The 143,580-nt window shown below is 44.4% G+C and overlaps 11 protein-coding genes and 4 pseudogenes across 11 annotated transcripts; 9 read left to right on the plus strand and 6 right to left on the minus strand.

The window, feature by feature from the left end:
* The first annotated feature begins 7,649 nt into the window (after window positions 1-7,649).
* On the plus strand, window positions 7,650-8,564 carry LOC136654234 (olfactory receptor 14I1-like). The gene has a single exon (XM_066631175.1). It carries the CDS (start codon window positions 7,650-7,652, stop codon window positions 8,562-8,564), a length of 915 nt encoding a protein of 304 aa, XP_066487272.1.
* Window positions 8,565-12,708: 4,144 nt separating this feature from the next.
* On the plus strand, window positions 12,709-13,659 carry LOC136652764 (olfactory receptor 5AP2-like). Its single transcript, XM_066629687.1, has one exon. The coding sequence runs from the start codon at window positions 12,709-12,711 to the stop codon at window positions 13,657-13,659; it is 951 nt and encodes a 316-aa protein (XP_066485784.1).
* A 1,403-nt stretch (window positions 13,660-15,062) lies between these two features.
* Window positions 15,063-16,040, plus strand: LOC136652766 (olfactory receptor 10A7-like). The gene has a single exon (XM_066629688.1). The coding sequence runs from the start codon at window positions 15,063-15,065 to the stop codon at window positions 16,038-16,040; it is 978 nt and encodes a 325-aa protein (XP_066485785.1).
* A 1,320-nt stretch (window positions 16,041-17,360) lies between these two features.
* Window positions 17,361-46,545, plus strand: LOC136652767 (vomeronasal type-2 receptor 26-like). The gene is made up of 6 exons (XM_066629689.1): window positions 17,361-17,389; window positions 38,493-38,781; window positions 40,443-41,252; window positions 42,790-43,002; window positions 43,377-43,503; window positions 45,635-46,545. Exons 1-6 carry the CDS (start codon window positions 17,361-17,363, stop codon window positions 46,543-46,545), a joined length of 2,379 nt encoding a protein of 792 aa, XP_066485786.1.
* On the minus strand, window positions 32,028-32,147 carry LOC136654491 (5S ribosomal RNA; annotated as a pseudogene).
* Window positions 46,546-56,758: 10,213 nt separating the features above from the next.
* Window positions 56,759-57,697, plus strand: LOC136652768 (olfactory receptor 6F1-like). The gene has a single exon (XM_066629690.1). The coding sequence runs from the start codon at window positions 56,759-56,761 to the stop codon at window positions 57,695-57,697; it is 939 nt and encodes a 312-aa protein (XP_066485787.1).
* Window positions 57,698-61,571: 3,874 nt separating this feature from the next.
* On the plus strand, window positions 61,572-62,526 carry LOC136654383 (olfactory receptor 6F1-like; annotated as a pseudogene).
* Window positions 62,527-67,648: 5,122 nt separating this feature from the next.
* On the plus strand, window positions 67,649-68,605 carry LOC136652769 (olfactory receptor 6F1-like; annotated as a pseudogene).
* An 11,964-nt stretch (window positions 68,606-80,569) lies between these two features.
* LOC136652770 (olfactory receptor 2C1-like) lies at window positions 80,570-81,361 on the minus strand. Its single transcript, XM_066629692.1, has one exon. It carries the CDS (start codon window positions 81,359-81,361, stop codon window positions 80,570-80,572), a length of 792 nt encoding a protein of 263 aa, XP_066485789.1.
* A 19,817-nt stretch (window positions 81,362-101,178) lies between these two features.
* On the minus strand, window positions 101,179-102,126 carry LOC136652771 (olfactory receptor 13G1-like). The gene has a single exon (XM_066629693.1). The coding sequence runs from the start codon at window positions 102,124-102,126 to the stop codon at window positions 101,179-101,181; it is 948 nt and encodes a 315-aa protein (XP_066485790.1).
* Window positions 102,127-109,544: 7,418 nt separating this feature from the next.
* LOC136652772 (olfactory receptor 6F1-like) lies at window positions 109,545-110,486 on the plus strand. The gene has a single exon (XM_066629694.1). It carries the CDS (start codon window positions 109,545-109,547, stop codon window positions 110,484-110,486), a length of 942 nt encoding a protein of 313 aa, XP_066485791.1.
* Window positions 110,487-115,668: 5,182 nt separating this feature from the next.
* LOC136652773 (olfactory receptor 6F1-like) lies at window positions 115,669-117,557 on the minus strand. Its single transcript, XM_066629695.1, has 2 exons — window positions 117,530-117,557; window positions 115,669-116,621 (listed from the first exon to the last, which is right to left on the minus strand). The coding sequence occupies exons 1-2, from the start codon at window positions 117,555-117,557 to the stop codon at window positions 115,669-115,671; spliced, it is 981 nt and encodes a 326-aa protein (XP_066485792.1).
* Window positions 117,558-125,492: 7,935 nt separating this feature from the next.
* Window positions 125,493-126,434, plus strand: LOC136652774 (olfactory receptor 6F1-like). The gene has a single exon (XM_066629696.1). The coding sequence runs from the start codon at window positions 125,493-125,495 to the stop codon at window positions 126,432-126,434; it is 942 nt and encodes a 313-aa protein (XP_066485793.1).
* A 4,435-nt stretch (window positions 126,435-130,869) lies between these two features.
* LOC136652775 (olfactory receptor 6F1-like) lies at window positions 130,870-131,829 on the minus strand (annotated as a pseudogene).
* Window positions 131,830-137,500: 5,671 nt separating this feature from the next.
* On the minus strand, window positions 137,501-142,189 carry LOC136652776 (olfactory receptor 6F1-like). The gene is made up of 2 exons (XM_066629698.1): window positions 142,182-142,189; window positions 137,501-138,476 (listed from the first exon to the last, which is right to left on the minus strand). Exons 1-2 carry the CDS (start codon window positions 142,187-142,189, stop codon window positions 137,501-137,503), a joined length of 984 nt encoding a protein of 327 aa, XP_066485795.1.
* Window positions 142,190-143,580: the final 1,391 nt, after the last annotated feature.

A 143,580-nucleotide genomic window follows, 5' to 3' on the forward strand; every position in this document is an offset into this window, starting at 1 on the left:
ATGCATGTTTCGTTTGGGGATCACTTACTGAATAGCAAGGTGAACAATCTCAAGGTGTCTCTGCTAGACAGCAGGCAAAAAGTGACCACGGGACAGAATTTTCCAGAAGATTTCAATCATTCCGCCAACCATGGTGAAGGCTCTCGTTACTTGGTCCCTCCTGCACAAGGAAAGGCAGGAGCAAACAGCATCAGATTGGTGTGTATTGTTGGGGGCAGAGCACAGCAGCATTCTTCCAGATCCATTTTTTAAGCTCAGCATACCGGTATTCTTATCAGTCTTTTCATGTGTGGAACTTGGGGGGAAAAAAAAGCAGCTGGGTGGGATCTTGAACTTAAAGATGTGAGGGGAAAGAAAGGTTAAGCATTTTCTCCTGTCTAATCCTTCTTTGACTGAGACTGACAGCCTCTAGAGTCTACATTTGCTCTAAAAGAAGAAATGGAGGAAAATCATGCAGACTACTTGTCATGTTCACTTTCATCCTGACTGAATCATGAATCTTTCAGGGACCAATCCTGTTCAACTTTCCAATGCTGATATTGATGAACCACCTGGGCACACATTACATCCAGCTGTGGAGGGGGGCAGTCACAGAGACCTCAACAAGGTAAGGAAACCCCTCAAGGTAAGGGAACCCTTACCTAAGGACTGCACTACGGCTTAATCGGTGCTGGAAAGTTGGATAGAATTGGATCCCAGAGGCGTACCTGGACTCTGAAATATCTGCCAGGCTAAAGTAAACATGTTTGACTGATCCACATTTGGTAACTTCTCTGCACTTGGGAAGAAAAGGTCTTCAATGCATGCTGGGCATGCAACAGAGCTTTCTGAAAAGATGTCAACAGACATGAGCACTGTGGGGGGAAAAGAGACTTGTCAGTGACCAGTTTTCAGGGAAAAGGAACATGGGAAGAAATCAGGTTGAGGGGAATTGGGCCTAGTGGTTAGTACCCATTCATCCCTTCCTGCTCCCTACTTTCATTTGATAGGACCAGCAACTGAACAGGGACATCTTGATGATTTTTATCTGCTGCCACCATCCCAGGGTACAGACACCAAGTAGATGGGGACCATCAGGGGAAAGGTATTCCCAGGAGAATACTGAGACACAAGGCTTCTTTGTAACATGAAACCCACAATAGTGTCTGCTGGGCCAGGAGGAGTGACAACCAACTGTATTATCCACAAACATGGACTAGGTAGACAAAGATTAAAAATGTAATTAGTTTATTAAAAGTCCAGAAGAGAAGGAATTCTACAAAATGGAGGAAAGAAGGTGGGTAGAAACATAGAAGTGACTGTTAGAAAAGGCTTAAGCTTATCTGGGTGAGCACACAGCAGAAGCTTGTCCAAATGGATATAGTAACCAGTAATTACCAGCAGATGGAGCTGGATGTGACCTATTACACTGTCCACAGGCACACACACACACTGCAACCTACTTTAAACCTGGTGAAGTTGGCAGGAGGCTTGGAGTAAAGTTAGCAGGTAAAGCAAAACAAATTGCTTTTGGCCGGAGACTTTTATTATTGTATTGTTTAAAGTGCTGCATACGTGCATTTTTTGGTTTTATGAATATAAGAACATAAGAAGAGTCCTGCTGAATCAGGTCAAAGATCGATCTAGTCTAGCTTCCTCTATCTCACAGTGGCCCACCAGATGCCTCAGGGAGCACACAAGACAACAAGATCCTGTTGCCGCTCCCTTGCACCTTAGCTGCCTTGGGCAATCACTTGGTGAAGGAGAGATGGGATAAACAATCAACCAATCAATCAATCAATCCTCGCAGGAGATTTTTGGCTGCTAGAGGTCTCCTTGAAGAAGGGGGGCATTTGCCCCCTTGCCCCAGGGTAAGCCCCCAACTGATTCTATGAGTCAACTCAGACCTGCACTACCTCAATCGCGCAAGTCCGGGTTGCTTCATGAAGGTGGGTCAGGGACGGAAAGGGGGTTGGGATTTGGCATCTGCCCTGCTGATGATCCCACCCCTTCTCAGACCTGGTCCACCTTCCTTCAACCCCATGTCACCACCCTGTTCCGCCCAGCTCCTTCCCTGTTCCACCCTGTTTAACCCCTCCCAGCCTCACTCCAATACCCTGTTCAGGCTTCATTTCTCCAGCTGGGGTCCATGGACCTGCTCACATGTGGGAGGCCACTGAGGCCTCCCTGCTGGCGGGGCAGCAGTGCACATCGGCATAGGCTGTTTTACAACAGCTATAAAGCAACCTCCACAGGCACAATGCTAACTACACTGGAGGAAGATGGGTTAGGATTTGGTCATCACCCAAAACAAATTCCAAAGAAAATAGCTGATTCACAGGAGGAGGTGTGTCTAAAGAGGGTGATCTGGTGCTATCACTCTTGGAATATTGCTTCTACTTGCTGTTCACACATAGAAAATAGTGGGGAAAAATATCTTAACTTAAAAAAATACAGATCAAGGGGAAAAAGTTTCATCAAGTTTCTTTCTTTCTTTCTTTCTTTCTTTCTTTCTTTCTTTCTTTCTTTCTTTCTTTCTTTCTGTCTGTCTGTCTGTCTGTCTGTCTGTCTGTCTGTCTGTTCTGGTCTCTTGGCAACCAGTCCCCAAGAAGCAAAAAGGAAAATGGTGCATTAAGAACATAAGAACATAAGAACAGCCCCACTGGATCAGGCCATAGGCCCATCTAGTCCAGCTTCCTGTATCTCACAGTGGCCCACCAAATGCCCCAGGGAGCACACCAGATAACAAGAGACCTCATCCTGGTGCCCTCCCCTACATCTGGCATTCTGACTTAACCCATTCCTAAAATCAGGAGGTTGCGCATACACATCATGGCTTGTACCCCATAATGGATTTTTCCTCCAGAATTCATCTCATGTCCATGCATGCAACATTTAAATGTAAATACAGGGAGGATGCTGCACACTGAATGGCAGTCTCCCAAGGAGGAATGAAAATTATTGAATGGGTGAGAGATTAAGCTGAGGTATATTGAGCTGAAGCAACACAGAGAGGTTGCTAGAGAAGCAACCAGAAAGGGATCCATTAAAATCTTCCCGAGTATTTTCGTAAGTTTAAAAAATAACTTTTTACAATCTCAACCTCACTGCCTGCCTGCCTGCCTCTTTCCCCCTCCCTCTCCCCCTTTATTCTTTCTAGTACAATTTAAAATGTTTTAAGAATTATGTCAATCATTGAATGATGCAAAGCATGATTAAAATTTGAATTCTGGTTTACACAATCAGTCTAAAGTTATAAGTTCAAGTGAAGATCTTTTCTTCAGATGGATTTTGTTTTGCAAGTACCAAGCAAGTGCAAGTCATTTGATGTAGCAAGGTATAACCATGCTGAAGTATCATTCCTTGCATAGCTGACTTCAATGGGCAGTGACTATCCTGTCTCATCTTCTATTTGCAGCTGTATTTGCACAGATTGAAAGTACGGGGGGTCTCATATTTGCTATATCTGCTTCCCCTGGTCTTCTAATGCCTTATAAGATATACCTGTTTTACGGAAAAACTGGAAGTGACTTTTTCATTGAGAGGCTCAGTCCGCGGCCTCTGCTGGGCTCAGAGGCCCCTCCAGAGGGTGGAGGGGTGTTTGCCAGTATCCCACAGTTTAAGTTAACCACCGAGTTCCTGAACAGAAACCCCACGGATACAGGACCATGCCTGTAGTCTTGTAATAGATATTGATTTCAATCATAGAACTCTGTAGCACAAAAATTGTTTATGTTGCTTCGTAATGTTTCTTATGCAGTTCAGAGGTGCTGATTCCAACAGCAATCTTAGTTTCTTTTGGTATCATCTGAACTTTTTTAGTTATCTTAAATGGTGTTTTTTCTCTACCCTATTGCCTATTGCAGTGTAATATATTATTATACAACTGCATACCATAAATTGTGGCTAAACTACAGATACTATACCAAAAATAGTGGCATTTTAAAAATTCACATACCACAACTAATAAGTATAATTTGTGGCTAAACTACTGATATTATACCAAAAGTAGTGGCATTTTTTAAATCTTCACACACCAAAATTAATAAACATCAAAATATTCAGATAAAGTTATTTTATTTTTCTCTGTAAACCACTTTGTGAACTTTTTGTTGAAAAATGGTATATAAATACTGTTAATAAACCTGAAATTGTTCACACAGTGTACTATTTTGGAGTTATAAGCTCCTCAGATACTTATTGTTCTGCATGCAACTAGGTACCAGGGAGAGATAAATACCAAAAGTACAGTTATATTTGCCTGTAGTTGCAGGAATTAAAAATGTTATGTATCGAATGGTGTGTAGTATAATTAACATAGACAGTAGAACCTCTTTAAGTTGACCACCCAAGGGACTGGAGGAAATTGGTCAACATAGGGAGATGGTCAACATATGGGGAAAAAAAGGCATTTAAATATTATCATGTTTAGCTCCCAGGACAACAAATGCAAGGCCAAGTTATTATTTAGATTGGATTTTTAAACAGTTTTATTGCAAATATCAATGAGAATTGATCCTCTTGTGATGCTTCCTATTTATATCATCTATATCTATATTAAGTGAATAAACAGCCCACAATCAGTGTTTAAAAAAACCCTGAAAATTCATAAGCTTAAAAAAAAATTGTAAGTTAAAAAAACATACTTGGTTTAATTGCAGACAGGCAGACAAATGCTATTCCTTGCCAGCCCATAGCATGTAGCATGTTACGTAGCCCCAACAGCTAAAAAAACAACACGTTTTTACTTAGGCTGCCTGGCCTCCACTGGGGCTCCTCAGATTCACTAAATGCCAGAAGGTGTTTGATATGGTCCCTCACTAAAAGCTGTTGAGAAAACTCCACAGTCAGGGAAAAAGAGGACAGGTCCTCTCATGGATTGGGAACTGGTTGAGGATCAGGAAACAGGGAGTGTCAATGGGCAATTGACAAAAAAAAGTGGAGAGAGGTGGAAAGTGGAAAGTGGAGCGCCTCAAGGATCTGTCCTGGGACTGGTGCTTTCCAACATCTTCATAAATGACCTGGAAACAGAGTTAAGCAGGGAGCTGGGCAAGTTTATGGATGACACTAAACTTTTCTGACCAGGGAAGACCAGAAGGGATTGTGAAGTGCTCCAGGATTTCTCCAAACCGGGAGAATAGGCAGCAAAATAGCAGTTGTGTTTCAATATAAGTGTAAAGTAATGCACTGGTGATGGGAACAAAAGTGAAAGGGCAGTGGCTTCACTATGCACAAGCAAACTCATGTCCCTCACAACTTGGTACATGTCCAGGTACAATCGGCAGCCGGCAGAGGTCTATCGGCTATGTGCAGTGTGCCCACCTATAAAAACCCTTTCACACATGTGCTAGCAGGCATAGGGGAGGGATTGTCTTGCTTTTCCCTTGCAATGGCTTCTTGCTTTTCCAAGATGGGACAAACCAGACAAAACACAGGCCCACAGTATCGCGTTTAGTGGGCAACTTACAGAGGGTAAATTAATACCCTGTGCCGAAGTGGTCAAGATACAACCTACGGAGGTGGTCAATATAGAGAGGTTGGTCTCCCATAGTGTATATGCAGTGTCTGTCCATACTGTGAAAATTAGTTCAACTCAAGGAGGCGGTCAAGATAGAGAGGTGGTCAACTTTGGAGGTTCTACTGTATTTAGTGCTCCTTAGGGCTGGTTCTCACATGTATATCTTTTATGACGTGATAGGAGCGCATAGGAATACTCTGTGTGTACATTTGATATGTGATGACTGATGTGTACAGACTGTAGGCAAATTGATTTGCTGTGATTTACTGTGACAAGGGAGTCATGATGAAGACACGTATGCTCACACCACAGTTACCGTTAGGCTATTGAAGTACCACCCACACTCTCTTTTGTCTGCTGTTGCTGTGCATTTTGATCTGAATCCTGGACCGTTTGATCTACACTGTATTTTCCTGTTGGGGCTCTATACATTTCATGTGGTATAGTTTAATTTGATGGCTGAATTACACTGTGTCACCTGCTCATCAGTCCCTCTAGCTTAGATCAGATTTGCACCTGTAATTAAAAATGACATGGTAGCTTTCTGCATACCTAGCCAATTCTATTAAATGGAACTCACATCATATGAGGCTGTTTGGACTTGTTCCTGGGGATCCCACTGTTGCCTGACTTGCAGCTTATGAGGAAATGCAACAAAGTAGTCTCAGTAGCAGGCCCTCCTCTGCACTACATTTCAACTACAGGTCTGACTGGTGCCTTCAAGGTTGTTGAGGCACCTTTGCTTCAGTTTCCTTTCTATTTGTGAAACTTTTTGCTTCAGTTTATCTTCTATTTCCTCTAGTTGCTGGCTCAACTTTTTTTATGTATTTTCATTTGTGCTTCTCATGATTTTTGTGGGTTGATTGCTTTTACTGCTATTTCTTTCTTTTTTGGTTGTTGATTTCAGTCTGAAATTGGAAACATTTGAAATCTGGTTGTGGGGCCATGCTGGATCCACATGGAGAAAGGCGGGATAGACACCATTTAAATGAAATGGTTTAAATGTAGGAATAATGGAAATTGCTGCGACTCAAGTCAGTCAGAGAAAAACTGGGGATTGCCCTTGGACCCCCAGGTATGCCACTGCCCATTCCCCAAGCAGCACAGAGTGGCATCAAGCTGCTCCATTCTCCTTGGACTTGTGCCACCTCCTGAAGTGGCTCAAGTCCAAGGAGAGCCATTGGGGTCATGGCGGCTTACCTGGGAGTAACGGGAAGTGTTTCCCCTTGCCTCCGGCTGAGCCATTTCTGGCCCCAATCTTTGGCTGGATATAGCACAGGCCTCCTGGCCTGCCTGTTCCAGTGCAAGATAGGATTACGCAACACAACACATAACTTATCCATATTCAAATATGCAGAAGGTGGTTTACAGCTCAATCCTATAGACCCTCCCACCCCACCCCCACATGCAACCATGCTACCGGAGCACATGCTGCATCCTGTAGGGGGGCAGTTCTGGAAGTCTCCTCTAGGTGAGTGAACATTTGTTCCTTTACCTGGGGGTAAGCCTATGAGGTCCAGACAAGTCTATTTGGACCTTTACCAGAGAAATCATTGTCACAAATCTCTGTGGACCTGAGTTGGGGGATCAGGTCCAAGAAGGGGTTTTTGATTTGGTGGATGCTGCTGCTGCCACCAAACTCATCTCCTTTCCCAGACCCAATCTGCCTTCCTCCTTGCCCCATCACTGCCCTATTCTGCCCACCCCAATCCATTCCTTCCCCCCCCCATTTTGACTCCCTTGCCATCGCACCATGCAAGATACCACTTTTGCCTCTTTGTCAAGTGCTCCTGCAGTGTGTGACTTTGTGCCCTTCTGGAGAGGTGGTGTCAACTGCGATACGGCAGTCTCCGCTTTCAGAATGCTAGTTCAGCCAGCAACCAAGCGCAATAGGATTGGAATGCACATAATGTTATTAAGAATATTTTGATCCTTTTTTGAAAATACATTCACAAAGCAGTTTATGTAGCAAAATAAATGAATAACCTGCCTTTGTTCAAATGAAAACAAAATATTAAAAATGAAAAGAATTACAAATACAAAAACACAATATACACAGCACGTTAAAAGTACATATACTGGTTTCTTCATCTTCTCCCCCTCCACCTCTTCCTTCTCCTCACAGGCAGAGTGAAACTGCAGAAAGATGACAATGTCCAACTTTACGTCCGTCTCTGTGTTTCTGCTCCTGAAACTTTCGGAGGTCAGAGAACTGCAGCTCTTACACTTCGTTGTGTTCCTCATATTATACTTGGCAATCATGACAGGGAATCTTCTCATCATCGCTGCAGTGGCCTTTGATCATCATTTGCACACACCCATGTACTTCTTCCTAATGAACTTGGCCATCCTCGACCTTGGCTCTGTTTCTACCACCGTACCAAAATCCATGGCCAATTCTCTCTTGAATAGCCAGTCCATTGCTTATTCTGGATGCGTTGCTCAGTTCTTCTTCTTTTTGTTCTTCGAGGCTTCAGACCTTGCCCTCCTAACCATCATGGCCCATGACCGCTATGTCGCCATCTGCGATCCCCTTCGATACGAGACTATTATGAACCAAGGAGCCTGCCTTCAAATGGTTGCCAGTGCCTGGATTGCTGGTCTTCTTTATGCCGCAGTACACACTGGGAGCATGTTTTCCATCCCATTCTGCTCCAATGTTGTCAATCAATTCTTTTGCGAAATCCCAAAATTGCTGAAGATCACCTGCTCAGACTTGTACTTAATTGAAGTTGGACTCGTTGTGCTTGGTTGTATGGTAGTTTTAGGTTGTTTCATTTACATCATTTTAACTTATGTGCACATCTTCTCTTCAGTGCTTAGAAACCCCTCGAAACAAGGAAAGCAAAAAGCCTTCTCCACTTGTATTCCTCACCTTGCTGTTTTTTCTACCTTTGTGTTTACTGGGGTCTTTGCCCATTTGAGGCCTCCCATGGACACGTCTTCTGACCAGGACCTTGCCTTTTCTCTGATATATACCATGGTTCCACCAATGATGAATCCAATAATTTATAGTATGAGAAACAAGCAGCTCAAACTTGCACTCTGGAAGCTCTTAGGTGTTTGACATTGCTCAACCAGCTATCACAAATCACACAACACAAGATGGCATACATTTGGACCATGCTTTTCATTACTCCACAATTCAGGTCCAAGGGGTCACCAACCAGCATTCCCAAGGCAGGCATCCTCTTACAATAGTACTGGCTTCTCTTTTGACCCTTGCATACTTTAGGATACACATCAAATTCCTACTCCTAACCCCCAATGCACTTGCCAGAAGTGACAAAGGCCCAAATCCTAACCAACTTTCCAGCACTGGCATAGCTGTGCCAATGGGACATGTGCAGCATCCTACAGTTGGATGGCACTCATGGAGGCCTCCTCAAAGTAAGGGAATGTTTGTTCCCTTACCTCTGAGCTGCATTGCCATTATGTCAGTGCTGGAAAGTGGGTTAGGATTGTGACCAAAAATGGCTAAGCAAGGGCTATCAAAAAAAAGGCCTGCAGGCCAAATGCAGTCCATGGAGGTTCTTATCTGGCACTTCGGCTCTCCCAGCACCACCACCAGATGCTCCCAGTTGCTGAGCTGTGCTAAGTGTCACTGCTGAATGTGTAGCCCACATGATATCATCCTTCCACCCTCTGTGACTACTTCAGTTTAAAAAAAAAAAAGGAACACCCATGCGCTCCATAAATGCAAAATAGCATCTAGTTGGTCTTTATGGCCCAATTCTAATGGGGCTGACCATCATCAGAGCACCTCTTCCACTGGCACTGACTGCCAGAAAGCAGTTAGTGCCAGTCACAAAAGGCACTCTGGTACTGTGCTCTGTAACTGAAGTTAAGGTGACAGGGAAGGAGGGAAGGGCAGTGGGAGGGCAGAAGAGTGGTGGGGGGAGAGTGAAACGAGGTGACAGCAGCAGGTGGAGGACATAAATGGGCGGGATTGAAGGTAGGGGATGGGTGAATTGGGTCCAAAAGGGGGCTGATTTGGTGTCCACTGAATCCTAACCAACTTCCCAGACTTGATCCCTCAGTGATGGCATCACTAAGGGGGTGTGGAAGGTGTGGGCAGCACCGGGTGGTGTGCACAAGGGGGTGACACCACTACTGATCAAAATTTTTAAAATCTCAAATCAAGTTTATTAGGTTGATCAGCACATAAGCCATACACCTATTTATCTAAATTTAAACATTTTTAAAATATTTGTATTTTTGAATAATACCATGATGTTAGACATCATTCCATGTGTAATTTCATATAGAACGTGTTGGAATATCTCTATGCTATCAAAAGTTATAGCCAAAAAACCAGTAGGGTGGGGTAATGGTGCATTACCACTCCGACTGCCTGGGGTGTTGTCCCACCCACTGCATGGGAGAGACGCTTTGGTCTCCCACATCAGATGATGCAAACCCTAGTGACACCACTGTCCTATGGCATGGGTTCACATGGACCTGCACCAGATAGCGCAGGTCTGAGTTGACTCCACTGCACCAAAGAGTGTTATCCCTGGGCAAGAGGAAACCCTTGCAACTGTAACCCCTTCCTTACCCAGAGGAAACCTCTGCAACTGTCCCCCATAGGATGCAGCAATAGGTATTTTGGTGCCTCTGCATTAGCAGAGGCATAAAAAAATAGAATTGGCCTCTTGATGACATAAAACTCCCTGCCCACAAAATACAGAATACATTGAATGATGAATCTCCAGTGGATTCATATAGGCATCTGTGATCAACATATTTGTGATTATGAGGAGATTTACATTCTCTCTTCTCATTGTTTTTTATGTATTAGCCAACCCTGAAATTATTAGCACTCGGGATTAACAATGCACTTGAGGCAAAAACTCACAAGAGAACTAAACATCTTGGGTATAAATAGGATGACAGGATGAAAATCAGAAGTGCAAGCAGTTGTCTGGATCACATACACTCAGCTCTCAGTTCCACTGCACACCACTAGTTGTGTTCAACGATATAGAGTTCAACCCTTTCTTAAGCACTGGGAAGTGTTTGAGAAAAAGAATTATTGTGTTTAAGAAGACCTGGGGAGAGGAACAGAAACTCCACTGAATAGCTTCAAAAACAGAAGTTGATTGCAAAAATGTACTTCTTATGAAAGCAATGTTTTAGCCTCATGAGACTTTTAAACTCATCTTATGGGCAATTCAGGAAGTGAGACTGTCCACATTATTCCTACTTTCCTCAAATTATATTTAATTCTTCCTACAAGAAACACAGGATGGTGTGCATTGATTGGGTTACCCTGTCTTCTCAGTAACCCTGCAAGGTAGGTGAGTAAAGTAATTGTGGCATTGGGGCATGCCATGGTCGCTCTATGTGCTGGTCTGTGGACAGAGGGGCAGACTGTGAGAAGGACAAAGACAGTGGAGGAGCCATCAGGTGCCAGCTTAGCAGTGGTGGACCTAGGGCGGGTCAGGGGAGCAAATGCCTCAAGCACTGCACTTGCTGTGTGCTCATCATGCCCCGCTGCTACTGCCTCCACCTGCTGGGGCCCCCTGCCTACCCGTCCACGCTGTTCCATGGGCAGGCAAGGCTCTGCACGGCACTTGGCAGTGGGCGAGAAGCGTTCTGTGGCTTTGCCTTCTGTTTTAAGCCATACTTCCAGTTTCGTCAGGAAAACCAGAGGTATTGTTTAAAACAGCAGGAGAAGGCTACTCCAGCACAGTGGAATGTTGTGCAAGGCTCTGTGAGCCTCTGTGTGTAACCTGGGGAGGGGGCAGCATGCTGGAGGGGGTGCACCACGTCAGGGTGGTATGTTGCAGACTTGCCCCAGGTTGCAATGAGGGCAGGTCCGCTACTGCAGCTTAGCCCAGCTTCAGAGCCTTCAGTGGGGAGAGAGTCAGCCATTCTGTGCCTTCTCTTTGGCTGGGCCAGCCTCCCAGGACTCTGCAGTAAGTTTCCTTCCTTCAGGAGGCCAGTTCTTTGTGAATTCTCAGTCTTTGATCCCTACTAGCCTCATCCTCAGATGATTACAAGGCTTTGAAATGCTGCCATCTGGTGTGCATTCCCTCTCCCCCATTTCTCCTTGCACCAAAAAGCCCAGATTAAGCTTCCCAGCTGCCAAGGAACCAGAAGCACCATTCTCAGAGGTGAGTCACAAGGATTGTCTCTGCATGGCCCTAGCATTTCTCCCATGCTGATCAACCCAGGAAAGAGCTAGTGGAGGCCAATTCCCTCTCTGGCTGCATCCATCCCCAGACAGTGAGGTCGAGGAGGAGGGCATCCACCTCAGTGTCACCCTGTGATTGCCAAGGCCTGAAGAGAGGGTCAAACCCAAGTGCTCCATTCCCATTCTGCAGAGGCTTTTTTCATGTTCTACAGAACATCATAGAACATCCCTTGAATCTGCAACCCTTGCTCAGAATCTGATCCTACAGAAAGTTCCTGTTCTGATGTACAGCAATGCTCATTATTGTCATGTTAGGGTTGTCTGTTGCATGTGCTCCTCACATGCGGCCTGCAATATGCCTCCATCCGTAGAGTGCAATAGGAGATTGTGCTAGTCAGAATATGATAATAATGTCTCTAACAGCCTAACCTATCTAACTAAACAACCACACAACAATGCAGCATCACTGAAGCAGACCGTGCTGCATCCCACAGGGATTTTCAGCTGCAGGAGGTCTCCTCGGGATAAGGCAACATCTGCCCCCTTACCCCTGGTTATACCTTGGCAGATGAAATGGGTCAACTCAGGCCTGCACCAACTCTAGAGCTGCAACAAGTCTGCGTTGATCCATGCAGTTGGATCAGGCCCAGGAAGGAGGTTAGGATATAGTGCATGCTGTCACAGCTGATCCTGCCATCCTCCTGGGCTCGATTCCCCTATCCCTTGCCCCCATTGCTGCTCTCTTCCCACCACATTCCACCCTCCCTACCCTCTTCCCATTCTTCCCTGCCCCTATGCTGAACTGGTCAGATAGATGGTCCAGCAGCTACTGGCATGCATGGGAATGCTCTGATCTTCCTGCTGGCGCACAGGTTACTAATGCTGTCACAAAGTGCTTTACAGTGCTTTTTGCACCAGTGCGCACTGGCATCTACCAGCACATTACTGTGAATCGGGTTGATATATGTCATCTAAGTTTTACAGGTTTTTATTGTCTCAACACACTTTTATTTTCCAAACAGACAAGACAAATCCTTGTCTAGCAACATAATGTTGCAGAAGAGGAAGAAGAATGTCTCAACTCAAGGAAAATCAAACGGTCATCAGTGAATTCCTCCTCCTTGGGTTTGGAGAGCTGCAACATCTGCAAATTCTTCTCTTCCTGCTATTTCTAATTATCTACATCTTGACCATTGCTGGAAATGTCCTCATCATTGTTTTGGTGGCAGCTAATCAGCACCTTCACATCCCCATGTATTTCTTTATAGGCAACTTGTCCTGTTTGGAGACCTGCTACAGCTCCACCTTGTTGCCCAGGATGCTGATCAGTGTCTTGACTGGAGACAGAACCATTCCCGTTAGAAGCTGCATAGCCCAGTTTTATTTCTTTGGTTGCTTAGTGGGCACTGAATGTTTCCTCTTGTCAGTGATGTCCTACGACCGTTATTCAGCCATATGCAATCCACTGCGTTACACAACTATCATGAACAATAAACTGTGCTGTATTTTAGCTTCTGGTTCTTGGCTAGGCGGTTTTGCAGTGAACACCATCATTGTAGCATTCATGTCCAAGTTAGCATTCTGTGGGCCAAACACCATTGACCATTTCTTTTGTGATTTTGCTCCACTGGTTGAATTGTCATGCAGTGACACTCATCTGATCACAATAGTTGATTTCTCCTTCTCTACTATTTGTGCTCTCCCTCCTTTCCTTTTAACTCTGGCTTCCTACATGTGCATCATCAGTACCATTTTGAGAATCCCATCGACCTCTGGCAGACAAAAGGCATTTTCCACTTGCTCCTCCCATCTGATCATAGTTACATTGTACTTTGGCACTCTCATCCTGGTCTATGTCGTACCATCCTCAGACTCGATCGTTGACACTAAGAAAATGTTCTCTGTATTCTACACCGTCTTGACACCCCTTGTCAATCCTCTTGTCTATAGTTTCAGAAACAAAGAAGTGAACGCTGTCCTCAGGAAACAAATGAACAAGTATTTACATTCTCAAAGGAAATAAAACACAAATGTAATTGTTAGTTAAAATGTTGGTTAAATGAAGTGAGATACCGTAATTGTTAGTTAAAATGTTGGTTAAATGAAGTGAGATACCTTTCCTACAAAGGTGTATCTTCCTTAATAAAATTATCTTTGACCTTTGAACACAAGCCTCATGCAAAGCTTCTGATCTGCACTTTCCAGCATTAAGGTACCTTTGGAGCTATATCTCTGCCAATGAGTGTATGAGGTGCATGCCAGAGGTGCATGCCAAGATCTTTTCCCTCTTTTCTCAGCCTTCTATGCCCCCAGGCTTTCCTCAGACTTATGCCACCTATTGGACACCAGGTGGTTCATGCTAAATTAGGCAAAGAAGATCCATAACCAATCTCTAGAGACTCCTTGGCTCAAGGATGTTGTCAGGGATTCCCTTGTCCAGGACTGTAAAGTCAACCTCAAAAGTTGCTTGGCTTGTATGAGAGAGGGAAGATAAGAGATCAGGCATAGAGAACATGTTCAGTCCCTTACAAGGGTTGATATTAATCAATTGTCATGGACCATCTATAGCTGTGAGTTAAGATGGAAATGCTTTATGGATTTATGAGGAGCAGAATTTTGAAGTCTTATAATGGTAGATCTTTTTTTTCCCCCTCCTCTCCTTAATATACAGGGACAAGCATGTCTGCCTAATGAATAAACACATTCAAACACACCACAGGCTACAAAGACTATGTTCTCTAGTGTATTGTTTTGTCTACTACCACTATCCTCTAGTGTAACCTTTTAAAATAAATCTCCAGTGACAGCATAAAATGGTTGACAAAGCAGAAAGTTAAAAACAATTACATAATGCAATATCCAATGAAAGACAGGGCCAATAGTGTGGGGAGGACATGAAATAATAGTTAAAAGCTGTATCTGAGATGGAAAATTCATCTCATGAAGATACTGAGGAGGACCAGACTGATGAGGCACAGAGAAATGTGGCACATATTGAACTTAAGGATCCAAGTAGTTAATGATCAGAGAAATAAAATAAAACTTGAAGAAGAAGAAACTGAATTTGCAGAAGTTGGTTGACAAGGTAGGTGTCATTTCCTTCCTTCCTTGCTTCCAATTGGTTTGGTTCAGCCATATGCCATTACAAGTTTGCAGGCTTTAATATATATTTAAAATGTCAAGTTAGCAAGATAAACCTTATATTATCTGCACAAGTCAAACCCTGATTGCAGGACACATAATTGGCAAGTAAACAATCTATTCTCCTTCTCTTGGTATGTAGACAATGTTGGAGGAGCTATATATCATTTGTAAAGTAGAACTGTCATTCTTATAGCCCCAGGACACATCAATACAAAGTGAGTGAAATGTATCTATTGCAGTGCTTTTAAAACTGTGTTTTCCTGTTCCAATTAGGACCACCTAATGGAAAATTTTAGACAGAAAAATGGAACAACAGTGAACTATTTAATCTTTGTTGGCTTTGAGAATCTCCAGGAACTGCAACTTTTACTCTTTCCATTGCTTTTAGGCTTCTACGGAGTAACCATGGTGGGGAATGCTCTCATTTTAATAGCTGTATCAGTTGATAAAAGACTTCACACCCCAATGTATTTTTTTCTTGGGAACCTATCTTTCTTGGAGATATGGTACACTTCCAACATCACCCCCAGGATGCTGATGGATTTACTGAGAGAGGATAAAAACATTTCATTGGCAGGTTGTATCATTCAGCTTTACATTTTCTGTGCCCTGGGAACTGTTGAATGCTTTCTCCTCTTGCTGATGTCGTATGATCGCTATCTAGCCATCTGTAACCCACTGCACTATGCCCAGTTGATGAACTGGTCCCACTGCCTAAAATTAACTGTCGGCACATGGTTATGGGGTTTCCTGTCAGCTGCCGGATTGAATTTTATTGTAACCATACCTTTAACTCTCTGTGGCCCCAATCTCATTGACCATTACTTTTGTGACTTGACACCCTTGCTGAAATTATCTTGTTCTGACACCTACCCAGCAGAGGTGACCATCTTTGTGGCATGTTTTGCTGTGTCATTGGTTCCTTTCTTATTCACCATCATTTCATATGTTAACATCATATTGATGGTTGTCAAGAGTCCATCATCCTGTAGAAAGAGCAAAGCGTTTTCCACTTGTAGCTCTCATCTTATTGTAGTAACTACTTTCTATGGGACACTGGGCACTACATATGCAGTCTCTATAGGAATGCAATCTGTGCAATTAAACAAAACACTTTCCTTACTATACATTGTCATAACCCCGATGTTGAATCCCATCATTTATAGTCTGAGAAATAAGGAGGTTAAAGAAGCCCTTAGTAAATTACTGGGTAAAGTTTCAACTCTTCCCATTTGGGCAAAGGCTTCTCACAAACATTAATTGTTTCTCTGTCAATAAAATGTACAAGTCTGAAGTCAATGTTTGTCATATCCAAAGCAAGTGCAGTTTTGGATACAATTTATTGTAAGTTAACTCTAAAGAACTGGAGGGACTCAATAGCAATACAATAAGACACATCATCTTAGAGAGGTATGAAAAATCTCATTCAAAAAATGGCTAATCCCATTTCATGTGGGATTCTCCATATTTGTTCTGAATTTTAATTTAGGTGCAACCAGGTAACATAGCCCTGCCACTAGAAAATCTAGTAGTGTTAAAAAAATTATTTTGGTATTCATTGATATACCTCTGAGGTTTCGGCTGATGAGAACCTCCTCAAATTCTCTTGAAACTTTGCTTTATGCTAGTGGTTTCCAACCTTTACTCAAAACTTAGGACCATTGTAAGTATTCGTGGTGAAGGCAGTGTGGCCTGAGGTGATGGCACCTCTGGGATCACAGTGCCACAAAACAAGTTTTTTCATGTACCTGGGGATAGTGCCAGCCCTCAGAACAGCTCCCTGACACAATGGTCTTTTATGGTTTTCCTCTTCTGGTTTTCTTAAGGGGATAGCGACTGGTTCCCACTGCCCTGAGGCATCACAACCCTCAGGTTGGGAAGCACTTGTTTTATGCAAAACATTTAGGCCTACCTCCTTGCAATCCTACCATGTCCCATCTTGGTAGTAAGGAGCATGCCAGAGCAAGAGTTGGCATAGACTCATCTTTATGAGTTAATTTGGTAATGCTGAGTAGTCTCAAAACAAAAAAGGCTAACAGAGTTATGCTCGGAAATGTCTGAAAATGGTATTATTTATTTTACTGAGAAATACGCCCATTGTGTTCAGTAAGACTTAGGCTGTAATCTGATCTGACAGCCCAGTCCTGAAGTTGACGGCTCTGTCGGGTGCAGCAGTGCCAAAATGGTTACCACTGCATCCAGCGGCACCACCAAAGCCACTGGAGATCTCCTGGGGGGAAGGAGACTATTGTCCCCTTCCCCCAAGGAAAGCCCTATGCCCCACAATGGGGCTTCTCAAGTCTGTGCCAGCTATTTTTGCTCGAGTGACTCCATCTCAGGCTTTTCAGCCCAATACAGAGTTCAGGATCTGGTGGAGTAGGTCCCACCCCCACATGCCCCGGTCCATCTCCCTCCTCCTGACACCCCCCTCCCCCAGAGACTGCTCCACCACCTAGCAGTTACACTTACTGCCTGTGAGAACATCTCCTCCTCCTGCTAGTGTTGTACCTGGTGCCCATCTAGCACCAGCTCATTGCCAGAGCTCTCTACAAACTGGGTATCATAAACATGCTTTACGCCATGTTTACAACACCCAGTGCTGGCATTCGGTGAGTATAGGAATGGGCTCTTACCAGAAATAAACACCCCTAGCAATGAGATAATAAAATAAGACTTTGCAGACAGTTGTCTGATGTGAAATGTTAGTAATTAACTAAAAATGAAAATGAATAAAAGCTGTCATATCACAATGAAATTAGGCATGTGCAGGATATCATATGAAGATTTATTGTTATTGTTACTAATGTGTGAAGTCCAAAGCACAGACATTTACCACCTGACCATTTCTGGATTTGTGTTGCCTTCTGGTGTCGCTGGTTTGGACAAATGATATTTTAGCCTGTAGAAATGGGGAGATGTGATGACTGCTACCAGACTTTTGGCAGACCTGTTGTCCAGTTGTTTCTCCATCACAGTTGGAACAAAGCCTCAAAGCCACCTTCTCTGACCCAACACACAGACACACGTACAGCATTCTGACATCTTTGACTTTCAACCAAGAAGCCATGTTGAGCAGACTATTCTTATATCGGTGACAGTTTAAACATAACTTGAGCCATTTCACAAAATGTCAATCTTTCATTTCCTTGATTTATTTTATCATAGCTTTTCAGCTTTACTGATTGTTATATTCTCTAGGTACATTTGTTAGATTGTACGTTTGTTTGATTATTGATGCAATTTTATTGTCCCTTAGGGGCTGTTCACACATTACGCTGCACACATGTCCAGGTGAATGTGCATGCTGTACACGTGTGTATGCTGTACACATGTCCAGAAAAATGAGTGCACCTTGGTTCATTTTACATATCATCAATCTGTTCACACTTCTTGCATGAAACAGAAATTATACTTGCATGAAATGGAACATATGAATAACTATACCCAGGTATAGAATGTCGATGATTGTGCCTGAGTACACAGATATACCTTCACGCAGTTTAACATACGAGCAGCGCTTTCATGTTAAACTTTAGTAAATATTATAGAAAAAGCAAATTACTGGAGTGGTTCTGTTTATTCAGTGATGAATTAACATGTTCTAGAATCTAACAAAACTGTGACTTCAGACAACAAATCAGGAGAAGATGCTGCAACCAGATGGTATTAGAGTGCATCCTCCACCCACTAGTTCAAATCCTTTTCTTGCCTTTTCCTTCCTCCTCTTTTGACTTCCCCTACTGAATTCCGACAGCTGGATAATAGGAAGGGGTGATGCAGTAAACCCAAAAACAACCATATGCTTCTTCCGACACGCACAGCACACTTAGAGGTACAAGCAGACCTGAATGGCTAGTCTCTGCTGGACAGAGAAGTTCCAAAAATTGGTAAAATACCTATTTTTCATATGCTGAGGGGCAAGCATGTGGAAACTGTTATAAATGTGCCATTAGACTCACTGTGACACGCTCCAAGTAGCATCAGTGAATCAGCCTGTGCCACCCCACTGATGCCACATCCAGCCTGCTGGCTGTTGGCAGAGGTAAGACTTTTGCTTGGCACAGAGGGGCAAGGTGAAACAGAGGCAGGGAGGGAGAATTTCTGGGCAGGGGGAGAATTGAATGGGGTGGATCAGACCTGGGAGGAGGCAGAATCAGCACAGTAGGCCTCTGCCGTGTCCTAAGCCCCTTCCCAGGCCAGACAGCCTTACACAGGGCTGCTTGGACTTCCACCAACTAAATAGATTCAAGAAATAATAATAATAATAATAATAATAATAATAATAATAATAATAATAATAATAATAATAATAATAATAATAATAATACAGGTATTTATATACCGCCTTTCTTGGTCATCAGATTTCTCCTCAGATTTCCTCCTTTATTCAAGGCGGTTTACATAGCCAGGCTATTTAAATTCCCATAGGTATTTTTGCAATTGAAAGAAGGTTCTATATTTCAGGAACCACAACATTTCAGATGTTTCTTTCTGATCTGGTTTCACATTCTGGCCTCCATCCTCCCATGCTCAGAGCAGATGGAATAGCTCAACTCAGCTTGTCAGCTGCTTCAAGGTCGCATGGTGCCGATGGCCTCGAACTGGTGACCTGTGGATGTTACCTTCAGGCAAATGGAGGCTCTACCCTCTAGACCAGACCTCCTGCCATAAGGAGCCCCATAAGGCAGCCCCATAAGGGCTTAAGTAGCCCCATAAGGCAGCCCCATAATGTTACTCAGGGTAAGGAGGAAAATATCCCCTTACCCGAAATAGACCTCCAACCACCTCCTAATCTGCACTGGATACAGAACAGGGCATGTGACCTGGCTGTGCCAGTACAGGTTAGGACTGGGCTGTTACTGGGAGTAGCAGAGCTGATGCATATTTTTGAAGAAGTCCACAAATCACGTTGTTTCAGAAGGAGGTTTTGAAAAGTATTTGAGATATTTCAAATTAGAACTTGATGCTGATCCTCCAAACCTGCTGTTTAGAAATGACAAAGGTTTAGTGTTGAGTGGTGAGCTAGCACTGACTAGTTACTCACTGATGGCTAATAGGCTCAATTGCATTTTTTTAAATGCAAGCAACTGATATCACAATTATACTGGATTGAATAAAGCAGTGTTTCTCAAACTGTGGGTCAGGACCCACTAGGTGGGTCGTGAACCAATTTCAGGTGGGTTCAATTCATTTCAATATTTTATTTTTAATGTAGTAGACTTGATGCTGCCCTGGGATGAGACTGCATTTGGGGAAATGTGACAGGCCTCTACTTTTAACAAGCTACTATGTATATACTTTTAACAATGATAGCAAATGGGAGTTACTCCTGGGTAAGTGTGGGTAGGATTGCAGCCTAGGATTGTTAAAAATTTTCCTGCTTGATGATGTCACTTCCAGTTGTGAAACAAAAAATTTCATTTTAATATCTGTCTTTCAGGGGTTGATTATTATAAATTTATTTGTTTATTTTACAATGTAAACTGCTTTGTGAACTACTATTGAAAAGTGGTATAATGGTAATGATAATGATAATAATAGTTAGAAAAAGAAGAAGAGCTTGAAAAAATAACAAAATACAAAGATTTACAAGTAGAAATTGAAAGTCTGTGGCAGAAGACCAAAGTGATCCCATTGGTGATTGGCGCCCTTGGTGCTATTCCAAAACACCTTGAAGAGCACTGAGGCCACAGAAATTGCCATCCACCAACTATAAAATGCAGCTTTACTGGGAACAGCTTACATCTTGCAACGATACTTATAACAGCAAAATAGGACAAAAACCAGGCATCCCAGGTCCTTGGGAAGGACTCGATGTCTGCATAAAACAAACCAGTCAATAACATCAACCTGACTGTGTGAAAATCTCATAATAGTTTAATTTGTGAACTGTAAAATAATTTGACAATTGCATGAAATTTTATGAGAGATTAAATGAATTTGTTAAAGACAAATTTTTGTGGCATGTTGCATAATTAAAAAAAATCATTTGAAGGGTTCCAAATGGAATATCCATAAATTGCATGCAGTTCCAATCAAATCATCAAAGTCCAATGGCGATTAATGATAGACGAGTCCTTAGGAAACTCACTGCGTAGGTAATGAATTGATTGTGTGGTTTGAGGGACCATAGAAATCATCACATACATACAATCCATTTTGTAATGGAACGCACCGGAATGGCGTTCTGGCACCTTTTTCCCCCCTCCTCTCCACCCCCACCTTTTTTTCCCTCCCTGCACTGCCCCCGCCCCACACTGCTGGCTAGGGAGGGATTCGAGGGAGGGTCTGCTGGCTAGGGAGGGTCTGTGGAGCCAGAGGCTAGGGGTTCAAATCTCTATGAGGAAGAATTTTTTTTTTTTTTTAGGAGGGGAGGTGCTCCATGGCTGTAAAATATAAAGGTTGGCTGCCAGTTGCCAAAAGGGGGGCCAGTTGAGGCTGCAAAACTCCTCAAAGTTCAGTCCCAGGCAGGCTTTTTTTTTACCTTTTTTTTTTTAAGTCCCAGGTAGGATTTAACCCACAGTTAAGCTCCTGGAGTAAGCCCCCTGCTGGAGGCTGTGGCTGGAGGTGGTTCCCTACCTAAAAAAAAAAATTATTCCTCCTAGGGATTTGAACCACTAGCCTCTGGCTCCACAGATCAGCACTTTAGCAATTGAGCCATAAGAGCTCTTAGGCTCAAAAGTGTTTGGAACTAATACTTGAAACGCTGATGGCCACCAGCTGGGCTCAAGACCTTATATATTAGTTCTGAACACTTTAACTATAGGCTTTCCTATTGCCCAATGGAGAGAGTTTCCTATAGCCCAATGGAGCACTTGCCCACCTAAAAAAAATGGGGTGTTGCACTCCAGCTGTAGCAGGAGTACTTTTGCTATCAGGGAGCTCACATGGGATGGACGTGTGTGTGTGTGTGTGTGTGTGTGTGTGTGTGTGTGTGTGTGTAGTTATTGACTATGTCTAGTTGTATCTTACTTATTTCTCTGATAAAAAATGGTTTAAAAATAAATAAATAAGTAAATAAATAAATAAATAAATAAAAGATTAACAAGTTGTGAGTTCCTGCACCTTTTTTTTTTTTTTTTTTTTTTTTTTACAAAAAAACCACTGCATACAAGTCATACCAGCAAAATAGCCTTGGGCTACAAAGGCTTATATTAATGGATCCTAAGAAATGGTCAGATGTCATGCCTGTCCTGCTCCGTGCCTGCAAACCACTTCACAGAGGTGAAAACTGGAATGAATGGACACAGAACGAACCATGAATTTTTTTTCAAACTGCTCTTGAAAGTTCAATGGGAGGGGGGAGAGAATGTATTGGTAGAGGTGGTTTTTTTGTTGACAAGTAAATAAAAACACATAACACCACTTTCAGCACTTCTTGTTTTTGTAAACAAACAAAAAACCTAAATCTGTGAAATCTGTGAAAAATTAAAACCATTCTCTATCACCTCTACATGCATGTAGCTGCATCTGCTGACACTATACCATCTATATCACCTGTCTACGTCACTTGTAAAGCAAATATACTGTGTAATTAAATTTTATAAAAATGCACCCTTGAAATAAAACACATAGTACCGCTTTCTGCACTTCTAACTTTGAACACACCAAAATCTGCCCCTCCCCACAAAAAATTGTTTGCTCTGAATTAGGTCTCAGAGGTTCTTCAGCCTCCTCACATGTCAACTCATTTAGAGGCTTCAATAATTCCCCTGCTGACATTATCCATTGACAGCAAAATCCAATTACTCCCAAAAAACGACACATTTCTCTCTTCCTTTTAGGAAAAGGAATGTCCAGGATTACTTTGATATGATCAGGATCTAACCTGCATACACCTGGTCCCAAAGTATATCCCAAAAACTGTACTTCCTGCTTTGCCCATTGTAGTTTTGAAGGATTCACCTTATGTCCTTTCATAGCTAGTTGATTCAACAGGTAAATAGAGTCTACCTCATTGTCGTCATGTGTCTTTGAGGCAAGTAAAATATCATCAACAAAATGAAGAAGAGTAGAACCTCTAGGTAATTGTACATCACTTAAATCGTTAGCCAACACCTTTGAGAAGACATCTGGTGTTTCCACATAGCCCTGGAGCATTCTAGTCCATGTTACCTGTCCAGGTATGCTCACCTGTGCATACTCAGGTAAGTTAGGTACACACCTGTGCACATCTGGTTGGCCCCAGGTAAAAGCAAACCAATATTGCTTTTCCTTAGCGACTTTACTGCTAAAATGAGCATTAGATAAAACAATAATTGAGTAAAACTGTGTATCTGAAGGCACATGGGACAATATCACACCTGGATTAGGTACTACTAGAAATGATGATATCACATAATCATTGATCAACCTCAGATCTTGCACCATCCAATAGAGAGGTTTTCCATCTGATCCCACCTGTTTTTTCTTTACTGCAAGCACAGGTGTATTACAAGGAGATTCACAAAGAACCAAAATCCCTTGTTTCAGAAGTGCATCTATAAGAGGTGCAAGATCATGAATTGCTTCAGGTTTTAATGGATACTGCCTCTGCCTCGGTGGAGGCCTTCCCTCTTTCACAACAGGAGAAAGAGGAGCTGCTGATTTCACTAACCCCACTGTATGTTTACATCCCTATACTATAGGGTTCACTTCATTTTGCACTCTTTCTGGAAGTTCTGAAATCTCTTTAGCCTCTAACCCTGCTAAGAGATGAATTTGATGTAAAGGAAATCTAACAGTTATGCCATCAGGTTCACAGAATATTTGCACATGCAGTTTGGTAAGCACGTAATGCCTGAGAAGTGAAGAGATACACCCCTTTTCCCCCTTTTCATTCAATAATAAAAATGAATGTTCAAAGCTCAGGGGACCCAGAGAGGCTGAGCATTCAGTGCTCATGAAGTGTCTCTCAGGACTCCCTGTAACTCCCAACACTTCCTTCTCCACCTGCCCTCTTGGAGCCCCCCCCCCCCGGTAAGGCTGTGTGAGAGGCCCCTGTATCAAGCAATAAATTAAAAACTTGCTCTCCCACTTTTAATGGAATAGTGGGGAGTCTTGGATCACATTGAAACTGCAAAAATCCAGCCTCAAACACTTCTGGACTCCAGGGGGGCAGTGTGCAACTTCAATCAGTAGTTTCCATGAATTGCCCAGCAACAGCCCCTTGGCTGGGCTGTCTGGGATCCTCACAAATCTTCAAAGGGCAATCTTTCCTTATATGACCAGGTAAATAACATTTGAAACAGATAATTTGATTGCCCCCTTGGGGGTTCATATTACCACCCATATTACCCCCTCCTGGTTTCATTGGCTTCCCTCTACCACAACCTTTCCCATTCCTCATTTTGCTTTGGAACCCCTTCCCCTTTTCTCTGCCAGCAGCAAACATTGCACCGAGAAGAGATACTTGCTCCTTCATATCAGCTTGCTTTTCTTTCCTTTTCTGCTTTTCTTTCAAATCTCCCCTTGCATTGAACACTCTGGTGGCAATGCTTACAATCTCAGCCAGATTTTTTCCCTTGCATGCCATCAGGATGTTCTCTAAATTGTCATGCAATATCCTCTGAACATTGAGCCATATAAACAGTTTTCATCATCTCCTGCCCCTGATCAGATTCAGGATCCAAAGCCCCATGCTTTCTAAATTCACTTGTCAATCGAGTGCAAAAATCAGAAGGATGCTCATCAGAACACTGAGTGCAAGCAATGATTTTACTCCAGTTTGGAGTAACTTCTCCTGCAGCTTTAAATTTGCCAATGCCAATTTTCCATCTGCAGTGTTTGGATCCCATTGGGGGTCGATTGTTGGCCAATCTACCAAAATCCAAGCATTAGAGGCAGGTTTTCCTCTTATATACTCAGTAGCCTTAATTCTCACCTTTTGCCTCTCATCTTCAGTCATCAAATATTCCAGCAACTGAACAACATCAGCCCACACTGGAGAATGAGTGGCAAAAATAGTTTTAAACTTCAGATACACAACATCTGGGCAATCTCTTAGACGTTGTATTGTTTGCTGCCAGTTCAGCAGATCTGACGTAGTTAAGGGAGTATGGGTGTAAACCAATTCATGACCATCAGCAGTAGGAACAGGGTATGCTCTCAGAGGAGCTAAAAAGCCTTTACCAGGAGTATGTTGGGGTTTTAAATCTATCAATCTGATTAGTTGTACATGAAGGAGAAAAAGACCACTCCACACTGTCAGGTATTCTACCTTCAATTTGTGCTTTAGTGTAAATTTTTGCCATCTTATTGACAGATCTGGCTACAGACAAATCATGGTCAGTAAGTGGACTTGTTTCAAGCATAGTAGGATCACAGCTATGTCTGATATTGGTACTGGAGGGAGCCTCTAAGTTCAAAGCCTGACAGATATTACTGAAAGCTCCTCCCCAAGAAGAACCAGAAGACCCAGGGGAATTTTGTCCCTGAGCCTGGCTCCTCAATATTGGGCTTGCCAATTGATCCCGAGGGGCTGTGGCCCTCAGTGTTGATTGAGGTTGCCTTCCCACTCCACTCCCAGTCACTACTACCTGAGGAGCTGGAGCATCTCCAGCCGGTCCCCTAGGAATCAATAAATGAAATGGGTACAGGGTTGGATGATATTGATCATCCTCCACCTGGGAAGTGGAGTCAGAGTTATATGGAGGTGGAATGCTCACCCCACAATTGTTTTTCCCCCAAACACATTGCTTTAATAGCATGCTGGCCATCCTTAGGCTTGTAATTATACCACACAAACAAATAGTCGATTTGACCAGGACATTGGTCCAGCAAAACAAATTTCAATGCATTCATCCTTTCCACAGAGAATGTTCCGCAATCGGGATATTGCAGCTGGCCCAGCAAAAAAGAGGTTAAGCTCAGTCAGAGCATTGTACAGAGTGTAATCATATTTTTTTTGACAACCCCACTGATCCAGGTATGCTATCCCAATCCCTCAAAATCAGGGAAAGAGGAGCATCAGCAGCACAGCTGGTGGACTGCCCCATCCTTACAGATTAAAAAAAAAAATCCGAAGGAAAAATTGTTTTACCTGCAGGTAAAAGCCTAAAATTTAGTTTCTAATAGCCCCTTTCATTCAGCACACACACAGGCACACCGTTGCAAAATTCAAAATCAAAACACTGAGTATGAGTCACAGTTCAAAAAAACACTGACAGTCTATGCAAGCCAGAAAATTTTTACTCTCACTGAGCAGACAACTCTGACTCACAGTTCAAAAATAGCTACTAACAGGCTGCACAAACTAGGAGAATTTTTACTTTTACTGAGCAGACAATTCTGGAATGACTGCCAAACAGTTGGCCTACCACCCAGAAAGACACAAAGAAACTATACCCTGCTTTTGCTTGCAACAGAGTTAGAAAACAGCCTATTTCAGAACAAAATCATATTTTTCAACTGATTCAACCAGGATTTTCTCAAAAATCCTCAAGAAAGGAAATGTCCTAGGGAACTCATAGCAATGCATTGCATTTGTACATCAGGGAAAATTTCCCTGAACCACCTGGCCAGGACCTGGAGTGACAAACATCACTCCTATAGAGTCTGGTCTTCACAGACTCTCTGTTCCCAGTTTCCTCGCTTTTTTTAAACAATAACCCAGCTGACTCTACCTAGCCAGCTACTGTGCAGAACACTAAGCCAACTTAAGCTAAGAGGAATGTCAGAGAAGCTTAAAAAACACAAAACAATGAAACAGACAGCAACATGAGACAGATAAGAGACACCAACATGAGACAAACAACAGGAGACAGACCAACAGCACACAGGACATCACAGAGACACTCTCACCCTTCCATTGTGCTGCACCCTGCAAATTTGGAGCCAAATCAGACGGTCTGCTCTTCCAACTGGAGCTGGAGCTCGGGGTGATCCTGCAAGCAGCCTGCAGCCCTTGGCCAGCTGCACTTCCTTTCCAAAATGAGGAAGGTACGCACCGAAGCGCGTCTGGCACAAGGCCAGAAACTACTCACGCTTGTCCCATCTGGGGTGCTAACTGATAGAGATAAATTGGTTCTTGCTTCTTTTAGCAGAGTAGCCAGGTAGAATTGACACAGACCTGACAGAGCTGTTAATCCATCTTTATTGCTCCAACAAGCACAGGATAGAACAGACCATCATAGGACATAGGACTAGCCCCCAGTAACCTCCCACTTGCACACAAACTTATAACAATGCATAAACAAGTTAGATAAGACCCTTGACGTAACTTTGGCTCAAGTTATGGGACTTCCACAATTCCCATCTGGAGGTCACTGTGCCCTGAAACATCTTGGCATATTTGTTCTTCCAACAAAAGTCCCTGACTCCCACCTGACTGGCCTTGGTCATAAACATGTTTTTCTCACTTTATCAGCTGCGTAGGCAGATACTTTAGAAAACTGCAGGCCTCCACCTGCAGCCATGACACTAGGCTCTCAGCAGTAAATTTGCAGAGCAATATTCATTTCTGGCTCCTTAGGTTGCATGATTACATATAGGATTACATAAGAAGATTATAAAACAGGTAAACCCCTAAAATCTCCCTCACTACAAAGGTGTATTTTCCTTAATAATGTTATCTTTGACCTTTGAACACAAGCCTCATGCAAAGCTTCTGATCTGGACTTTCTTGCATTAAGGGGCCTTTGGTGCTATATCTCTGCCAGTGAGTGTACAGAACTGATTGATATATGTTGTCATGACCTTCTGGTCATTAGAACATGTGCAGAGTACATTTGTTTCACCATAGTAAAACTATCACCATTCACCCAGTTGGACTGGAACAGCTCGGTTTCCATTTCGCTAACACCCAGTTACCCAGGAGTGCACCAAAGCAAAGTGTAAAGGTCAACAGCCATCTCTGTTGGCTGCATCTGTTATTCAGAGGTAGTAGTGCATATGTATGAACAAGGAGATTCTATTATATATAAAGAGAGGAATCTTTCAGGATATCTAGGTATTAGAGATATGGAAACCAGGCTGATCCCTCCACTCCAGCTAAATGGTAGGTTATCATTGCAAAGGTGTGATCCAGAATTGACAGAGGTCATAGTGAGAAGAGCTACTGCAGTTTCGCCTGCCTAGTCCAATCTTAGTTCCACTTCAGACCCAACATAATCCCCAACACCACCACCATACTAATGCCCCAATCCTATCTGTATAGGTCCCAGTACAGTGGCATGGAAGCTGTGCTGCTGTTGTGTGTGCCATGACTGTCAGCATAAATGGCCAGAGTCCCTGCATGCAAAACATTGGCTTCTGGATGACCTGCTGGAGGATCAGGGAGTCCAAGCAGGTGCTGCTGTGAGGGCAGGATGGGGAAGATCTTGGTGGCAGAGGTGCATGCCAAGATCTTTTTCCCCTTTTCTCAACCTTCCATGCCCCCAGGCTCTCCTCAGACTTATGCCACCTATTGGACACCAGGTGGTTCATGCTAAATTAGGGAAAGGAGATCCATAACAAATCTCCAGAGACTGCTTGGCTCAAGGATGTTGTCAGGGAATCCCTTGTCCAGGACTGTAAAGTCAACCTCAAAAGTTGCCTGACTTGTACAAGAGAGGGAAGATAAGAGATCAGGCATAGAGAACATGCTCAATCCCTTACCAGGGTTGATATTAATCAATTGTCATGGACCATCAATAGTTGTGAGTTAAGATGGAAATGCTTTATGGATTTATGAGGAGCAGAATTTTGAAGTCTTATAATGGTAGATCTTTTTCCCCCCCTCCTCTCCTTAATATACAGGGACAAGCATGTCTGCCTAATGAATAAACACATTCAAACACACCACAGGCTACAAAGACTATGTTCTCTAGTGTATTGTTTTGTCTACTACCACTATCCTCTAGTGTAACCTTTTAAAATAAATCTCCAGTGACAGCATAAAATGGTTGACAAAGCAGAAAGTTAAAAACAATTACATAATGCAATATCCAATGAAAGACAGGGCCAATAGTGTGGGGAGGACATGAAATAATAGTTAAAAGCTGTATCTGAGATGGAAAATTCATCTCATGAAGATACTGAGGAGGACCAGACTGATGAGGCACAGAGAAATGTGGCACATATTGAACTTAAGGATCCAAGTAGTTAATGATCAGAGAAATAAAATAAAACTTGAAGAAGAAGAAACTGAATTTGCAGAAGTTGGTTGACAAGGTAGGTGTCATTTCCTTCCTTCCTTGCTTCCAATTGGTTTGGTTCAGCCATATGCCATTACAAGTTTGCAGGCTTTAATATATATTTAAAATGTCAAGTTAGCAAGATAAACCTTATATTATCTGCACAAGTCAAACCCTGATTGCAGGACACATAATTGGCAAGTAAACAATCTATTCTCCTTCTCTTGGTATATAGACAATGTCGGAGGAGCTATATATCATTTGTAAAGTAGAACTGTCATTCTTATAGCCCCAGGATACATCAATACAAAGTGAGTGAAATGTATCTATTGCGGTGCTTTTAAAACTGTGTTTTCCTGTTCCAATTAGGACCACCTAATGGAAAATTTTAGACAGAAAAATGGAACAACAGTGAACTATTTAATCTTTGTTGGCTTTGAGAATCTCCAGGAACTGCAACTTTTACTCTTTCCATTGCTTTTAGGCTTCTACGGAGTAACCATGGTGGGGAATGCTCTCATTTTAATAGCTATATCAGTTGATAAAAGACTTCACACCCCAATGTTTTTTTTTCTTGGGAACCTATCTTTCTTGGAGATATGGTACACTTCCAACATCACCCCCAGGATGCTGATGGATTTACTGAGAGAGGATAAAAACATTTCATTGGCAGGTTGTATCATTCAGCTTTACATTTTCTGTGCCCTGGGAACTGTTGAATGCTTTCTCCTCTTGCTGATGTCGTATGATCGCTATCTAGCCATCTGTAACCCACTTCACTATGCCCGGTTGATGAACCGGTCCCACTGCCTAAAATTAACTGTCGGCACATGGTTATGGGGTTTCCTGTCAGCTGCCGGATTGAATTTTATTGTAACCACATCCTTAACTCTCTGTGGCCCCAATCTCATTGACCATTACTTTTGTGACTTGCCACCCTTGCTGAAATTATCTTGTTCTGACACCTACCCAGCAGAGGTGACCATCTTTGTGGCATGTTTTGCTGTGTCATTGGTTCCTTTCTTATTCACCATCATTTCATATGTTAACATCATATTGATGGTTGTCAAGAGTCCATCATCCTGTAGAAAGAGCAAAGCGTTTTCCACGTGTAGCTCTCACCTTATTGTAGTAACTACTTTCTATGGGACTCTGGGCACTACATTAGCAGTCTCTATAGGAATGCAATCTGTGCAATTAAACAAAACACTTTCCTTACTATACATTGTCATAACCCCGATGTTGAATCCCATCATTTATAGTCTGAGAAATAAGGAGGTTAAAGAAGCCCTTAGTAAATTACTGGGTAAAGTTTCAACTCTTCCCATTTGGGCAAAGGCTTCTCACAAACATTAATTGTTTCTCTGTCAATAAAGTGTACAAGTCTGAAATCAATGTTTGTCATATCCAAAGCAAGTGCAGTTTTGGATACAATTTATTGTAAGTTAACTCTAAAGAATTGGAGGGACTCAATAGCAACACAATAAGACACATCATCTTAGAGAGGTATGAAAAATCTCATTCAAAAAATGGCTAATCCTATTTCATGTGGGATTCTCCATATTTGTTCTGAATTTTAATTTAGGTGCAACCAGGTAACATAGCCCTGCCACTAGAAAATCTAGTAGTGTTAAAAAAATGATTTTGTTATTCATTGATATACCTCTGAGGTTTCGGCTGATGAGAACCTCCTCAAATTCTCTTGAAATTTTGCTTTATGCTACTGGTTTCCAACCTTTACTCAAAAGTTAGGACCATTGTAAGTATTCGTGGAGAAGGCAGTGGGGCCTGAGGTGATGGCACCTCTGGGATTGCAGTGCCACAAAAAAAGTTTTTTCATGTGCTTGTGGGTAGTGCCAGCCCTCTTGAGGGTGCGGGAGGTGCCTCCCTCTGTGGACCTTCCCACCCCTCAGAACAGCTCCCTGACACAATGGTCTTTTATGGTTTTCCTCTTCTGCTTTTCTTAAGGGGATAGCGACTGGTTCCCACTGCCCTGAGGCATCACAACCCTCAGGTTGGGAAGCACTTGTTTTATGCAAAACATTTAGGCCTACCTCCTTCTTGCAATCCTACCATGTCCCATCTTGGTAGTAAGGAGCATGCCAGAGCAAGAGTTGGCATAGACTCATCTTTATGAGTTAATTTGGTAATGCTGAGTAGTCTCAAAACAAAAAAGGCTAACAGAGTTATGCTCGGAAGTGTCTGAAAATGGTATTATTTATTTTACTGAGAAATACGCCCATTGTGTTCAGTAAGACTTAGGCTGTAATCTGATCTGACAGCCCAGTTCTGAAGTTGACGGCTCTGTCGGGTGCAGCAGTGCCAAAATGGTTACCACTGCATCCAGCGGCACCACCAAGGCCACTGGAGGTCTCCTGGGGGGAAGGAGACTATTGTCCCCTTCCCCCAAGGAAAGCCCTATGCCCCACAATGGGGCTTCTCAAGTCTGTGCCAGCTATTTTTGCTCGAGTGACTCCATCTCAGGCTTTTCAGCCCAATACAGAGTTCAGGATCTGGTGGAGTAGGTCCCACCCCCACATGCCCCGGTCCCTCTCCCTCCTCCTGACACCCCCCTCCCCCAGAGACTGCTCCACCACCTAGCAGTTACACTTACTGCCTGTGAGAACATCTCCTCCTCCTGCTAGTGTTGTACCTGGTGCCCATCTAGCACCAGCTCATTGCCAGAGCTCTCTACAAACTGGGTACCATAAACATGCTTTACGCCATGTTTACAACACCCAGCGCTGGCATTAGGCGAGTACAGGAATGGGCTCTTACCAGAAATAAACACCCCTAGCAATGAGATAATAAAATAAGACTTTGCAGACAATTGCCTGATGTGAAATGGTAGTAATGTAACTAAAAATGAAAATGAATAAAAGCTGTCATATCACAATGAAATTAGGCATGTGCAGGATATCATATGAAGATTTATTGTTATTGTTACTAATGTGTGAAGTCCAAAGCACAGACATTTACCACCTGACCATTTCTGGATTTGTGTTGCCTTCTGGTGTCGCTGGTTTGGACAAATGATATTTTAGCCTGTAGAAATGGGGAGATGTGATGAGTGGTACCAGACTTTTGGCAGATTTGTTGTCCAGTTGTTTCTCCCAATGGTTGGCAACCTTCAGTCTCGAAAGACTATGGTATAAGTCTACAGCACCTGGTATTCCCAGGCAGTCTCCCATCCAAGTACTAACCAGGCCTGACCCTGCTTAGCTTCCAAGATCAGATGAGATTGGGCATCTGCAAGGTAACACTTGCTCCTGTTTCTCCATCACAGTTGGAACAAAGCCTCAAAGCCACCTTCTCTGACACATCAAACAGACACACGCACAGCATTCTGACATCTTTGACTTTCAACCAAGAAGCCATGTTGAGCAGAGTATTCTTATATCGGTGACAGTTTAAACATAACTTGAGCCATTTCACAAAATGTCAATCTTTCATTTCCTCGATTTATTTTATCAGCTTTACTGATTGTTATATTCTCTAGGTACTTTTGTTAGATTGTACGTTCGTTTGATTCTTGATGCTACTTTATTGTCCCTTAGGGGCTGTTCACACATGTCCAGGTGAATATGTATGCTATACACGTGTGTATGCTGTACATATGTTCATTTTACATATCATCAATCTGTTCACACTTCTTGCATGAAACAGAAATTGTACTTGCATGAAATGGAACATATGAATAACTATACCCAGGTATAGAATGTCGATGATTGTGCCTGAGTACACAGATATACCTTCACACAGTTTAAAATATGAGCAGCGCTTTCATGTTAAACTTTAGTAAATGTTATAGAAAAAGCAAATTTCTGGAGTGGTTCTGTTTATTCAGTAATGAATTAACATGTTCTAGAATCTAACAAAACTGTGACTTCAGACAACAAATCAGGAGAAGATGCTGCAACCAGATGGTATTAGAGTGCATCCTCCACCCACTAGTTCAAATCCTTTTCTTGCCTTTTCCTTCCTCCTCTTTTGACTTCCCCTACTGAATTCCGACAGCTGGCTAATAGGAAGGAGTGATGCAGTAAACCCAAAAACAACCACATGCTTCTTCCGACACGCACAGCACACTTAGAGGCACAAGCAGACCTGAATGGCTAGTCTCTGCTGGACAGAGAAGTTCCAAAAATTGGTAAAATACCTATTTTTCATATGCTGAGGGGCAAGCATGTGGAAACTGTTATAAATGTGCCATTAGACTCACTGTGACACGCTCCAAGTAGCATCAGTGAATCAGCCTGTGCCACCCCACTGATGCCACATCCAGCCTGCCGGCTGTTGGCAGAGGTAAGACTTTTGCTTGGCACAGAGGGGCAAGGTGAAACAGAGGCAGGGAGGGAGAATTTCTGGGCAGGGGGAGAATTGAATGGGGTGGAACAGACCTAGGAGGAGGCAGAATCAGCACAGTAGGCCTCTGCCACGTCCTAAGCCCCTTCCCAGGCCAGGCAGCCTTACATGGGGCTGCTTGGACTTCCACCAACTAAATCAGAGATCGGCAACCTAAAACACTCAAAGAGCCATTTGGACCCGTTTTTCAGAGGAAAAAAAAACCTCAGGAGCCACAAAACCCTTTTGACATCTAAAATGAAGATAACACTGCATATATAGTTAAAAAAAGGTTTTTTTTTAACCTTTATGCTCTTATAGGTCCCATTTTTATAATGTAGCCCCCTCTTGTAGCTTTTAGTTAGTTTTGTCATACATTCTTGTCCTGTGTTTTCAGATGCCTGGTCCTCTATGGTGCTTTGCCTGATTCCAAGGCCATTCTCTGCATGGAGAATTATGCCCACTTTAAGCAAATTAGCTCCCCTTCTTCCTCCAACAAATGACCCTGGTTCTGCCCTGCAATCCTGCTGGACCCCACCTTCAGGGTAGCTCGCCTGTTCAACCTGCAGAGGTCCTGTTTCCTGCCAGCAGCCTCCCACCACTACAGCAGACCCTGGGTCATCAGCAGGTCTTGGGCACAGCAGCCACACTTCAAACTCCTGTGTCTTCAGTAGTCCATTAGTCACAAAGTCAGTCAGAGTATCCACAGCAGAGTCCAAAGTCAATAAGCCAAGTCACAGTCCAAGGTCAGATTCCAAAATCAGTCAGAGTATCCAAGTCAAAGTCAATAAGCCCAGTCAGTTCATCTCCTCTCCAACCTGCACTCCTTCTCCAACCTGCACCCCCTTCCTGCCTCAGGTGCTCCTTATATCCCTGAGGGCCCTATTGCCTTCAAGTGGCTGCAGCTGTGCAGCACACTCTGCTGGATGCCCAGGCCTTACCCTTAAAGGGGCCACTGCTGACACCACATCTACCTCCTCACCAGATCTTCCAGGATTCCAATACATATGGCGGTTATAACATCTGCTTATCTTACATGGATACTAAAGAACTCCCCCCCCATTCCAGAGGCACCCTGCTGGAAGGCAAAAAAGGACACAGACTCCATATGTGGGGAAGAGGCCAGAGGTGGGGGGAGGGGGGCAGCCACCGGCCAGCTTCTGCCCTGCCTGCCTGCCTGCCTGCCCTCTCTCACTCTATCCTGGGAGTAAGCCCCATTAACTACAATGGGACTTCTGAGCAGACAAGTTGGTTGGAGCTCTCAGGTTGCAGTCCTCTCCACACTTTCCTGGGGAGAAGCCTCACTGGCTACTTGTGAGTAGACCTGCATAGGAGGGGGCTGAGGCTACAGCCCTCCACACCTTCCTGGGAGTAGCCCAGGGACTACAGCAGGGCTTGCTCGGGAACAGACCTGCCGGGTGGGCTCCCACTCACCCGTCCTTGTGCTTGGCCTTGAGCAGGCTCCAAGGCTGCAATCCCAGGCACCCTTTCCTGGGAGTAAGCTTCATCTGCTGTAATGGGGCTTACAACTGAGAAAACATGCATAGGAGCAGGCTCCAAGGCTGCAATCCCAAGCACCCTTTCCTGGGAGTAAGCTTCATCCACTGTAATGGGGCTTACAACTGAGTAGACACACATAGGAGCAGGCTCCAAGGCTGCCATCCCAGGCACCCTTTCCTGGGAGTAAGCCTCATCCCCTGTAATGGGGCTTACTACTGGGTAGACACACAGGATGTCTCCTCTGCTGTGGAGGAAAAGCCTCTCCTTGCACTGAGTAGGGACCTGCTTCCTGAGTGGGGATTCTTAGCCAGGAATCTACCAGATGCTTTCAATGAAGCCAAGTTCATCACCTTCAGCATGCTGGTCTTTTGCAGCATTTGGATCTCCTTTCTCCCAGTTTATCTGAGCACCAAGGGGAAAACCATTGTGGCAGTGGAAGTGTTTGCCATCTTGGCCTCCAATACTGGGCTGTTGGCTTGCATCTTTTCCCCCAAGTGTTACATTATTGTTTTTAGAGCTGATCTCAATACCAAGAAACTGTTAGTAGAGAAAAGAAATTATGGACATTGATTTTAAAAGGCTAATTAATTGTGATCCTCTGTATGTATCTGGTAGTTTCCTGGCTAAGAAAGCCACAGTGAAGCTGATGGTGGCCAGAAAGCCCATGTAGCCCAGGACACAATAGAACATAATGAGGGACCCTTCATTACATTCCAGTATGATGTGCCCAATCTCTGCATGCATGTCAGAATCTGGGAATGGGGGAGAAGATGACAGCCATGCTGCTTCTCAAGAGTAGTTTGCGCATTTTGGCTGGTTTCATCTTGCATGCATTCCAGGTCAGGCTATGTACATAGGGCAAAAAGGCTTTAATCATTCTATCACACAGCTTGGCAAATGTGCTTTTGCCTGGATGGAAGCCTATCAAACGAGGTCAGCATCTTTGTGGGAAAAGCAGGGCCTGGAGAGCTACACAGTGTTCTCCTCCCAAGAGGTCACTCACAACAGAGAGTAAGGCAGGCACTTGGAAGACAGGTTGCTACTTTGGTCAAAGAAATCCAAAGTGAGGTTATAAAGCTTGCCCTTTCCATGTGAGATGAACTTAGAGAGAAAACGCAGCACTTTATCCCAGGTCTGTTTTTTTAGAGTGTGGAAGGAGACTTAACTCTTTTTTCCAACAAACACTACAGCTTCTGAGACCAGGCTCAGAAAATGAGGGCTAGCCAAGATGAAACTTCAACCAGTCCCCTTAGTCACTTGGGGAAGGGCTGAAGGCCCGCTGAAGGATCTCCCCCAATTCAATGTGCCTGCATTTACAGGATTTAACTGGTTCATCAAGGGGACAAATCAAATATCCCTACCCACCCACCATGATGCACCAGTGTGCCAGAGGTGTGTGTGTGGGGGGAGACCTGAAAATTCATACTCTTCTCCCCATGCAGCAGTCATACTGTATTAAACAGCTGTAAACTGTGAGCATCAACTCCCTGGCTCATCTTGGCCAAGAACTCACTCAGTGAAGTCTTATTTTCAGATCCCCAACAGTGCTATTAATATTGCATTAATTGCCCAATCCTACTTTTCAGCTCCGATGCAGCTGCAATGCAGCCCCAGGTAAGGGAACAAAGATTCCCTTACCTTGAGGATGCCTCCATGACTGTCTGTCCAACACAGGATGCAACACACGCCCTATTGGCACAGCTGTATTGGTGCCGGAAAGTTGGATTGGGCCCTAAATTAACAGGTTTGCATCAAGGATTGTTGAGGTTATGTGAAGTGTTTCATGTTAGGATTCTGGCTGATGGAAGTTTAGGGGGGCAGTAGAATTTTCACCCCAAGCTCCACAGAAATGTTGACAAGAGACTTGAGAGGGGTCAGGGAAGTGGGGCAGGCAGAAGAGAAAGAGAAACACTGAAAAGTCTGTTTTTGAAAACATTAGAATAAGCTTTCAGGGCCAGCACATGTAACACAAAGCAGTCGACACAGAAAAGCCGGGGACTGGAGAGCCACGCAGTATTCTCCTCCCAGGGGGACATTCACAGCAGAGGGTAAAACTTGAAAACAGGCTGCTACTTAAACTGGGCCTTGCTGTCCCTCTAGTGAAGGATGATCTCCAAAGCAACCACCAGCAGGATATGGAGGCCAGCACCACATATGGTCATCTGTAGAGGTGGGTGAAAATTTTGGTGTTTTCCAAAACTGGAAGTGCAGAAAGCAGTGTTATGTGCTTTTATTCCAAGGGAACTTTTATATAAATTATAATTATAAATTACAATCCCTTTAAAAGAGTACTAGGTAGGTGATAAAGGTGTGATAGTGTTTTCAAATGCAGCCACATGCAGGTAGAGGTGTTAGAGAATATGGAGAAGGTGTTAGAGAGTATTTTTTTTCCCCCACAGATTTTGCAGATTTGAGAAACGGAGAACATGGTGCTATCTGCATCACCCCAAAACCAACCTCTAGTCATTGTTTTTGTCCAAGCATTGTATAGCTCTCTTACACATGCACGTTTTTCTCCTATTATTTCACAGAGAAAGTTTGGCTGAGATGGAACAAACATATCAGTTGCACCATCTGAGCCTGTGTGCCCTTAGGGAGAAATGTACGTCTTCTGTCTCAGGGAAGTATTTATCTGCTCCATGATTATGAAAATGACAGGTATTTTCTCCCCTTCCTTTAAAACAAAATTCAGGTGAAAAACATATGCAGTTAAATCCTCAGCTCACTCCTAGTGAAGTGACTCACTTCATGCAAAGGGTCACTCAGCTGTGGGGGGGAGGTGTTACTCAGAAAAGCTGTAGGACTCATTTGGTCAGCTATTGTGCTTGTGGAGGTGACTCTTGCACTTGGGAATGTGATGAAGATAGATGTGCAGATAGATGTGAAGATAGATGTGCCAGCTGTGGCATGGCTACACATGTATTTATAGTTAGGGTGCTGTTTGTGGGCCTGTTTTTCCAGTTGATGTACCTTCCTGTCGTGTGCCAGGGCAGAAAAGAGTCCTATGATTTTAGAACTCTCCAAGACAATGTGTACAAGCCAGGAGAAGCCATTATTGGGGGGATCCTTTCCTTAACAACTTCTTTATCAAATTTATTTAATTTTAGAGAAGTTCCAGGTAACAGTCATATCATTACTGTGTAAGTTCTCCTTGATTATTGTTTAGTGAAATTGCTATTGGCCTAATGAGGTCCAGAGTATCTACCAGCTGCATGCAGAAGTTCCAGAGTTTACCTGGAACTCTAATCGAGTTTACCATGTAATGAATCTGTAGTGATTGGGACAGATGGATCCATTCAATTCCTATTTATAATGAATTTATTAGAGGCACAGAATTTTTCAAGTTATTCTAATTTCCTAATTTTTCAAGTTACTAAAGGGCTTGCAACACTAGAAGTGAGCCAGATCAAATCTATTGCTGGAGATTTCAAAATGTCTACCTGCATATAGACTCTAATACTGATTAAGATTTAATTTTACTTATGATGGTTGCACTTTTGGCCTAATAAAGCATAACTTCTGACTTCTGTCAAGTGTGAAAAATTAACGAGTCAACATTTATTGACACTGTCTCTATGGGTCAACTTTTAAGCCAAAATATCTGACTGTAACAATATAATAATAATAATAATAATAATAATAATATACTGAATTATACAATTATTATAAGTAATAATCATGACACATATCTGTAGGTCTACAGAGCAATGGTGGTTGTTCAATGTATATTATCTCAGATAGCATTTTCTGAGTCTCAGTGTTAACTTCATTTCAGAAGAAGAATTCCATATTACCAGCATGCCCTGTCCTTGATGTTTGCCATTCACGAGATCAATAAAAATCCCAGGCTCTTGCTCAACACCACCTTGGGATTCCACATCTATGACAACCTGTTTAATTCAAGGAGCAACTACGAAAGAATCCTGGACCTCTTATTCACACAGCCAAAGATCAGCCCCAATTACAAGTGTGATAGGAAAAATATGTTGTCTGTCATTGGGGGATTCACTAAAGAAAACTCCCTCCAAATGGCCAATATGTTCAATGTCTACAAGATTCCACAGGTATGTGTATGGGGCATGGTGGGGAACTTTCTGTGTAGATTTAAGGCCCAATCCTATCCAACATTCCAGCACTGATGCAGCTACATTGCAGCCCAAAGGAAAGGGAAGAAAGTTCCCTTACTTTGAGGAGACCTCCATGACCGCCCCTCACACTGCAGGATGCAGTGCATACCGAGTTGGCACAGCTGCATCAGTGCTGGAAGGTTGGATAGGATTGGACCCTTCCTCTTCAGATAAATTACAGTGAAAAGCCTTTTTATTATACAGCAACAGGGAACTGTTATTTATAAGCATAGACACTGTATGCCTCACACATTTCTATGACTTGTGCTCACTATGTTACATTTGGTCAGAGACATCTTCATGCTTGCAATTTCATAGTAGCATTTTAAATTTCACAACAGTCAGCTGAAAAGTTGCTGCAGTTTCTTTCTTATGACTGGAAAAGGAAGAACAGAAAATTGAACTTGTCACTTTGGAAGCTGGAAACATTTTCAAGACCCACGGCTGTGTCCTATGGGCCTTCTATAACAGTGGGACTAGCATCCTACTGGAGTAAAAGGCCAAGATTGCATGAGTGCCAGGCCATTTGAGGCGGCTGCTGCAAGGCAACAGTAGCCTGCTGCTGTGGATACCCAGACAGCAGCAGGGCTTGTAGACTTGTGTGGAGGGTGGTTCATGGGTGGGGACAGGAAGGAACCAGGGGGATGTTGAAGGCAGGAGGGGGTGGATCCAGTGTCATTGACTTTCACCAGATCCTATCCCTCATTTTGCAACCCATCTGCCGGCTCTTCTGGGCATCCACCAGCCAAATGGCTCATGAGGGTCTGAGGAGATCCATAGATAAGTGGATGGCCTACATACCTCCTGCAGACTGTCTGATCACTCCCTCCCACCATTGCAGGCTGTGTTGTCCATTGGCATGGCTGCACGCTATAATGTAGTGGGGGAACAGGATTGGACTTTCAGTTATACTCCTGCAGTGTACCTTTCATTGATTGGATGAAAACATACAAATTAACAAAGAGTACAGGAGGCCCATGTTATCCATGGAACTGGCACTAGCTGTTTTCATAATGTGCTGTACCAAACCAGGCCCACCCTCAAGCCCTCCAAACCTAATCAGAGCTGTGCTCCAGTCAGGTCCAGAGGCTTTTCTCAGGCTCACAGATGCTTCTCTCTCCACAGAGAGGCCTCAGAGTATACATGTGTTGGGAATTACAATGACCATTGGCCTCTGCTTCACGCTGGGGGTAGGGTGGGAGGATTGCTTCAATGGGCCAGCCCTCAAACTCGATCTGGTCACCAGCCATCCTCTTATATACTTAGCCTCCCTGAGTGTCATCAGGGTCTTCTAATTGCCCTACCACCCTTTCTATTCCACCTTTTCATCCCACCATAGCCCTGCCTGAGGCCATTCCCACTTAAAGGGCCTGTCAGCTGCCATTTCCTTACCACCATGGCTTGTTCATTAGATGTCCAATGAGCAGGACCTGATGAAAGGTGAGACAGAAATATTCTCATCAATATGATAATAAATACCTGTGGAATAAAATCAAAGTAGAAAGAAGAGAAAGATGTATGACTGAATCATTTGAGAACCATGTCAGTGGAAACCTGTTATATCTTCTAGATATAGGTAATGTTCTTCCTTTCTCTAGTTCACTTATGGTATAGCTGAGAGGCCGGGCAGTGGAAGAACGGACTTTCCTTCCTTTTACTGGACTGCACCAAGAGAATCTCTCCATCACATTGGGGTTGTCCAGCTAGTCCGGCATTTCCGATGGACATGGATTGGACTTGTGGTTTCAGATGATGATGATGGAGAAAACTTTGTTCAGAGTCTCACACCTCTACTTTCTCTGAACAGCATTTGCATTGCGTGGTTGCTGAGGAATGGAGAACAACAACATTTTGATGAAAGACAGATTTCAAAAATTGAGGAGGTTCAATCAACCATGTTAATAACTGAAGTCAAAGTGATTGTTGTGGGTGGGGACTCAAAGTTGCTCATGTGGTTTACAAATTACATAGAATTTATTGATTCTAAACGAGGGAACAATATAGGGAAGGTCTGGATCATGCCACCTAACTGGGCTATTTCTGTCATTGGTAAAGCATTGATAGGGACAAACATTTTACATGGAACATTCTCTTTCTTATTTCACACAAATGCAGTACCAGAATTTGAAGACTTTCTTCTGTTGTTAAAGCCTGATGAGACACTCAGGAACTTTCTCTGTATTTTATGGGACTTTGAATTCATATACTGTCAAAAATGTAAAGGGGAAAATAAACTGAGGAAACCGCCCCTGTCCCTCTTTGAGATGAGTATGTCTGGTGAGAGCTATGGTGTCTACAATGCTGTCTATGCTGTGGCACACGCACTACATGACTACATCCACTTGACCAAAAAACGAGCCCTGCAACACAGAAGCAAATCCAAATCTTTCATTGTTCAGCCATGGCAGGTAAAATCACTATTAGAATGAACACGAGTTGATGTGATGTGGTGGATATAACAGTGAGCTGAGGTTTAGGACTGAATGGATCTCACCTCTCCATTATCACTAAGTGTTGTTAGGCAAGGCTCTCTCTCTCTCTCTATCTCTCTCTCTCTCTCTCAACCTCAACCTCAACCTCAACCTCAACCTCAACTCCTCAGCTGTAATGTGGGAATAATTTGTGATCTTCCCTGCAGGTTCTTACCAACTTTGCTAGATTCACTAATGTTGCTAAAGAACACCCCAGTAGTGATTATTGCTGGTAGCTAATGCCTGAATCTATCCCCATCCCAAGTGATGTGCTTCACAAATGTCATAAAGCAGCCTCTCCCAATGAGTGCAGTGGGCCCACCAGTAGGAAAGCCACAGTGACCTCTTGTGCGCTTGTGGGACCATGGATGCTCAATGAAGCAGCTAAGCCCACATAGGGGGTTTGAGGGAGGCGGGACGGGATATACCATGGTAGGGGTGGGTGGAATGGGGAAGAAGTGTGTGGAAAGAAAGTGATGGGGAAGGAGGCAGACTCAATAGCGCGGCAATCGCCAAATCCCAGCCCCATTCCCAGGCCTGATTCACCTGCACAGAACAACACCGACTTGCACCAGTGATTGACCTGGTGTGGGTCTGAGTTGTCCTATAGCAGCTTCTAGGGTGTACACAGGGTCAAGGGGACAAATGTCCCCTTACCCCCAGGAGACCACCAGCAGACAAAAGTCCCCCGTGGAATGCAGCGAAATCTGCATTGCTTTACAGGTATTTAGGTAGGATTGGCAGTAACTGAGCTGTTGCATGGCCAGTAGGAACTTCCACTTGTACCACTGGGATGTGGGTTTCTTGGTTTCCCAAGGTTCCCCTGTTGAGGTGTAGCTCTTTCTGCCACAAGGCATGCTTTTCTGAAGGGTTTCTGAGATATCTTGTGCAGTGGGCAGAAAACATTGGAAGTTCCCAATCTGTGTGAGCGGGATATCTGTGAGTGCAGTCCTGCTTGCGCTGTAGGATTCAAATTCAGGAAATTTCAGTCCAATCCTAGGGGGCCGCCATGTCACAAAATGGGATGCACCATAGAGCGTAGCCCTGCACCACCCTAAACCGTGAGCAGCCATGCCAAGCAGCAATGACGTCTGCAGGAGTCCCAATAGTGGGTGGAACAGCGCAGGGACTGGGGTGGGGATGGGAATCTGTCCAGGGCAGGAAGGAAGCACTAAGCAGCAATAGCAGCTCCACCGATATTCTATCCCATTTCCCAAACTTGATACACCTACCTGAGTTCACTTGGACTTGCACCCGCAATATCGCTAGTGCAAGTCACAGTAGAACCACTGGGCAGCAGAGACTTACACTCAGACACTGGGCAAGGGAACTTTGACTAATCTAGGAGAGACCTCCATCATTGCCATCCCAACATAATGAAGCTTGTATACTGGGAGTTCAGTTGCATCAGCAATGCGGGGGGCAGAGAATTTTGATAGAACTATTCTGTTAATGGTATTTTGTCCCACTCTAGCTCCACTCTTTCCTGAAGAACATCCATTTCAACAATGGTGCTGGGCATCAAGTCTTCTTCACAAATGGAGAATTTATCTCTGGCTATGATATCATCAACTGGATCACTTTCCCCAATCAAACCTTCCTTAAAGTCCCTGTTGGAATGATTTCACCCAGCCAAGAATTCACCATCAGTGATGATGCCATTGTGTGGAACAAAAGATTGAAGCAGGTATAGATATACTGTAAATCTGAATTTGGAATATGTGTTGCATGATTATTTCCCATTTTGTCTATCCAATTTGTCCATGAACAATTGATCATATGTATGTTTTTATGCCCATCAGTAGGGCAAGCAGTTGCCAATTCAGTTCCTATTCCAAAGTCCTATGAGTTGCCTTCTCCTACTTTAATTAGACTTCTCATTAGTTTCTTTTCCCGACATGTTATTTCATGTTTCCTTGCCTAAACAGCCATGATCAGTTTCTTCCTTAGATCTTATTTTGCAATGAATATAAATATGCTTTGCATAACAGCTGTACTGTGAAAGAGTTTATTTGCACAGCTCTGCCAACAACAGGACCATCCAATTTTTTCACTGATTAGGTGCCGCCCCATTCCACATGCGTTGAAAGCTGTCATCTTGGATACAGCAGGATTGTTGAGGAGGGAAAACCCATTTGTTGCTATGATTGCACCCCATGCTCAGAAAACACAATTTCTAATCAGACAGGTAAGTGCCCTCATAGATTTGGTAGATGGTGTCATTTTGAAAGATTTCTTGACATTTTGAAAGACTGTTGCAAACTTGCCATAAAGTATGCTTGTGGGCCCTAACCGGGCGAATGCTGGACCGCTGAGCAGAGGAGAGGTAAGTGGAGGCTTGGGGGGAGGCGGGGAGAAGGCATTCCAGGGTGAGGTTAGGTGGGCAGAGGGTGGGGAGAGGGCGGGGAGGAGGTGTTCTGGGGGCAGGGAGAGGGAGGGAGGGAGGCGGGTCCGGTGGAGTTTTGCTTCACTGGATCCAGAGCCACTGTGCTGGGCTCGCCACACTACACAGAGGCTCTTGATTCACCACTGATATTTGGGTAGGTGGTGAATCAAGTAGCCCCATTGTGGAGCTACTCTCTTTACCTGGGGGAAAGGAACCAATGTCTCCTTCTCCTGAGAAGCCGGCGGTAGCTGTCAGGAACACGCAGGATGCGGTAGCAGCCATTTTTGGTACCACTGCAGCCACACGCACCGGGCAGCTCAGGATTGGGCTGTCGGTCATTTGTTGGTAATAATCTGAGATGGTTAGAAGTAATCAAGACAGATCTGAGAAGTTCCATTGAGGACAAGGCAGTGGCGGCACAGGTAAGTTATAAAGTATCTATATCTATCTATCTGTCTTTCTATCTATCCTCTGCGCCGGCTTCCCCTCCGGTGCTTGCATCGGCCCCGCAAGCAAAAAGGTTAGGTGTGGGGGGAGCGGGGAGGAGGGAGGGAGATGTTCCTGGGCGAGGGGGAAGGAGGGCATTGTGCGGCCCTGGGGGTGGTCGGGCGGAGAGAGGGAGGTGGGGCTGGGATCCGGCAATTATGCTGGATCCCAACCCTCATTCCCAGGGAGAACAGAGTGGCTCCAAGCCACTCAAGAGGTGGTGCAAGAGGCGGCGCAAATCCAAGGAGACCATAGGCGCCAGCAGCCCTTGCCTAGGGGTAAGGGGAAAAGTTTCCCCTTGCCTCTGGCTAAGCCACCGCTAGCCACAATCCTGCGCTGGATACAGCTCAAGCCTCCTGGCTTGCCTGTTCCATTGCAAGTTAGGATTGCGCCCTAACACTATCCATCCATCCATCCATCCCTTCCTGGTCAGTGGCTCATAGCTTGCAGCCAGGGGCTGTATCAGCACTGCTGCACAACCTGGGCTGGCGCTGGCTAAGATTGGGCTGTTTAGGAATTCATTGTCAGTTGCAGGACTTGTATTCCTAATAAACCACTTGGGATATGCCAAATGTGAAGAACTGTGTATTGAGTTTATGGAAGATGCTGTGCACTGGGGATTTCATGTCTTTGATCTTGCCCTCAACAAACATGGCTTTGCATACACATGAGTCTGTGGTGCTTGGTAACTCACATACTTTTGCCTGTGCATTTTGTTTGTCACATTACACACCACTTTCCCATATAAGGAGTTCCTTTTCCCTCCCTTTCTCTCCACTTTGTAGATAATATTGAGGACCAAGCTGCATGATTGCTTTTTTACACAATCAAAGTTTCTTACACATTTCACCAAGGCCGGATTATGACATTTAGAGGCCCAAAGCACTGAAAAGATTATGGCACCCCAATACATATGCAAGTCAAAAACCATAAAATACAGCATTATCTATCGTAATAAAATGAAAGTTACAGTAAGATGTATTTACAGCAAACATACAGCACCAGTATTATATTGCATTAAAAATGTGACATTAAATTGAGAATACAAAGACGACTCTAAATCCAATAGAGGGAAATTCGGATGTGTGTGTGTGTGTGTGTGTGCAGTGATTCTCCCTTCTTTTTCCAGATTTTGTGTTGTTTAACAGGGTCTTTATGCACCATGATCCCTGGTAAAGAGGCCAAGCATATGAGACTCAATTTCCTCATGCTGATGGATCATACTGCATGTTAATGCCTGTTTAAAGCACTTGCGATAACAAATTTTGCTTCATACATAATCTCACTGATCTCTAATTTAAAAAACTAATCAAAATTAAAAAATAATCAAAAATTAAAAATTAATCAAAAACTAATTGAAAACTAAATGCTTTTGACAAGTTAATTCATGTATTAACTATCAGGCTATATGACTGAAACCAACTCCACACCACATGTGTCCTTTCAGATGCAGATCATTGTGTTCCATGTGCAGAAAATCATTTCTCAAATGAGAAGCATGATCAATGTGTTCTGAAAACTACAACCTTCCTTTCCTACCAAGAGCCCTTGGGGATTGTGATGGCTTCCCTTGCTACTTCCTGTGCTGTGATCACAGGTCTGGTGATGCAAACCTTTCTTAAGAACTGGGATACTCCCATTGTGAAAGCCAACAATCGGAACCTCACCTGTGTTCTTCTGGGCTCCATCCTGCTTTGCTACCTCTCTTCCCTGCTATTCATTGGGAAACCTGGAAAGATGACCTGCCTTCTGCGACAACCAGCATTTGCCATCAGTTTCTCTGTGGCTATTTCTTGTGTGTTGGCAAAAACTATCATGGTGGTCCTTGTTTTCATGGCCTCCAAGCCAGGAAGCAAGATGCGGGCATTTCTAAACCAGAAAGTGGTCAATTCCATTGTTCTATCCTGCTCCTTCATTCAAATAGGTATCTGTACAGCATGGCTGTCATCCTCTCCGCCATTCCCAGATGTTGACATGCACTCACAGATTGGGCACATGATACTGGAATGTAATGAAGGGTCCTTCATTAATTTCTACTGTGTACTTGGCTACATGGGCTTTCTGGCCACCATCAGCTTCACTGTTGCTTTCTTAGCCAGGAAACTACCAGATGCTTTCAATGAAGCCAAGTTCATCACCTTCAGCATGCTGGTCTTTTGCAGCGTTTGGATCTCCTTTCTCCCAGCTTATCTTAGCACCAAGGGGAAAATCATTGTGGCAGTGGAAGTATTTGCCATCTTGGCCTCCAACACTGGGCTGTTGGCTTGCATCTTTTCCCCCAAGTGTTACATTATTGTTTTTAGAGCTGATCTCAATACCAAGAAACTGTTAGTAGAGAAAAGAAATTATGGACATTGATTTTAAAAGGCTAATTAATTGTGATCCTCTGTATGTATCTGGGATCAACAACTGTGCTTATCACAAAACAGTTTAAGAAAGATCTTTGTAAAGAAAGAATTGCAAAGTAATTTTTGAAAGTGGGGTGTATATTGAGACTGCCACTAAAACCATTCAGATGCTTCAAGTAGGCCAGAACATCACCTACCAGATTGCTGACTGAGATGAAGAGATGGAAGCACATACTTCCTTTTCTGCACTGTCTACACAGGCTGGCAATTGATTTGCTGGCACAGTTGAAGCTATCTTGGCCTGTAACATTTTTAAAGAAGAGGCAAGAAGAGGCAGGCCTTCTTGGAAGTGGTCCCTCTGTTGTAGAATTCCCTTCCCAGAATGACTGCTAGAACACCTGCACTTGCAGTCTTTAGCAAGAAGCTGAAAATGTTTTTATTTGACAAGACCTCCCCAACTTTGTAAGCAGTTTAACTCGCACTGTCAATATTGGTTGTAATACTGCTTCTGTAATGGTGTTATTTTTTTGCTAGAACATAAAGAAAGGACCTCTTGGTTTCAGACGTCATTTCAGGTGCTTTTCATTTTCACTTCTGCTCAATAAAATGTGGAAACTGGAATTCAATGTGTTTACCAAAAATTCTGCCTGATGTGAGAAATGCATACTTTGTGTAGTCTTCTAAGTCAGTGTTTCCCAAACTTTTTACCACCAGGATCCTCTTTTTTAAATGACACACTATCGGGACCCACTTAAATTCACAAACCTAAAAAGAAAAAGAAAAAAAGTTTCAGCTTACTAGCTGCTCAAGTCTCTGTTTTTACTGTTTTTACCATGGGGGGGGGGGGGGCGGGGGGCGGATGACATTTTCCTTTGTCAGCTTTCACTGTTTTTTTTTGGGGGGGGTATGCTTTCATTGGATTGGGACCATTCTGGTGGCATTGCTTTCCTCTTAGCCGGCCCCTCGAAACGGACAGACACACAATCACCCACTGATAATTAAACATGCAAGTGCAGTTCAGTTTCACTTCCCATGGGGCTCAATACCTTTTCCTTTTTTGCTGTCAGCTAGTCAGTTTCATGACCCACCTACAATCAGTTCATGACCAACAGGTGGGTTCTGACCCATAGTTTGAGAAACACTGTCCTAAATTATACTACATTTACAAATTAGGATCTAAGCATTCAGCCTTTGCCTTGATCATTCCACTCAACATTGGGCAGGGAAGAAATGCATCCAGGCAGAACAGGTAAAGCTTGCAGGTCACTTGCAAGGCAGGATATGCCTGCTGAATGTGTGCTGTGTTTGAGTCATCAGTCCTACAGTATGAAACTGCCCCAGAGCCATCAGGAATCCATTAGGGCAGCCATTTTCAACCACTGTGCTGTGGCACACTGGTGTGCCGCGGATGGTCCCCAGGTGTGCCGCAGGAATTTGGGGGAGGGTCATTTATCAATAGGACCATTTCAGGATGTGAGCCCCCATTGACAGTGTGCCTTGTTAATTGTCAAAAAGCTGATAGTGTGCTTTGACCATTTTAGTGCCTTGCCAGTGTGCCGCGAGTTGAAAAATGTTGAAAATCACTGCATTAAGGTATATAAGCCTCAGTGGGTAGACCAGACAAGGTGGTCCTCCATTATGCAGAGGAAAGGTGTCATGAAAAGCCCAGACCCAAGAAGGAAGTGGTATGTCCATGACAAGGAGAGATCGTACAGCCCAGTCCTAACTGACGGCACGACAGAGGTTTCATGGTCACAAATGTCCATACGATCCCATGGCTGCCCCAGCCAACTATCCATGGGAGAGCAGGCAATTTACACTTTATCCTTTTTGTCTCCCTTTATTTTTCTCTTATATATGGCTATGCATAGAAATAGCACAGTCATCCATAAAATAGATCTTGTTAAACAATCTGTATAAAAACTTCTAAGAAGAGCTTCGAAATATCCCAAAAAAATTTCCATTTGCAGTTTAAGTAAATGCCATATATTCATGGCCTCTGCTGGTCCTGCCCCCCTCTCTGGGCCCAATCAAGCCCCATTCTGCCCTCTCCTGTCCAGAAACACCTATTCCCGCCACCCTCCCCAAACTCCTGAGTCTCTCTTTGCCTTACTTACTTGCGCCTGCCACCCTGGGGTCAAGATGCAGCACTGGTGGGATGGCACGGGCCTCCCCACAGGTGCTGCTGATTCCCAAGTAATCACAGGTGTGCCTTATGGCATGTCTGCGACCCACTGGGACGGTGCAGAGGCTGCTGTGCTGACCGGAGAGGACAATAAGATGGGGCTGAGAGTATAAAAAGGTACTTAGACTCATCTTGAATTTGTGTACTGTGGAGGGAAGAGGGATGGAGCTTTTCCCTGAATTTTTCTGATTTTTAGGGCCACCCCATTTTGAGCACCAGGGGTGCAATGTTGACAGTTCCAGGTTTCTGCCCCTCTGAGCATTCAGTGTTTCCCCCAACACTGCAATTAAAAATCCACTTTTGACATATTTTGAAGGGTCAGGGAGTAAACTTTGTAATTCACTTTGATTAGAACCTCTCATCAAAAGGTAAGTGCCTATAATCAGCAGTGCAACATAGTGTTCCATTCTTGCTTCTTTGGAACTTGCAGATGTCAGAGCCAATGGATTCCTCTCCAGGCCTCTATGCCTCATCTCCTCTTGTTCTTTTGGTGCCTGTACTGGTTATTATTCACATATATCTCTGTCAGTTGATCATGGGAGAGGCTCAGTGAAATCAAGGTAACATTTCAGGCATTTGTTTCAGTCATCAGCTGCTTTACAGCTCTTTTGACAGGTGATAAGAGAGCTGAAACTCTGAGCTATTCAGATGCTTCCGTTTTCAGGACAGCTAAAAGTACCGTATTTTTCGCTCCATAAGACGCACCTGACCATAAGACGCACCTAGTTTTTAGAGGAGGAAAACAGGAAAAAAAATATTCTGAACCAAATAGTGTAATAAAATATTTAATAAACTATAACAGAATAACATTTGAACCATGTAAAGTGAATAGCAGTCAACAGTGGCATTAAGAACCATTATCACTGTCATTAACAAATGGAGTGACTTAAAGGTTTGAGTACTCTAGTTTTCTGGAAACCCCAAGAACTCATCATCGCTAGAGTCAGAATTTATGAAGCTCACAAAAGCAGGTGCACGCAAATAGGGGATCACATTATCTTTCTGCTACAATGATGTTCTGCCAAATCCCAATCCACTGGGCCTTGAGCCCGCTTAAGTCTGATCAGTCCCCCTTGTGCAACTCACCAGTGCAGCAAGCAAAAGTGAGTCCAGTTCCAGTCCACAGATGCCAAGTAAATCAGTCCCATCAATCAGAGTTGCCAAATCAGAGTCCAGAACCAATAAGCCAAATTACATTCCAAGGTCAGTCAAATCCATCAGGGTATCCAAGTCCAGTCACAATCCACAGTCAGAATCCAAATTCAATAAACCCAGTCAGTCTCCTCTCCAACCTACACTCCTTCAAAACCCACAAACCCTTTCTGCCTCAGGTACTCCTTATATCCCTGAGGGCCCTATTGCCTTCAAGTAGCTACAGCTGTGCAGCACACTCTGCTGGATGCCCAGGCCTTACCCTTAAAGGGGCCACTGCTGACACCACATCTACCTCCTCGCCAGTTCTTCCGTGATTCCAATACAAATGAACAAGTGGAAAGTCCAACCACAACTTGAATTCTCAAGACACAACAAACCTCTGGATTAATGGTGAGAACTGAGCCTTACCTGGGGCTTGTGCAATAAGCAAACACTGGCATTATGACCAAGGAGACAGTTTTTTCTTTGTGATGGGGGGGGGGCTTACATTCAGATATGGTGAGTGAAAGCACCCCTCCCCTGCTGTGTGAGTGTGTGGGGGGGCAGAGCATCTGTGTGTGTAAGAGAAGGGGGCAGCCTGTGTGTGAGAGAGAGAGGGGGGAAGTGTTTGTGTTGCAGAGAAGTTGTGATGCTCCAGGCTTGGGGTGGGGGGAAAGAGAAGCTGTGATGCTCCAGGCTTGGGGGGGGGGAGTCTGTGATGCTCTAGGCTTGGGGGGGAGCAAGAGTCTGTGATGCTCCAGGTTTGGGGGGGAAGAGAGAAGCTGTGATGCTCCAGGCTTGGGGGGGGAGAGAGAGGCTGTGATGCTCCAGGCTTGGGGGGGAGAGAGGATGTGATGCTCCAGGCTTGGGGTGGAGGGGAAAGAGAGGCTGTGATGCTCCAGGCTTGGCGGGGGAGAGGCTTTCCTGGGAGTAAGCCCCCCTGACTCTAATGGGACTTACTTCAGAGTAGGCATGCACAGGATTGGGCGGCGAGACTGCCACCCCACCCACGCTTTCCTGGGAGTGAGCCCAAGTGACTCTGTGACTTACTTCTGAGTAGCCTCTGACTGCCCGGGGAAGCAGAGCAGATCGAGTGGGCAGGGGGTGGGGCCAGGGCTGGGGCGGAGTTTTTTTTTTTTAGTACTCACACACTTTTTTAGTACTCACACACTTTTTTAGTACTCACACACTCATAAGACGCACACACTTTTCCCCCCACTTTTTTGGGCGTCTTATGGAGCGTCTTATGGAGCGAAAAATACGGTACTCTGAACCTCTCTTCTCTCTACTAAGAAAGACACAAAAGGTGTGTGTGTGTGTGTACGCACATGCTTGTGTTTGAATCCTTGTCCTCAGCTTATTTTTGCCACAAGATTTATGGCACCAGAAAAATTTCAGGTGTTCCCATATACTTGAAAGAAAATATTGCGTTTCTGCAACTTGGAGACTTCGATGGGTCAAAAAGCCTATCGACTTGCATTGAAGCTGTCACAGAATGTTACTTTGAATATGTATATAAACCTTCCCTTAATAAAGTGGCCCTGCTTTATACCAGGTATTACCTTGTCTTTTGTGATATTTGGGGGGCTGGGGGGTACTTGGGCAAAGATGAACTTACATGACAATCTCACAACTTTTATCAGGAACTTCTGTATAATTAAGTGAATGTGGAAAAGTAATTATTGAGAGAGGATTCCTGCCAATGATAACTTTTCCTGACTTATATGCATTGACTTGGTTGCTTCCAAAATGACATTTACCCTCTAAGTCCAGGTACAGAAGAGGAAGGAACATTAACTGGTGTGACAGCAGCAATAGCAACCTGAGCAGAAACACAGGACTACCCATGTCATAACCTCTCATCTGCCTTCTTCACCACTCTTTCCCTGCTCAGGTTTATATATTCCTGCAGAACTAAACCACTGAGAAACTTCAGCATACACAATTCAGCAATTGTCCAGATTCATTCAATTTAAAAGACATCAGCTTCTGGGTCTGCCTTCATACCAATCATTGTTTTTGATCACCAAGGATTCATCTGCACATTGATTTAAAAATGTGCATTTGAAGGCATTTGCTTAAGTTTACTTAAAGCCTTGTCAAATGAAAACATGTTCTGCTTCTTCCTAAAGTCTGTAAGGGCAGGAGTTGCATGAGTCATTCTGAAACAGGAATTTAGGAGAGGAGGTGTTCTGGGGGAGGGAGCAGGGAGGAAGTGAGGTTGGACCAGTAGAACAAAGCTCTACTGGATCCAGGGCCTCCATGTGGGGCTTGCTGCCCTACATGGAGGCTCTTGATTCACCGCTGACCTTTGGATTGGCAGTGAATCGAGTAGGCCCATTGCGGGGCTGCACTCTTTACCTGGGGGAAGGGGACTAAAGTCACAGGATGCAGCAGCAGCCATTTTCTGCGCCACTACAGCCCTGCACAGCTCAGGATTGGATTATCAGTCATTTGTTGGTAAGAATCTTCAAGTTACTTCAAGTTTATTTTCTTGACCTCAGAGTTTATTTCCAAAAAGGTAAATAAAATGACAGCCAATCAAATGCCCAAACAAAATAATTCAAAAAGAAAAGTGGATACCAAGATGAGGTATCGAAAAATCAAACTGCATTTCAGTCCAATTATTCTCTCAGATGGTTAGAAGTAATCAAGATAGATCTAAGAATATTGAGGACAAAGCAGTGGTGGAGTAGGTAAATTCTAATCAATCAATCAATCAACAGCCAGGGGCTGTATCAGCACTGCTGCACAATCTGGGCCAGCATTGGCTAGGATTGGGCTGGGCCAGGGATTGGCAACCTTAAACACTCAAAGAGCCATTTGGACCCATTTTCCGGAGGAAAAAAACCTCACGAGCCACAAAACCCTTTTGACATCTAAAATGAAGATAACACTGCATATATATATATATATATTTTTACTTTTATGCTCTTATAGGTCCCATTTTTTATAATGTAGCCCCCTCTTGTAGCTTTTAGTTAGTTTTGTCATACATTCTTGTCCTATGTTTTCAGATGCCTGGTCCTCTATGGTGCTTTGCCTGATTCCAAGGCCATTCTCTGCATGGAGAATTATGCCCACTTTAAGCAAATTAGCTCCCCTTCTTCCCCCAACAAATAACCCTGGTTCTGCCCTGCAGTCCTGCTGGACCCCACCTCCAGGATAGCTCGCCTGTTCAAACTGCAGAGGTCCTCTCTCCTGCCAGCAGCCTCCCACCACTACAGCAGACCCTAGGTTGTCAGCAGGTCTTGGGCACAGCAGCCACACTTCAAACTCCAGTGTCTCCAGCAGTCCATTAGTCACAAAGTCAGTTAGGGTATCCAGGGCAAAGTCAATAAGCCAAGTCACAGTCCAAGGTCAGATTCCAAAGTAAGTCAATCAAATCAGTCAGAGTATCCAAGTCAAAGTCAATAAGCCCAGTCAGTTCATCTCCTCTCCAACCTGCACTCCTTCTCCAACCTGCACCCCCTTCCTGCCTCAGGTGCTCCTTATATCCCTGAGGGCCCTATTGCCTTCAAGTGGCTGCAGCTGTGCAGCACACTCTGCTGGATGCCCAGGCCTTACCCTTAAAGGGGCCACTGCTGACACCACATCTACCTCCTCACCAGATCTTCCAGGATTCCAATACATACATTGGTTATGACATCTGCTTATCTTACATGTATACTAAAGAACTCCCCTCACATACCAGAGGCACCCTGCTGGAAGGCAAAAAAGGATACAGACTCCAGAGGTGGGGAAGAGAAGAAGCCAGAGGTGGGGGGAGGGTGGGGGCAGCCACAGGTCAGCTTCTGCCCTGCCTGCCTGCCCTCCCTCACTCAGGCTGCAACCCTCTCCACACTATCCTGGTCCACACTATCCTGGGAGTAAGCCCCATTGACTACAATGGGACTTCTGAGCAGACAAGTTGCAATCCCAGGCACCCTTTCCTGGGAGTAAGCTTCATCCCCTGTAATGGGGCTTACAACTGAGTAGACACACATAGGACCAGGCTCCAAGGCTGCCATCCCAGGCACCCTTTCCAGGGAGTAAGCTTCATCCACTGTAATGGGGCTTACAACTGAGAAGACACGCATAGGAGCAGGCTCCAAGGCTGCCATCCCAGGCACACTTTCCTGGGAGTAAGCTTCATCCACTGTAATGGGGCTTACAACTGAGTAGACACACATAGGAGCAGGCTCCAAGGCTGCCATACCAGGCACCCTTTCCTGGGAGTAAGCCTCATCCCCCGTAATGGGGCTTACTACTGGGTAGACACACAGGATGTCTCCTCTGCTGTGGAGGAAAAGCCTCTCCTTGCACTGAGTAGGGACCTGCTCAGGGAAAGGCTGCAAGGGCTGAGGAGGAGAGTGTCCTGCTGGAGAGTTGGGGAAGGGAAAAACAGGGAGCTTAAGCCTGCAGAGCAGGCAAAATTGGAAAGGGAAACCAATGCGGGGCAGGTGGGGGTGAAGGGAGTGGAGGGCAGTGAGCCCAGGGGGCGGAGGGAAGCAGCCTGCCCTCCCAACACAGGTGCCTCCTGTCACCCCCTTTGCCACTTTCACCCAGAGGAGCCGCAGCAGACAGCTGAAAGGGCCGCATGCGGCTCCAGAGCCACGGGTTGCCAACCCCTGAACTAAATAGATCCAAGTAGCCCCATAAGGCAGCCCCATAATGTTACTCGGGGTAAGGAGGAAAATATCCCCTTACCCGAAGTAGACCTCCAACCACCTCCTAATCTGCAGTGGATACAGAACAGGCCATGTGGCCTGGCTGTGCCAGCACAGGGTAGGATTGGGCTGTCACTGGGAGTAGCAGAGCTGATGCATATTTTTGAAGAAGTCCACAAATCACATTGTTTCAGAAGGAGGTTTTGAAAAGTATTTGAGATATTTCAAATTAGAACATGATGCTGATCCTCCAAACCTGCTGTTTAGAAATGTCAAAGGTTTAGTGTTGAATGGTGAGCTAGCACTGGCTGGTTACTCACTGATGGCTAATAGGCTCAATTGCATTTTTTTTTAATGCAAAGAACTGATTTCACAATTATACTGGATTGAATAAAGCAGTGTTTCTCAAACTGTGGGTCAGGACCCACTAGGTGGGTCGCAAACCAATTTCAGGTGGGTCCCCATTCATTTCAATATTTTATTTTTGATATAGTAGACTTGACGCTACCCTGGCATGTGACTGCATTTGGGGAAATGTGACAGGCCTGTACTTTTAACAAGCTACTATGTACATGCTTTTAACAATGATAGCAAATGGGACTTACTCCTGGGTAAGTGTGGGTAGGATTGCAGCCTAGGATTGTTAAAAATTTTCCTGCTTGATGATGTCACTTCCAGTTGTGAAACAAAAAATTTCATGTTAATATCTGTCTTCTTTTAGGGGTTGATTATTATAAATTTATTTATTTATTTTACAATGTAAACTGCTTTGTGAACTACTATTGAAAAGTGGTATAATGGTAATGATAATGATAATAATAGTTAGAAAAAGAAGAAGAGCTGGAAAAAAAATAACAAAATACAAAGATTTACAAGTAGAAATTGAAAGTCTGTGGCAGAAGACCAAAGTGATCCCATTGGTGATTGGCGCCCTCGGTGCTATTCCAAAACACCTTGAAGAGCACTGAGGCCACAGAAATTGCCATCCACCAACTATAAAACACAGCTTTACTGGGAACAGCTTACATCTTGCAATGATACTTATAGCAGCAAAATAGGACAAAAACTAGGCATCCCAGGTCCTTGGGAAGGACTCAATTTCTGCAAAAAACAAACCAGTCAATAACATCTACCTGACTGTGTGAAAATCTCATAATAGTTTAATTTGTGAACTGTAAAATAATTTGACAATTGCATGAAATTTTATGAGAGATTAAATAAATTCGTTAAAGACATTATTTTTGTGGCAAGTTGCATAATTAGAACAAAAAAAGTCATTTGAAGGGTTCAAAATGGCATATCCATAAATTGCATGCAGTTCCAATCAAATCACCAAAGTCCAATGGCAATTAATGACAGAAGAGTCCAATTTAGGTCTTATGAATTTCACAAGGCTTGCTTATAATTAGTCCCAGATCCTTGGTCAAGTCTCCAGGTAATCTCTTTGTTCTCTGTAGACATCTCTAGATTGTAGACATTTAGGAGTGAGAGATCTGAGATGAATTTGCAAATCTATGGGGAGATGGAAGTACAGAGATCTTAGATGCTTAAGAAAAGGTTCTCTCTCACAATGGCATACAAACTGATAGAAACACCCCCCCCCCCCCAGCACAGTCAAGGGATTCTTTGGAGATGAAACCTCAAGGAAGATTTTGTTTGCAATAAAGATTCATTACTCACTTATCTGTGTTACTACTACAAGATGTGTACGGGTGGGCTTTTTTTACTCATGTTCTGGTGTAGTTGAGTAAAACATTAAATTTGTCCAATGGAACTGCTGCTATGATCATTTTTGCCTTCATGTTTTCTTTCTGATGATGTTTGAGGTACAATTTGTTAGCAATTATTGCAGAATGCAAAACACTCAATGTAAGCAGCGGATCGGGACTTTGTTTGGCACAACCAGGAACACAAGAGTCTCCTCCCCTGAAAGGGGATTGGAGGGGAGCTGGGTGGGCCCAGAGGGTTCTTAGGGCAGCAGCACCCAGCCCTCTTCCTCCTTTGCACATGGGCACGGCATTGACAATAATTTGTTCTTGTTATTTTATCATTTGTTAGCAATTATTGCAGAAATGGTGATGAATAACATGTGGGAGCCGCTGGTCTAAAGTGATAAAAGTCAACATGTGTAGACAGAGACAATTTACTCTTGATTCATGATGGAGACGTATGACATTTAATTGAAATTCCAATAATAATTATCTGCAGAATCTACTTGTGTCTTAACCGATATTTTGTTTTAGTAGATGGAAGAGATGGGGGATAATATTCCCAGAAGACAAAACGAATCTCGAGCAACAGAATTCATCCTTTTTGGCTTCCCTGGGACTCTGCATTTTCAAATGTTCATGTTCACGCTTTTTCTTATCATGTACATCCTGACTGTTCTGGGCAATGTGGCTATCATTATTCTTGTGATAACAAACCATCGCCTTCATACTCCCATGTACTTCTTCCTTTGCAATCTCTCATTCCTGGAGATAGGATACACAACATCCTCCATCCCTAAGACCCTTGTCGTCTTTCTGGGAAGGAACAAAATAATCTCTTTCACAGGGTGCATTCTGCAGATGTATTTTGTTTTTGCCTTTGGGCTGACAGAGTACTTCCTGCTGTCTGTCATGGCTTATGATCGATATTTGGCCATCTGTTACCCCCTACGCTACAGCACCATCATGGACATCCACCTCTCTTGCAAATTGGCAGTAAGCTCTTGGCTGTCTGGATTTCTCATTATTGTCATACCAGCATTTCTGATCACGAGGTTGACCTTCTGTGGGCCCAATGTGATTAATCATTTCTACTGCAGCATTGATTCCTGGATAGTCCTCTCCTGCACCAGTACCTATGCTGTTGAGATGGCTGCATTCATCATATCTGCTATCATCATTTTGGGTTCGTGTATGATGACCCTTCTTTCCTACATATACATCATCTCCACCATTCTTCGCATCCCTTCGGCCAAAGGGCAGCAGAAGGCTTTTTCTACTTGTTCCTCTCATCTTGCTGTTGTACTGATTTGGTATGGTGCCACCATTTTTTTGTATGTCAAGCCTTCTAAACGGTCTGGGCTGGAAATGGGCAAAGTGGTGAACATCCTCAGTATCATTGTGACTCCATTGCTGAATCCTTTCATCTACACGCTACGGAACAAAGAGGTGAAGGACGCCTTAAGAAACTCACTGCGCAGGTAATGAATTGATTTTGTGGTTTGAGGGTCCATAGAAATCATCACATACAAGTCATACCAGCAAAATAGACTTGGGCTACAAAGGGTTATATCAATTGCTCCTAAGAAACGGTCAAATGTCATGCCTGTCCTGCTCTCTGCCTGCCGGCCTCCCTGCCCATTGCCTTCAATTCAGCCATGTCTCTTCACTATCTAGTCTGATGGCTGCATGTGAAATTCCAGCCCATTTTCCACCGTAGAACACAGTATTTGAAAAAGAGGAGGGATAAGGATAAGGAAGTATGGAGAGGATGATACTTAGATGAACATCTCCTGCAAACCACTTCACAGAGGTGAAAACTGGAATGAATGGACACAGAACGAACCATGAATTTTTTTTCAAACTGCTCTTGAAAGTTCAATGGGAGGGGGGAGAGAATGTATTGGTAGAGGTGGTTTTTTCAGTGACAAGAAAATAAAAACACATAACACCACTTTCTGCACTTTTTGTTTTTGTAAAAAAAAAACAAAAAACCTAAATCTGTGAAATCTGTGAAAAATTAAAACCATTCTCTATCACCTCTACATGCATGTAGCTGCATCTGCTGACACTATACCATCTATATCACCTGTCTAGGTCGCTTGTAAAGCAAATATACTATATAATTATATTTTATAAAAATGCACCCTTGAAATAAAACACATAGTACCACTTTCTGCACTTCTAACTTTGAACACACCAAAATCTCTGCCCCCCCCCCCAAAAAAAAAACCTGTTTTCACCCACCTCTACTTATTGTCTATCTCTGGCATTAGGCTGCTCATTTGAATTGTGTAATTTCTTGGGAGTACTAAAAAGGTAAATTAAACTTTGTTCCAATAAGATGCAGACTTTCTAACATTACTTTTTGGGTATCCCTTTTACAAGGTTCAAGAATGACAATGTTCCCAAGTACAATCCCAGCCCCGCCTCCCTGTCTTTGTATTTTTGTATAGCTCTTTTTCTGATTGCTACAAATCATGTCAGTGCTCGCAATGGGATGGGATGAGTTTGGTTGCCATCGCAGACCTTTTCAGGCAGACTATTTTATTTGCCACATCTTTTCAGATAGAAAAACGTGAGGCTGTCCTAGCTGACCAAATTCTTCCAGTTCAAAATGACTGCACTTACTTTCCTTTCCTGCCTCATACCATTCCACTTCGTTTGAGATCATTCAATGTTCTCCCCCCCCCCCGACATTGAGTACTGGATATATTCCTATTTTCCCCCCACTTGATAACTATGCATGACAACTGTGTTTGTGTTTAAATAGCACATCATAGTTACTTTCAGTTCCTGGACTTGCAATAGAAAATTGTGAGTGTTGTCATGTCCTGTGGCAGTGGTTATCCCCCAAGGGTAGTAGCAATGAAAATAACAAGCTTATTGATTGACTTAGGGCTAGTCACTTATCAGTGTGCCAAATGAAGATCTAGCCTAGAAGTGACCAACTTCATTGTCAGCATACCCCCAATAAAGACATGGGACAAGGTTGGGCAGGGTCAAATGAGCCAAGGAGCCCCAGGGGCGGGCGGGCGGGCGGGAAGCAGGAGGTAGGGCTGGGATCCAGCAGTTATGCCAGGTACCAACTCCGGATGAGAACAGAGTGGCTTCAAGATGCTCTGCTCTCCTTGGACTTGCACCACCTCAAGAGGTGGCACAAGTCTGAGGAGACCCATAGGGGAAAGGACACCTTTCCCAGAGGTAAGGGGAAAAGTTTCCCCTTGCCTCTGGCTAAGCCGCTTTTGGCCCTTATCCTGCTCTGGATACAGCACAAGCCTCCTTGTGTAGCAGTGACCACTGGGTTGTGACTCAATTTTTGATGGACCGTGAGACAGCCTTGGCTGTGGTACCACAAGGCATTCTGGGGCACTACTTGGCCACTGTGACCACCAGTGCTAAAATGGTTGGGAAGCACTGGGCTATATCATAGCTGAGGTGTGTAGTAAGCTATACCATCGTAAGTACACTCAATGATGTTTGCCTGATGAAATTGTCTAGTGTGGAATATGACCACTGTCCAACCTGTCATGCATGACTAAGCAGGGGGGAACCATCAACTGAACCCATAGCTCATACCCTCAAAATGCCCTTTCTATGATAACCATGTATTTTACCAGGGTGGTGGCTCTTGTGGGTTGCATTTGAATTACTACCGCCATGTAAATGGCATAACTGTTGAACGAATTGCTCCATTTTGAACCAATTGAACCAATTGGTCCCTGATGGGTTTGCAAATTTTTTGAACTGGCTCCACTTCCAGGTGCAGGAGACAATACATATCAACTAACTCCCCCCATCATATTTTCTCCTTAACAGAAAGTGCAAGATGCCCACCTAGGAGAAGAGTAGTATCTTTGTAAGATCCTTGGACTTGGTTAGCTTTGGGGTCAGTAGGCAGTGGGTTGAGGGACTCAAATGGGCCACCACATAATGGTGTGGCTAAACTGGCAGGACTATCATCCACAGTGGCTGCCAGGTTGACAAACTGGACCAAAGGGTAAGAGCTTCTCCCTCAATATGCCCAGTTTCCCCAGCCCATTGACTGGCAGCCCAGCCAATGCCAAGGTGCAATTTCCCCTCCTTTACCCCGCACTCCAAAAAAGGGGCCAGGCAAAGGTGGCAGCATATTGATCGCACCACCGAACTTCTCTTTGCAGCAATACCCCAGGGATTTTTTGTGACCTCAACTCTCCTGTACAACTCTCCAGTCAGTTCCTGTACTGATGTCCTGGAAAAAAATAAACCAAATCAGGAAAGTATAGATTTAGTTCTGATGCATCAAGAAGCAACATGCAATTCATACCCAACACAAGTGAAAAAGACGGTATGAAAAAGTAATTATGATCTATACCCTGGTGATTGTTTATAATTAGACTAATATACTCCAAAAGGACTTCAAATCATCTGGTATATGATGCAATTTCAGAGCAAGCTTGGGAATTCAAATCCATACTGAACAAAGAATATATAAACCTTGGGTGTCCTTCTGAAATTATTTACTGCATATCAGAAGCAACCCCCCCCCCAAAAAAAAAAAAAAAATAGGGACATGTTTTCTTTCAAGAGAGATTCTCAAAAGAGCTTTTATTTGTGGTACCTCACACATCTATCTACATGCCTGTTAGAATTGATTCTGTAGAAGGGCCTACCTAGTTAGGTTTCAAAAACAATAAGGAACCTAGTCAAAATGATTAGCAACTTAAAAGTGGAAAATGTATACAGAAACTATAAGATACATTTACAGATGGATGGACAGCTGTGCAATGTGATATGAGGAAAGAATGAAGAATCCATTGTTTAGTAAGTGGCTTTCAATGGTGACTTCTATACCGTAACTGTAAATGCTAAGGTATTTCAGACCTTACATGCTTTCCCATACTTGTGCAATGGACTCTGCATAGCTTGGGTTAGCAGCAGAAAATGCTGTGGAGAAGGACATTAGAGAATGCAAACCAAACCAAGAGTAGTTTTACTGTTAAATATAATAACACAGATTCTGTTACATATAATAGTTCATGTAGTTGCCTCATGTCATATTTTTGTTTGGTCAATTCAACATGTCTTTATGCATTTCAGAGAACTGGCTCAGTGTTATCTTGTTCCAGTCCATCAGAGAGATTTCAATCAGTTGGGTTTTGTTTTTTGAGGGGGATTGTATTGAGAAAAGGCATTAGTACTGATGAAGCACTCTGTTTCTTGCCTCCTATTTACAAATTGTGGCTAACACAGATACTATTTTACCCCAAGTTCATGATGGAAAGGGTTTACATTTCCACACAATTGCAATATTTTAAAACAGGATAAAACCTTCCACAACAAAATTTAGAATTCTATTCCAGCAGGGGAACCAGAAGAGATGGAAGAGCATAATCAAGGAGAACACAATGAGACAAAAGTGATGAAGTTCATTCTTCTTGGGTTCCCTGGTCCTCGGCATTTACAGCTGTCCATCTTCGTGCTCTTTCTTATCATGTACATCATGGCAGTTCTTGGAAATGTGTCAATCATCCTTTTGGTGGCATCCAATCGTCGCCTCCAGACTCCCATGTATTTCTTCCTTTGCAGTCTCTCTTTCCTGGAGATATGGTACACAACTGCCATTGTCCCTAAAAGCCTCCCCATTTTTCTGGGGAAGAATAGAAGCATATCTTTCAATGGCTGCCTTATACAAATGTACTTTGTCTTCACTTTTGGGACCACAGAAAACTACTTGTTAACCATCATGGCTTATGACCGCTATCTGGCCATATGTTATCCCCTGCGCTACCATACCATTATGGACATCAACCTCTCTTGCAAGTTAGCTCTTGGATGTTGGATGTGTGGATTTGATTTCTATACCAGTCGCTTTGATTTCGAGGCTGACCTTCTGTGGACCAAATGTGATTAATCATTTCTACTGCAACATTGATTCCTGGATAATTCTCTCCTGCAGTGAAACCTACAGCATTGAAATGGCAAATTTAATCATATCCATCATTGTCATCTTGTGCACCTGTATTGTCACCCTCATTTCCTACATGTACATTATTTCTACCATTCTGAGCATCCCTTCTGCAAAAGGATGGCAAAAGGCTTTTTCTACATGTTCATCCCATCTTGTCGTCGTAATTATGTGGTTTGGTTCCACCATCTTTCTTTAGGTCAAACCTTTCAAACAGACCTCCTTAGAAATGACAAAAATCGTGAATATCTTAAACACCATTGTGACTCCACTGCTAAATCCATTTATCTACACACTTCGCAACAAAGAGGTGAAGGAGGTGGTAAGAAGTTCATTGAATGGACTTCAAAGTAAAATGCATATGTGATTTGAAAGGATCAAATAAAACCCACAAATATGTATAATGTTATCAAACATCTCAGGGTACATTCATTTTTGATAATTGAAATGGTTATCAGTTCCCTAAAGTACATAATTAAATAAAAAATTTGAATGGTTAGTATTTCATGATCTTTCCAGCCTTCCCCCCACTTCTCTCTTTGTGCATAACTGATATTCACAACTTATCCAACACAGGATTGATAGATCACCTTTGTGGCCTGTCCTTCCCAAGTGCTTCATCTCTGTGGGAAAGCACCTCCAGCTATCTTGCCCCACTTCCCTCCCTCATTTTAACTCAGGCTACTGATTTTTAGGGATAGCTTTCAAATTTATTTCTATCTTTGTATCTGACTTTGATCAGGAGGGTGGCAGGAAGGTGAAATAGAGGCACAGGGACACTTCTGGGTAGGGGAGGGTGGAATGGGTGGTGGGAAAGGTCTGGGAGGGGGGAAGCCTTTGCCATATCCTATCCTCCCTCTCAGGTTTGCTGGCTTTACACTGAGCTTTCCAGATTTGTGCCAGCTAAATAGTTGGTGCAGATCTGAGTAGCCCCTTTGTTACATGAGTAACACGCATTGTAACACCCATTGAGTAACACCCATTGTTACCCAATGAGTAACACCCATTGAGGGTGTTATTGAAGGGAAAAAATATCCCCTTTTCCTGAGGAGACCTCCAGCTTGCACCTAGCGAACACTGGGTACTGCAGAGTTGGCCCATTTTTTGTCTGTCTGGTGGCTGCTGACCAGCTCCTGATCTCTGACAGGTTCACCAATTTTTTTTGACTGGCTCCAGTTCAGTGTGAAGATGGCTAAGCATTTCATTGAACTCTGCCACCATATTTTCTCCTTAATAGAAAGGACAAGATGCCCACCTAGGGGAAGAGAAACATCAGTAGGTAGCAGGTTGGGGGACCTGCAGGAGCTGCCACTCCATAATGTGGTCAGACTGGCAAGGCTGTCAGTCACATTATCTGACCTCCCATATATCCAGGCATAGGAGCCAATGGGGGAAACCTCCTGTGATACCTGCTGGGGTACTGCCAGGGAGGCAGAATTTGGAGTAAAGGTGTGAAGGGAGAGACTGCACTGACACAGCCCAGGCTTCACCTGCCCATACCATATCCACCTGGTTGGTTGACATTGGCAGCGCTGGGCCAGGATCCCCCACTGTCAACAAGGTCTTCTCCAGAGCCCTCCCCACCAAACTAGTTATGGGTGGCCTGCCAGAATTTTCATTAGGTTCTAAGGCAGACATTCTGGAAGCTAATGCCTGCATCATTTCTGCACACCTTGCTTTTCCCAAGGATTGCCATGACAAGTATTATTATTATTATTATTATTATTATTATTATTATTATTATTATTATTATTATTATTATTATTATACCGCTTTTCAACTAAAAGTTCACAAAGCGGTTTACAGAGAAAAATCAAATAACTAAATGGCTCCCTGTCCCAAAAGGGCTCACAATCTAAAAAGATGCCAAGGAATACCAGCAGACAGCCACTAGAGCAGACAGTGCTGGGGTGAGGTGGGCCAGTTACTCTCCCCCTGCTAAAAAAAAGGAGCACCCACTTGAAAAAGTGCCTCTTACCCAATTAGCAGGGGTACTTGGTACCCCTAGGTACAAGTAGGGGATTCCCGATGCTTTGCCATCAATATCCAGCCTCACAGTGGCAAGAGCCTCAGGGTGCCACACCAATGGGGCGCTGGCACCGCCATGCCACCATTGCCATCTCCACCCACCCTCTAGCACCCTTCCAAATGATGTGGAGGCTCCACACGGCATCCCGGGTACTCCGAAAGCCTTCTGAAGCCTCCGGAGAGCTGTTAAACTTCCAGTTTTCGTTGGAAAAGTGGAAGTATTGTTTACCTCTGCTCCGAAGGCATCAGAAGGCTATCAGCACATTTGGTTATGACATGTGAGTTTCCAAATGGCAGGTAAGTCTCCTCCCTGGGGGTCAGCATATCCAGGGAGACATGTTGTAGTCATGTGCCCCGGGGTAGCATGGGCGCCAGGTCTGCAACTGCTTCCTGGTCTGGCATGCCTCCTTCTCCCTTTACAGGGAGTAAAGAGGAAAGGGACAGCTTTGACACAGACTATGAGAAACTGTATTTCCATTGTATCTAAAGAGGGTGAGGTGAGGTTCATGCGCACCACTGGGTGCTTGGCAATCCTGCCCCCCGCCCCCGACTTCTGTGCTTTTGGGAGAGATTGTGAAGCTGCAGGGCAGGATGAGCGAGAAGTAAGAGTGAATTCTGAACCCCATGCCAAGTCACTCCAAAACTGCTCTCTAACCACTAACCCTCAGCAGCAGTTAACGTCTTGCCCTTCTAAGGCCCCTGATGAAAGCCTGAGGATAGATGTAGTGCAATGAATAGCTGCCACAACTAAAAATGGTTCCCCCAGTCCCAAAGGAAGAGATCCAGTAGGGGCGGTTACCCCCAAGATAGCTGCAGAAGTGGGATGTGGGTGGATCTGAAACCAGAGTTTGGAAGCAGCTGGGCATTGAAGGAACACCCCCCCCCCCGCGTGCTAATATTAACTGAAGCTTATGGCCCAGAGGGGTGGCTGGGAGCAGTGGCCATAGCCTGAAAGACCCGGTGAATTGTCCCATGAAATTCCTGAGAAGGTGAAGATCACTTTGCTCTAGAAGCGACTGGTTTCAGGCAGGCTACCCCCTGCCAGCCTGTTGGATGCAGCTCTGAGCAGCCAATGTTGCCAGGTCAACAATCAAGCAGTAAGAACCTCTCCCTCCACGTGCGGGAGCCAGGACGAGGAGGCAGCAGGTTAATTGTACTACCAGACTTCTCTTTCCATCTCTGCTTGTGGTCACTACCTTTTCCAACAAGATGTCAGGGGTCCGCCACAAGCCCTTTAGTGACCTGAACTCTCAGCTAGCTGGTGCCTATACTGATGTCAGGCAGGAAAGAACCAAATTGGTAAATCATAAAAGTATGACTTTAAATCTTGTGCATCAGGGAACGACTTGCAATTCACACCCAACACCAGTGAAAAGGACTTTATGAAAAAGAAATTATGATTTATACCCTTGGTGATTAATTATTTATAATTAGACCCACATGTTCCACTTGAACTTCAAATCCTCTGGCATACGTTCAGTGTCGCAAGTTCCGAGAAAACCTGATAATCCAAATTCAAGCAGAAAAACCTTGGGTGTCCTTCTGAAACATTATTTACAGCAGATCAGAAGCCGTTCACACCCTCTCCTGAAAAAAAGATAGGGACTTTTTTTCTTTGAACTCTCAAAGAGCTTTTATTTGTGGTTCTTTACACATCTATCTCCATACCTGCTAGAACTGATTGTGCAGAAAGGCCTACCTAGTTAGGTTTCAAAATTGGGTGAGCAGAAACATTAAGGAACCTAGTTAATAAGAGTACAAAACTGAAAATGTGGAAAATGTATATATAAACTATCAGATGCAAGTCTCCACAGATGGGAAACCTATGCAATGTGCTACACTGAAGGAACGAAGGATCCGTCCTTTAGTAAGTGGCTTTCAGTGGTGATTTCTACCTGACTGTAGATGCTAAGATGTTTCAAACCTTGCATGCTTTCCGGTACTTGTGCAACAGACATGGTGTAACTTGGGGTGCAATCCTAGCCCATTTTCCAGCACCGACATAAGGGAAATACAGCTCCAACGTAAGGAAACAAACATTCCCTTACTTTGAGGAAGACTCCATGGCTACCACCCAACTGCAGGGTGCAGCACACGTCCCATTGGCACAGCAATGCCAATGATGGAAAGTTGGTTAGGATTTGGGCTTTGGATTAGCAACCTGCAGTGCTGGGGAGGAGGTGCATTAGAGAATGGAAAACAAATCAATAGTACATTTTCTGTTATGTACAATTAAAGTATACATATAATGCAGAGGTTCTCAAATGGGGGCGCTGTGATGCCCCAGCCAGAAAACCTGTGTCTGTGTCCCTTTAAGGGGCCAAGAGGGGGGAAGGCAGCCACGCGATATAGACGATCACACTGCTAGTGTAATTCTTTTTACACTTACCTGAGCTTGTGCTGGCCTTGGCGGGTGTGAGGAGGCCCACCGATGCCTCCACATGGCTGCCCAACCATCATAAAATCTAAAAATAATAATGATTGCAACTCACTTCTGGTTTTGCGATTGGAAACCGGACGTGGGTCACAATCTATTTTTAGATTTTATGAATTTGGGGAAGATTTTACAAGGCCTGCATAGACATCCGTAGGGCTCCTTGCAACCCCTGAAAGCCAGCACAAGCTCTGCTAAGTGTAAATATGCCCAAGAAAGCTCTGGCAGTGGCACAATCATCCCAATCGTTTCACTGCATTCCCCCCACTCCTGCAAAGACTTACAGTGGTTCCTGACATCCTAGAGAGTTTGGGAACAGCTGATAGTATTACATAGAATAATGTGGTTTCCTCAAGTCATATTTTTTGTGTGGTCTGTTTAACAGGTCATTATACATTTTGTAGGACTGGCTTGCTGTTCCATCTTGCCCCAGTTCATCTGGGAGATTTCAACTGGTTGAATTTTGCTGTTTGAAGGGAATTTTATTGTGAAGAGCAAATACTTATGTAGTTCTATATTTCTAGCTTCTTCTTTACAAAACTTGGCTTGCCCAGAGACTGTTTTATCCCAGGTTCAGGATGGGAAAGGATTGTACAGAAAAAGGATTACCGTATTTTTTGCTCCATAAGACGCACTTTTTCCCCCAAAAAACGTGGGGGGAAAAGTGTGTGCGTCTTATGGAGCGAATACTGGGGCAAGGTCCACACCAGGGGCAAGGTCCTTATTTGCACAGGCGCCACAGGGGGAGGGCAGGCGGAGAACAAAGGGGGCAAGGTCCGCACTGGGGGCAAGGTCCTCATTTGCGCAGGCACCACAGGGGGAGGGCAGGCTTACTTTAAAAGTAAGTTTTCCTCCTCTAAAAACTAGGTGCGTCTTATGGTCAGGTGCGTCTTATGGAGCGAAAAATACGGTATGTTCATGATGGAAAAGGATTCTATTTCCACACAATCGTAACAATATTTTAAAACCTGATAAAGACTTGCATTTCTTAATTTAGAATTTTATCACAGCAGGTGAAACAGGAGAGATGGAAGAGCACAATCAAGGACAACGCAATGAGACAAAAGTGATGGAGTTCATTCTTCTTGGGTTCCCTGGGTCTTGGCATTTACCACTGTCTGTCTTCATGCTGTTTGTTATAACGTATATAGTGGCAGTTTTGGGAAATGTGTTCATCATACTTTTGGTGGTATCCAATCGTCACCTCCAGACTCCCATGTATTTCTTCCTTTGCATTCTCTCATTCCTGGAGATATGGTATACAACTGCCATTGTCCCTAAGAGCCTCCCCATTTTTCTGGGGACAAACAGAAGCATATCTTTCAATGGCTGCCTTATACAAATGTATTTTGTCTTCACTTTTGGGTGCAAAGAAAACTACTTGTTATCTGTCATGGCTTATGACCGCTATCTGACCATATGTTATCACCTGCGCTACCATACCATCATGGACATCAATCCAAGTTAGCTCTTGGATGTTGGATGTGTGAATGTGTTTTGATTTCTATACTAGTCTCTTTGATTTCAAGGTTGACCTTCTGTGGACCAAACATGATTAACCACTTCTACTGCAACATTGATTCCTGGATAACTCTCTCTTGCAGTGAAACCTACACCATTGAGATGGCAACTTTTCTCATAGCCATCATTGTCATCTTGTGCACATGTGCAGTCACCCTCCTTTCTTACATGTACATTATTTCTACCATCTTGAGGATCCCTTCTGCAAAAGGATGGCTAAAGCCTTTTTCTATGTGTTCATCCCATCTTGTCGTCGTGATTATTTGGTATGGTTCCACCATCTTTCTTTATATCAAACCTTTTAAACGAACATCCTTAGAAATGACCAAAATTTGTGAATGTCTTAAACACCATTATGACTCCACTGCTAAATCCATTTATCTACACACTGCGAAATAAAGAGGTGAAGGAGGCGGTAAGAAGTTCATGGAAAGGGCTTCAAAGTAAAATGCATATCATATGATTTGAAAGGATCAAATAAAACCCACAAATTTGTATATCAGGGCTCTCTCAAAGTAGGGCATTGCAACGCCCCAGCCTGAGGGCCCCAGCCTCTGCCCCCTTAAGGGGTGGGGGCAAGGGGGGTGCAGTGACTGGCATGTACTTACCAGTAGCTGCTGCAGCCTCCCAGGGCTGCGGGGAGCCCTGCACAACCTTCCACAGAGCTCCCCGAAGCTTAAAAAGTGAAAGTGGATTGATCACACTCCACTTCAGGTTTTGCGAAGGTTGACCGCAATCACTCCGCTTTCACTTTCTGGAGGCTGGGGAGCCCTGAGGAGGGTCGCGCAGGGCTCCCCGCACCACCGGGAGGCTGCTTTTCCATTCTCTGAGCCCCCCTTAGCTGCCTTCCCCTGCCCCCGAAAGGACTTACTGTGGCTCAAAGTCTCCCAGAAAGTTTGAGAACCGCTGATTTATATGTTATCAAACGTGTCAGGATATGCACATTTTTTATAACTGAAATGGATATCAGTTTCCTAAAGTACATAATTATATTAAAAAATTTGACTGGTGAGTATGTTGACGAGACAGACTCCATCTCGACCCCTATATAAACTCAGTATGGCAACATTCTCAATTCTGCCCGGAACAAGCTCTGTTTGTGTGAAATATACAAGCTAGCTGAAATCAAGACTACAAAAAGCAGTCAGAACTGAACCACCCCCTCTCCTCCTTCCCCATTACCCCCACTCCCCCAAGTTCTGCTGCCCTTGCCCTTCTCCTGAGAAACACCCCCTTGCAGAAAAATACTGAAGCTCAGCAGTTCCTATGGAAACCACTCTCACAGTTAGAATCTGCAAGGTGAGGGGGTGTGACTATGCCCTGTACTTCCCATACCAGGATTGTGTGGAGTCTACAGAATGGACTCAATAGACGACCAATAGACAAAGCTAGCAATTAATCTTCATTAACGAAATGGAGCAAGTAGGAGCAAAACGCACATTTGGGAAGAATCAGCATGAGGCTTGGGTGTTGGGCACCAGCAACCCTTTCTTTTGTGTTGTTTTAGACATGAATACAAGGCCTGCCCTGGCCAAGTCCAACACCTTCACCAACACCACTCTGGCTCCCTCAAGAGCAATGAAAATGCCTGCTTACTGAGTGAAGCTGGGGGTAAGAGTGTATATTTGAATATTGTTTTGAGTGTTTTAAGCCTCAGTCAACATGAACTAGGTAAGGAAGCTCATGAGAATAGAGATTTCCATCAACTTCAGACACCCAAAGCCATTCCTCGGCACAGTTGGACACCAGTATAAGGTAGCTTTGGTCTCTGTGGATTTGATTTACTGCAGATCCCAGCGGATATTGGAGTCCAATTTTTTAAAGACATTTAAATAAAAAAGGTGTGGAAACTTGAGGCTACTACCATTGTGCAGCAAAACAGTGCCGTTTCCAAGCCTCCAGCACTATTTTTAGGGCTGAAAGGCCCACTTCCTGGTCATGTGGAGGCACTTTGCTGCTTCCAGGTTCACCCCAGAATGCATCCCAGAACCCTTGCAGATACTGGAGTCCTACCTGTACATTATAGTCTGCCTTGCCCAATACCCCACCAATCTCTATCTAGTATTATGCAGACCCCCATTTCATGCAGTGAGTTCAGTGATCATCAATCTCATGCTGCCTCCTCTGCCAATGTTGCTGTTTGTGTCACCTTAGGAACCACCACTAGCACAAACCTCTGCCCATGTGGTGTCCTGTCAACTTCATTTTGGTCACTTTACTTCTGCATCCCAGAATGAGGTGCCAACTAGATAGGGTGGTACTAATTCCTGCCTATGCTGCTATCTCTTGGTGCCTCTAGAAATAGAAAGACACCACCTTCCCACCATATTGGACACAAAGCCAGAGTTTCCATGTAGGAAGAATTGTGCAGAAAGAATTATAAACATGTATGTGCATCTTGGAAAATAAGTGGGTCATGATGTAAAATTTCATAGTGCTTTTCTGTCCATATAAAGCAGGTGCATTATATTCCATCCTTGGGCACTGAAAGCATCATTTCACTTTCCCAATGGGAAATGCCAGACCATGGAAAATCAAGAAATTTGGATGACCAGTTTTTGTTTGTTTTTCCTTTCGTCAGGTGGGAGTGTGCTGCCTGATATGCATTTATTTTGGGATGTGTTTGTGGCACTGGGTGCATTTCAGGAGAGCATGATCCTGACCAGTCTCAAGGCGTCAGGAACTGAGTTTAAGACAAGAAGCCACAGGTACCACAAACCTCGAGGGAGATCGCAGCTCCGGTCTATCAGAGCATCCTCCTCCCTCCACCACTCTCAGTGGCTGGCTTGAGAAAAGCCTTTCCAAACTTCATTTCCACTGGGAAATTTGCATGACTAGTAGCACCTTCATTGCACAGCAAACTTGAACCTGTAAACAAAAGTCACATCCCAGAACTTTTCAGACATCATCATCATCAAACATTTATTGCTTAACCATAGGTCATTACATTAGGAAAGAAAAATAAAATATAAAATATATAAAATCTTTAGTATAATAGTGCCTTACAGTAAAAAACATCATTTATTAACAGATTGAATAAAACAAGATCTTATCTTTTTGGCCGCTAGAGCAAAATGTGCCACAGCAAATGTAACCTTTGATTGTAAATCCTCAAGTAAATAATAGACTAATTGTTCAGGGGAATAACCACACAGGGGTTTTATTATTGGTTCCAAAAAACGGCTTCTTGTATTCTCATATAAGGGGCAAATCAATAAATAGTGTAACACATCTTCAACCTGCCCACATCCATAAACACATAGACGCTTTGCTATTGGGATTTTTTTATATCTACCCTCTAAATAAGCTGAAGGCATTTGTTGAAATCTCAGTTCAGTAAAAGCTCTTCTTAGCTGTGGGAAAGTCAGGGTCTCAAAATACATGGACATTGCATACTGGATGTTAATATGGGAATACCAGCTCGAATAACGAGATTCCCATAAAGAAACTTTGTCTTGGTATGATTCCCAGTCATAAATCCATTCCCTGAGCTCTTTAGGACTCAGGCAGAGAAACTTGTCAAACTCCAGATTAAAATACTTTAACTTAAGAAAAACCTGATTGGCCCAACCTCCAATAAGCATCTGTTTGTTCCAGCATTCTTTTACCAGAGCTTCCATAGCATTGATCCTTCTCCAATATCTGAAGTAAGCAAGGTCAACTCTGATGGCTAAAGATGGCAGTCCTAACTGCTCTAATATGAACCGCAGGAGTACCTGGAGACAGTCCTAGTATTTGTCTCAGAAATTTGTTTTGTAAGACTTCTAACTTTGCCTTAACTGAGTCACCCCACAACTCTGCCCCATATAACATATGTGGCAAAATCTTAGCTTCATAAACTTTGATCAGTGGGGGAATTAACTGTCCGCCTCTAGCATAAAAGAATTTTTTTAACAAACCCATCTGTCTGACACTGGAGAGTGAAATCATCTCGCTATGTTGTTTCCAGGACAGACTCTTTGAAATATGTATGCCAAGATATTTAAATGAATTTACCTGTTCTGTAGCATGCCCATCAAGCTTCCATTTATGATTGACAGAGCCCTTCCCAAAAATCATGATCTTAGTTTTAGAATAATTTATTTTTAAAAGCTCTTCCTTGCAAAGTTGACCAAATCTATACAACATCCTCTTGAGTCCAGTTTGATTCTGAGATATCATAACTAAATCATCAGCATACATCAGAATAGAAATCTTCCTATCCCTTATAGAAGGAGGAAAAAAAGATAGAGAGGACATTTGTGGGATCAAATCATTTACATAAAATTAAATAAAAAAGGAGCTAATATACAGCCCTGTTTGACCCCTCTATTGACCTGGATCTTTTTGGTCAGGTAACCTAGATTGCCTAACCGCACTTGAAGTGTACTATGGCTATGTAATATCTTAATAAGCCACAACAGGCGTTTATCTATATTGGTCATGGATAATTTAGACCACAACCTCTCTCTATCGATTAGATCAAAAGCTGATGTAAAATCCACAAAGGCCAAATAAAGAGATCTTTTAGCATATTTGATGTATTTACATATAATATGGTGTAGTATAAATGCTTGGTCAGTAGTACTCCTGCCTTTTCTAAATCCAGCCTGTTCCTCGTGAATAATAGCCTGGGTGTTATCCCACTCTGTAAGTTTGTTCAATAGAAATCTGGCATGGAGAAAACAATTTCTACTGACACCAAAGACAAGTTTTCAACCCTGGTTATTTCCACCAATTCCATGGCCAGGCCAAATTATGAATGGTATGTTACTCGAAGCTGTGGCCTCCATATCAAATGAAATTAGTTGCTACAACCTTGGTAGCATGCAAGGCAAAGGAAGCACCTATCCTATGGGGATGAACAATGAAAGGCTATCAAGGTGAAAAGGAAATTCCTTGATGAGCTTACCCTACCAAAGCCACTATGTGTTCTTATGGGAAATTAGAGTACAGATTGGGTGTCCCTTATCTGAAGTTCTTGGGTCCTCAAGTGTTTTGCATTTTAAGTTGTTTCATATTTCAGAATACCTGCATATACATAATCAGAGATCTTGGGGATGGGAACCAAGTCTCAACCCAAAATTGATTTAAGTTCCTTACATCCCTTAAACACATAGCCTGAAGGTAATTTTATACAATATTTTAAATAATTTTCTGCATGGCTTTATCCCAATCTTAGGTGTGCAGCTCCTCACCTGCCTGGGTGTGACGTCTTGGGGCTGGAGGATGTCATCCTGGAGAGGAGGGAAACAATCCCTTAGGGGGGACCCCTTCTCCAGGGGACGGGCCTGTATCCGAACGCACTCAGGATACTCCTCCGTGAGGGGGGTTGGGGGCTTCTTGTAGTGGGGGATTTGATTATTAGAAACATAGAGAGGGGGGTTTGCGATGGATGTGAGGACCGCATGGTGACTTGCCTGCCTGGTGCGAAGGTTGCGGACATCACTTCTCGTCTAGACAGGCTGGTAGACAGTGCTGGGGAGGAGGTAGCGGTTGTGGTGCAACGACATGGGCAAGTGTAGCCAGGAGGTCCTGGAGGACAAATTTAGGTTTTGTCTGTAAATCGCAACTCCACTACCCCATGTATTTCTTCCTCTGTAATTTATCCGTTCTGAATTTCTGCCTTGTAAATGCAACAGTCCCACAATCTATAACCAATTGCTTAGAGAATAGACCAGTGATGTTACTTCCTTGGTGCTACATCCAAATGGTGACTTCTAGCATACTGGTGGTGACTGAATGTTTACTTCTAATGTTCATGGCGTACGACCTTTATGTGGCCATCTCCACCCCTCTGCACTACGTGCTCATCATGAACAAGACAGCTTGCATTGTGCTGGCCACTGTAGCATGGGCTGGTGCCATTTTTGTTACCCTGCTTTTTCTTTTTCTTATGAAAGTGAAGTTTTGTGGAAACAATATTATTAACCATGTAGCATGTGACCCTAAAGCCATTATTAAACTTGAGTGCACAGATATGTATGTATTCAATTTATACCAAGTTGTTGTCTACATTATCAGTATACTTATCCTGGTTTTACCCCTCTCCTTCATCCTTCTTTCCTATCTGTGCATTCTTGTGGCCATCCTGAGGATGGACTCAGAAGGAAGCAGAAGGAAGGCCTTTTCCACCTGTGGCTCCCACCTGGCTGTGGTGATCATGTACTATGGCACAACCACAGTTAGCTATGGAATTCCTCAGAACAAAGAAACCCATTTAAGCAACTTGGTTATTTCAATTTTTTACGGTGTTCTGACACCTGTGTTTTTGTATTGGCAACCTTCAGTCTCGAAAGACTATGGTATCGCGCTCTGAAAGGTGGTTCTGGCACAGCGTCTAGTGTGGCTGAAAAGGCCAATCCGGGAGTGACAATCCCTTCCACACCGGGAGCAAGTGCAGTCTGTCCCTGGTCTGTCTCCCTGGCTATGGGCCTTCCTTCTTTGCCTCTTTGCCTCAGACTGTTGGCAAAGTGTCTCTTCAAACTGGGAAAGGCCATGCTGCACAGCCTGCCTCCAAGCGGGCCGCTCAGAGGCCAGGGTTTCCCACTTGTTGAGGTCCATCCCTAAGGCCTTCAGATCCCTCTTGCAGATGTCCTTGTATCGCAGCTGTGGTCTACCTGTAGGGCGCTTTCCTTGCACGAGTTCTCCATAGAGGAGATCCTTTGGGATCCGGCCATCATCCATTCTCACGACATGACCAAGCCAACACAGGCGTCTCTGTTTCAGCAGTGAATACATGCTAGGGATTCCAGCACGTTCCAGGACTGTGTTGTTTGGAACTTTGTCCTGCCAGGTGATGCCGAGGATGCGTCGGAGGCAGCGCATGTGGAAAGCGCTCAGTTTCCTCTCCTGTTGTGAGCGAAGAGTCCATGAATCGCTGCAGTACAGAAGTGTACTCAGGACACAAGCTCTGTAGACCTGGATCTTGGTATGTTCCGTCAGCTTCTTGTTGGACCAGACACTCTTTGTGAGTCTGGAAAACGTGGTAGCTGCTTTACCGATGCGCTTGTTTAGCTCGGTATCGAGAGAATGAGTGTCGGAGATCGTTGAGCCAAGGTACACAAAGTCATGGACAACCTCCAGTTCATGCTCAGAGATTGTAATGCAGGGAGGTGAGTCCACATCCTGAACCATGACCTGTGTTTTCTTCAGGCTGATTGTCAGTCCAAAATCTTGGCAGGCTTTGCTAAAACGATCCATGAGCTGCTGGAGATCTTTGGCAGAGTGGGTAGTGACAGCTGCATTGTCGGCAAAGAGGAAGTCACGCAGACATTTCAGCTGGACTTTGGATTTTGCTCTCAGTCTGGAGAGGTTGAAGAGCTTTCCGTCTGATCTGGTCCGGAGATAGATGCCTTCTGTTGCAGTTCCAAAGGCCTGCATCAGCAGGACAGCGAAGAAAATCCCAAACAAGGTTGGTGCAAGAACACAGCCCTGCTTCACTCCGCTTCGGATGTCAAAAGGGTCTGATGTGGAGCCATCGAAGACAACAGTGCCCTTCATGTCCTTGTGGAAAGATCTGATGATGCTGAGGAGCCTGGGTGGACATCCAATCTTGGGGAGAATCTTGAAGAGGCCGTCTCTGCTGACCAGGTCGAAAGCCTTTGTGAGATCTATGAAGGCTATAAAGAGTGGCTGTCGTTGTTCCCTGCATTTCTCCTGCAGTTGTCTAAGGGAGAATACCATATCAGTGGTGGACCTGTTGGCTCGGAATCCACACTGCGATTCTGGATAGACGCTCTCTGCAAGTACCTGGAGCCTCTTTAGTACAACTCGGGCAAACAGCTTTCCTACAACACTAAGGAGAGAGATGCCGCGGTAGTTGTTGCAGTCACCCCTGTCACCTTTGTTCTTAATTTATACACTTAATTTAATATGTTCTTAATTTATACACTTAATTTAATACACTTAATTTAATATGTTCTTAATTTATACACTCAGAAACAAAGATATTTTGGGAGCTCTCAAGAGACTGTTTAGTCAGAAAATGTGATATTGTTGGGAGCACTAACATATTGTAAGCATTTTAACATAACAAATACAGTAGCATTCATGTCATTTTCCTGCATGGGGTTAGACTAGTGACTGAAATAAGTGAAAATGGATGAGAGAAACATGAGGAAACTGTGAGAGGCTTCAGCCTATAAAATAAAATATCTACACCTTGAAATGCTTTGTTGTCTTTTCTATAGTATCCCTTTCCTCAAAACTTAATGTCCAATCTGATCCTTCTCTCCCCTGCTTGTGAAACTCCTCAGCTGCCCAGGTAGGAAGTTTTGGGGCTGGAGGATGTAACAACAACAACAACAACAACAACAACAACAACAACAACTTTATTTTTACTATGCCTTTCTCTCCAAAGGGACTCAAGGCGGCTTATAACAGGTTAAAACAGATTAAAAACATAAGTTAAAAACGGATAAAAGCATATTAACACATATCATAAAAACAGCAGTCAGATAAAAAATAGTTAGGTAAAAAGAGCATAGAGCAGCAAATCATAAAAGAATCAGTATTTAAAAATAATTTAAAAATATTAAAAGATGTTCAACAGATGTTAAAAAGGCCGAGAACTCAGAAAGCTTGTTTAAACAGAAGGGTCTTCAGGCCTCGCCGAAAAGTCTCAAGAGAGGGAGCCATTCTTAAGTCAAGGGGAAGGGAATTCCATAGCGTTGGTGCCACTACTGAGAAGGCCATGTTTCTTGCTGCCACCCCACGTACCTCCCTAGGTGGCAGCACTTGTATAAAGGCCTTCTCTGATGACCTAAGAGGACAAGCCGGATTGTATGGGAGTAGGCGATCTCTAAGATACCCTGGCCCAGAGCAGTATAGGGCTTTAAAGGTCAAAACCAGCACCTTGAATTGGGCCTGGAAATGAATGGGCAGCCAATGCAGCTGCTGGAGAAGTGGGCTGACAGAGTCAAACTGCCTACCTCCAGTAACTACATGGGCCGCCACATTCTGCACTAGTTGCGGTTTACGAACCGTCTTCAAGGGCAGCCCCACATAGAGCGCTTTACAATAATCTAACCTCGATGTCACCGTGGCATGGTTCACCGTGGCTAGGTCTGCACAATCCAGACCTGGATCATCCTGGAGAGGAGGGAAACAATCCCGTAGGGGGGACCCCTTCTCCAGGGAACCGGCCCGTATCTGAACACACTCAGGATACTCCTCGGCGGGAGAGGGGTCGGGGGCTTCTTGTAGTGGGGGATTTGATTATTAGAAACATAGAGAGGGGGGTTTGCAACAGATGTGAGGACGGCATGGCGACTTGCCTGCCTGGTGTGAAGGTTGCTAACATTACTTCTCATCTAGACAGGTTGGTAGACAGTGCTGGGGAGGAGGTAGCGGTTGTGGTGCATGTCGGCACCAACAACGTGGGCAAGTGTAGCTGGAAGGTCCTGGAGGTCAAATTTAGGCTTTTAGGTAGGAAGTTGAAAGCCAGGACCTCAAGGGTAGCATTCTCGGAAGTGCTACCTGTTCCACGCGCAGGGCCAGCTAGGCAGGCAGAGATCAGGGGTCTCAATGTGTGGATGAGATGGTGGTGTAAGGAGGAGAGGTTTAGATTCGTTAGGCACTGGGGAACGTTTTGGAACAAGCAGGGCCTGTACAAGAGGGACGGGCTTCACTTGAACCAGAATGGAATCAGACTGCTGGCGCATAACATTAAAAAGGTGGTAGAGCAGCTTTAAATGTATCCCTGCAGGAAGACCGACAGGAGCCGAGAGGCATCTGGTTCAGGACTCCTCATCCCTATGGGACGAGGATGGGGAGGTTAGAGAACAACAAGACAAAGGCAGAGTAGGAGAAGAAATTGGGAATGGTAGCGTGATGGGATGTGATAGATGGTTTGGCACGAGAGGATGTGGGGACAAAGGAGCGAATAAGCAGACCATCCTGGGGCATTCCATGTACAAATGCTTTTATGCAAATGCACGATGTCTCCAAGGAAAGATGGGAGAACTGGAATGTCTGGTGACAAGGGAAAACATTGACATAGTGGGCATAACGGAAACCTGGTGGAATGCAGAGAATAAGTGGGATACTGTAATCCCAGGCAAAACTCTACAGGAGGGACAGGCAGGGGCGTGTTGGAGGTGGGGTGCCTGTTTATGTTAAGGAAGGGATAGAATCCAGCAAAGTAGAGAATGAAGGTGGGTCTGACTCCACCGTAGAATCTCTGTGGGTTAAATTACCAGGCCTGTGGAGTGATTTAATACTGGGTGCGTACTATCGTCCTCCAGACCAGAAATAGGAAGGGGAACTTGAAATGAGGAAACAGATTAGGGAGGAGACAAGGACGGACAGGGTTGTAGTCGTGGGGGACTTCAATTATCCTCATATTGACTGGGTCAATTTGTGTTCTGGTCATGAAAAGGAGACCAGATTCCTTGACATGCTAAATGACTGTGCCTTAGAGCAGCTAGTCATGGAGCCCACCAGAGGACAGGTGACTCTGGATTTAATATTGTGCAGTACTCAGGACCTGGTTAGAGATATCAATGGGGAACAGTGATCATGCTGTGATCCGTTTTGACATGCACGTTGGGGGAAGAATAGTGGGCAAATCTCTCACAAAAACCCTTGACTTCTGACAAGTGAACTTCCCTCAAATGAGGAAACTGGTTAGAAGGAGGTTGAAAGGGAAGGTAAAAAGAGTCCAATCTCTCCAGAGTGCATGGAGGCTGCTTAAAACAACAGTAATAGAGGCCCAGCAGAGGTGTATACCACAAAGAATGAAGGGCTCCACTAAATCCAGGAGGGTGCCTGCATGGCTAACCAGCCAAGTTAGAGAGGCTGTAAAGGGCAAGGAAGCTTCCTTCCATAAATGGAAGTCTTGCCCTAATAAGGAGAATAAAAAGGAACATAAACTGTGGCAAAAGAAATGTAAGAAGGTGGTACGGGAGGCCAAGCGAGACTATGAGGAACGCATGGCCAGCAACATTAAGGGGAATAATAAAAGCTTCTTCAAATATGTTAGAAGCAAGAAACCCATCAGAGAAGCGGTTGGCCCTCTGGATGGTGAGGGAGGGAAAGGGGAGATAAAAGGAGACTTAGAGATGGCAGAGAAATTAAATGAGTTCTTTGCATCTGTCTTCACGGCAGAAGACCTCGGGCCCGAACGGCCCCTCCTGACCGAGAGTTAAGTCAGATAGAGGTTAAAAGAGAAGATGTTTCAGACCTCATTGATTTAAGATCAATAAGTCACCAGGCCCTGATGGCATCCACCCAAGGGTTATTAAGGATTGAAGAATGAAGTTGCTGATCTCTTGATATGCAACTTGTCCCTCAAAATGGCCATGGTGCCAGAAGATTGGAGGATAGCAAATGTCACGCCTATCTTTAAAAAGGGAAAGAGGGGGGACCCAGGAAACTATAGGCCGGTCAGCCTAACATCCATACCGGGTAAGATGGTGGAATGCCTCATCAAAGATAGGATCTCAAAACACATAGACGAACAGGCCTTGCTGAGGGAGAATCAGCATGGCTTCTGTCTTGCCTCACAAACCTTTTAGAACTCTTTGAAAAGGTCAACAGGCTTGTGGATGCGGGAGAACCCGTGGACATTATATATCTGGACTTTCAGAAGGCATTCGACATGGTCCCTCACCAAAAGTTACTAAAAAACTCGACAGTCAGGAAATTAGAGGACAGGTCCTCTCATGGATTGAGAACTGGTTGAAGACCAGGAAACAGAGAGTGGGTGTCAATGGGCAATTTTCACAAAGGAGAGAAGTGAAAAGCGGTGTGCCCCATGAATCTGTCCTGGGACTGGTGCTTTTCAACCTCTTCATAAACGACCTGGAGACAGGGTTGAGCAGTGAGGTGGCTAAGTTTGCAGATGACACCAAACTTTTCCGAGTGGTGAAGACCAGAAGTGAATGTGAGCAGTTCCAGAATTCTGTATTTTGGAATGTTCTGTATTTTGGAAATCCAAATATGGGGTATCCAATGTGCATAAAAATCTGAGTGACAGACCCTTTGTGCATTTCATTGACAGAGAAAGACATATAAACTTCCAACCAAACCATGATCTGAGAAACTTAAGGAGCTCAGTGACCTATGCTCCTTTAGCTGCATCTTCTGCTAGGAGGATATAGAGAATGTTGATTGCACCCAAACCCAGAAAAAAAGAGATGAGATATAGGATGTGGGTTAAATGTGAACTGTATCTTTATGAATAACTCCTCTCTACAGCTAACTCATCTCTACAACAGCTGTATACTTACAGTGAAGCAATATCAGCAAATCAATACTGTCCTTCCCCTTTGTTATTTTTGTAATGGTGATCTAGACATTTTTAGAGATCAGACTTGGGGCACAATCCGATCCAACCTGCCAGTGCTTATGCAGCGATGCCATCCTGCAGTGGGGGCAATCACAGTGGCCTCCTCATGGCAAGGGAATATTTGTTCCCTTACGTCGGGGCTGCATCATGGCTGCATCAGTGCAAGGACTGGGTCTTTAGGGTCTCTGGAAGCGGATCTCTCCTAGTAAGGCTCCTGAGAGCCTCTTTCACATCTTTGTTTCTCAAAGAATATATGATGGGATTGACAACAGGGGTCACCACCGAATAAATGAGAGACACTAGCTTGTCTTTTTCCACAGAAGAGCTTGTAGTACCAGCCCTCATGTAATTATAAATGGCAGAAGAAAAATAAAAACTAACTATAGTGAGGTGAGAGGAACATGTTGAAAAGGCTTTCTTCTTCCCTTCAGCAGAGCGGATTCTGAAGATAGCTCTCAGGATGAACAAATAGGAAGTTAAAGTCAACCCACAGGTGCAGACCCCAAAAATCACAGCTGATACATGACACAGAGTCTCATTCAGGCTGGAGTCTGAGCAGGAGCTCTTTAAAAGTGCAGGGTAATCACAGAAGAAACTATTGATGATGCTGGAGTTGCAGAAGGATAACTGAAGCAGAAGACCAACATGTAAAGTAGAGTTGGCCAGTCCAACAAACCAAATGCTCACAGTTATTCCAATATACATTTCCTTCCTCATGATGAGTGTGTAGTGCAAAGGGTGGCAGATAGCAGCATAGCGGTCAAAAGCCATAAAGGTGAGAATTAGAAGTTCAGTCGCTAGGGTCCATAAGAAGAGGTAGACCTGTGTAATGCAGCCATAAAAGGGGATGCTTTTTCTGTGGGTCCCCAGATTCTGGAGCATTTTGGGCGTTGTAATTGAGATGGACAACACATTCACTAAGGACAGGTTGATGAGCAGGAAGTACATGGGAGTGTGGAGTTTCTTGCAAGTGCATATTGTAAACATGAGAAGTAAGTTTCCAGTTAGTGCTATAGTATAAATGAAAGCAAATACCCATAAGAGAAGTGTCTGTAGTCCAGGTGAACTGGTTAGACCAACCAGTATGAATTCACTAACTGTCTGATTCTTCATTTCAGCATGTCCATTCGTGGTGACCTAGACTGACAAATTGTATTACATAGTAGGGTGATTCTCTCTCTCTCTCTCTCTCTCTCTCTCACACACACACACACACACGCGCGCTAGCTCAGGGGTCTTTCGGGGGGCAGTTGGAGGCCAGGGAGGATGTGGGAAGGAGGTGTTTCAGGTCAGGGGGAGGGTGAGTGGCAGGTGAGCTTGTTGGCAGGCAGGCAGGTGTAGATCGAGTGGCAGAGCCTGTATCCGGCAGTAATGCCAGATCCTAGTTCCCATTCCTGGGCAGCATGGAGCGGGTCCTGGCTGTTCCGTTCTGCTCGGATCTGTGCCACATCATCAGGTGCCGCATATCCATGTAGACCCATTGGGGGTGCTGAGGCTCTCCCCATGGTAATGGAAAAAGTTCCCCCTTGCCCCTGGTTGAGCCACAGTCAGCCCCAAACTTGCACAGGATACAGCGCAGGCCCACTGGCCTGCCTGTTACAGCGCAAGTTAGAATTGTGCAGTTAATTATATATATTATACAAACCTTATAGAGAATAAATATTTTATAAATCTATTTATATATAAATACATTCATTTACTAATTAATTTTCATCCCTATAACAACTCGCCTACTTTTTTATCATTAACACATTGTAGCAGTTATGATGTCCTGCAGGGTGAATGCACACAATTGCTTTTCCTCTGCTAAATATAAGGGAAGCAGCATTTACAAGGTGCTTCAGTGTGCTATTGGCTTGAATAATTTAAATCAAGTGTCCTTGACCCTTTGCCAAATGTTTCACTGATATCTATCTATCTATCTATCTATCTATCTATCTATCTATCTATCTATCTATCTATCTATCTATCTATCTATCTTGATGTTCAGTCTGCAATGATGATATATTTATCTCCAACATTAGTTAGTTTATTAGCAAAGCTCTTTACACTTTGTGGAATTCAAATAGCTGTTTCCCATATTGTGCAGATGTAAAAAAGAAGCCAGGGCAGAAAAAAACGGAGGACATTCATAACATACCTTCATTCCTGTTTGTTCTGGGTAGATTTCCCTGGAATCTCTCTTCCTTTGTCTTTGAATTATTTTCTATTTTGCATCTGGTTCCTCAGAAGCAGCCCATGCAGCCTTGTTTCAGCAGTACGATGGCTGATGAGAACTCATCTCATGCTGTTGTGGGCATGCTCATTTGCTGATTCAAGCCCATCACCAATTTCAGGTCTCTCTTTATACAAATGAGGGGGCCACTGGGAGAAGGACCTTTGTGAAGTCAACAGGAAGGAACGTCTTGAGGTTTCTGATTGTTTTTTCTCTTGGGTGCTAGAATGTCAAATTGTATCCATTACGTTATCCATTCTATAGCTTGTCTTTTTAATTGATTTTTAAAAAATATTTGTTTACTGCATAGTACTGTCAAATGCTTTCTACTTCTATTACAGTGAGAAGTTCCAGGGACGGTGCTACCAAGTTTAAGTCCCTTTGGGTGAGAGAGAGAGAGAAAGAGAGACAAATTTGAAACCCAACTAAAGACATAACTCTATTCTGCCAACCTATTTCTTACTGGGAACACACTAATGTTGCCAAACACAGACAGTTGGTTATCGCTAAACAAGTACAAAACATCCAGAAGTGTGTCTCTTTCAACACAAGCAACTGCTTCACCTGAGCGCTTAGATGTCGTTTGCTATCTGCTTATGCAAAAAAATAATGAAATATGCAAGATTACTGAAATCAAGGACTACAATCAGAACTGGCTAAGCTGGAACAAGTGCCAGTTAGAGGGTAGTCGATGATATTATGTTGCAAATAGAGTACAATGCTTACTGAACTATATAATGGAGCTGCTTATGTTTTCTTATGAGTTCCTCACCCTGCGGGGAGGGGGAACTACCTTTGATCAAAGAATACAGCTTTCCTTGCCAAACTCACCTTTCGACTCAGCCTTCTTTATTTCCGCACATCACTTGTGAATGTAGGCTCAGAACTGGGGGGGGCTTCCCTCTTTCTGCTACAAGTATTTCATGGTCTGTCCAGCCTTTCCTCCTCCCCCCGCCCACTTCTCTCTCTGTTCATAACTGATGTTCATAACTTGTTATCCAGCACAGGATTGATAAATCACCTTTGTGGCCTGTCCTTCCCATGTGCTTCATCTCTTCAGGAAAGCACCTCCAGCTCTCTTCCCCGCTTCCCTCCCTCCTTTTAACTCAGGCTAATGATTTTTAGGGATATTTTTTTATTTCTATCTTTCTATCCTACTTTGATTAGGAAGGTGGCAGGAAGGTGTAACAGAAGAACAGGGGCATTTCTGGAAAGGGGAGCGTGGAACGGGTGGTGAGATAGGCCCAGGAGAGGGGAGGCCTTTACTATATCTTATCCTCCCATTCAGGCCTGCCGCCTTTGTACTGCTCTTTCCAGATTTGTGCCAGCTAAATAGCTGGTGCAGATCTGAGTCGCTGCACTGGAAGGCTAGAGTGTTAATCAAGGTAAGGGGAAAAATATCCTCTACCTTGAGGAGACCTCCAGTTTGCACCTAATGAGCACTGGAAACTGCAGAGTTGGTCCATTTTTTGTCTATCTAGCAGCTTCTGACTAGCTCCTGATCTCTGACAGGTTCACCAATTTTTTCAACTGGCTCCAGTTCAGTGTGAAGAAGGCTAAGCATTTCATTGAACTCTGCCACAATATTTTCTCTTTAACAGAAAGCGCAAGATGCCCACCTAGGGAAGAGAAACATCAGTAGGTAGCAGGTTGGGGGACGTGCAGAAGCTGCCACAGTATCTGACCCATAATACATCCAGGCCTAGGAGCCAATGAGGGAAACCTCCTTGATGCCTGCCAGGGTATTGCCAGGGAGGCAGAACTTGGGGTGAAGGTGAGAAGGGGGAGACTACTCTGACACAGTCCAGGCTTCACCTGCCCACACCATATCCCCCTGGTTGGTTGATCTCAGTGGCACTGGACCAGGGTCCTCCATTGTCAACATGGTTTTCTCCAACAAACTAGAGATGGGTGGCCTGCCAGAACTTTCAGCAGGCTCTAAGGTAGATACTCTGGAAGCTAATGCCTGCATCATTCTGCACACCTTTCTTTTCCCAAGGATTGCCACGACAAGGAGGGAGTTGCTGATGCCTTACCAACACCCTGTCTGGCAGTGGTGGCCCTGGGAAAGTATGGGACACATGCCCCAAGGCACCATGCTGGTACAGCCTGAGAGTGTGGCATCACTGTGCCACCTCTGCCACCTTCGCCCACTCTCCAGAGCCATTCCAAAGGTGGGGGAGGCCTCACATGATGTTCCCTTATGCTCCAATAGCTTTCTGATATCTCTGGAAAGCTTTTTTCATTGGAAAACCAGAAGTATTGTTCATCGCTGCTCTTGAGGCATCAGAAGGCCTTTGGAATGCCAGGGGACATTGTGCAAGGCCCCATTTGGCAGGGATGTCTTCTCCCAGGGGTTTGGCATGTCCAGGAGGGAGCATGTTGTGGTCCTGTGCCCTGGGGCATCACAGGCTACAGGTCTGCAACTGCTCTCTGGTCTGATCTCCTTCTCCCTTTTACAGGGATAAAAATGGAAATGGACAGCTTTGACACAGACTATGCGAACCTGTTTTTCCACTGAAAGAACACCCCTTCCCCCACGTGTTTTTATTAACTGAAGGATATGGTCCAGAAGGGTGGCCACAGCCTGAAAGACCAGGTGAATTGTCCCATGAAATTCCTGAGAAGGTGCACTGTTGCCTTGATTAATTTCAATCCAGAAGCGGCTGCTTTCAGGCCTGCTACACCCTGCCAGCTTGTTGGACACAGGTCTGAGCAAGTGATGCTGCCAGGTCAACAAACGGGACCGGGTCGAGCAGTAAGAACCTCTCCCTCCACATGCCAGGTGTGGGAACCAGGACAAGGTTACTACCAGACTAACTGTACTACCAGACCTCTCTTTCCAGCTCTGCTTGTGGTTGCCATCTCTTCTAATAAGACCTCAGGGGTAAACCATGAGCCCTTTAGTGACCCAAACTCTCAGCCGGTATCTATACTGATGCCTGGCAGGAAAGAAACCAAACTGGGAAATCCAGAAAGTATGGGTTTAGATCCAGTGCAGCCATTTTCAACCACTGTGCCATGGCACACTGGTGTGCTGTGAATGGTCTGCAGGTGTGCTGCAGGGGTTTGGGGGAGGGTCATTTATTGATAGGGCCATTGGGGAATGTGAGCCTCCCACCAACAGCATGGTGTGCCTTATCAATTGTCAAAAAACTGATGGTGTGCCTTGACAATTTTAGTACCTTGTCAGTGTGCCATGAGATGAAAAAGGTTGAAAATCACTGATCTACTGCATCAAGGAACGACATGCAATTCACACCCAATGCAAGTGAAAAGGTCTTTATGAAAAAGCAATTATGATTTATACTCTAGGTGATTAATTATTTATAACTAGACCCATATATTCCACCTGGACTTCAAATCCTCTGGCATATGTTCAGTGTGGCAAGTTCTGAGAAAACATGATAATCCAAATCCATGCAGAACATACTTAAACCTTGGGTGTCCTTCTGAAGCATTATTTACAGCATATCAAAAGCAGTTCACCCCCTCTCCTGAAAAAAGATAGGGACTTTTTTTTTCTTTGAACTCTCAAAAGAGCTTTTATTTGTGGTTCTTTACACATCTGTCTCCATGCCTGCTAGAACTGATTGTGTAGAAGGGCCTACCTAGATAGGTTTCAAAATTGGGTGAGCAGAAACAATAAGGAACCTAGTTAAGGCTACAGTCCTATCCACGCTTTCCTGGAAGCAAGCCCCATTGACTTTAATGGGACTCACTTCTGAGTGGACTTGCATTGGATTGGGCTCTCAAAGAGTTGAAAGCTGAAAATGTGGAAATGTATCCAGGCATAGGAGCCAATGGGGGAAACCTCCTGTGATACCTGCTGGGGTACTGCCAGGGAGGCAGAATTTGGAGTAAAGGTGAGAAGGGAGAGACCACTCTGACACAGTTCAGGCTTCACCTGCCCATACCATATCCACCTGGTTAGTTGACATTGGCGGTGCTGGGCCAGGATCCTCCACTGTCAACAAGGTCTTCTCCAGAGCCCTCCCCACCAAACTAGTTATGGGTGGCCTGCCAGAATTTTCATTAGGTTCTAAGGCAGACACTCTGGAAGCTAATGCCTGCATCATTTCTGCACACCTTTCTTTTCCCAAGGATTACCACAACAAGTAGGGGATTCCTGATGCTTTGCCATCAACATCCAGCCTCACAGTGGCAAGAGCCCCAGGGTGCCACACCAGTGGGGCGCTGGCACCACATGTACATTATTTCTACCATCTTGAGGATCCCTTCAGCAAAAGGACAGCAAAAGGCTTTTTCTACATGTTCATCCCATCTTGTCGTCGTGATTATTTGGTATGGTACTACCATCTTTCTTTATGTCAAACCTTTTAAAAGAACATCCTTAGAAATGACCAAAATCGTGAATGCAGATGCGTGTGGCCTCTGGGACCCCAAGTGCCTCTGGGAACTAAGTGCCAGGTAAACTGAGAGTTTAGCATCTGGGCAAGGAGAAGGCAGGTAGAGCTCTGAGTTTTGGAGAAGAAGAGGAGGAAGACAACGAGAGGGTAAGTGTACTCTTTCTAACTCTTTGTCTTTCTAACTCCCTGTCTTCTAACCTTAACTTTAACTTTAAATCAACCTTAAATCAAAATTGAAAGTTAGCACCTAAGGGAGGTACATAGGTCTACTCTGAGCAGGAGCAGAGCCCAGGGGTCAGGTACTTAAATCAAAGTTGAAAGTTGGCACCTAATCAAAGGAAGGGAGGAGGATAAAGTGGAAAGCAGGTTTTTCTATTTTGTTTTAAATTAAACCTATACTTAACCCAAGTTAAACTTAATCTAAGTTAGAACATAACCTAAACAGTTCAGTAAATTGGGACACAGGATATAGAGAGCAATAAATAATTAAACAAACTCAAATAAAAGCTAGCTTGAGGTTACAAAACAGGCCAGCCTAAGAGAACAGAACTAGGAGGGAAAGAACCTAGTAAGGGCCAATTCCCAACCACCCAGGCATAGTCCATTTTAAAATTTCAGCATCACCACCTTAGGATGGCTAATCCAAGCACTCCATTCAGGAGCCTGCAGAGTAGGTTATGCCCATCAGCAGCCTTTTGTCTTCCTGAGCTTTTGTAAACTCACCTGGGAAGACCAGCCCCCCTTTCAATCAGGAAGGAAGGAGGGAGGAGGAACCAGCCAGGAGTATAAAGCTAGGACTGCCATCGCATGAGGCTCTCTCCAGACGCGTGTGGCCTCTGGGACCCTAAGTGCCTCTGGGAACTATTTGTATTGGCAACCTTCAGTCTCGAAAGACTATGGTATCGCGCTCTGAAAGGTGGTTCTGGCACAGCGTCTAGTGTGGCTGAAAAAGCCAATCCGGGAGTGACAATCCCTTCCACACCGGGAGCAAGTGCAGTCTGTCCCTGGTCTGTCTCCCTGGCTATGGGCCTTCCTTCTTTGCCTCTTTGCCTCAGACTGTTGGCAAAGTGTCTCTTCAAACTGGGAAAGGCCATGCTGCACAGCCTGCCTCCAAGCGGGCCGCTCAGAGGCCAGGGTTTCCCACTTGTTGAGGTCCATCCCTAAGGCCTTCAGATCCCTCTTGCAGATGTCCTTGTATCGCAGCTGTGGTCTACCTGTAGGGCGCTTTCCTTGCACGAGTTCTCCATAGAGGAGATCCTTTGGGATCCGGCTATCATCCATTCTCACGACATGACCAAGCCAACGCAGGCGTCTCTGTTTCAGCAGTGAATACATGCTAGGGATTCCAGCACGTTCCAGGACTGTGTTGTTTGGAACTTTGTCCTGCCAGGTGATGCCGAGGATGCGTCGGAGGCAGCGCATGTGGAAAGCGCTCAGTTTCCTCTCCTGTTGTGAGCGAAGAGTCCATGACTCGCTGCAGTACAGAAGTGTACTCAGGACGCAAGCTCTGTAGACCTGGATCTTGGTATGTTCCATCAGCTTCTTGTTGGACCAGACTCTCTTTGTGAGTCTGGAAAACGTGGTAGCTGCTTTACCGATGCGCTTGTTTAGCTCGGTATCGAGAGAAAGAGTGTCGGAGATCGTTGAGCCAAGGTACACAAAGTCATGGACAACCTCCAGTTCATGCTCAGAGATTGTAATGCAGGGAGGTGAGTCCACATCCTGAACCATGACCTGTGTTTTCTTCAGGCTGATTGTCAGTCCAAAATCTTGGCAGGCTTTGCTAAAACGATCCATGAGCTGCTGGAGATCTTTGGCAGAGTAGGTAGTGACAGCTGCATCGTCGGCAAAGAGGAAGTCACGCAGACATTTCAGCTGGACTTTGGATTTTGCTCTCAGTCTGGAGAGGTTGAAGAGCTTTCCGTCTGATCTGGTCTGGAGATAGATGCCTTCTGTTGCAGTTCCAAAGGCCTGCTTCAGCAGGACAGCGAAGAAAATCCCAAACAAGGTTGGTGCAAGAACACAGCCCTGCTTCACTCCGCTTCGGATGTCAAAAGGGTCTGATGTGGAGCCATCGAAGACAACAGTGCCCTTCATGTCCTTGTGGAAAGATCTGATGATGCTGAGGAGCCTGGGTGGACATCCAATCTTGGGGAGAATCTTGAAGAGGCCATCTCTGCTGACCAGGTCGAAAGCCTTTGTGAGATCTATGAAGGCTATAAAGAGTGGCTGTCGTTGTTCCCTGCATTTCTCCTGCAGTAGTCTAAGGGAGAATACCATATCAGTGGTGGACCTGTTGGCTCGGAATCCACACTGCGATTCTGGATAGACACTCTCTGCAAGTACCTGGAGCCTCTTTAGTACAACTCGGGCAAACAGCTTTCCTACAACGCTAAGGAGAGAGATGCCGCGGTAGTTGTTGCAGTCACCCCTGTCACCTTTGTTCTTGTACAACGTGATGATGTTTGCATCCCTCATGTCTTGAGGTACTCCACCTTTTCTCCAGCAGAGACAGAGGATTTCATGCAGCTCAGTGACGATGATCTCTTTGCAGCATTTTAGGACTTCAGCAGGGATGCTGTCTTTTCCAGGTGCCTTGCCAAAGGCAAGGGAGTCCAGGGCCACGTGAAGTTCTTCTAGGGTTGGTTCACTGTCAAGCTCCTCCAGCACAGGCAGGCACTCAATGTTGTTCAGCGCTTCTTTGGTGACTACATTTTCTCTGGAATATAGCTCACAGTAGTGCTGCACCCAGCGTTCCATCTGCTGCGCCCGATCCTGGATGACCTTGCCTGTGGCAGACTTCAGAGGGGCAATTTTCCTCTGTGTTGGACCTAGGGCCTGCTTGATACCATCATACATCCCCTTGATGTTGCCCGTGTCAGCTGCTATCTGTATCTCGGAACAGAGCTGGAGCCAGTAGTCGTTAGCACATCTCCTGGCAGTCTGTTGGACTTTGCTGCGAGCAGTTCGGAGGACCTGCAGGTTGCGCTCACTGGGATAGGCCTTGTATGCTGCTTGAGCTCTCCTCTTTTCCTCAATAACTGGTGTCAACTCCTCAGAGTGGGCTTCAAACCAGTCTGCCGCCTTGTTGGTCTTCTTGCCGAATATGGACAAGGCGGTGTTGTAAACGGTATTCTTGAAATGCTCCCATCTGTTGGATGCGTTTGCGTCGGCCGGGCCTGGAAGAGATTCCTCAAGCGCTTGTGCAAATTCCTCCACTTTTCTCTGATCCCGGGTCTTGCTGGTGTGTCAGGTGTGCTGGTGTCAGGTGTGCTGGTGTGTCAGGGTCTTGCTGGTATGTCACTTGACTAAGTGTCAGGTAAACTGAGAGTTTAGCATCTGGGCGAGTTCAGCAGCAGGGTGAGGAGGCCAGGGCCCCATACACTGCTCTTCCTCTTCCTTTGAGAAGAGGGCTGCTATCCAGTGTAGAGTTTTTAAAAGGACCCCTAAATAAAACAACAACAACAACAAAAAAGCTATGCAGTCAGACAGCCAGCAGCAGGGTGGGGGCTATCCAGTGTTCTGCATTGAGTGCCACATGTATGATTATATGCCTCTAGGGCATAAGTCATGGGTGTGTCCTCAGTGCAAGAAGCTCCAGGGTCTCAGGGAACGCGTCCGCTCCCTTGAAGCCTTGGTGGCTGACCTGGAGAAGCGCAGGCAGGCAGAGGAGGACCGTGAGGAGACTTCCGGGAATGATCAGGCTTCGTTCCAACCTCAGGCGTGCAGCTCCTCAGCTGCCCGGGTGGGAAGTCTCAGGGCTGGAGGACGTCATCCTGGAGAGGAGGGAAACAATCCCCTAGGGGGGACCCCTTCTCTAGGGGACGGGCCCGTATCCGAGCGCACTCGGGATACTCCTCAGCGGGAGGGGGGTCGGGGGCTTCTTGTAGTGGGGGATTCGATTATTAGAAACATAGAGAGGGGGGTTTGCGACGGATGTGAGGACCGCATGGTGACTTGCCTGCCTGGTGCGAAGGTTGCGGAGATCACTTCTTGTCTAGACAGGCTGGTAGACAGTGCTGGGGGAGAGGTAGCGGCTGTGGTGCATGTCGGCACCAACGACATGGGCAAGTGTAGCTGGGAGGTCCTGGAGGCCAAATTTAGGCTTTTAGGCAGGAAGCTGAAAGCCAGGACCTCAAAGGTAGCATTCTCTGAAGTGCTACCTGTTCCACGCGCAGGGCCAGCTAGGCAGGCGGAGATCAGGGGTCTCAATGCGTGGATGAGACAGTGGTATAGGGAGGAGGGGTTTAGATTCGTTAGGCACTGGGGAACGTTTTGGGACAAGCGGGGCCTGTACAAGAGGGACGGGCTCCACTTGAACCAGAATGGAACCAGACTGCTGGCGCATAACATTAAAAAGGTGGCAGAGCAGCTTTTAAACTGATCCCTGGGGGAAGGCCGACAGGAGCTGAGGGGCATCAGGTTCAGGACTCCTCATCCCTATGGGACGAGGATGGGGAGGTTAGAGAACAACAAGACAAAGGCAGAGTAGAAGAAATTGGGAATGGTAGTGTGATGGGATGTGATAGATGGTTTGGCACAATGAGAGGATGTGGGGACAAAGGAGTGAATAAGCAGACCATCTGGGGCATTCCATGTACAAATGCTTTTATGCGAATGCCCGAAGTCTACGAGCAAAGGTGGGAGAACTGGAATGTCTGGTGACAAAGGAAAACATTGACATAGTGGGCATAACGGAAACCTGGTGGAATGCGGAGAATCAGTGGGATACCGAAATCCCAGGCTATAAACTCTACAGGAGGGACAGGCAGGGGCGTGTTGGAGGTGGGGTGGCCATTTATGTTAAGGAAGGGATAGAATTCAGCAAAGTAGAGATTGAAGGTGGGTCCGACTCCACTGTAGAATCTCTGTGGGTTAAATTACCAGGCTTGTGCAGCGATGTAATACTGGGGGCATGCTATTGTCCTCCAGACCAGAAATCTGATGGGGACCTTGAAATGAGGAAACAGATCAGGGAAGTGACAAGGAGGGACAGGGTTGTAATCATGGGGGACTTCAATTATCCTCATATTGACTGGGTCAATTTGTGTTCTGGTCATGATAAGATTTCTTGACGTGCTAAATGACTGTGGCTTAGAGCAGCTAGTCACGGAGCCCACCAGAGGGCAGGTGACTCTGGATTTAATATTGTGCGGTATGCAGGACCTGGTTAGAGATGTAAACATTACTGAGTCATTGGGGAACAGTGATCATGCTGTGATCCGTTTTGACATGCATGTTGGGGGAAGAATACCAGGCAAATCTCTAACAAAACCCTTGACTTCCGACGGGCGGACTTCCCTCAAATGAGGCTGGTTAGAAGGAGGTTGAAAGGCAAGATAAAAAGAGTCCAATCTCTCCAGGCCCTGATGGCATCCACCCAAGAGTTATTAAGCAATTGAAGAATGAAGTTGCAGATCTCTTGACTAAGGTATGCAACTTGTCCCTCAAAACGGCCATGGTGCCAGTAGATTGGAGGATAGCAAATGTCACACCGATCTTTAAAAAGGGAAAGAGGGTGGACCCGGGAAACTATAGACCGGTCAGCCTAACATCCATACCTGGTAAGATGGTGGAATGCCTCATCAAAGATAGGATCTCAAAACACATAGATGAACAGGCCTTGCTGAGGGAGAGTCAGCATGGCTTCTGTAAGGGTAAGTCTTGCCTCACGAACCTTATAGAATTCTTTGAAAAGGTCAACAGGCATGTGGATGTGGGAGAACCCGTGGACATTATATATCTGGACTTTCAGAAGGCGTTTGACACGGTCCCTCACCAAAGGCTACTGAAAAAACTCCACAGTCAGGGAATTAGGGGACAGGTCCTCTCATGGATTGAGAACTGGTTGAAGACCAGGAAGCAGAGAGTGGGTGTCAATGGGCAATTTTCACAATGGAGAGAGGTGAAAAGCGGTGTGCCCCAAGGATCTGTACTGGGACCGGTGCTTTTCAACCTCTTCATAAATGACCTGGAGACAGGGTTGAGCAGTGAAGTGGCTAAGTTTGCAGATGACACCAAACTTTTCCGAGTGGTGAAGACCAGAAGTGATTGTGAGGAGCTCCAGAAGGATCTCTCATAAGAACATAAGAACATAAGAACATAAGAACAGCCCCACTGGATCAGGCCATAGGCCCATCTAGTCCAGCTTCCTGTATCTCACAGCGGCCCACCAAATGCCCCAGGGAGCACACCAGATAACAAGAGACCTCATCCTGGTGCTCTCCCCTACATCTGGCATTCTGACTTAACCCATTCCTAAAATCAGGAGGTTGCGCATACACATCATCGCTTGTACCCCATAATGGATTTTTCCTCCAGAAACTCGTCCAATCCCCTTTTAAAGGCGTCTAGGCTAGACGCCAGCACCACATCCTGTGGCAAGGAGTTCCACAGACCGACCACGCGCTGAGTAAAGAAATATTTTCTTTTGTCTGTCCTAACCCGCCCAACACTCAATTTTAGTGGATGTCCCCTGGTTCTGGTATTATGTGAGAGTGTAAAGAGCATCTCCCTATCCACTCTGTCCATCCCCTGCATAATTTTGTATGTCTCAATCATGTCCCCCCTCAAGCGTCTCTTTTCTAGGCTGAAGAGGCCCAAACGCCGTAGCCTTTCCTCATAAGGAAGGTGCCCCAGCCCCGTAATCATCTTAGTCGCTCTCTTTTGCACCTTTTCCATTTCCACTATGTCTTTTTTGAGATGCGGCAACCAGAACTGGACACAATACTCCAGGTGTGGCCTTACCATAGATTTGTACAACGGCATTATAATATTAGCTGTTTTGTTCTCAATACCCTTCCTAATGATCCCAAGCATAGAATTGGCCTTCTTCACTGCCGCCGCACATTGGGTCGACACTTTCATCGACCTGTCCACCACCACCCCAAGATCTCTCTCCTGATCTGTCACAGACAGCTCAGAACCCATCAGCCTATATCTAAAGTTTTGATTTTTTGCTCCAATGTGCATGACTTTACACTTACTGACATTGAAGCGCATCTGCCATTTTGCTGCCCATTCTGCCAGTCTGGAGAGATCCTTCTGGAGCTCCTCACAATCACTTCTGGTCTTTACCACTCGGAAAAGTTTGGTGTCGTCTGCAAACTTAGCCACTTCACTGCTCAACCCTGTCTCCAGGTCATTTATGAAGAGGTTGAAAAGCACCGGTCCCAGGACAGATCCTTGGGGCACACCGCTTTTCACCTCTCTCCATTGTGAAAATTGCCCATTGACACCCACTCTCTGCCTCCTGGCCTCCAACCAGTTCTCAATCCACGAGAGGACCTGTCCTCTAATTCCCTGACTGTGGAGTTTTTTCAGTAGCCTTTGGTGAGGGACCGTGTCAAACGCCTTCTGAAAGTCCAGATATATAATGTCCACGGGTTCTCCCGCATCCACATGCCTGTTGACCTTTTCAAAGAATTCTATAAGGTTTGTGAGGCAAGACTTACCCTTACAGAAGCCATGCTGACTCTCCCTCAGCAAGGCCTGTTCGTCTATGTGTTTTGAGATCCTATCTTTGATGAGGCATTCCACCATCTTACCCGGTATGGATGTTAGGCTGACCGGCCTATAGTTTCCCGGGTCCCCCCTCTTTCCCTTTTTAAAAATAGGCGTGACATTTGCTATCCTCCAATCTTCTGGCACCGTGGCCGTTTTGAGGGACAAGTTGCATACCTTAGTCAAGAGATCTGCAACTTCATTCTTCAATTCCTTAATAACCCTTGGGTGTATGCCATCAGGGCCCGGTGACTTATTGATCTTTAATTTATCAATGAGGTCTGAAACATCTTCTCTTTTAACCTCTATCTGACTTAACTCCTCGGTCAGGAGGGGCCGTTCGGGCAGCGGTATCTGCCCGAGGTCTTCTGCCGTGAAGACAGATGCAAAGAACTCATTTAATTTCTCTGCCATCTCTAAGTCTCCTTTTATCTCCCCTTTATCTCTCCAGACTGGCAGAATGGGCAGCAAAATGGCAGATGCGCTTCAATGTCAGTAAGTGTAAAGTCATGCACATTGGGGCAAAAAATCAAAACTTAAGATATAATCTGATGGGTTCTGAGCTGTCTGTGACAGATCAGGAGAGAGATCTTGGGGTGGTGGTGGACAGCTCGATGAAAGTGTCGACCCAATGTGCGGTGGCAGTGAAGAAGGCCAATTTTATGCTTGGGATCATTAGGAAGGGTATTGAGAACAAAACGGCTAATATTATAATGCCGTTGTACAAATCGATGGTAAGGCCACACCTGGAGTATTGTGTCCAGTTCTGGTTGCCGCATCTCAAAAAAGACATAGTGGAAATGGAAAAGGTGCAAAAGAGAGCAACTAAGATGATTACGGGGCTGGGGCACCTTCCTTATGAGGAAAGGCTACGGCGTTTGGGCCTCTTCAGCCTAGAAAAGAGATGCCTGAGGGGGGACATGATTGAGACATACAAAATTATGCAGGGGATGGACAGAGTGGATAGGGAGATGCTCTTTACACTCTCACATAATACCAGAACCAGGGGACATCCACTAAAATTGAGTGTTGGGCGGGTTAGGACAGACAAAAGAAAATATTTCCTTACTCAGTGTGTGGTCGGTCTGTGGAACTCCTTGCCACAGGATGTGGTGCTGGCGTCTAGCCTAGACGCCTTTAAAAGGGGATTGGACAAGTTTCTGGAGGAAAAATCCATTACGGGTTACATAGCCCTGATTTTCGAAATGGGCTATGCCAGATGCAAGGGAGGGCACCAGGATGAGGTCTCTTGTTATCTGGAGTGCTTCCTGGGGCATTTGGTGGGCCGCTGTGAGATACAGGAAGCTGGACTAGATGGGCCTATGGCCTGATCCAGTGGGGCTGTTCTTATGTTCTTATGTTCTTATGAATGTCTTAAGCACTATTGTGACTCCACTACTAAATCCATTTATCTACACACTGCGAAATAAATAGCTGAAGGAGGCGGTAAGAAGTTCATGGAAAGAGCTTCAAAGTAAAATGCATATCATATGATTTGAATGGATCAAATAAAACCCACAAATTTGTATATCAAGGCTTCTCAAACTAGGGCATTGCAACGCCCCTGCCTGAGGGCCCTGGCCTCTGCCCCCTTAAGGAGTGGGGGCAAGGAGGGTGCAGTGACTGGCATGTACTTACCACTCGCTGCAGCAGCCTCCCAGGGGTGTGGGGACCCCTGCACAACCTTCCGCAGGGCTCCCCGAAGCTTAAAAAGTGAAAGTGGATTGATCCCACTCCACTTCAAGTTTTGCGGATGTTGACCACAATCGCTCCGCTTTCACTTTCTGGAGGCTGGGGAGCCCTGAGGAGGGTCGCGCAGGGCTCCCCGCACCTCCGGGAGGCTGCTTTTCCATTCTCTGAGCCCCCCTTAGCTGCCTCCCCCTGCCCCCGAAAGGACTTACTGTGGCTCAAAGTCTCCCAGAAAGTTTGAGAACCGCTGATTTATATGTATACATATAATGTTATCAAACGTGTCAGGGTATGTTCATTTTTGATAACTGTAATGGATATCAGTTTCCTAAAGTACATAATCATATTAAAAAATTTGACTGGTGAGTATGTTGACGAGACAGACTCCATCTTGACCCCTATGTAAACACAGTATGGCAACATTCTCAATTCTGCCCGGAACAAGCTCTGTTTGTGTGAAATATGCAAGCTAGCTGAAATCAAGGACTACACAAAGCAGTCAGAACTGCTAAGCTGGGACAAATGCCAGTTAGAGGGTACTCGCTGAAATTATGTTGCGAATAGGGTGCACTGCTAACTGAACAATATAAAGGAACTGTTTATGCTTTCTTACGAATTCCTCACCCTGCGGGGAGGGGGAACTACCTTTGATCAAAGAATACAGCTAGCCAATAAAGTAATGAGCTTGCCTGCTGACAGAAAAAGTTAGCCAATAAATAACAAGCTGTGCAAGCCACAAAAAAATGTTATAAAGGCTTTATTCTTCCTTTGTTCGGTGCTGCACTGATCATGTTGGATTGGGTGTAGCCCACTTGCAAGTGAATGAACAGAAAGCTTTGTGACTTGTAAGTCCTCGTTGGTCTTTGATATGTCTCTTTCCATTTAACCCGGCACAGCATTAAAGTTGAACTTGCCCATCAGTCTCCAAGACTGGGCAACACTAACAGAACAATCCTAACTAGTGCTGATGCAGTGGGGCCACACAGTTTATGCTGTGACCAGCGCTGGGTTGGAGCAGGCCGGAGATCTCCTAAGGGTAAGGAGACATTCTTACCCCAAGTAGCCTGTGTAATTGGGCTAAAGATCTGCTACTGCCAAATGGCTGGCGCATATCCAAGCAGCCCCGTGTTGGGCTCCCAAGCCCAGGAAATGCAATAGGATTTGGTGTGCACCAGCACTGCTATTCCCACCCCCTCCTGGGCCTGAACCACCCCCTCCCCACCTTCCCCATTACACCCACTCCCTCAAGTTCTGATGCCCTTGCCCTTCTCCTGAGAAACACTCCCTTTCAGAAAAATACTGAAACTCAGCAGTTCCTATCGAAAACACTCTCACAGTTAGACTCTGCAAGGTGAGGGGATGTGACTATGCACTGAACTTCCCATACCAGTATTCTGTGGAGTCTGCAGAATGGACTCAATAGGTGAACAATAGATGTAGCTAGGAATTAATGTTCATTAAGGAAATGGAGCAAGTAGAAGCAAAGCGCACATTAGGGAAGAATCAGCATGAGGCTTGGGTGTTGGGCACCAGCAAACCTTTCTTTTGTGCTGCTTTAGACATGAAGACAAGGCCTGCCCTGGCCAAGTCCAACACCTTCACCCAACACCACTCTGGCTCCCTCAAGAGCAATGAAAATGCCTGCTTACTGAGTGAAGCTGGGGGTAAGAGTGTACATTTGAATATTGTTTTGTTTGTTTTAAGCCTCAGTAAACATGAACTAGATAAGGAAGCTCATGAGAATAGAGATTTCCATCAACTTCAGACACCCAAAGCCATTCCTCGGCACAGTTAGACACCAGTATAAGGTAGCTTTGGTCTCTGCGGATTTGATTTACTGCAGATTCCAGCTGATATTGGGGTCCAATTTTTAAAAGACATTTAAATAAAAAGGTGTGGAAAACTGGGGCTACTACCATTGTGCAGCAAAACAGTGCCATTTCCAAGCATCCAGCACTATTTTTAGGGCTGAAAGACCCACTTCCTGGTCATGTGGAGGCACTTTGCTGCTTCCAGGTTCACCCCAGAATGCATCCCAGAACCCTTGCAGATACTGGAGTCCCACCTGTACATTATAGTCTGCCTTGCCTTATACCCCACCAACCTCCATCTAGTGTTATGCAGACCCCCATTGTTACCAAAAGGGGTTGTTTTGTTTAGGGGAATTAGTATACTACCCTTTTTGGAACTTCAGGATCACAGGCTAGATAACAAGATGGCGTAATGCAGAGAAATTCCCTTTTTTGCTTAAGGAGGAGACTGAGAGAAAGATAACTTTTTAATACAAGATTAGATTTTTATTACAAAAGCACAGAGGAAAACATAATGCACATTTCTTGGTTCTAGTACTTGAAAAGTGTACCTAGCTTATGGTGGTTGTATGTGACATGTATTTGGTGCATCCGAGGAAATTAGGAAAAGGGAAATTTGTAGGGAAGGATTTTAGGGGTCCCTGGTCTGCTAAACCTCGTTGCTAACTAAAGATGGGGAGAGAAGGGGAGAAATAGGTGGGAAAGAAAGAAGGGAAAGAGTTCCAGATGCATATAGTTACCTGTCCTGAAAAGCAGTTGGATGGGGGATGGAGAGTCCTATGGAGGACCCTCACAACACAGAGGTGTTGTGTCATTGGAGGGGGGAGCCCAGAGAGAGCAAGCATGAGGTGAAGCTCTCTCTTAAAAAGGATTTTTTTTTTTTTTGTGACCGAGATGGGCTGGATGCTGAACTGGGGGAAAACTGCCACCCACCAGGGTGTTTGGGGTCAGGATGTCCCTTATCAGCGCAATTCAATGTGTCTAATGGTTGGCTCCCTAGCTAGGGGAACTTACACAATAAGCAGTGCTTGAGTTAAAAAATACAACAATAGAAGACACTTAAGCTACGGATTTACTATGCCAGCCTGGAGCGGTGGAGGTTGTACAAGCTTGACCAGGGTTTTTTTGGAAGTTAGGCCTGTGAGAAGTTTTTGGCCTGCATGATATTTTAGTCCATAATAACATAACCAGATATAAAATCACAACTTAAAAGGAAAAAGGGGATTTTCACGTAACACCATTTCATGCAGTGAGCTCAGTGATCATCAATCTCATACTGCCTCCTCTGCCAATGTTGCTGTTTGTGCCACTCTAGGAACTACCACTAGCACAAACCTCTGCCCATGTGGTGTCCTGTCAACTTCCATTTGGTCACTTCTACATCCCAGAATGAGGTGCCAACTGGATAGGGTGATACTAATTCCTGCCTACGCTGCTATCTCTTGGTGTCTCCAGAAATAGAAAGTCACCAACTTCCCACCATATTGGACACAATACCAGAGTTTCCATGCAGGAAGAATCTTGCAGAAAGAATTTCAAACATGTATGCACATCTTGGAAAATAAGTTGGTCATGATGTAAAATTTCATAGTGCTTTTCTGTCTATATAAAGCAGGTCCATTATATTCCATCCTTGGGCACTGAAAGCATCTTTTCACTTTCCCAATGGGAAATGCCAGACCATGGAAAATCAAGAAATTTGGATGACCAGTTTCCCCCCCCCCTTTCATCAGGTGGGAGTGTGTTGCCTGATAAGCATTTATTTTTGCATGTGTTTGTGGCACTGGATGCATTTCAGGAGAGCATGATCCCAAGCAGTCTCAAGGTGTCAGGAACTGAGCTTAAGACAAGAAGCCACAGGTCCCACAAACCTCGAGGGAGGTCACAACTCCAGTCTATCAGAGCATCCTCCACCACTCTCGGTGGCTGGTTTTAGAAAAGCATTTCCATACTTTCATTTCCACTGGGAAATTTGCATGACTGGTAGCACCTTCATTGCACAGCAAACTTGAACCTGTAAACAGAAGTCACATCTCGGAACTTTTCAGACATGGAGAAAACAATTTCTACTGACACCAAAGACAAGTTTTCAACCCTGGTTATTTCCACCAACTCCATAGCCAGGCCAAATTATGAGTGGTATGTTACTCGAAGGTGTGGCCTCCATATCAAATGAAATTAGTTGCTACAACCTTGGTAGCGTGCAAGGCAAAGGAAGCATCTATCTTATGGGGATGAGCAATGAAAAGCCATCAAGGCGAAAAGGAAGTTCCTTGATGAGCTTACCCTACCAAAGCCACTATGTGTTCTTATGGGAAATTAGAGTACAGATTGGGTGTCCCTTATCTGAAGTTCTTGGGTCCTCAGGTGTTTTGGATTTTGAGTTGTTCCATATTTCAGAATACCTGCATATACATAATGAGAGATCTTGGGGATGGGATCCTGGTCTCAACCCAAAATTGATTTAAGTTCCATATACCCCTTAAACACATAGCCTGAAGGTAATTTTATACAATATTTTAAATAATTTTCTGCATGACACAAGGCTTGCGCATGAAACACAGGTTGTCATTTTACTTCTTTAGGCAAGGAAGTTAAAAAAAAAAGTCATGCTGGCACTCAAAAAAGTTCTGTATTTCAGAATGTTCTGTATTTTGGAAATCCAAATAAGGGGTATCTAACATGTATAAAAATCTGAGTGACAGACCCTTTGTGCATTTCATTGACAGAGAAGGACATATAAACTTCCAACCAAACCATGATCTGAGAAACAAGGAGCTCAGTGACCTATGCTCCTTTAGCTGCATCTTCTGCTAGGAGGATATAAAGAATGTTGATTGCACCCAAACCCAGAAAAAAAGAGATGAGATATAGGATGTGGGTTAAATGTGAACTGTATCTTTATGAATAACTCCTCTCTACAGCTAACTCATCTCTACAACAGCTGTATACTTACAGTGAAGCAATATCAGCAAATCAATACTGTCCTTCCCCTTTGTTATTTTTGTAATGGTGATCTAGATATTTTTAGAGATCAGACTTGGGGCACAATCCGATCCAACCTGCCAGTGCTTATGCAGCGATGCCATCCTGCAGTGGGGGCAATCACAGTGGCCTCCTCATGGCAAGGGAATATTTGTTCCCTTACGTCGGGGCTGCATCATGGCTGCATCAGTGCTAGGACTGGGTCTTTAGGGTCTCTGGAAGCAGATCTCTCCTAGTAAGGCTCCTGAGAGCCTCTTTCACATCTTTGTTTCTCAAAGAATATATGATGGGATTGACAACAGGGGTCACCACCGAATAAACAAGAGACACTAGCTTGTCTTTTTCCACAGAAGAGCTTGTACCAGCCCTCATATAATTATAAATGGCAGAAGAAAAATAAAAACTAACTATAGTGAGGTGAGAGGAACATGTTGAAAAGGCTTTCTTCTTCCCTTCAGCAGAGCGGATTCTGAAGACAGCTCTCAGGATGAACAAATAGGAAGTTAAAGTCAACCCACAGGTGCAGACCCCAAAAATCACAGCTGACACATAAGTCAGAGTCTCATTCAGGCTGAAGTCTGAGCAGGAGCTCTTTAAAAGTGCAGGGTAATCACAGAAGAAACTATTGATGATGCTGGAGTTGCAGAAGGACAACTGAAGCAGAAGAACAACATGAAATGTAGAATTGGCCAATCCAACAAACCAAATGCTCACAGTTATTCCAATACACATTTCCTTCCTCATGATGAGTGTGTAGTGCAAAGGGTGGCAGATAGCAGCATAGCGGTCAAAAGCCATAAAGGTGAGAATTAGAAGTTCAGTCACTAGGGCCCACACGAAGAGATGGACTTGTGTAAAGCAACCATGAAAGGAGATGCTTTTTCTGTGGGTTCCAAGATTCTGGAGCATTTTGGGCATTGTTATTGAGATGGACAACACATTCACTAAGGACAGGTTGATGAGCAAGAAGTACATGGGAGTGTGGAGTTTCTTGCAAGTACATATTGTAAACATGAGAAGTAAGTTTCCAGTTAGTGCTATAGTGTAGATGAAGGCAAAAACCCATAAGAGAAGTGTCTGTAGTCCAGGTGAACTGGTTAGACCAACCAGTATGAATTCACTAACTGTCTGATTCTTCATTTCAGCATGTCCATTCGTGGTGACCTAGACTGACAAATTGTATTACACAGTAGGTTGATTCTCTCTCTCTCTCTCCCCCTCCCCCTCCCCCCTCTCACTCTCTCTCTCTCTCTCTCTCTCTCTCTCTCACTCACACACACACACACACACACACACACGTGCGCGCGCTAGTGCAGGGGTCTTTGGGGGGCAGGTGGAGGCCAGGGAGGAGGTGGGAAGAAGGTGTTTCAGGTTGGGAGGAGGGTGAGTGGCAGGTGAGCCTGTTGGCAGGTGGGCAGGTGTGGATCAGGTGGCAGAGCCTGGATCCAACAGTAATACCAGATGCTAGTTCCCATTCCTGGGCAGCATGGAACGGGTCCTGGCTGTTCCATTCTGCTCGGATCCGTGCCACATCATCAGGTGCCACATATTTGAGTAGAGCCATTGGGGGCGCTGCAGCTCTCCCCACAGTAATGGAAAAAGTTTCCCCTTGCCCCTGGCTGAACCACAGTCAGCCCCAAACTTGCACAGGATACAGCGCAGGCCCGCTGGCCTGCCTGTTACAGTGCACGTTAGAATTTTGCAGTTTATGATATATATTATAAAAACCTTATAGATAATAAATATTTTATAAATCTATTTATATATAATTACATACATTTACTAATTAATATTCATCCCTATAACAACTCGCCTACTTTTTTTATCATTGATTAACACATTGTAGCAGTTATGATGATCATTATAATTATATGATGAATATTAATATTCTGCTCTTCAGTTTAAGAAGATCACAAGGGATTTATATGGTAAAGTAAGCAAAAAAATGGTTCCCTCTCCAAGAAGGACTCAAAGTCTAACAAAAGATGCCAAAGAAACATCAGCAAACAGCCATTAATTAAAAGAAGTCCTGCAGAGGTGAATGCAGACAATTGCTTTTCCTCTGCTAAATATAAGGGAAGCAGCACTTTACAAGGTGCTTCAGTGTGCTGTTGGCTTGAGTAATTTAAATCAAGTGTCCTTGACCCTTTGCCAAATGTTTCACTGATATCTATCTATCTATCTATGTTCAGTCTACAATGATGATATATTTACCTCCAACGTTAGTTAGTTTATTAGCAAAGCTCTTTACACTTTGTGGAATTCAAATAGCTGTTTCCATATTGTGCAAATGCAAGGAAGAAGCCAGGGCAGAAAAAACAGATGACATTCATAACATACCTTCATTCCTGTTTGATCTGTGTAGATTTTCCTGGAATCTTTTTTTCTTTGTTTCTGAATTATTTTCTGCACCTGGTATCTGAATAATTTTGAATTATTTGCAACTGGTACCTGAGAAGCAGCCCATACAACTTTGTTTCAGCAATACAATGGCTGATGAGAACTCATCTCATGCTGTTGTGGGCATGCTCATTTGCTGATCCAAGCCTCATCACCAATTTCAGGTCTCTCTTTACGCAAATCAGGGGGCCACTGGGAGAAAGACCTTTGTGAAGTCAACAGGAAGGAATGTCTTGAGGTTTCTGATTGTTTTTCCTGATGTGTGTTAGAATGTCAAATTGTGCTATGTTATCCATTGTATAGCTTGTCCTTTTAATTGATTTTTTAAAAAATATTTGTTTACTGCATAGTACTGTCAAATGCTTTCTACTTCTATTACAGTGAGAAGTTCCAGGGACAGTGCTACTAAGTTTAAGTCCCTTTGAATGAGAGAGAGAGAGAGAGAGAGAGAGAGAGAGAGAGAGAGAGAGACCCAACTAAAGACATAACTCTATTCTGCCAACCTATTTCTTACTGGGAACACACTAATGTTGCCAAACCCAGACAGTTGGTTATTGCTAAACAAGTACAAAAGAACCAGAAGTGTGTCACTTTCAACACATGAAACTGCTTCTCCTGAGCGCTTAGATGTCGTTTGCTATCTGCTTATGCAGATATCAGATTCATCAGTAGGTGTTCTTTTTTTGGTAATTGAAATGGTTATCAATTCCTTAAAGTACATAGTTACTTAAAGTACATAGTACAGGCTTGGTGGCACTGAAAAGGGCTGCTGGGCTAGCACCAGCAGGAGCTGGTGGTGAGCCCCGCAAATGTGCCTTATGGCATGTTTGCAACTGTGGCTGGCGGCACAGAGCAGTGCCACCGACCATAGGATTGGGCTCTATGACAGTTAGGGCACAATCCTAACCAGGTCTACTCAGAAGTAAGTCCTATTTTGTTCAGTGGGGCTTACTCTCAGGAAAGTGTGGTTAGGATTGCAGCCGAAGTTATATAAAATAGCCACTGACTGACTTTGAGATAAGGTCCTAAATAGTTAATTCTCTTCTGTCTAAGTTGAGGAAACTAAGTGAAATAAGGGCCAACAGCATTGTTAAATCATAATCTCTGGGAGTTGTTTTACACATGGAATATCATGTTTAGGGTCAGGATGACCCAATGAGACATTATTTCTAGATATTGCTTTGAGTCACATCTACATTCATAGGGTTCTGTCAGAGGCTAAGAGATTCATGATGAATCAAGATGTATGTAATTGCCAAAAACTTGTATAAGGGGCCAAATAAGGAGGTGGAAGTGACAAAGGATGTCCCAAGAGTAGCTCTTGACTCTTTGCTTTGGGTGTGGCTCTTTGGAATACAAGGCAGTGGTAGGCAGGGAAGGTTCTGTATCCAAAGATCCTGAGAAATTGGTTTGTACTTGGATTACAATTGCAAAAATAAACTTTTAAAAACTCTCTAAAGAGTCTTGACTGTTTAAGCAGTGGTTCTGTCCATCATGTTCCTTACACATGTCAAAAGAAAGTAAAAGAGATATAAAGCCTAAGCAGGCAAAACACAACTCTGGAATATGAAGGGATGACTCAATGGAACTGAATAAGCAATCAGATTAGGACAAAGCAAAGAAATTTTCTAATAAGTATCTCTTATGCAGAGTGCATACATAACATAGGGCAGTGTTTCTCAAACTGTGGGTTGGGACCCACTAGATGGGTTGCAAACCAATCTCAGGTGGGTCCCCATTCATTTCAGTGGTTGACAACCTTCAGTCTCGAAAGACTATGGTATAAGCCTACAGCACCTGGTATTCCCAGGTGTTCTCCCATCCAAGTACTAACCAGGCCTGACCCTGATTAGCTTCCGAGATCAGACGAGATTGGGCATGTGCAGGGTTCATTTCAGTATTTTATTTTTAATAAATCAGACTTGATGTTACCATGGTATGTGACTGTATTTGGGGAAATTTTTCAGATCTGTACTTTGAACAGGCTACTATGTACTGTATATGCTTTTAACAATGATAGTAAATGGGACAAGGCACCTGGAAAAGACAGCATCCCTGCTGAAGTCCTAAAATGCTGCAAAGAGATCATCGTCACTGAGCTGCATGAAATCCTCTGTCTCTGCTGGAGAGAAGGTGGAGTACCTCAAGACATGAGGGATGCAAACATCATCACGCTGTACAAGAACAAAGGTGACAGGGGTGACTGCAACAACTACCGCGGCATCTTTCTCCTTAGCATTGTAGGAAAGCTGTTTGCCCGAGTTGTACTAAAGAGGCTCCAGGTACTTGCAGAGAGCGTCTATCCAGAATCACAGTGTGGATTCCGAGCCAACAGGTCCACCACTGATATGGTATTCTCCCTTAGACTACTGCAGGAGAAATGCAGGGAACAACGACAGCCACTCTTTATAGCCTTCATAGATCTCACAAAGGCTTTTGACCTGGTCAGCAGAGACGGCCTCTTCAAGATTCTCCCCAAGATTGGATGTCCACCCAGGCTCCTCAGCATCATCAGATCTTTCCACAAGGACATGAAGGGCACTGTTGTCTTCGATGGCTCCACATCAGACCCTTTTGACATCCGAAGTGGAGTGAAGCAGGGCTGTGTTCTTGCACCAACCTTGTTTGGGATTTTCTTCGCTGTCCTGCTGAAGCAGGCCTTTGGAACTGCAACAGAAGGCATCTATCTCCGGACCAGATCAGACGGAAAGCTCTTCAACCTCTCCAGACTGAGAGCAAAATCCAAAGTCCAGCTGAAATGTCTGCATGACTTCCTCTTTGCCGACGATGCAGCTGTCACTACCCACTCTGCCAAAGATCTCCAGCAGCTCATGGATCGTTTTAGCAAGGCCTGCCAAGATTTTGGACTGACAATCAGCCTGAAGAAAACACAGGTCATGGTTCAGGATGTGGACTCACCTCCCTGCATTACAATCTCTGAGCATGAACTGGAGGTTGTCCATGTCGGTTGTCCATGACTTTGTGTACCTTGGCTCAACGATCTCCGACACTCATTCTCTCGATACCGAGCTAAACAAGCGCATCGGTAAAGCAGCTACCACGTTTTCCAGACTCACAAAGAGAGTCTGGTCCAACAAGAAGCTGACGGAACATACCAAGATCCAGGTCTACAGAGCTTGCGTTCTGAGTACACTTCTGTACTGCAGCGAGTCATGGACTCTTCGCTCACAACAGGAGAGGAAACTGAGCACTTTCCACATGCGCTGCCTCCGACGCATCCTCGGCATCACCTGGCAGGACAAAGTTCCAAACAACACAGTCCTGGAACATGCTGGAATCCCTAGCATGTATTCACTGCTGAAACAGAGACGCCTGCGTTGGCTTGGTCATGTCGTGAGAATGGATAATGGCCGGATCCCAAAGGATCTCCTCTATGGAGAACTCGTGCAAGGAAAGTGCCCTACAGGTAGACCACAGCTGCGATACAAGGACATCTGCAAGAGGGATCTGAAGGCCTTAGGGATGGACCTCAACAAGTGGGAAACCCTGGCCTCTGAGCGGCCCGCTTAGAGGCAGGCTGTGCAGCATGGCCTTTCCCAGTTTGAAGAGACACTTTGACAACAGTCTGAGGCAAAGAGGCAAAGAAGGAAGGCCCATAGTCAGGGAGACAGACCAGGGACAGACTGCACTTGCTCCCGGTGTGGAAGGGATTGTCACTCCCGGATTGGCCTTTTCAGCCACACTAGACGCTGTGCCAGAACCACCTTTCAGAGCGCGATACCATAGTCTTTCGAGACTGAAGGTTGCCAATACAAGTAAATGGGACTTACTCCTGTGTAACTGTGGGTAGGATTGCAGCCTAGGACTGTTAAAAATGTTCCTGCTTGATGATGTCAGTTCCGGTCATGACATCACTTCTGGTGGGTCCTGACAGATTCTCATTCTAAAAATGGGTCCTGGTTCTAAAGGTTTGAGAACCACTAAGAGAATTCACTGCTACAAGTGCATGCAATGGGTTTTGGCTTTAAAAAAGATTGGAGAACATTCATAGAGTTTGAGATATCTATACAGTTAATGGTCAGCATGATGGCTACATGAAGCCCCCATTTTCTTGTTGGCAAGTAGAAACAATGCTACCTGCAGGACACTAGGGAGAGTGTATTCTCCAGGAGACACAAGACTCAGAGCGCAATTCAGAGGGTGCTCTGAGACACTGCAGGCCCCCTGGGCCGGCTCCTGTCAAAAACATGCCACAAGGCACATTTGCACTGACATGGGAGTTGGTTGGACCAGAATGGAGGTCTGAGCCAACCCGGGAGGGCCAGATATGGACACTGCGCTGCCTGGACAGGTTAAGTATGCATTGGCTGGGGGTGAGAAGGTGGTGGGAGGGTGTTCCAGGGGTGGGAGGTGTTTTGGGATAGGGGAGAGATTGGGCCCAGGAGAGGGTGGGATCAGCCGTGGCAGTGCAGGACATATCTTAAACCCTGGCTTTAGCAGGATTACATGGGCTGCTAAAATTTGCATCAGTTAATTCGCTGGTGCAGATATGAGTAGACGCATGGGGTGACTGGGGCTTGATGTGGAGTAAGGGGAAAAATATTCCCTTACCCCAAGATGACCTCCAGTTTGCACTTAACCTGCTCTGGATACCGCACAGGTGACTGTGGCTTGCCTGTTCCAGCACAGGTTAGCATTGGGCTACCCAAGTCTACCTGCCTCAGAATGTTACATGGTTCTCTTTAACTTGTATCCATTTGGCTTCCTTCTTCCCCCCTCTCCCCTCCCTCCACATGATCTCCCAAGTGTTTAGGAGCCCAGTCCTGAGTTCTTACCACTGGTCCTCCGTTGGCTCTGTGTGTTGTAAACAGTGCTGTAAGGAACGTCTGCAGCCCTCAGCGCCGGCCCAGCACTGGAGCAAGTCCAGCACCAGCTAGTGCTCTGCTCCACCACATCCAGAGACTGCTGCATCCCAAGGGCTGCTGCAGAATCAAGTAGCCCCTTTGCGGGGCCACTTGGCTTATCCGGGGGAAGGGGACAGAAGCGGCATTCCTGGTACAACGAGCAGCTCAGTTTTGGGCTGTAAGACAATGAATCTTTGAACAACCAGTGCTACAGTCAAACTGCATGGGAAGGTTGTTGACTGCACCCAAACCAAGCTTTTAGGCTGCACCACAGTGGTGTAGATAGGTCATTCAGCACTCAAGGCCCATAAATTCTTGTCACCCCCATAATTAATTAATTAATCTCACATTGATTTTCTATATAGGAATTTACCCAATCAGAGTCCAAGAGCTTTTAAAAAGCAAAGAAAGAAAGAAAGAAAGAAAGAAAGAAAGAAAGAAGACCCCAGCAGTAGTTATAAATCAAATAGTTGCAATTATAACATTATTTTATTTTAAAACTTACTTATAATCACCCACAACTATCTCAACTAGTCTCAACTATCTCTGAATTCCCATGGCATTCTGATTAACCTCTATGAAACACTTCATGTTGAGAGATGTGAGGGAACACAAACCCATAGAGAGGGTTTGTACCATAGGGTACAAACCATAGAGTACAAACAAACCTAAATCTTCTTCTTCGTCTTCTAGGTTTCATTATTACATAAAGAATTTTTGTTTTGTGTTTTGTTTTTTTTTTCCAAAACCTGAGGCATTCTTTGGAGATGACATCTCAAGGGAGTTTTTGGATGTGTTGAAATCAGGGAGGAAGCCTTTATCTCCACCCCCTGCACCTCAGTTACAATGTGCTGTGCAGGATGGCCTTCTTATGTTTAGACTGGGTGAGTAGAAACAATCAGAGAGCCCATCAACGTACAATAGTTGAAAGCTGAGAGAATTTGGGTGTCTACGTATAAGGTGTAGTCAGGAAAGAATGGATGGTGTGCTGGCTGGTCGTTGGAAGGATGGATGGAAAATAAGGATCATGTGCAATTGGAGAGATGTCCTTCTCATACTGATCCAAAGGAATAAAGGAACAAGTGGCAAGTGATTCTATCCTTTGATTTCTTTCTGAAGTCAAATGCAAAGAGGCACTTTCCACGTTTGAACCGTATGCCTTTGATCCAGTGAAGCCTTAACTTTATATCTTGCCTCTTACTTTCTCTGACAAAAGCTTGTGCTGGAAAACAGGAAACCTGATTCGATGGGGGTGTAATTCTGAATCTAGTATGAGGAATAAAAAAAGGACAGATGGGAAAGGAAAATGAAGAACCATACAATGAAACAAGAGTGATGGAATTCATCCTTCTCGGCTTTCCTAGTTCTTGGTATTTACAGATGTTCGTCTTCATGCTCTTTCTTATCATGTACATCATGACACTTCTTGGAAATCTGTCCATCATCGTGCTAGTGATAGCAAACCGTCACCTTCACACTCCCATGTACTTCTTCTTATGCAACCTCTCTTTCCTAGAGATATGGTACACAACTGCCGCTATACCTAAAACACTTGCTCTATTCCTTGGGAAGAGTAGAAGCATCTCTTTCACTGGGTGCATTCTGCAGATGTATTTTGTTTTCGCCTTTGGATGTACAGAATACTTCTTGCTGTCTGTGATGGCTTATGACCGCTATTTGGCCATCTGTTACCCTCTACACTACAGCACCATTATGGACATCCACCTCTCTAGCAAGTTGGCAGGAAGCTCTTGGCTGTCTGGATTCCTCATTATTTTCATACCAGCATTTCTGATCACAAGGTTGACCTTCTGTGGGCCCAATGTGATCAACCATTTCTACTGCAACATTGATTCCTGGATTGTTCTTTCATGCTCTGACACCCATGATATTGAGATGGCTGCCTTTGTCATATCAGTCATTGTCATCTTGGGCTCCTGTGTCATAACGCTTCTCTCCTACATGTACATCATCTCCACTATCCTGCGCATCCCTTCTGCCAAAGGACAACAGAAAGCCTTTTCCACCTGCTCCTCCCATCTTGCTGTTGTGATCATTTGGTACGGTGCCACTATCTTTCTGTATGTCAAGCCCTCTAAACAGACATCATTGGAAATGACAAAAATTGTAAATATCCTAAACACCATTGTAACCCCGTTGCTGAATCCCTTTATCTACACACTAAGAAATAAAGAGGTGAAGGAGGCTTTAAGAAATTCATTGCACTTGGGTTGAAACAAGCATGTTTTATCTGATGTTCATGTTTACAGAGTTCAAGTCATAAACTTCTGTATTGATTAAGGCTTGAGACATTTTTTTAATAACTGATTAAAGGTATTCCATTCACAGTACCATTGAGACTTTCTTCCAGCTTTGAAGACACTCTTTCAGTGACTGGAAGAATCTGTTTCCAACAGAGGCTCACCAAGTGCCTCTGGGAAGCTCATTGCTTCCCCCCAACTATTATTCAGAGTCATGCTTCTCCTGGGTCTGGAGATGGCACATAGACATTATGACTAGTATCTATGGATGGACCTGTTCCCTCATGACTTTATCTAAACCCCCTTTAAAGCCATCCAAATTAGTGACCATCATCACATCTTTTAGCAACAAATTCTACAGAATAATGGCATGCTGTATGAAAAAGTAACTCCCACAAAATCACTGGACAGTTCAGGTTTTGCTATAGTCTGAGAAGGCATCTTGAGCACAAAACAGGAGTGTCATATTGTGAATGGGAACCTCAGTATAGCAAAACATGAAACAAGAGCTAGATAGTTTAATGTTCCCCCCATGACATATGTGCATTTAGTGTCCATTGCCTCATGAAATGTGCCTCACAAACCTTTTAGAGTTCTTTGAAAAGGTCAATAGGCATGTGCATTCAGGAGAACTTGTGGATATTATACATCTGGATTTTCAGAAGGCATTTGACATGGTCCCTCACCAATGGCTGCTGAGAAAACTCCAGTCAGGGAATAAGAGGGCACGCCTTCTCCTGGATTAGGAACTGGTTGAGGACCAGGAAACAGAGAGTGGGTGTCAATGGGCAATTTTCACAATGAAGAGAGGTGAAAAGTAGTGTGCCTCAAGGATCTGTTCTAGGATTTATGCTTTTAAACCTGTTGTAAATGACCGGGAGAAAGGGCTGAGCAGCAAGGTGGCCAAGTTTGTGAATGACACCAAACTTTTCTGAGTGGTAAAGCACAGAAAGGGTCATGATGAGCTCCAGAAGGATCTGTCCAAACTGGGAAAATTGGCCGGAAAATGGCAGCTGCGTTTTAATGTAAGTAAGTGTAAAGTAATGCAAAAAAAAATAAAAATCAAAACTTCACATATAGGCTAATGGGTTCTGAGCTATCTGTGACAGATCAGGAGAGAGATCTTGGGGTGGTGGTGGACAGCTCGATGAAAGTGTTGACCCAATGTGTGGCGGCAGTGAAGAAGGCCAATTCTATGCTTGGGATCATTAGAAAAGGTATTGAGAACAAAACAGCTAATATTATAATGCTGTTGTACAAATCAATGGTAAGGCCACACCTGAAGTATTGTGCCCAGTTCTGGTCACCACATCTCAAAAAGGATATAGTGGAACTGGAAAAGGTGCAGAAGAGAATGACCAAAATGATGACTGGGTTGGGACACCTCCCTTAAGAGGAAAAGCTATAGCATTTAAGACTCTTCAGTCTGGAAAAAAAGCACCTGAGGGGGGACATGATTGTGACATACAGAATTATGCACAGGAAGGATAGAGTCTCACACAACACCAGAACTGGGGGACATCTGCTAAAACTGAATGGACCAGAAGTGGGCATAGCGCTAGGTTTTGTAGGACACCTCATCACAAAGTGTCGGCTGTCCCTCCTTCTTGCTGTCGGAGCCATTCCAGATGATGATAGCAAGACGGAGATGTCTCTTCTGCTTCCTTGACCCCGTTATAAGGATTAGTGCTGAAAAACTGAGATCACTGAAAGGCAACCTCAGGCTGGGACCACAGTGGTTTCACCCAAGGGGGACTTGACAGGGTAGCTGTCTCCAGTGGTGTAGCTAGTGATGAGTGGGGAGGCGGTCCAACCTAGGTACCAGCCTTGGGAGGTGTGACACTACAGATGATCAAAATCACTAAAATTGTGGTTTTTAGGACTAATATGATAATGCTATAAAGTATACCATTGGATGTAGAATTTACAACAGAATGAAAAAAAACGGAGTAAAATATCTCCATTCTATCCAAAGTTATGGCCAAAAAACCAGAAAACAAAAATGCATAGAGCCCTCTGGAAAGTGAAACTGATCCATATCGCATGTTTACTGACAAGTATGTGAACTTGCCTTAGTCCATCAGAAAGGGCAGGCTGAGAGGAATCCAGCGACACCAGAATGTTCTCAATCCAATGGACGTAGCCGCGCAAAAACACCCAAGAAATAAGTTCTTTCCTTCAAGCTGCCAAATGTATTGAGCCCTTTGGAAGCGAAACTAAGTGTTTACTCTTGAATAAGCAACCATGCCTTGGCCTGTAGTCAGGTCAGGCAGAGGGGAATGTGAGGCCACCAGAATGGTCCTGATCGGATGAAAGTGAAGCTCAAAAAAGCTCCAGAAGGCAGCCCTCCCCCTGAAAAAGAATAAAACAGGCTTGAGTTGGTAATGTAATTTTTTTTACTATTTTAGGCTTGTAAAACAAGGTGAGTCTTGATAGTGATATGCCTGAATATATGAACTTAAATTGAACTGGGTAGGGCTGAAAATCTCACTGATTTTTTTTGTCGGGGCTGTTGTTGCAGACAACAGAGAAAATTGCAGAGAAAATTCATTTGGTGAAACAGGGCTGGCGTCACCTTATTTAATTATTTATTTTTCTTTATTAAAATTATTTATAATTATTTATTTTAATTTGTTTGATGATGTCACTTACAGCCATAGCAACACTTCCAGTGGGTCCCAGACAGATTGTCATTCTAAAAAATTGGCTCCTGGTGTTAAAAGTTTGAGAACCACTGTCTTAACTCAAAACAGACCAATGACACATCTTTGGGGTGGGGGAGTGACACGCTAGTGACCAAAACTGTGGAAATTGTGGCTTTTAGGAATAATACCATCATGTTATATACCATTTGATGCAGAATTTCATCCATTGCTTGTGGGGAAATATTCACTGCATTTATTTTCTGGCCATTTTTATTATTCATTTCATATCATGACTACTTCTATCTCTCAGTCTCACCTACCTTACAGGGTTGTTGTGAGGACAAAATAAGGGGAGGATCCATGCATACCACCCTGAGCTCCTTAGAGGAAGGGTGGTGTAAAAATGTGAAAAAATTATGTCGTATGGTGGTGACAAAAATTTATGGACCCCAGGTTTCAAATAGGTACCTATATTTAAAGTAGGAAGAGTTTGTGTAAATAAGACCCACTACAGTTGGGAATGATTAAGGAGAGCAAGGATGGTGCAGTGGTTTTGGTATTGGACATAGACCGGGAAGATCAAGTTCAAATCCCACTCAGCCATGAAATTTCCCGGGTGAACATGGGCCAGTTGTTATCTCTCAGCCTAACCAAACTCACAGGGGTGCTGTGAGGTCATGAAGGAGGTAAGGAACCATGTATACCACCCTGAGCTCATTAAAGGAAAGGTAGTATCAAAATCAGAAAAAATAAAATAAAAAGTAAAATAAAAAATGAATATCAATAAACATGGCCTGTTACATTCCAAGTTGTCTCTTGTGATTTGTGGTGGAGTACCTGGGGAACAGCAGCAGCAAGAATCTAAGCGGTTACGAAGAGAGTAGAACTGAAGACAATTTAGTAGTCATGTCAGTCCCACACAATAAGAAACTGGTTAACACTTCTGGATGGATGGCAGAGTCATGTGATGATGGACCACATGCCTATGTTTTATATGTATGATCAATATATTTCAAACATGTTCTTTCTCCATTATACAGCCAATTGAAATGCAATGAAATTAAATCGTCCATCTAGGAATGTTGGAGTTTAGATTTTATACTGAGCTCTTTGCCATCATGCCATCTGTTACCTGAAATGCAATATCATGATCATTCCAAAATAAAATCAATGCATACAGTTGGCCCTCGTTATCCATGGGAATTTCACTCCAGGAACCCCCGCAGATAAAGAAATCTGTGGATGTTGAAATCTGCAGACTTTGGCATGCCCCAAACCTCTGAACCCAATGGGAACTGAGCTCCAGTAAGGTCCAGAGGCTTTTGTGAGGCCCCTCTGTGGGCTTTAGAAAGCCCTTAAAAGGGCAGAAAAAGCCACTTCCAGTTTTATCTTAAAACCAGAAGTAGCATTCCCCGCCCCCCCCAACAGCCATTCTAAAGCCCACAGAGGCCACGGGTAGTTACACACAGCCTCTGCGGGCCTCAGAAAAGCCTCCGGACCCAACTGGAAGTTTGGAGGCTTCGTGAGTGCATTAGGCATGTGTGGAAGATGAAGGCCACAGGTGCTCGACTCTCGTATAATGTGGGCCCCTGTATTTGAAGGGGTAGAAGCAAAGCACTGTTTTAATTTTGCTCAATTCTGTTTAAAAGAAAGAATTCTCACCACCTAGGTGCTCGAACATGGGTAGAAACTCTCTCCATATTCATTGTTTGCCTCTGCAGAGAAGTGGAGGGCCAAGTTATTTTTGAACAGCATGTCAGCATGTAGGAAGCCAATGCCAATTCCTGCTGTCTGTTTCCCATATCCTGGGACATATAGTATGAAGAGGACCTGAAAACTATTGAATGATCCATCTATCTGTCTGAGACCAGCTATATATGGATCCAAAAACAGATAGATCTGATAGCAGCTAGATATGGATCCAGTACTGATAAACCAGTGGTTCTCACACATTTAGCACCGGGACCCACTTTTTTTTTTTAACAATCCAAGGCTGCAATCCTACCCACACCTACCCAGGAGTAAGTCCCATTGACTATCATTGTTAAAAGAATATGCATAGTAGCTTGTTAAAAGTATAGGTCTGTAACATTTCCCCAAATGTAGTCACATGCCATGGTAGCATCAAGTCTGATATATTAAATATAAAATATTGAAATGAATGGGGATCCACCTGAAATTGTTTCGCCACCCACCTAGTGGGTCCCGACCCACAGTTTGAGAAACACTATGATAAACTATTTGTTGAGGGAAGGAGGTCCAGGGATCTCTTCAAACATGGAGTGCATTTGCATCCCTTGGCCTGTATTCCATAGGAAATGTTGTTGTTATTCCTGAACATTAACCTTTTCTCTTACTACCATTATGTGATGGTTGTATATACCATGTATACTTGAACAGGGACTGTATCACTTTGTTTGACATCATCCAACAGGTATAAGATATGAAGCAGAAATCTTAAAATAACAAATTGATCAAAAATCCTGGTCTGCCAAAATGCTTTCCTGTGTGTCAATGGAGGGGCGAGGACATTCTGTTCAACAGCTTCCTCAATGCATTTTGAACATCCTTGTTTCTCAGGCTGTATATAATAGGATTAGCCATGGGTGTTCCTACTGTGTAAAGCACAGAGAAAACTTTGCTTAAGACTGGACACCAGGTTGATGTAGGCACAGCATACACCACCATCAGCGTCCCATAGAACACTGTAACCACCATGAGATGTGAGGAGCAGGTCGCGAAAGCCTTCTGTTTGCCTTTGGCAGACGGGATCTTGAGGAGGGTGGAAATGATTTTATAATAGGACAGGACAGTCAGAAGGAATGGCGTGAAGGATACGAGAGAGGCAATAATGAAAGCAGGGAGCTTCACACTTGACGTGTCTCCACAAGCAAGATTGATAATGGGTGCCAAATCACAGAAGTAATGATCAATCTCATTAGAAGCACAGAAAGGCAGTAAAGAGACCATTAGCATGGTGACCACTAAGGAGAGGAACCCACCAACCCAAGACCCTACTGCTAGCTGAACACACACCCTCATGTTCATGATGTTCCTGTAATGCAATGGGTGGCAAATGGCTAGGTAACGATCATAGGACATAGCTGCTAGGAGAAAACACTCCGTAACTGCCAATGAACCAAAGATGTAAAACTGGAGGAGACAAGCTGAGAAAGAAATGGCCTCGTGAACAGTCAGGAAGGTTTTCAGCATCTTGGGGACCACACTTGTGGTATACCATATCTCTAGGAAGGAGAGATTGCCTAGGAAGAAGTACATGGGATTATGAAGGCTATGATCAGTCACTACTATCACTGTAATCATGATATTCCCCATTACTGTTACTATATAGAGTGCAAGGAATATCATGAAAGTGGGGATCCTTAGCTGGTGAAGGTTACCGAATCCCAAGAGGATGAATTCTGTGATCACAGTTTGATTTTGGTTTCCAAAAAGATTTCCACCTGTAAAAAACACACGTGCAAGGGAAGGGGAAGGGTGAGAGAGAACAAGAAATAAATATACCAAATCATATAAGGCAATTAAAAAAAAAATGTGTCATAAGAAATAGCTTGGGAAAATAACAGCAAATTAAGAACTGGAGAATGTATTTCCATTGCTCTAACACAGTGATTTTCAACCTTTTTCATCTCAGGACACACTGACAAAGCACTAAAATGGTCAAAGCACACCATCACAGATTACAGGCTTCAGGAAGGGACCAGTATTAGAGAACATGCTTGGGATGCAGAAGTTTGTACGTAGGTTCATCCCCAGCATCTCCACGTAGGACAAATAACCATCTCTGAAGCCCTATAAAGCTGCTGCCAGAGCTGAAAATACTGGGCAAGATGGATCAGTACTGAACTAGATGGTCTGAGTATAAGGCAACTTCCAAATTTTCTAGGAGGCCTTCAGCAAATTTCCCTCTCCTACATGATTGCACTCCATCAGCACATAATTAGAGCTGGAATTGTCAGCTGCCCAACAATGTTTACACACCAGCTTTGATCCCAGTATATGGTGTGGCTCCAAAGCAGCTTCATGATATGTAGGGTCATGTTCAGGGTCATGATGCATATGTAGAGGGGCCCAATCCTATCCCCACATGTTGCAATACTGATCTATATTGCCCCAAAGTGGTGGTGAAAGTCCCCAAGTTTCCTTATCTGTGGTTAGTTGCAGCTTGGGAAGGAGAATGCTTCAAATTGTATAAGGTTTGTTTTTTAACTGCAGGGGGAGGAATTTGGATTAAGACTGTGGTGCGCAGGGAAGGGGAAGAGATCAACCCACTGTATTATTTTTATAAAGCATATTATTTATTTTTCTTTTAAAAAGAAAAGTTATAAGGAAAAGGAAAAATGACATTTACCTTTGAACATGTCAACTTTCAAATGCATTTTGGTGTTCCAGCTTTTATTAGATCTCTAGTAAAGGAAACTTCCAAAATTTTTGATACTTCTCATTTACATTTTTTTTAAGCCACAAACATAGAAACAGTTTGAATTTAACCTTGATGTGATTCAGAACAATCAGAAGAATAACTCACAGGCGATATTCTGTAGAAAATGACAAATGTGGTGTGAACCCCTGACGAGCCAATAAATAAGGTGCTTGTTTTACTAATTAGTAGGAAATTAGTATATGTAACGGGAGCGTGTCTACTCAGTTACACCCACAACAGGGATCAATTTGTATCACCGTTCCGGTTGGGAATATTTACAAATAGATCAAGTCAATGCTCTGGTGGATGAATATGACAAATATTTTACTTCCATCTGTTTATATGTATGACTGGTCACTGGAACTTGTAAGATCATTTAAGGACATCTTAAGAAGGCTTGCAAAACAAACAAACAAAAAAGCCAAACCACAGCTCCAGGGACTTCTATGTGATTTTTTTCCCCTGGAAGAAAATGGGAAATAAGAACATAGAACCCATACCAACCTAGAGTTTGTGCTTGTGAATTCTTTCAAGTTAATTATAGGTTCCAATTTATCCTGAATCAATTTCCAATCAGTTGCCTTTGATGATCCCCCCAGCAGGGATGAGAGCTCAAGTCAGGTGCCTAGAGTCTGAGTCGTGAAAATACTTATTTACATCTTAACAGAGTTGACAATATAATCAGTTGCATAGTATGGTTTTAATTGGGAAGATAGCATAGCTAGTGGTAGTATTAGAAGTATTTCACCACCAGGGTGCAGGGAAGGGCAAATTCAGGGCAGCTTGACTTGAGTTGAGCCACAAGTTTTCAATCCCCATGACAACTCGAAAATGAGTCATAACGGGTATTTTCTGAGTCACCTTTTCACGACTTGAAAAGACTTGAGTCACAAGTCACTCCCTTTAAAAAGCCAGCTCTGGGAGAAAAAGGGGTTGCTACCAGGGTGTATTTGTGTCAGTGTTCTCTTTAACCACTCCCCTGCTGTCCTGTCCCATCTGTAAACAAGGTAGGAGTTGTTGGGACACACTGCAGGGCCATTTGCAGCAGCTGCAAGGCTTACCAGGATGAACCAATTCTTTGCAGCTTTACTCAGAAGTAGTCCCATTGCAGCCAGTCATTCAATGGGGCTTCCTTTCCCCCAATAACAATGGAGCTCACAGTAACCATGCAATTGGAAAGTGTGATTGCTATGAACTGCCTCCCCCCTTCCTTGCTTTCTCCCCCTCTCTGAGCTTCTCTAGTCAATCCCAAGGCAAAAAACTCCCTTGGCTCCTCCTTCTGACCTACCTCAGCCCCCAAAAATATGAGACCGCCTATCCTTGGTCCAGTGATCATCTGTTCTTTCAGAGATGGACAAGAGAGCCTGCTCCCGGCTACACCCCCCCTCCTGCTCAGGTGCAAAGCAAACCCTTCCCTAACTCCCGACTAGAACTTCCCCGTTCCTTGCCCAGTCTGAATGATGACTCAACAAGGTTTTTCACGCCGCAAAAACAATACACAAGCACACCCAGACACAGACAGACTCAAGTCTGCACACATGGGGACAAGTGCCGAGTCAAGGATCCCGACTTGAGTGTTTTGCCGAATCTTTCATGAGCATGACTTGAGTTGCCACAAGTCAGAAAAAAAGTCAGAAAATGGTATACATGGTTTCTCCCCTCCTCTTGTCCTAACCACAACACAGTGAGGTAGGTGAGGCTGTGAGCGCAATCCAGACCTTATGTTTGGCCCTTGCACCAGTCCAGGAGAGTAGCAAATGTGCTGTAAAGCACCGCCTGAAGAGCAGGCTGGGTTGGCTCAAGAACATGCACCAGCCTCCTCACACCAGATGCAGACACAGATGGTATACATTTGCTCCAGCTGAGGAGGCCGGCATGGGGGTTGGGAGAGAACAGCAGATGTGGGGGGGGGGAGGACTGGGAGGTGGATCAGGTCTGGGGGGGCAGGATCAGCCACAGCAGCACAGGCCAAATCCTAACCCCCACTCCTGGCCTGATCAACCTTACTTGGTGCAAATCTGAGTAGCCCCACGGGGTGGCTGGCACGCAATATGGGGTAAGGGGTAAAATATAGCCCTAGTTGCACTCCAGCTGGCACCTACCATGTGCTGGATACAGTGCAGGACACTCTGCCTGCCTGTTCCTGCGCAAGTTAGGATTGGCCTGCTCGAGTCAGTGTGTTGTGAGCTGCGTTGTGCCCAGGCCGCTCCAGAACCGCTCCGGACTGCTGCTGGAGCTCCGCCAACGGCTTGGCACGGCAGACAGCTGCACAGCTGTTGTTGTTTCTGCGCCTCAAGGCTGAAGCACTATCACCCCCAGCGACAAGGAAGACTCAGAGGCAGAGGTTCTCCACCACACTCCTCCTTTACTTATGTACAGATATTTACAGAGTCCAAGTAGTACAAACGGTACACGATCCACTCTCCAAACAATGTAGCCTCCGGCTCACAATGCTCTGCTTCTCCCACACACTTGCTTGCCTCTGCTGGACATTTATACTTCCTGCAGCCAATCACAGCGTTGGGAATACTGCACAGTCATGCTGACTGTGCTGTTGCTGCCACACACACACACACTCACATGAAGTCACCTGATGCAATAACACCAGATATTGCATCAGCATGAGGCTCCCAGGATGCTGTTCAGACCTGGTTTGGCCAAGGCTTCAGGCCTGTTACTGTGCAGCTAGCAAATTACCTGTCAGGACTGGGGATCAACCCGTGACACAGTGACTGGCCCAAGATCACATAGGAAGTTTTGCAGCTAAGGGGGCATTTGGACCTGGATTTTCCATGTTTCTTTTTCTTAAACATCCAAGATCTCTGCACTTTCATCTCTTCCTATATTTGAACTGCAAGTTCATCTCAGATCTCTCACTCTTGAGTGTCAACAATCTTTAAATGTCTACAGAGAATGAAGAGATTGTCTGGAGACTTGACCAGTGATCTGGGACTAATCATAAGCAAGCCTTGTGAAATTCAGTAATTGGATTTTTTTTGTCATTAATTGCTATTGGACTTCTATGATTTATGGATCTGCCACTCCCAGGTGAGGGGAAGGCAGGGGGGAGGGCTGATCAGGCCCAGGAGGATGGCAGGGACAGCAGAGGAGGCCTCTACCATATCCTATCCCCCTGCCCAAACCTGAAAGCTCATCACGGGGTTACCCAGATCCACCCTAGCTCTATAGTTGGTGTGAATCCAAGTAGTGCCATAGAGGCTGCTGGAGTGTTACCCAGAGTCAGTGAACAAAGGTCCCTTGCCTTGAGGAGACCTCCTTCAGCCACAATTCTGTGCTGAGTGCGGAGGAGGCTGCACTGGCCTCACCGCTTTGCAGCATAGGAATTTGGTTAGGATTGGGCTGTTAATTTCTCTGTTCGTTGTTTCTTTTTGTATCATATGCTACTAGCTTTCTGTACATTTGTTCGTGTAAAAGATATTCAACATTATTTTAAATTCAAACCAGTATAGTTGCAAAATCCATTATTTGACAAAAAGCTGTAACTGAAAGTCGAGTAGCCATTAGAGAGTCAGTGCCAGATCACCACTCAACACTAAACCTTTGACACATCTAAACAGTAGTTTCGGAGTATCTGCATCAAGTCAAAATCTAAAAGATTTGGGATACTCTTCAAAATCTCTTTCTGAAACACTGTGATTTGCAGTGGCGGACCTCCCATTATATTCAAAGAGGCAAATGCCCCAAGCTCAAGCCTTTAGGACCCGTGGAAGCCTCTCTGAGGCTCCCGAAGGGGTCAGAAACTGTGCTTCCATTTTTCCAAAGCACAGTTTATAGCACCAGGGAAGCCTCAGGAAGCTTCCCCGATGCAGCCTACAGTCACATGAGACTCTGTGTACCTCAGGTGAGTGGGGGGGGGGGGCAGATTCATGCACAATGGGAGTACCATTGCGGACCTTTGCCCTGGGGTATGGGGCTGGGGAGGTCCACCACTGGTGATTTGTGGACACATTCAAAAATATGCATCAAGCCTGCTACTACCACTGAATTGCACCTCCAATTCTCATTCAGTCTAATTAGTACTACAAATATTCTTCAGGCTGCAATCCTAAACACAGTGACCTGAGAATGAGTCCAAGATGAAAAGTCAGTGATAGGAGAATGATTGGCACACAGTGGCAGACCTCCCATTATGTTTGATGGGGCAAATGCCCCAGGTGCGAGCCTTTAGGATCTCACGGAAGCCTTTCTGAGGCTCCCGACAGGGTCGGAAACTGTGCTTCCTGTTTTCCAGAAGCACAGTTTATAGCATCAGAGAAGCTTCCTGAAGCTTCCTGGATGCAGGCTCAGGTTGCGCGAGGCTCCATGAGCCTCAGGTGAACGGGGGGTGGATTTCCATACAGGAGGGTGGCAACAGGCCTCAGGGGGGTGCCATCATGAACCTTTGCCTTGGGGCACAGGGCTGGGGAGGTCCTCCACTGCTGGCACAAGCATTCACCATGCACCTCACCGGTATTGCCCTCACACTTCCCACTCTGAACATTTCCTGAACCTACTTGCCCTTTCTCTAAATGGCTCTGCCTGGGTCTACTTGCCCTTACTTAGAATGGCTCTGCCTGGGTCTACTTGCCCTTACTCAAAAGTCAACTTGCCCTTACTCAAAATGGCTCTGCCTGGGTCGACTTGCCCTTACTCAAAAGTCTACTTGCCCTTACGCAATATGGCTCTGCCTAGGTCTACTTGCCCTTACTCAAAATGGCGCCGCCTGGGTCACGTTGCCCTTTTGCAAAATGGCGCTGCCCAGGTCTGCCCTTTTTCAAAATGGTGCCGCCAACTTCATTTTGCCCTTTTTCAAGATGGCGGCCACCATGTTATCGCGACCCACCAGAAATTCAATGGCAACCCACCAAGTGGGTCACAACTCACAGTTTGAGAACCTCTGCCATAGAGAGTTTGGCGCACAAACAAGCCAGGCAGCCCAATCATGAGCTGCCTGGAGTACGGGGCTGCCTTGGCACTGAAAATGGCTACTGCAGTATCCAGCACCCCCCAGGCAGCTGCCACCACCTCCTCCTCGGGAGAAGGGGGCATTCATCCCCTTTCCCCAAGTAAAAGAAGTAGCCCCACAACGGCAGCTTCAGAGCTACTGCAGAAGAGTTCCATGTTGGACCATGAGGCCCAACACCGAGCTCAGGATCCAGTGGAGCTGAGTTCCACTGGTCCCATCCTCCTCCTGCTCTGCTGCCTCCCCCTGGAATGTCTCCTCCCTGCCCTCTCCCCACCTCCCCCCAAGCCCCCACTTACTTCTCCCCAGTCTGGGGGTTTGGGTGATTGCAAGTGGCGGAGCACTGGCTTTCCAACAGCTCTAGCCCAGCGAGCAGAGCTCAGGATTGGGCTCCAAGGCTGTAATCCCATCCACGCCTACCTGGGAGTAAACCCCTTTGACGATAATGGGACTTACTTCTGAGTAGACATGCACAGGATAGGACTCTCAGCGTCCTTCAGAATTTTTTTTTTTTTAATGTTTCATGATTGCATGAAGAGTTTTCTTCAAAACATGAGACATTCTTTGGAGATGAAATCTCAAGGGAATTTTTGTTGTGATGAAATCAGGGAGGAAGCCTTTTTCTCCACCCCCTGCATCTCAGTTACAATCGACTGCGCAGGAGAATCTTTTTACCTTTCAAATTGGGTGAGTTGAAACAACAAGAGAATCCATCAAAGTACAATAGTTGAAAGCTGTGGGGGATGTTTGAAATGTAAGAAGAATGAATGGATGGCATTCTAACAACTCCTTGGAAGGATGGATGGTTAGATGGATGGCCAATAAAGATGCATGTGCAGTTGGAGTGTTGATGCCCATATTGATTCAAAGAACAAGTGGTAAGAGGCTCTATCTTTTGATTTCTTCCTGAAGTCAAATGCCAAGTGGTTTCTACTTCCCCCCATTTGAACCAAATGCATTTGATCCAGTGAAGCTTTACACTTTATCCCTTGCCTCTAGCCTACCTTGACAAAAGCTTTTACTTGAAAGCAGGAAACCTGTAATGAAATCTTCTTGTTTTGGATAGATGGTGATTTGATTACACCCACTTAAAAAGTGACCTACTGTTTGCATTCATTCTTCTTTTATATAGTAATTATTTTGCTTTAATGTCATTTTGACATGTTTGTTGTTTTTAAATGAATTTGTCCAGTATGCTGCCTTGATAGCTTCTAACTGGATGGTGAAATACAGGGCACAATTATATTCAATAACATATTGCAAGCTGCCTGGTGCAAGCTGCCTTGCAAAGAAAGGCCCAGGCTGCAAATACAATTAAGGTGCTTCTTTCCCATTAACTTCACTGGGATACAAGCAGTCTGCTTCTTTGTAGGACTGCAGCATCTCCTTTGCTCGTGTGAGGATATTGCACTATGTACCTCAATAGTTCGCAAATTCCTCTAAATCAGTGGTCTCCAAACTTTTTTGTGCCACAACCCCAACAAATAAATAGAGACTGGGGCTCTCTCTCTCTCTCTCCCATCTTCCCCAGGACGCTGTCTGCCAGTCCCCACCCCATTGCCGTCCACTCCCTGCCTTCATAATGCCCTCCCAGAACTGTCCACTGTAACCAAATATTCTTATTAGACAGAGCAGAAAAAGTTACCATGAAGTAACTTTTACCACTAGTGAAAGTTATTTTAGCACAGTTGCCAAGATCCTGAGCAGGACTGGGACACAATCTCCTGGTATCTGAAAGCGTACACCAGATGCCTCCCCCTTTACCTGGTGGTGCTCTACTCCAGTGGTCTTCAACCTTTTTTGTTCCTGTAAATTATCACAACCCAACAGTGGAGGCTTCAAGGTTGAAGAACACTGTTCTAAATAATGGAGGGGGGTGGAACAACCCATCCAGAAATACTGTCTTCCATTCAAATCTTGTACCTTGTATATGACCTCTTTCCATGTCTCACATCCTATTGCAAGACCTTGTCAATTAACCAAAATCCTCTACCTCTTCCCAACCAGTCATAATTTTGATAATCACAAAATTGACCATGCAGGCATGGCTATGAGCTTAGGGGCCTTTAGTCCCTGAGGATGCTAATGTTATGAGCTTCTAGTTCTGGGTTCTCCTGCTTTCCCTCCAGGCTCTACAGATCTTCACATAGCCCCAGGAAAGATGAATTATCTTAAGCTATTGCTGGTTTCTGCAGGAACTGATGTTATAAGATTCTTGATCTGGGTGCCTCTTCAGTGTAGTTGAGGAAAATTGGGAGATGCATTTCGATTTCATGTAAGATGACACTTTTCACAGTTATGGAATTTCTGGTATGGGTGGAACATATAAGCACCATGATAACTAGGGCAAAAGATACACTATAAATATTAAAAGTAAATAAATAAGTCAGGTGATGTACACTATTGCTAAATTCCAGTTCATGTTATTTATTATATTTGTATCCCACTTTTGCCTGCACAGACTTCCAAAGTGGCTTACATTTTAAAATAATGATAATGTCCAAACTTCTGAAGAGGTGTTTATGGCAGTCTAGGACCAAAAGGACCCAGGGATCACTTGCTAACAAAATGGAATGGAAACAGCCTTTCTATTCCTCTACAAAGTCTTCTGGTCCCTGCTAAAAATATTAATATGGGTTTCTAAAAAAAAACCATTAATAGTAAAAAGTTTGCATTCAGTCAAAATCAATTCTTAAGGGGAAAAATGTAAGTGTAAATAATTTTTTTCCCCCTGTAAAATGTTGTGTTTTTGTTTATTTTTTTTTAAAAAATGCATTTTAAATATAACCATAGATACTTCTGTTTGGAAAATACTGTATTTCTAGTTTCTATTTTGCCTGTAGACTTGCACTAACAATGAAAACTGTATTCTGATGAATCCTTCTCTATTTTAATTCTGAAACTTGTTTCAGAACAAAAAAAGGACAGATGGGAGTGGAAAATGAAGAACGATACAATGAAACAAGAGTGATGGAATTCATCCTTCTTGGCTTTCCAGGCTCTTGGTATTTACAGATGTTTGTCTTCATGTTCTTTCTTCTCATGTATATCCTGACACTTCTTGGAAATCTTTCCATCATTGTGCTCGTGATAGCAAACCGTCGCCTTCACACTCCCATGTACTTCTTCTTATGCAACCTCTCTTTCCTAGAGATATGGTACACAACAGCCTCTATTCCTAAAACTCTTGCTATATTCTTAGGGAAGAGCAGAAGCATCTCTTTCACTGGGTGCATTCTGCAGATGTATTTTGTTTTTGCCTTTGGGTGTACAGAGTACTTCTTGCTGTCTGTGATGGCTTATGACCGCTATTTGGCCATCTGTTACCCTCTACACTACAGCACCATCATGGACATCCACCTCTCTAGCAAGTTGGCAGGAAGCTCTTGGCTGTCTGGATTCCTCATTATTTTCATACCAGCATTTCTGATTATGAGGTTGACCTTCTGTGGGCCCAATGTGATCAACCATTTCTACTGCAACATTGATTCCTGGATTGTTCTTTCATGCTCTGACACCCATGATATTGAGATGGCTGCCTTTGTCATATCTGTCATTGTCATCTTGGGCTCCTGTGTCATAACGCTTCTCTCCTACATGTACATCATCTCCACTATCCTGCGCATCCCTTCTGCCAAAGGACAGCAGAAAGCCTTTTCCACCTGCTCCTCCCATCTTGCTGTTGTGATCATTTGGTACGGTTCCACCATCTTTTTGTTTGTCAAGCCTTCTAAAAGGACATCACTGGAAATGACAAAAATTGTAAATATCCTAAACACCATTGTAACCCCGTTGCTGAATCCCTTCATCTATACACTGAGAAATAAAGAGGTGAAAGAGGCTTTAAGAAATTCATTGCACTTGGGTTGAAATAAGCATGTTTTATCTGATGTTAATATTTACAGAGTTCAAGCTATAAACATCTGTATTAAGAAGTGATACATTTTTTAAAAAAAATGGCTGATTATAGCTAATGCATTTACATTATCTTTGAAACTTTCTTCCAGTTTTGAAGATACTCTTTCAGTGTGAAAGAAATGCAATTTTAAATGCACAAGTTTCTTATCTTATTTATTTGTACAGTATTTATGTACAGCCTCTCTCATGCAGTCAAGACAGTTTATTATTATTATTATTATTAACAGTATTTATATACCGCTTATATACCGGTAGTCAGACTACCATAAACCCCCTCTATTCAAATGGGGTTATGACAAATTATTCTATGAGAGAAACCCATAGCACCCTTCATTTCTCCAGATGTTTCCTTTCACAGTGCAGTCATCTTCCTGGCTGCACAGTTCATGCTTTCCAATTTTCCACAAGCAGCCACAAATCAAGCCTCAGTCAGGCTCTCAAGATGTTATCTTGCCAGCTGACTCCTCCATAGTCCACACTCCTCCACATTCCTCTGCAAAGTTCTTTCAGCATCATTCCAATCACCCATCCAAGGCCAGATCAAAGCTGATCCTGCTTGCTTATTCAGGCAAGGCAGCAGCTCAACCTCTAGATCACACCTCCTGCCCTTTACCATTGCCTACATTGCACTCTTCCATCAGCCTCCTTGTGCCTGGACTTATCTGTTACTCAGTGCCTCCACACCTCAAGGCATCTCCCAGCCAGTTTATTTCTCTGAGATTTATGCCCCAATCCCCAATGAGGGATTCAAACATCGTCAAGCTATACAAGAACAAAGGTGACAAGGGTGACTGCAATAACTATCGCGGCATCTCTCTCCTTAGCATTGTAGGAAAGCTGTTTGCCCGAGTTGCACTGAAGAGGCTCCAGGTACTTGCAGAGAGCGTCTATCCAGAATCGCAGTGTGGATTCCGAGCCAACAGGTCCATCACTGATATGGTATTCTCCCTTAGAAAGCTGCAGGAGAAATGCAGAGAACAATGACAGTCACTCTTTATAGCCTTCATAGATCTCACAAAGGCTTTCGACCTGGTCAGCAGGGATGGCCTCTTCAAGATTCTCCCCAAGATCGGATGCCCACCCAGGCTCCTCAGCATCATCAGGTCTCTCCACGAGGACATGAAGGGCACTGTAGTATTTGATGGCTCCACATCAGACCCCTTTGACATCTGAAGCGGAGTGAAGCAGGGCTGTGTTTTCACACCGACCTTGTTTGGGATTTTCTTCGCTGTCCTGCTGAAGAAGGACTTTGGAACTGCAACAGAAGGCATCTATCTCCGGACCAGATCAGATGGAAAGCTCTTCAACCTCTCCAGACTGAGAGCAAAGTCCAAAGTTCAGCTGAAATGTCTGTGTGACTTCCTCTTTGTTGACGATGCAGCTGTCACTGCCCACTCTGCCAACGATCTCCAGCAGCTCATGAACTGTTTTAGCAAGGCCTGCCGAGACTTTGGACTGACAATCAGCCTGAAGAAAACACAGGTCATGCTTCAGGATGTGAACTCACCTCCCTGCATTGCAATCTCTGTGCATGAGCTGGACGTTGTCCATGACTTTGTGTACCTAGGCTCAACGATCTCCGACACGCTTTCTCCAGATACCGAGCTAAACAAATGCATCAGTAAAGCAGCTACCACATTTGCCAGACTCACAAAGAGAGTCTGGTTCAACAAGAAGCTGATGGAACATACCAAGATCCAGGTCTACAGAGCTTGTGCCTTGAGTACACTTCTGTACTGCAGTGAGTCATGGACTCTTCGCACACAACAGGAGAAGAAGCTGAATGCTTTCCACATGCGCTGCCTCTGACACATCCTCGGTATCACCTGGCAGGACAAAGTTCCAAACAACACAGTCCTGGAACGAGCGTTCCACTAGTGTTGCACCAGCGTGTATACACTGCTGAAACAGACGCCTGCATTGGCTTGGTCATGTCGTGAGAATGGACAATGGTCCGATCCCAATGGATCTCCTCTATGGAGAACATGTGCAGGGAAAGCGCCCTACAGGTAGACCACAGCTGCGCTACAAGGATATCTGCAAGAGGGATCTGAAAGCCTTAGGAATGAACCTCAACAGATAGGAAACCTTGGCCTCTGAGTGTTCTGCTTGGAGGCAGGCTGTGCAGCATGGCCTTTTCCAGTTTGAAGAGACCCTTTGCCAACAGACTGAGGCAAAGAAGGAAGGCCCATAGCCAGGGGGAGAGACCAGGGACGCACTACTTGCTCCCAGTGTGGAAGGGATTGTCACTCCCGGATTGGCCTTTTCAGCCACACTAGACGCTGTGCCAGAACCATGATTCAGAGTGCAATACCATAGTCTTCCAAGACTGAAGGTTGCCAATATTTATGCCCCAATCCTATTTGGATGCTATGCTAAAAGTGCTCGGACTGTTGTGTAAAGTTCATCATATCTTGTCCATTTACCATGCCATTAGCACGCCAGTGCCAATGCAACAAGGGCCAAATGTCAAACCTGTCCTGGCATAACAACACAGGTTCAGCCCTTTTCAGTAATACTTCCTGAAGCATTCATGGAAACATGGGCTCTCCCATTGTCCATGGAGTGGAATTCTGATGTCATCACATCATCTATGTGTTGAGTTATTGACATGTCATCACCATGTCATTGGTGTGTCATACATGTAATGTCCAAGGAGCCAATGACCACATTCAATCAGCCCCAACACTGCCAGCCAGAGAGGCACCACCAGGCACAAATATATCAACTTCAACCATGGGAAGATGCCCCAAGGATGCCAGACAGACATACAGACGCACACACACAACATAGCACAAGAATGTCATGACCTGCCCACCTCCTACAGACTATAAATCAGCATCAGGGATGGCAGGGAGAGGGCGAGGAGGAGATGTGGCAGGGGAGGGAGAAGGATGAGAGGGGGTGGGACCAGTGGGATCCTGAGCCCCAGGTTGGGCCTCATGGCCCGACACAGGACTCCTAGATTCTGTGCCAGCTTAAAAGCCGCTGCAGAATTGAGTAACCCCATTGTAGGGTTACTTCTCTTACCCAGGAGAAGGGAACTAAAGTCTCCTTCCCCTGAGAAGTTGCCACAGGATGCCCAGTGCGCATTGGATACCAGAGTAGCCATTTTGGCACCATGGCAGCTTCATGTGCCTCATGTGCCAGGCAGCTCAGGATTGGGCTGCCCTTCCCTGTCTTAAGTATTTGGCCTCCAGCCCTTTACGCACATCCTCACAGGTGTTTGATGTGATTATCTGATGTAGAATTCACTGCCTGAGCATTGGACAGCTGGATAAAGAAGAGACCCACCTTCCTTCCAGCTGTAAATTCTTTTTTTTTTTTTCTTGGCTGTGATGACATCACCTGTATCTGTGATTGGAGGAGTACCAGCTACTTGGTTTCTCCACCCTCTTGGAAGAAAGGTAGGCAGGTTTGCTAACCAGGCACACTTCAGTTGCTAAAGAACATAGCTGTCCCAGGCATAAAAGGGGCTCCAGAATCTACATTCTCCCCTCCCCCCCATGGATGTCACAGGACAAAGGCACTCCGAGTTTTACATCCCAGCATCTGAATGACGTGGACTGTTGCCTGTGTCTCAAGCTTGCCCGAAACATGAGAGAATAGACAAAAAATACATAGAAGGAAAGAGAGAAACTTGGGGAAACACAGAGATCCATCACAAGTGTGAGGCAGTCAAGGTTTTATTGAACTGTATCAGTGATTGATCTGAAGAAGAAACAGACAATTATAAAAAAAAGAATGCCTCCTGACTCATTTGAGTCAGGAGGCATTTGTTAGAGATAATTGGGCAAAACACAGAGATAGCAGAAGTGCAAACCGGCAGCTGCAGAGTGTGGTGCTCAGAGCACAGGGAAGGACACCAAAAAAAGGAGGCAAGACCCAGGGAAGTACCAACACCAGAGTCTATTTACAGGCAGTATTCACAAGTAGAAGGCAGTTCCAGAAATCAGCAAGCAGAGGCAGTCCAGCAAACAGTCCAAGTAGTCAGTAAATCAGGTATCCATCCAGCAGATTCATGCAGCAACTCACTCCTACAATTCACCCAGTGGAGTGTGCTTGTTGGCCATTTATACTCCTGTCAGCCAATGGGAAAGGCCATGACCTCATCCCTGAGGAATGTCATTGCATCATACTGGGTGGGGATTGCATTAGCTTTTCCCATCTCTCCTTGTCCTGTGCAATGACTCAGCACTTTGCCCTGATTGGTCCTTGCCCCATTGTCTGACAGGTAGGCTTACATTTGCTTATACACAGCAGCAGTCTGGTAGGCCTGCCTTATCCAGCCCCCAAATTGCCTTGCTGTATGGGGCACATACTGTAACAGATCCAGTTATACATATTTTTTTTTTGAGGGGGGAGGTATTTGTCTGCCCCTTTTAAATCACATGGTATGTATTTTACTCTGAAGCCCATTCCATAAATTTCTTAAAACCTCCACCTCTTTATTTTGAAATGTGTAGATGAATGGATTTAGCAGTGGCCTTATGATGGTATTCAAGATATTCACAATTTTTGATATTTCTAAGGATGTCTGTTTGAATGGTTTGACATACAGAAAGGTAGTGGAGCCAAACCAAATAATCACAACAACAAGATGGGATGAACATGTTGAAAAGGCCTTTTGCCGTCCTTTTGCAGAAGGGATGCTCAGGATGGTAGAAACAATGTATATGTAGGAAAGGAGAGTGACCACACATGTGCACAAGATGACAATGATGGATAGGATAAAATTTGCCATCTCAATGGTTTAGGTGTCACTGCAAGAGAGAGTTATCCAGGAATCAATGTTGCAGTAGAAGTGGTTAATCATGTTTGGTCTACAGAAGGTCAACCTTGAAATCAAAGAGACTGGTATAGAGATAAAAACAAAGCCAAACATCCAACAGCCAAGAGCTAACTTGCAAGAGAGGTTTATGTCCATGATGGTATGGTAGCGCAGGGGATAACATATGGCCAGATAGTGGTCATAAGCCATGACAGTTAACAAGTAGTTTTCTGTACACCCAAAAGTGAAGACAAAGTACATTTGTATAAGGCAGCCATTGAAAGATATGCTTTTGTTCTTCCCCAGAAAAATGGGGAGGCTCTTAGGGACAATGGCTGTTGTGTACCATATCTCCAGGAAGGAGAGACTGCAGTGGAAGAAATACATGGGAGTTTGGAGGCGACGATTAGATGCCACCAAAAGGATGATGGACACATTTCCCAAAACTGCCACTACATACCTTATAAGAAACAGCACGAAGATGGACAGCTGTAAATGCCGAGGCCCAGGGAACCCAAGAAGAATGAATTCCATCACTTTTGTCTCATTGTGTTCTCCTTGATTATGCTCTTCCATCTCTTCTGGTTTCACCTGCAGTGACAGAATTCTAAATTGAAACATGGAAGGTTTTATCCACTTCTAAAATATTACTGTACTTATGTGGAAATATACTACTTTTCCATCATGAACCTGGGGTAAAGCAGTATCTATGTAAGCAACAATCTGTAAATATGAGGCAAGAAATAAAGCACTTTGTAAGTACTATTGCCTTTTCACAATAAAATTCCCCTCAAGTAGCAAAACTCAATTTATCAAAATCAATCCGATGACCTGGAACAAGACAGATTACCAAACCAGTCTGAAATGCATAATGACCTGTCAAACTGTCCACACACAAATATGACATGAAGCAACCATGTTGTTATATGTCATGGTACATGTGTACTTTTACTATATGTGATAGTAAATCTACTATTGACTTTTTTTCTTTCTCTAATATACCTCCTCCCCAGCACTGTGGGTTTCTCACCTAAGCTACACAAGGTCAAATCTTCCAGTGCCAATGTACAGGAAAAGGTTTAAATCATTGTAGCATTTAGAGTTGGGTAGAAATCACAATGGAAAACTACTTACCAATCAATGAATCCTTCATTCCTTCTGTATATCATGTTGCATAGCTCTCCCATGCGTGGAGACATGCATCTTCATACAGTTTCTACATTTTCAGTTTTCAACTATTTTGACTAGATTCCTTATTGTTCCTACTCACCCATTTTGAAAGCTAACTAGGTCATCCCTTCCACACAATCAGTTCTAATAAGCCTGGAGATAGGTGTGTAAAGATCCACAAATGAAAACACTTTTGAGAGTTCCTAGTCAAAGGAAAAAAATTCCCTATCTTTTTATTGGGGAGGGGGACTCTGTTTCTGACATGCTGTGAATAATTTTCAGAAGGACTTCCAAGGTTTATGTATTCTTTGTTCTGTATGGATTTTGATTCTCAAGCTTGCTCAGAACTGAACATATTCCAGAGGATTTGAAGTCCAGACGGATTATATGGGTCTAATTGTAAGCAATTAATTACTAAGGGTATAAATCATTATTACTATTTCTCATAAAGTTCTTTTCACCTGTGTTGGGTATGAATTGCCTGTTGTTTGCCCAAGATCTAAACCCATGATTTCACCATTTGGTTTATTTCCTCCTGGACATCAGCACAGGTAAAAAGTTAGGGACAAAAAAGGGCTCATGCCTAGAGGTGTTTGAAAATGCTTATTTACTCACAAATAAGCCCATCTTGTTAAGTAAGATATACAGCCCAACCCTAACCAACTTTGTAGTGCTGATGCAACCACAACGCAGCCCCGAGGTAAGGGAACAACATTTATTCCATTACCTTGAGGAGGCCCCCCCACAGCTGACTTCCCACTGCAGGGCGCAACATATGCCCCCTTGGCATGGCTGCATCAGGGCTGGAAAGCTGGTTAGGATTGGGCTGTTAGGCTGTAGTCTTAGGGTCGAATCCTATCCATATTTCCAGTGCCAGTGCAGCTGTGCCAGTGGGGGTGTGCCCTGCTTCCTGTGGTGGGGAGGCAGTCACAGAGGCCTCCTCAAGGTATGGGAATATTTGTTCCCTTACCTAGGGGCTGCATTGTGGCTGCACAGGTGCTGGAAAGTTGGATAGGATTGGGCCATTACTCACCAGAAACAAACACCTCTACTCATGGCTGACCCCTGAGGTATTGTTGAAAAAGATGGTGACCACCAGCACGCTGCAAAGAGAAGTGCTTCAAAACACTGCCACTACTGTCAAAATAAGCCTCCCCCCAACCCTTCATGTGGAAAAATCTAGTACATGTTTAGTAGATCTTTTTTTCTAGTAGGTCATTTTTTTCCTAGTAGATACTGCTCTTGCAATAGAGTCTATGATCCTGAATGCACTTTGGCAGCTGCACTGATGGTTGGTGCATTCTATTAATGATAACCCAATGATCCTTCCATTGAATCCAGTGCACTTCTCCCCAGGTCAGCCCATCCAGGAAATCAACGGAAGCGCTGACTTCGGATGAGCAGATTAGTGGGCAATGCCCATCTCTGTCAGCCCAGTTCCCTGGATTGGAATAGAGTTTTGGAAAAGGAAGAGGGGAGGAGAGATGAAAAGGAAATGTAGAGCGGACAGGAGTGCTGAGCTAAAGCATTGGATTTTGGGAGGAGCAGAGGTTGGCATGTCATCAGGTAAGAGTAGGGTTACCAGATACGAACTAGGATAGAATGCCTATACCTTTAATTACTGTATTGAAGAGGGCATTTTGTCAGGTGCAGCTGTTTAAACCCTTCCATGTTGAGCTGCACCTGCAAAAATTCCTTCTTCTATATAGTGGTTAAAGCTATAAGCACTCTGTCCCAGTTTGTATATGGTAAACATAGGTAAGGGGGACTGTCCAGAACTTGCAAGATCTTACTGCAAAACCTTATTGTTGAGACTCCATCTTGGAAGAGAAAATCTGTACCCTTCTGCTTTAGGAGAATAGCTGCTAATTGGAGTGATTCTATCCAAAGACATCTGTGCTGTCAGGACTGTGCTATCAGGCTGAGTCAAGCTTCAAGGCCAATGAGCAACTGGCATCAACTGTGTGTTTCAGGAAGGGGTGGGCAGTTGCACTTGGACAGGCCTGCTCGCACTGTGACCATCTAGAACAGGGGTGCTCAATAGGTGGATCGCGATCTACCGGTAGATCGCGAGGCAAAATGAGTAGATTGCGGAGTGCCGACCCCCCCCTTCAGGTGCCTCTGGGAGGAAACGCCGGGAGTAAGGCCCATTGTACTCAATGGGGCTTACTCCCAGGTAAGTGTGGCTAGGATTGCAGCCTCACAGCCTAATCCTAGGCATGTCTACTCAGGAGTAAGTCCTGTTATACTCAGTGGGGCTCAAGGTACACCAACATACATTGTACACATAAATGTTATATGTTATGATGGCGCGAACACTGTAAAAAAAACTCTGGTAGATCTCCGGGCCTTGCTGGGTTTCAAAGTAGCTCTCGAGCCAAAAAAGTGTGAGCACCCCTGATCTAGAAAGTTCAGTTATCCATGGCCTGTGATTTGCCAGAGCCTTTTTTGCTGCTACCTGGTATAACAGCTTGGGCATCATCTGAGGATCTGGAATCTTTAAATTGTTTATACGTTTCTAAAAGCTGGCCTCTTAGGTATAAAAAACCCTTCCTGGGGTGTTGTTAGTTGCAGCACATTGCTAAATCCAGAAGTGCAGCCAGCCATGCCGTGAGATGGTGGGTCAGCTTTCTGCACATGCTCAGGAGCTACGCTCCTAAGTGAGGCTAACCTGTATTAGGTTAGTCATTTACATTTAAAATGTGAATAAATTTACATAAGTTTACATAAATAAATATATTAAAGATGAACTTATATGAATGGTCTTGCAATAGCTCAAGACCTATAAAAGGCCTTGCACAAAGCAAGGCTGGCCTTTCCTTTGCTGCTGATACTGTATCACAGACATGAAACAACAAGCAGTGGAGGGAGCCTTCATCCCACAGCTCACGCAAGAGGTCAAACAGTCGCCCTTACACTGAGAGCAGTTGCATCGGGCCAGTGTGGGCTCCAACAAATCTCCGGAGGACCAGAGGCTCATTGGAGACTGGAGGCTCCCTGAGTGCTGCATTGAGAGGCCTCGAGGGCTGCAAGCGGCCCCAGGGCTGGGGTTTGGGCACCCCTGTTCTAGGCCAACCAGGAACCATGACATGGCAGGAAGGTAAGTAAAAGGAATTTTTACTTATTGACTCTGCTGCACCATGATCCCCAATGGGTCTATTTGGATCAGCATCGGATGCTTTGCCGGTGCAAGTTTGAGTGAACCCATAGGGGTGAGTTGAGATAGGGGGCATAGGACATCGGTGGCACCTTTGCCACAGATATCCGTCCCCTGCTCTCCCCAGACATGCCCCCATTTGTCCCTAATCCCTGTCCCTAATCCTCCCCCTTCCTGTTCATACTAAGTTAGCAGCACTGGTGGTTGCTAGGCATGCTGGTGTTGTGTATGCACTCAGCCATTCATGCATGTGTTATCAAGGTGTTCTCTAATAGAACGCAAATTCTGCCAGCAGAAGGCCCATATAGGATTGGGCTATTAATGTTGACTTTTGTCTTATTCTAAATAAATTCATAATCTTTATAGTAGTGTGTCATTCTTGGTGTGGAATTGGTACTTCAACTAAATCTGGCATTAACTACAAGGTTGTACTATAGAAATTTTTGCCAGTGCTCAGGAGGAGCTAAGCATGGGCATCACGCTAGTAGTATCATGAGTTCTATGAGTGTATCTACTATACCTCCACAATGCTTCTGCTTTTCCTTGAACCAAAGGGATATTAAACTCCCTTTCCTTGGCCTGAAAGGCCATGTGGGCCCAAAGGTACTCATCAGAACTAGCCCTATCAAACAAACAAAAAGCCAACCAGGTCATGTGTGTTCAATCAACCCTTTCCATGATGACCCATATGAGAAATGAGCTAAGCATCTTGAAGGTGGCACATGCCAGTCAGCAACCCAAGTACATGACCACATTGGCATTATCAGTAGCTGCAGAATTTAAACCCTAGCAGAACGTTTCCCAAATTGTGGGTCATGAGCACCTGGTAGTGCCAAAATGTTAATTGAGTGGCCCCAGAAGCCTCTCCCAGGTCGAACCAGATGCACAGCTCATTCAACAAAATAGGCGTTTTACTTTGCAATGCTCTCAGTTGTTCTTCCTTCCTTCCTTCCTTCCTTCAAAAGGCCAAGGGAATGTTTTCAGAATCAGAGTTACTGCCACCGCTGGGAGCATCTCAGTTCTGTTTTATAGGTATCAGAACTTTAAGCATAATGAGCAGAACAGATTAACTCGTTAACATTTCTTCAGAGATTGTTTATCCTCCACAATCAATACTTTTGCATTTGTACTTTTGTATCCAGCTGTCTTACTTTTGATAAATAAAAGATTGCTCATTTGTTTGTGCACCAGTAAAGGAGTTTACATGCATCACAGAAAATATATGGCAAAAAGACATGTTCTAGTTCAGTGTTTCTCAAACTGTGGGTTGGGACTTACTTGGTGGGTTGCAACTCAATTTCTGGTGGGTCCCACAGAGCCCCCAATGAAAACATGGATGATGGAAAGATCATATAAGCAATTTTCAAAGTCATTCAAAAAAATCAGCTGCTAACTGTCCTGCAAAGAGCTGAGCTCCTGTAGTTTGCAAACTTGTGTAAATATAGGGAGATAAATGTTTGAGTACCTTTTTCTGGCATTTTTTCCCCTCCAAGTCTGGCAATGACAGGTAATGGGGGCAGGTGAAGTCTGGGCCACTGATCTCCTCAAACCTTGAGGCTAATCATTAGGACTGCATTGTTATGAGAAATACGTAGATCAAGGTTTTTTTTTTTTTTTTTTAAATAAATAAATAAATAAAATATTTTAAATAAATAAAATATTCTTTTTCCGATCCCCCCCCCTTTTTCTTTAAAGTCTCATAAAGCTACGTGGGTCCAGATAGAGTGTCATTTTACAAAGTGGGTCCTTTCTGCCTCCTTTTCTAAACTGAGTGAGCTAAGAAGATCTCTTTGCATATTCCTGCTGGGTCAGGCAGTGGGGCAAGGGATGAATGCTGATGACAGGCAGGGAAACAGTCTTGGGTCTTTCTTCTGGTGCCCAAGTGTCTTGTGTAACCACTGAATGTAAGCCGTCTACACCCTAAGTGTATGCAGCTGATACTGATTTTATGTGAATATTTTTTGGCACCTTCTCGCCACATAGCCTGTGCAAAGAGTTTCTTAAGGCCACCTTCACATCTTTGTTTCTCAGTGTGTAGATGAAAGGATTCAGCAATGGAACCACAATGAGGTTGAAGATGCTCACTATTTTGGTCCTTTCCAAAGACGTCTGCTTGGAAGGTTTGACAAACAGGAAGATGGTGGAGCTGTACCAAATAACCACAACCGCTAGATGGGAAGAGCAAGTTGAGAAGGCTTTTTGGCGCCCTTTGCTGGAGGGGATGCGCAGGATGGTAGCGATGATGAACATGTAGGAAAGGAGAGTCGTCGTGCACGAGCCCACAATGACGATGATGGCTATGAAAAAAGCAGTTATCTCCAGGAAGTGGGTGTCAGTGCAGGAGAGAACTATCCAAGAATCAATGTTGCAGTAGAAGTTGTTAATCACACTGGACCCACAAAAGGATAATGTTGTGATTATATAGGCTGGTATGCAAATAATAAGGAAGCCACCCAGCCAACATCCCAGTGCCAGCTTCCTAGACAGGTTGAGGCTCATGATGGTGTGATAGTGCAGGGGATAACATATGGCCAAATAGCGGTCATAAGCCATGACCGCTATCAGAATATGTTCAGTGCACCCAAAAGAGAAAAGAACATACATTTGAAACATGCAGCCCGTGAAAGAGATGCTTCTGCTTCTGCCCAGAAAGATGGCAAGGATCTTGGGAATACAGGCTGTTGTGTACCATATCTCGAGGAATGAGAGATTGCACAGGAAAAAATACATGGGGGTATGGAGATGATGGTTTGTTGTCACTAGAATGATGATGAACAAATTGCCAACAATTGTCAGGATGTACGTGACAAGAAAGAACACAAAGAGAGAGATCTGAAAGCTTTGAGAACCAGGAAAGCCAAGAAGGATGAATTGTGTCACTCTTGTTCCATTGTCTCTTCCTTCTTGGTGCTCTCCCATTTGTTTTCTGTTATCTGCAGAAACAGGATGTGGAATTGACACAAAGAAGTTTTCACCAAACTGGATGTTGTTATCTTTTCATAAAGAAATCATATTTCCCTATTATGAATCTGAGGCCAAGCAGCTGATTTCCCAGTGCCACCTTTGAGAATGCCCTGTGCCTGTTGGATGCACATGGTGTGTCAGACTACAAAAGCACTCAGAACAAGGGTTTAAATCAGTGACTTTCAACATTTTTCATCTCGTGGCACACTGACAAGGCACTAAAATTGTCAAGGCACACCATGCTGCTGGTGGGAGGGTCACATTCCTCAGTGGCCCTATTAAAATTTGATAAATAAATAAATTTGCTGAACTCCCATGGCACACCTGTGACCACTTGTAGCCCACCAATCTTAGTACCCTAGTTGAAAATCGCGGGCTTAGATGATGACCAGCCCATATAAGGACACCCACATGGGAGAAAATTACTTGAGGACCAAAGTCCCAAACCACAGAAGGATTTAAAGACAATAACCAGCACTATGTACCAAACCTGGAAACAAAATGGTAGCCAGTATGATTCTGCAAGTTATGATCAGGTGATAGGATATAAACAAGTTGCCCTGATGAGAAGCCTCGTTGCCATATTTTATGTCAACCGAAGTTTACAAATATTTCACAAGGGCAGCTCTATGTAAAATGCATTATTGTAATGCAACCTTGAAGTGACAATCTCTCCAGAAAGAAGGCTGCAGGTGGTGAATTACTGAAAACTGCTAAGACATGCTTATTATTACATTTGCTCAGAGACACCTGTAAAAACTTTTTAAAAAGTAGCAAAACCAGAAAAGCAAAAAACAGAATGGAAATTCAAAGCAGAGAGAGGGAGAATGTTCTGTGGAAAAGAGTCTTTATCCCCGAAGACAAACAACTATTTGGGGAAACAAATGGTATATGGCAGTGGTCTTCAACCTTTTTCATGTCACGACCCAGATAGAGATAATCACACCTCCCGTGACCCCTATCTGCCCACCCCTATCACCATCCACTCTCCACCCCTGCAATGCCCTCCCAGTACTCTTCACTGTAACCAAATGTTCTTATTAGAGAGAGAGCAGAAAGAGTTACTGGGAAGCCTGGCATTGATGAAAGCTATTTTAGCACAACTGCTAAGAACCTGAGTGGGACACCATCTCCTGGTTCCTGAGGGGCCACACTAGATGCCTCCCCTTTTACCTGGTGATGCTCTAATCCAGTGGTCTTCAACCTTTTTCCTAGACGTAGCTACGACCCCACAACGGAAGCTTCACGACCCCATTGTTACGTAAAAATCCCCTTTTGCCTTTTAGTTGTGATTTTCTATATCTGGTTATTATGGACTATAATGTCATGCAAGCTAAACTGTTCTTCCAGCATACAGGCCACATTTCCCGGACTCTGGTCAAGCCACAAGCTCATGGTTACACAACCACACACCCCCCCCCCCAGTCACACATTATGCGAGGATGTCTTGTGTTTTAATCCAATCACTGTTTCCTATGCAAATTGTACCTACACAGAAGTTCATGGTTACACAATCCCCCCCCCCCACAGTCACACATTATGGGAGGAAGTCTTGTGTTTTAATCCAATCACTGTTCAAGCATCTCCTACATTACTGTATGCAAACTTGAACTTCTTATGTTACTGATTCATTGTATTGTCTCCACTCAGTCTTTGTTAAGTTCCCCCATCTAGGAAGCCAGCCATAGACCCCATTGAATTTTGCTGATAAACATCCTGATCCCCATTCAAATGTATACATACTCCAAGCACCCAGCTTTGTGTTAGCAATCAAGCTACCATCCAGCTCAGCACTGTCTCCCAACCCCTTTTAAGAGAGGGCTTCCTCTCACATGTTCTCTCTCGCTCCAAGGCCCAACACATTTGTGTTGTGTCAGAAAGTCCTCTCCACAGGACCCCCCCCCCAAACTGGCTCTACAAGAACAAGTAACTATCTTGCGCCTGGAACTCTTTCCCTTCCCCCCCTTTTTCCTCCCCTTCTCTCCCCAACTTTAGTTAGCAGCTGGGATTGGCATAGCAGGGACCCCTAAAATCCTTCCCTACAACCCTTCCTTTTTCTGATTTCCACGGATGCACCAAATACTCTTCACACGCAACCACCATGAAAGCTAGGTACCAAGAAATACATTTCTCCATCTGCATTGTTTACCTTTGTGCTTTTGTAATAAAACTATAATCTTTTATTGAAAGTTATCTTTCTCTCAGTCTCCTCTTTAAGCAAAAGGGAATTTCTCTGCCTAATGTTCCAATAAGTGCAGTGTAATAATTCCCCTAAACAAAACAGCCCTTTTGGTAACACCATTGGGGTCCTGACCTCAAGGTTGAAGAATATTGGTCTATGATGAGTGAAGGTGGGATACAGAAGTTCAGTGACTAACCATAGAAAACAAGGAACTCAAGAGTGGTTGATTGTACAAATCCAAATGCCTTGGCCACATCCTGAACACCTGAAATGCATCCAGTCAAACTTGACAGACAAGTTCTCTGGGTTTAGGTTAGAAAAGATTGTAGAGCTTTAATCAAATCATATTTAAGATTTCTAGCCTCCCAAAGCTTGCCTTCACAAACATAAGAAATATAATAAAGATATCTTTTATTTCCTTGGCTAAAAATGCAGACAATACCACTTGGGTTGAATATGCATAGTCATTCATCCAATATCCGCATTCTCATTTTCCACTAATTTATATATTGATTGCATCTCGTCATTTTACTCACCGAGTCAAAAACCTAACTAGGAAATTTGTCCTGGGCAGTTCTGCTTTCTAAATGAAATGGCAGTGGTTGAGCAAGGAACTGCTATATCATCAGAATGTAAAGATCCCTTGAGATTTCATCTTGTGAGCTTTAGAAATATGTCCCCATTGGTTTTTCCCCTGGGGGCTGGGGATAAGAATAGGCCCTCAGTTTGGCTGTACTTGTCATAAGAGGCGACTGAACAGCCACCGGGTAGATGGAACTTGTCAGCCTGGGAAGGCAGCTCATCTGAGAGAAGGAAAACTCTGATCCCAAACCTCCACTGCCTTGTGGCTACATCCAGTTATGGAAAAGGCTTCAGGAGTCAACCTCGAGGCAAAATCCAGAGCCGGAGTCCCTGAGGCAGTTCATGGCTGAACACAGTCATGTTCTGGCAACTCCTGCGACGCCGCTGGAACCAACCGAACTGGCTTCTGCCTTTCCATTGGACCATTTCAGCAATGTGGAGAGGGGGGATTTGCTGTGTGGGTAACAGTCTATCCTCCATATCTACCTTACCCAGGCTTCGCGCACTGGAGAGGACACTGTGCCGGAACCACTATTCAGAGCAGGATACCATAGTCTTCCGAGACCATAGTCTTCCGAGACTGAAGGATGCCAACTGTGTTCCCATTGATTTGTATGCAATCATAGATGAGACATATTTTAGAAAGGCATTAACATGCTCTATCATGTTGAACCGCTGTGCTACCACAGATCATTCAACAGGGAGCGTTTAATAGAGGTCAAAGAGGTCAACTTGAACCTGCACCAGCTGTATTGCTGGCATTAAGTCTGAGGCTATGGTGGAGACTTTGTTTTTCTCATAGCTGTGGTGGAGACTTTAGCTTACCCCCAGAAGACTTTTCTGACTGCCCCCACGCACAGATACAGTACACACAGCTGCATTGGAGCAGGGGTGGGAATTGGATCTAATTGAGCTGTAAGATTCCCTAATGTTAACCTCAAAATGGATAAGGATATGGCATTTCAATGGCCAGAAGTTCTGCACAGTAGACTTCCATTAGTGCTCAGAGCATCTTTTGCCCCAACCCCTATTTGGTGGATCCCTATTTGGCAACCCCTTTTCCTTTGGGAGTGGGGTTTTGCAGGGCCATGGAAGCCTGCTGATCTGGCTACTCTTAGTTTTGGCAACCAAATAGCTCACAGTCCCCATGCAAACTACCTATGAATAATTCAAGAGTAGCTGGCTGCCTCTGGAACCAAGTAGGAACTTTTTGCTTCCTGTCTGATTGGCCTTGGTAGGGAGTTTTGTTCTCTGCCCCCCCCCCCAGGTGGATGTGTTTAGCCAGGTTAATTACAGCTGGCAGGTTGTGTGCAGATATACGGTTAAGAATAGGAATCAGTGCACACTTTGAGGCTAGCTGATTTGATAAAAAGGAACCCAGGATCAACTCCAGAAGTATCTGTGGCTTGGGGAGGCTGAATGGAATCTGTCTGAGCAAGGATTGGCAGGTTAAAACTGGTTCAGCAGTCCATAGCTTGTTCAAATCCCCCCTCCCCCCCAATCAGTGATTTTTTTGCTTGGAATCAGACTGAGCATTCCCAAAGAGAATATAGACAAGAGCTGTTGTCTCCCCCAAAACATGAACCCGCCTGAGTTGAGGCTTCCCATTTCAGACTTGATTATTTCAATATTCTGTGTCCTGCTTTAATTTCTTTACTTTGTCCCATGTCTTTATTGGGTGTATGTGGACAATGCAGTCAGTCCATTCCAGGCTTGGTCTTCATTTGACTCATAAGTAGAAGTGCTTGAACACTGTGAGATTTTTTTTCCAAAATTTGTTGAATTAAAATGCTAATTGTGGCATTTTGTGTTTTTATTCACAACTGAATATACGATTCCTCAGTACTTTATTCATTATCTTTGGATGGAGGTGTTTGAAAAATGTGGTGTTTTGTGTTTTCATTTAGTCATCAGTAAAAACACACTTCTAGTGATAAGGGACTAGCAGACCATAGTCAATCAATGTTATATTCACTGCTGCTACTATTTGGAGGTAACCACTGCCACAATGTACAACAACATTGGTAATTTTCTATTACGAGTCCAGGTGCTGAACATATTATGATATGCTACTTAAATGTGGCACAGTCCTGGGTCTCTGACTGATCTTACACACTCCTGGTCCAATGCCTTAACACTCCCATTAAGTCAGGAATGCATGTTCCTATGTGACCTCCCCTCTCAAGGTTTTTAAACACACAACTTGACTAGGCTACTGTTCTTAATTCGTTCTTATGCATCCTACTATGTCAAAGGTCTTATTACTCACTGC

Source organism: Tiliqua scincoides, chromosome 5 (assembly GCF_035046505.1).
Source record: "Tiliqua scincoides isolate rTilSci1 chromosome 5, rTilSci1.hap2, whole genome shotgun sequence".
In the NCBI taxonomy this organism is placed as follows: Eukaryota; Metazoa; Chordata; class Lepidosauria; order Squamata; family Scincidae; genus Tiliqua; species Tiliqua scincoides.

Bases quoted from the DNA above. Each gene is read 5' to 3' on its own strand.
- LOC136654234 (XM_066631175.1), top strand. From the start codon at position 7,650: ATGTCCAACTTTACGTCCGTCTCTGTGTTTCTGCTCCTGAAACTTTCG.
- LOC136652764 (XM_066629687.1), top strand. From the start codon at position 12,709: ATGTCTCAACTCAAGGAAAATCAAACGGTCATCAGTGAATTCCTCCTC.
- LOC136652766 (XM_066629688.1), top strand. From the start codon at position 15,063: ATGGAAAATTTTAGACAGAAAAATGGAACAACAGTGAACTATTTAATC.
- LOC136652767 (XM_066629689.1), top strand. From the start codon at position 17,361: ATGTTTACAACACCCAGTGCTGGCATTCG. The intron at 17,390-38,492 runs GTGAGTATAGGA...ACTTCATTTCAG, and splicing joins ACACCCAGTGCTGGCATTCG to AAGAAGAATTCCATATTACC. The intron at 43,504-45,634 runs GTAAGTGCCCTC...GTGTCCTTTCAG, and splicing joins CACAATTTCTAATCAGACAG to ATGCAGATCATTGTGTTCCA.
- LOC136652768 (XM_066629690.1), top strand. From the start codon at position 56,759: ATGGGGGATAATATTCCCAGAAGACAAAACGAATCTCGAGCAACAGAA.
- LOC136652770 (XM_066629692.1), bottom strand. From the start codon at position 81,361: ATGTACTTCCTGCTCATCAACCTGTCCTTAGTGAATGTGTTGTCCATC.
- LOC136652771 (XM_066629693.1), bottom strand. From the start codon at position 102,126: ATGAAGAATCAGACAGTTAGTGAATTCATACTGGTTGGTCTAACCAGT.
- LOC136652772 (XM_066629694.1), top strand. From the start codon at position 109,545: ATGGGAAAGGAAAATGAAGAACCATACAATGAAACAAGAGTGATGGAA.
- LOC136652773 (XM_066629695.1), bottom strand. From the start codon at position 117,557: ATGCATTTGAAAGTTGACATGTTCAAAG. The intron at 116,622-117,529 runs GTAAATGTCATT...TGTTTTTTACAG, and splicing joins GAAAGTTGACATGTTCAAAG to GTGGAAATCTTTTTGGAAAC.
- LOC136652774 (XM_066629696.1), top strand. From the start codon at position 125,493: ATGGGAGTGGAAAATGAAGAACGATACAATGAAACAAGAGTGATGGAA.